Genomic DNA, 144,179 nt, shown 5'->3' with positions numbered 1-144,179 from the left:
GCTTGCCGCGAGAGGGTTTGCGGCAGAGAGTCGGTGTCGTGTTGCCGTTCCTCCGCGTCCGTCGAAGGAGAGCCGAGACGATCCAGCGGTGCTGCTGCCGGGGTCCGGAGTAGTTTGGGTTTTCGTGGCCACAATCGCACTGCTGTGGAGGCGCTTGTCTTTACGTTTAACCCATTCGCGAGGGAGCTGTGCGCATCATCGTCCTGCTGACGCTGTTCCGATGGTGCGCTTGGTGGCCACGCCGAAGGCAGGGCAGTGTACTCGAACGGCCCCTAAGACCGTGTCCGTGTCTCACGTAGTGACGCACTCACACGCACAGGACATTGTGTCAAAGCGGGTGACTGGGTTCATTTTCAGGAAAGGGGTCTTTAGTGGAAAAGCAGAGATGCGACGGAGGATGATGTTCGTATGGGTCCGTGCTGGTGGTGGCGATGGTGCGCGTGGCGAGTGAGTGAGTGTGCGTGCGTGTGGAATGGAGATTGTAACGCGTTTACGTGAGTGCACTGTGTCAAGGTGTACTGTGGGTGTACTGTGACTGCACTATAGGTGTACTGTGGGTGTACTGTAAGTGTACTGCAGGTTGTGGTTATGGTGACGATGGCGTGCGTGATTGTAGTGTGCGTAGCTGCGCTACAAATACCGACCACAGTTCAGGGCCAACAATACCAGTGGCGATTATCTGAACCGGTCCTGGGCCTCCCCTAGGTGGACTCAGCCTCAAATGAGTTACCTGGTGTGGTGTGTAAACATCGCCACCACTGGGGAGACAAAGGCGGCCGGGCGTGGTGCTGGCCACCTACCCCATCGTGTGCCGTACCGGCCTTCATATCTGCTACTCGCTAACAGCACTTGCACCTACAGTCTGTAAATGCGATAGGTGGGTGAGTAATGGGGTGCGTGGTGGTGGTGATGTGAGTTTGCGTGTGTGTGCAGGTGTCTGGGGATGTCGAGGTAAGTTCAATGTGCGAGGTGGACTATGATAGGCGCGGTGGTTGCGATGGTGATGGTGGCGGTGGTGACACTGAGTGTGTTGAAGGTGTGTGTGGGAGTTCGTGAGTGCGGCACGGATAGCGAGTACCCCAATGGTCCCCATACTTTTGTATTTACCCCCCTCCCCTCCCCAGTATCCCCTACTCAGCTTCCCCCACTCACCCCAACCCTCTCAACCACCAGCCCCTCGGGGTTATGGAGACAGTCCCCTCGCTGCTTGCCACTTGCGCTGGTGCAGGGGTCGGAAAACCAAAACAACAACAAGACGAGGCATTTTTTTCGAATTCGGTAAAAAAAACGTAAATATGTCAAGAGGCGCAATGCGATGTGAGTGCGAGACGGGGGTCCCTTTACAAATAACGCCACAAAAGAGTCATGAGCCGCATGCAGCACCAGAACCAGAGGTTGCCGACCACTGCCCATAGTGAACTCACTTCCATGGTGAACTGGACTTCCATAGTAAACTGGACTTCCATGGTGAACTGGGCTTCCATGGTGAACTGGACTTCCATGGTGAACTGGACTTTCCATGGTGAACTGGACTTCCATGGTGAACTGTACTTCCACGGTGAACTGGACTTCCATGGTGAACTGTACTTCCATGGTGAACTGTATTTTCATGGTAAACTGTACTTTCCATGGTGAACTGTATTTCCATTGTGAACTGTACTTACATGGTGAATTGGACTTTCCATGGTGAACTGGACTTACATAGTAAACTGGACTTCCATGGTAAACTGCACTTCCATAGTCAGGGGCCGGCAACCAAAACAACAAGAATATCAATTTTGTTTAATCGAATTTCAAGACCCGCCACTGAATTTCCTCAAAGAGCCGCCGCGTTGCCCCTCTTGAGCCGCAGGTTGCCCGACCCCTGCGCTGCACGGTGACCCCCCCCCCCCCCAGCTGCCGTATGCGATCAGCGCCCCCTGGCGGGTCACGCAACCCACCATCCCCAACAAGCCACTCGTAGGCCGAGCAGACGTTTCGACTCCAGCAAGGGGTTCGGCGTGTGGACTTGATTGGCATTTTTCGATTTAAAGCTTTCGTGACTGCAGGGATTCAACTTCTTGGTTCTTTCGGTAAAGTCACGTAGAAGGGAAGTAATAAAATAATAAAAATAAAACATAATAAAATAATTCTCACGACGTTTCGGCCACAACGCAAGCAGCCGTCTTCAGGTGAAGAATGAAGACGGCTGCTTGCGTTGTGGCCGAAACGTCGTGAGAATTATTTTATTATGTTTTATTTTTATTATTTTATTACTTCCCTTCTACGTGACTTTACCGAAAGAACCAAGAAGTTGATTGGCATTAGGAATGTGCAAGCGACGGCCCACGTGGCGTCACGTCAAGGGTGCACGTGGTGTGACGTCACTGCGTGTGGTGTCGCCTGGTCACGTGGCCACTTTATCTGCACCTCTTGATGAGACACTCATAGTCGAAAACCGGCTCCAGCGTTTGCTTCTGTGATTATCCAGTGGCTGTGTCGGCTGACCGGATGTGTAAACACAAATACTTGTTTACAGTTACGTGGAGGGATAGCGATGTAAAGGAGATGCGAATTTCCCGCCTATATTTTTGGTAAAATTTCTTATAAGTATGGGTTTTTACCCTTTCTGGTAATAAAACAGTTGTGTTAAGATGTTCAAACACCAAATAGCAATCTTTTGCAAGTAGTCATGTCTGCATTAAGCACACACGGGACTCGTGGTGAACATGCCAACAAAACCATGGCTCTGATCATACACGGCGTGGCCTTTGAAACTGTCAGCAGTATTCTTTAGGGCCCAGTCTCACCACCACCAGTGCGACGCCAAAAGACGAACAGGGAGCATGTTTTTAGTCTGCATGTTCACCACAAGTACCGAGTGTGCTCAATGCAGACCTGATCTCTTGAACATCTTAGCAACTCCTCGTTTATTGCCATAAATGATAAAAAACCTATTTTTTTTTCATACTTTAAAACTGGCAAAAAAGGGTCCCATGTTACAACTTTACTTCACTTCTCCAGAACGACGCTAATGAGTATATATATATTGCCGTCCACCCCTTGCACGTATGTATGTTGAACTTCTTTCGCACCGTACGTAGCCAACTGTGCTAATCGAAAATCTGATCTCTCTCGACATAGGGAAATGCGTGCCGAAATTATTGCACCTCGGAGCTGGGCACCCCATGACATTGCCCAGATATGTTACAGTGCCGTCTATACAACCCAGCCAAGTGTCTAGAACAAACACAAAGATCCCCCGTATAGCCTCAACAGACTAAAGGCAGGCACGGCACACGAAGAGGGGTGGGTGGCCAGACACCACTCTCGACCGCCTTTGTCTCCCTAGTGGCGATGTGTTTATGCACTGCACCAGGTACTCGTTTCAGTCAATCGAGGGAAACCACAGGACCGGTACAGATAATCGTCACCGGCGTTGGCCGTGAGCGGGAATCGAACTCGGGTCGCCGGGTTCGTAGCGCGGCGCTGCCGCTCCCCACGCGTGTTAGAAGAACACCACCAACAACAACCACCACAGACCAACAACAACAACCACCACAGACCAACAACAACAACAACCACCACAGACCACCAACACGTGTGTCTGAGCGCACGTGCTCATCTCCATTGCTCTCATGAAGACACGCGGGATTCTGCCGCGCACAGGAACCAAACCGCGCCCCAGTGCTGCCACACGTGGCCTCGTTACCAGCGCTCCTCCCTGCTGCGTGCCCAACCCGAACGGGCTTCCTGTGACTCACTGAACCTCGCAGCTCCCACCGGCCTCCCACACACACACACCCATCTCCCCCACTCACCCCATTCACCCACCACCACCTCCACCCTATTCACCCACCCATTCACCATCACTTCCCCCCACTCACCCACCCACCCACCCACCTCCCACCCACTCACCCACCCACCCACCCACCCACCACCACCTGCCCCTACTCACCCATCCACCCACCACCACCTCTCCCCACTCACCCACCAACAATCACCTTTCCCCCACTCACCCATCCACCACCACCTCCCCACACTTACCCACCCACCCACCTCCCTCCACTCACCCATCCACCCACCACCCACGCACCACCACCTCCCCCCACACACCAACCCACCCACCACCAACTCCCCCCACTCACCCATCCACCCACCACCACCTCCCCCCACACACCAACCCACCCACCACCAACTCCCCCCACTCACCCATCCACCCACCACTACCTCCCCCCCCCACTCACCCACCCACCACCACCTCTCTCCACTCACCCACCCACCTCCCCCCACTCACCTCCATTCACCCACCGACACCTCCCCCCACCCAACCACCCACCCACTCGAGACGTCATCTCGCCGCCACCCTCTCACCCCCCGCATCGCTCTACGCTGCTCCCAACTGCCCCCTGCCCCTAAAATCCCCCTCCGCCCACTTCCGATCATCACCCTCGGGGAGGGTAGCTGTAGCTTTACCAGCACGGTGCTCACTGACAGCAGAACACCGGGCACGTACCACTCTTGGCTCTGTCGGTGGTGCAGAGAAACCACCTCGGGTGTCAACATCGGTCCGGCGTTTGCCTGCTTTGAGCCAAATGCCTCCGATGGGACGCCACTCGCAGACGGCCGCGTGGACGATGGGCTGTGGCCGAACATCCTTCGCTTTGTTCACGTGGCGAAACAAATACACGGTGAAAGGAAGCGCTTCAGTGTCGACGTCGCTCTTAAGATTGTCCACAGCGTACTCGTCGCGAGCATGGTCGTGCCGTCATTGTCAGCCCATTGTCAATCCACTGCTGGATGAAAGGTCGCCTCCGTTTGAGAAATGACCTCTGGTCTCCCATGAACCCTTGGCACTTGTCCAGTCAATCCGCTGTTGTTGGATGAGGGTGTGAGTGGCGTGACCTTGCTTCTCCACGCTGGTGAATGCGGGTTGGTGTAGGTTGTTGAAGCATAGAAGCCCAGTACAACAATGTGCATTACTGCGATGGTCACAACGCAGCTAACATGAACGAAACTAAACTGAGGTGTATAGTTCTGGCCACAAATGATAGCTCAGCGAAATGGCTCATCACGTGAACATTAATAGCAACCAAATACTCTCAGCGCACGTGTCTTATTAAAGTGGAGGGGGGAACAAATCGGAGGACCCGGAGAAAAATCCACGCGGGCACGGGGAGAGAGAGAGACACCGCAAACTCCAAATAGACAGCAGCAGGCGTCAGGGTCGGGATGGAACCCACGACCTCCTGCACACCAGGCGATGGAGATAACATCTCATGGCCACCGCGGCGCCCAACAACGACAGGTTTCTTTTTTTCGTCTCCACATTGCGTGTCCGGCAACACACCGGGCCTATCCGCCACGAGCCAGGCTCGAAGCTGCTGAGCTTGCGAGGTCAGACGGGTTCTGCCGCATTCCGGCGGTGTCTTATCTTATTTTATGTTTATATAGAGCGCCTTTACTCAGGGCGCTTGACGTAGTTTGAAAGAACAAAAAAAATTGATGGCAAGAGCGTGCATGGGTTGAGGAATGTGTGTGTGTGTGTTGAATTTCTTTCACGCCGTACACAGCCGGACCGCGCTAATCGTAGGTGCAGGGGGTTAGCACGGCTAGTCGGAGTGACCGCGATGGAGGGGTTCTTAGGGGGGTCACGGAAGGGTCCGGGGAGGGACGGGAAGGAGTGGAGGGGCGAGGCGAGGGAGGGAGAAGAGAATGGAGAGAGAGGCTGCTCCTAGTCAGCGTGGGTCGGTGATTGCGCAGAATAGATGAGTCATGTACAAAAACCCCGACTGCTGCTGTACTGCACACAATCTAGATCAAGCAGCAGCAGCAGCAGCAGCACCAAGTTGAGATGTTTGGCTCAGCCATCGAACGAAGATGGTGGTCACTGCGTCTGCGCTTCTGCGGCCGTCTGGAACGCTCTTCCTTCCGATATTAGGAAGCCACTGGAGCTGTGCACTTTTAAATAACCTAGAATAGCAAACACATTTCTTTGGGGCGATGCTTTTTGTGTTTGGTTTGTTTGTCATTCAGCCGCACCTCCAATTAGCACGGTTGGCGACGTACGGTGCGAAAGAAGCTCCAATCACTATCCCAGGCTCCAACCGAGGTTATAGCTTTCCGAGAAGGAAGCGAATGAACTAATGAGATTCACGTAAAGGTCCAATTGCACGGTAATTGCAAGTACACCTACCCACCTTGTGTGGTTAGAAAATTATTTATAACAAAAAAAAAACGCGTCATGGAAAATAATTCGCATCAGCTCTGGTACATCCTTCTTTCCTGCACTCTGATGAGAGAATCCCCTCGTCGTGTGACATGAAGGCTATTTGCGATGGTAATTAATTAACTCAATCAGTGCACTTGCCGTCATTGTTAAACAAACGCGGTGTACGCGCTGCTCGACATCATGGTGCTGATGGCAGCAATCTTGGTTGGCTGGAACTGGGGTCTGACCCCGCACCTACTGGACATCTGTGAAACAAGCTTTCTCTAGGATAAGTAAAAAAAATCCGATTCTATTAATACTTGAATATTATGAGCCATTCCTTGGTTAATCAATTGGTGGATGAGTCCCCAGGACCGGTTCAGATATCGCTGGCCACTGCTGTTCAATGTAACCGGTAATCCAACTCAGGTGGCCGATGAAACAGCTGTCTCGCTGCATTTCTGTTGCTCAGATTTTGTTTTTTTGGAAGTCTAAATCTCGGTTGTTTTGCGCTGGTGACCACCACAACAATGGTGATGTCATCTTGGCATGCGCATCATGCTGCGATTCTATGTTGGCGTTGAAGACACATCCACCTTTGCTGGAGCGTATAGCATACCAGTCGAGGTGTGACACGATTCGCCTATTCAGACTATATTATTATTGTTTAAAAGTTTTGCTGGCTGGCTGGCTGCCTGGCTGACTGGCTGGCCATGCGCCACTCAGAACGCAGAGGAGAGGGAGCGTGTGGATGGCTGCCACGCGGGTGGGGGCGCGCGTTGGTGGGGGGGGGCATCGAGGGGATTCACGGTGGGGGGGGGTGGAGAGGGTTGACCGCAGGTGGGGCGATGACTGGGGGGTGCTGGTGGGGTGGGAGGGGTGACGTGGGTGGGGGGCCCTCGAGGTTGTCGCGCGCAAGAGGAGAGCACCCAGGGTGGGGAGGTTTGAAGTGAGGGAAGACTGTCGTTCATCGATGGGCACTTTCACGATTTTGTTGTTGTTTTAAGTTTGTCTGGCTGGATGGACGGTCACGTCTAAAGGATGTGCGGGCTGCCTGTTCGCTCATTAAAATCAATGGTTTCTGCTTTCACTCACGGTACGAATCGTGTGGCTCAAGTAGAACTATGCAAACGTGGCGTGTGCGTCATCATCAGCGTCGTCGTCGTTACCATCCGCAGCCATGCTCTTTCCTCTGCTGCCGTGTCCATCTGCACCTGCAGATGGACACGGCCGAGTGCGAGATCGCTGCCTACCAAGGAGCGCACACAGTAACACGCGCAGAAAGCGAAACTAAATAAGACAAAGATCCCACGTGTAGCCTTCACAGACTGTTGGGGCAAGTGCTGTTAGCGAGCAGCACTTGTGCAGGCCGGCTCGGCACACGAGGGAGTGGGTGGTTAGCACCACGCCCAGCCGCCTTTGTCTTCTTAGTGGCGACGTCTACATGCCGCACCGGGTACGCATTTGAGGCTGAATCGAGCTCACGATTCTGTGATGTAACAATGATCTCCCGTGTAGCCTTTAATGGACTGTATGAGCAAGTGCTGTTAGCGGGCACCTGTAAAAGCCAGGGCCATGCCTTTTGTCTCCCGAATGGCGATATGTTTACACAGCGCACCAGGTACTCATTAGAGGCTGAGTCGACCTGTGGGAGGCCCAAGACCCATTCAGATAATCGTCACCAGCGCGCTAACCGCTGCGCCACCGCTCCGCCACCGCTCCGCCACCGCTCCCCACTAAACACACACACGCAACACACGACCATCGGTGCCCTGTAATTACTGCGTGTGCGTGTTTCCCGCAACGCACACGCGCACCAATTACAATGGGGAGCGGGCAGGGCAGCGGGTTCGATTCCCACTCACGGTCAACATCAGTGACGATTACCTGAACCGGGTCCTGGGCATCCCCTAGGTCGAATCAGCCTCAAATGAGTACCTGGTGCAATGTGTGAAAACATCGCCACGAGGGAAACAAAGGCGGTCGGGAGTGGCGTCTACCCCCCCCCCCCCACCTCGTGTGTCGTGCCGGCCTTCATTGACACTCGCTAACAGCACTTGCCCGAACAGTCTGTCGAGGCTACACGGGGGGGGGGGGGGGGGCTGTGTCTTTGTTCACGTGCACACACGGCGGCGGCGGCTATAATTTAGCCGAGGTTTGGTTACACATTCACGCAGAGCCGGCAACGCTGGTGGCGTGTAATGACTCGCTCCTCCTGCTCCCCCTCCTGCTCCCCCTCCTGCTCCTCCTCCTCCTCTTCACCCTCCAGCTGCTGGCCGTGGCCACGCGCGGCGCAGCGCGGTTGCGTAACGACGCAGGGCGGTGCAGTTCATCGCTGCTTAACGTTTCTTCTTTTTTACATTCCGCTCGTTAAAGGCTGCAAACTTGGCGATGATGGATACACGGAGGAGGGTTTTCTCATTCGACGGTTGCCTATAGGTACGTTCTTCCCTAGGGTACGGCGAATCGGAGCGATCGCCCCGGGCCCCACACTTGGGGGGGGGGGGGGGGACGTCCCCGTGCTTCGGCGTAACGGCGTCAGATGTAAGACTTTCGGTTTAGTTTGAAGGGGTCGGGAGGCCCACACAGTAGGAGTTGCCCCAGGTCCCGTTCTCCCCCTATAGACGGCCCTGCCTATAGGCTAAAATATTAATAAATATATAAACTATACAACTTAACTATAAAATATATTTATTTCACCAGGTAAGGCCCACTGAGCTATGTAGCTCTATTTCAGAAGCGACCTGACCACAAATGATACCTCGACGAAGTGGATCATCATCACGTGGAAAATTATCGCGGCCAAATATTTTAAACGCGTGATGTTGATTCGAAACGTGGATGGGAAAACCGGAGGACCCGGAGAAAAACAATTGACGCGACCACGGGGAGTGAGACACGCAAACTCCAAATATACAGCAGGCGTTAGGATCGGGGTCGAACCCGCGACCTCCTGTGTACCAGGCGACGTAGTTAACATCTCGCCACCGTGCCGCCCAACGTACACATTGACAGTCGGCTTATCTATGGGACCCTGTTTGCCGGTATCGAAACAATGATGTTCGCCTTTTGCCGTTTGTCTCTGGTCTAATACTGGTGGGACAAGGCCATCAAGGAGGCTGCATCTGGTGTAGGCCAATCAGTTTAGAATACTACGCGTTCATTATTACCAAAGCATGTGTGTTTGCATGTTATTCCACAAGCATGTGTGGTTAATGGTGACTTTACACCTTGCAATAGGTTTATATTTGATGTTTGAATATCGTAACACCTCCTGCATTATTGCTGGACACGGTAAAGCCTATTCTTTTTTTCATTGACAGTCGCCTTATTTATATATATATATATGATATCAACAGTGAGTCGTGTGACTCTTTTTATCTGAAGAGAAGGCTGCTTCATTGCAAGATGCGCTCAGCCAGTTGATGACGAGTTGCGCTCATCATGCAAGCGGGGATGAAACCGGAGCTCACGGAAAAAAACCTCACACGCGCGAGGGCGCAACGCTGTATCCCCGTACAGATGGAAACAGATGCCGATCAGTCCACTTGCTGTACCGCTTAATCCGGGCGAGCCAGGATACGGTATCTCGACGTCCACGGACAGAGTGTTTCACAACATATTCTTGGTTCTTTCGGTAAAGTCACGTAGAAGGGAAGTAATAAAATAATAAAAATAAAACATAATAAAATAATTCTCACGACGTTTCGGCCACAACACAAGCAGCCGTCCTCAGGTGAAGACCAGGTCTGTCGAGGCGACAGCGTCTAAATGATGTTTCACAACATCTTTGATCGATCCACCAACCCTCGCTACCTCCACAGTGCTGGATAACAAGTCACATGCATAGGCGCCACCGCTCGGCTGAACACTGAAGTCACCTGCAGGTGAATTATGAACGTTTGGCGGTGGAGCTATGCGCGTATGTACGCATCGATAGATTCATCGATTTATCTCAATTCTGAAGGTAGACCATGATGAGCCGTGATCGATCCACCGCTGGATGACTGCCTCCCAGATGCGTCACCGTTAATCATCTCACGCACCCTGTGTTCGTGGTCGCATATCTATGTGCGGGATCTGCACGCGAGCTTATTCCGTCTCCTCGGGTGCGTTCCATCTTTCATCTGCCACTCCGAGGTTAGCCTTGATCGTCACCTGTTATTATAACAATCATTATTAATGATAATAATTATCATAATCTCCACTTTTAAGGCGCACGGCATCGCCGCGCTCGCGAAGAGTGAGAGAACGATTCAGAGGCGCCAGGAGGATGAGCCGGGAGCCAACAGTTTCCCAAGCTCTGCGATCCTTTGTATATCGAGGTGTTTGTCATTCTAGTGACGCGTGCTGCTCCAGCCCTCGCTTTTCTTGACGTTTATTCTGTACGTGGACACAATCATCCGCTACGGCGGTTGGGATTTAGACTCAACATCTAAACATTTGGCTCGTTATTTTAGTCGCATGATAACATTCGTAACGTGTAAGCAAAGCGATAGATGCGTCGTATTGCGTGAGTTAGGAGTCGATGTGTTTTTTCGGGTCGCACGTGTTGTTATGATGCAATGGGCTCACGTGGTCCCTGCAGCCGTTTGAGGCCGATGAAAGTCACTTTTTGTTGTTGCTGTAAACACGTGGAATCGACCCTTAAAACGCATCGCTACACGGGTGATATTTCTCCCACCGCGACCGAACACATCGCAAAACGCAAACCAAGAACCCTCGTGTCGCCTTTAACGAGAGTCTCTGGAGTCGGTGCTGTTGGCGAGCACAACTCCCAGCTGACGTTACACACCGCAACAGGAACTCGTCTGAAGCCGAGGCAACCCAGGACAGGGGTCGACAACCTGCGGATTTGGAGACGCATGCGGCTCTTTAAGTATGTGCCTCGTGACGTTATTCACTTGCTCTTGAAATGTTGAGTATGTTTTTTTTTTATACCCAATTCGAACAGAAAAATTATCATCTTGGTATTTTGGTTTGCCGACCCCTAACCTAGGAGAGACTAAGACCCAGTTTGGACATTCAGAAATGATTCGCCACTGATGTTCGCCGTGAGCCGGCAATAAACAAACAAACACATTTTTACGTTTTGTCGCTCACTGCGCTCATCACTGCGCCACCGCTCCCCGCATCCGTCGCTTTCACGTGATCGCCAGCAGCAGGCGACAGCGCACACATTCGATTCGTGGACACTGCGCGAAAGCGAAGCAGAATAATAATAATAGCCAGGCACAGGTGCCGAGGACGAACTCTGCCTCCCAACCACAGGGGGTAAGAATCAGGAGGCCGAGGGAACACGCCCCGTATTACCTTACACTCATTATTACATTCTTCTGCTTTTCCAATGCCCCCCTGCCACCGCCATCCCCTTTTAAACAAACAACACAAAACACACACAAACCACACGGGGCACACGAGCTTTGTTGCAGTCTTGACTGATTTCCAAATTAAACACGACCGTACCTGCCAAGTCACCCATGCGCATGTCTCTCCAAACCCTCCTACTCCTCCTCCCGAATTAAAATCCGTGCCAAGCATGTTGTGTGTGTGTGTTTTTTCTCTTTTTCCCACGTCTCTTTTTTTGGGGGGGGAGAGGGGGCTCTTTCTATTCCGTCAATGCGGTTATTTTTTTTGTTCTATTATCAAGCTGTTGAGTTTCTGGACAAACCAGAGGGCTGAGATGTTTACTCAGGCGATGAACCGTAATACAGGGATCCCGGTTTTCTCCAAGCGAGCCCCGACTGAGTGGTGCATTCCAGTGCAGAACATCCAATTCCACGTGCTCTCTTCTCTTTGTGTTTCACGAAACTTTTTTTTATTTTTTCCAGGTAAGGCCCCCTTCAACTGAGCTATGTATTTATTTTTCAGAAACGAGCCTGGCTATCACAAATTACATCTCAACGAAGTGGCTTATCACGTGTAGCAGACACACACTCGAAAACGCGTGATGTTGATTCTAAATGCGGAGGGGAAACCCCGGAGGACCCGGAAGAAAATCCATGCGACCACAGTGAGAGAGACACGCAAACCCCAAATATGCAGCAGGCGTCGGGGTCTGGATCGAACCCACGACCTCCTGTATACCAGGCGAGGTAGTTAACATCTCGCCACCGTGGCGCCCCGCAACTGACTCGCTTGAGCCCCCCCCCCCGCCCTTGAACCCCCAACCCCCGCCCCCTTTGCCCCACAACCCACGCAGGTGACATATTGTGCACCTTGCCAAACTCCCTGCCTCTCTAAACACAAAATCCTCGGGATTACAACGACGACAGCATGAAGCTATAAACTACTTTATTTACCCAGTAAATCCCACTGAGCTATGAGCTCCTTTTCAAGGGCGACCTGGCCACAAGTGATGATAGTTCATCATCGCAGCCGCTGATATCATCGTCGTCGTCGTCGTCATCTCCACACGTGGGAACTCAAAGCAGCAGCCAAATAATCTGAATGTGTGTTGTTCATAAACGTGGAGGGGGAAACCGGATGAACCGTGAAAGAAATCTACGCGACCACCGCAGTTGGAGAGACAGAACACGCGAACTCCAAATTTCCAACAGGAGGCATCCGGGATCGAATCCATGCCCCTCCTGCGTACCAGGCGAGGGAGATTTTATCTCCTAGACACCGCGGATTATAAGACGCTCCCGGAAAGTAAGACCAGGGTTTTATTTCTCACTCGAGATTTTCCATAATTCTGCTGCTCAAGGCTGGCTTGGACTCGGAATTATTGGCATAAGGCACTGCTACTGCCACCAGAAGAGTCTAAGCAAGGTACACCTGTCCATAGCACTATATTATTGTACCTTCTATTCCTGTAATCCCTATGAGCAGATGTATCAATGATGAGGACAACATTATGCGAGAGATGGATGCCGGAATGCTCCGATGGATTTACGAGCTGAATAAAACGTACCCTAAAGTTGTGCTGCCTGTCAATAAAATTATACGAATCTGGTCACACACGCACACACACATATCGGATTATAAGGCACACCTACGATTAGCACGGTTGGCTTCGTATGGTGCATGTTTGTAAGTGTGTTGAACTTCTTTTGCACCGTACGCAGCCAATCGTGATGAACCCAGAGGCGCGGGGGACGGCGAACAAGTTCAACATACACTCCCAACTTTTTCTTTAAGATGCAGGACAAAGGAGTGCCCCTTTAAGAACAAGCTAAGTCGCGTTCTGTATACACACACACACATACACGTACCTTTGGCAACCCGACTGAGGTCACACTCACCGCGTGGGCATGCGTGGGGGCAGACCCCCCCTCTATTCAACATAGATTGTCCATTCCGCACAAACAACGCATTCGCCCTGCTTATTTTTGACAAGATTCCGGAATTTTGAAGACAACTAAAATCATTTGACCCGCCCGCAGTGACGCTGTGTGTGCGTGGGGTGTCCAGTCCCTCGCGCAAAGGCAAAGGGCGACTATGACATTCGTAATTCACAAGAGACGCTGCTTGTGTAACCTCGGTTACATGGACGCAAACGTGGACACACCACTGCTACTTCGTGTCGGTTGTTGGTCATTTTCATGCTTGCGACTTCGGCTGTGACACTGACTCACGATTGTTTTCTCGAAAGGGATGATATCATCGGTGGCAGCGGGCCGGAGGGCTTTACGGTTAAAGCCGAGGCAGTCGGATCTGACTCGATCACAATGGACTAATTCTGGTAAGAAAGTAAAGCTCGCCGTAGAACTGGGTGGAAGATACACGTTGTACACGTGCGCGCATGCGTGAGCACGGGGGAGCGGCGGTGCAGCGGTTAGCGCGCTGCGCTACGATTCCGGCGAACCGAGATCGATTCCCGCTCGCGACCAACAGCAGTGACGAATATCTGAACCGGTCCTGGACCTGCTCTAGGTCGACTCGGCCTCAAATGAGTACCTGGTGCGGTGTGTAAACAAAGGCGGTCGGGCGTGGCGTTAGCCACCCACCCCCTCGTGTGCCGTGCCGGCCTTCATAGGTGCTCGCTAACAGCACTTTCATGGCGACACAGAATCTGCAGCTGGTCGGAGCGATTGTGGTAGAGGGCGGCGCACATCGTCCAGGTCACCTTACTTCACCGCGCTCGTCAATGTGGGGTGGTGAACAGGGCGAGGGAGGGGTGGGGGCAGGGGGGCAGGGGGGCAGGGAGGAGGGGCACAGGCCCGTTTCAGATCATCGTCATTGATGTTAGCCGTGGCAGGAAATCGAATTCAGATCGCCGTGTTCATGGCACCACAGTGCGCTAAACCGCTGTGCCACCGCTCCTATAATTAATTATGAAAATAAAATAAAGTAGTATTTACTGCGAACATTTTCGAAGACTAATTATTGTAATTCGAACGGCATGTTGAAACCGGTGTAGCATCGACGCAATATCGTTCCACGCAACGTGGGAACAGTTCGAATCTTGACCTGAAATTCTTGACAATTCTTCAAATCGCACGTGGGTGAGGGGGTGGCCTGGTGTCTTGCTGGAAAGGTTCATGTAAACCTCGCAAGCGCTTGGTTGTGCACTGAGGCCTTCCGCCGTGAATTCACCACTGTTCGTTGTCAGCCACGATCAGGGGCCGGCAAAAACCAAAATAACGAGATAGTGCCAGTTGAGTTTATTTTCTTCAAATTTCGTTATTTCAAGAGCCGCCGCAGTGCACGCTGTGTGGTGAGTACGAGACGGTGGTGGTCCTTAACAAATGACATCACAAAGCAGTCTTCAGAGAGCAGCACGCGGCTACGGAGCCGCAGGTTTCGATCCCCTGGTCATGATCGATCCACTGCTGCATCTCACGGCCTCTCCCGACGACGCCTCGAAGCTCCTCCTCCTCCTCCTCACCATCGCGTTTTGAAACTCTGCAACAAAAGGAGCTCTCTGGCCCACGACGTCCGCTTGAGTTGTATGTCTGTGCCGTGTGTACCGTATGCACGTTGGACTTCTTTCGCACCGTACGTGGCCGACCGTGCTAATCGGAGGAGTTCGTGTAGTATCAGCACTCATCGGTGGTTTATGAGCGATAACCACCCCCACCCCGCCCCGCCCCCCTCCCCCACTCCACCCATGCGTGTGAATGAGCTTGATGGCGAAATTTGGCCCATATAGCGGTGTGAAAAACACATGTCATTATAATAATAAAAGTAAAGGCCACTTTTTAAAATATTTCCTCACCCTGATGGAGGAGGCCTACACACACACTTCCTGTCGGTCATAGAGGGGGGGGGGGGTTACTTGACCATACTTCACCACGCTGGTCTGCGTAGCTTCATGGAAGAGGTGTCGGTGGGGTGTGGGGGCAGGACGGGTTACGAAGATTCCGCTCCCCCCTCCACCAACTTCAGTCGTTGTCGGGACTCTTAATCGGATCGCTTCGGATTCGTGGCGCAGTGCGCCAAACGTTCGCACCGCGGCTCCCCGCCCAAACGTAGTGGAGGTGGAAACATCTTTCGCGAGATCAGAGAATCCGTCTGGTAGGAGGGACCGCTCCGAAGCTTTTCAAAGCGCTCTCCCCCACCGCACAAACGTCGCCACTGGTCTTCTTAGGTTTTTTCGGTAAAGTCACGTAGGTAAAAAAATGAAAATTAATAAAAGTAAAATAAAAAATTAAATAAAAATCACGACGTTTCGGAGGCAACACAAGCTTCCGTCTTCGGGTGGAACCGTCACAGCACGATTACCACTGGTCTCAATATCTCCCCCCCTCCCACCTCCCCCACTGAGTCGATCTCACCACTAAGCGCCAGTCACTCTCGGGCACATTGAAGGCAACCTCGAGTGATCCGCAGACCCTGACGATGCGTTCATTTCGTTTTTGCTGTTGTTTGTTGTTGTGGAATCGCCGGGCATTTGAGGGATGGTGGCGGGGTGTAGAAGTCTCCTTCCGGCAGTTGATAGACACTTGCTGGTAGCGGTGATGGTGATGATGAAGACGTTCGTCAAGAATCGACAACAACACAGCTGCTCTTAGCTTGTAGCTTCGCGGTTACGCCCCCGTGTGCCCCCCCCCCCCCCCCCGGGGCTGTCCCATGCGAGACTTTTAGTTGAATAATAATGAGAGTGAAAGAGAGACAAAAAAAACCCGCAATCGGTCTGTTGCGCTCCATCGTAGCACTGCATTTGGTTTATTATCATTTTTTTCAGAAACAGTACCGTACATCTTCTTGGTTCTTTCGGTAAAGTCACGTAGAAAGGAAATAATAAAATAATACAAATAAAACATAATCAAATAATTCTCACGACGTTTCGGCCACAACGCAAGCAGCCGTCCTTAGGTGAAGAACAGGTCTGTCGGGGAGACACCTGAGTACGAAACGTCGTGAGAATTATTTTATTATGTTTTATTTTTATTATTTTATTATTTCCCTTCTACGTGACTTTACCGAAAGAACCAAGAAGATGAATCCCTGCAGTCACGAAAGCTTTAAATCGAAATTTAGTACCGTACATATGAAATAGTTTATAGATATTACTGTATCTAAATCCGCTGCTGGACGAAGGCCTCCACATGCTGTGTTGCTGTGGGGGATTCGTTTCGCCATACTTCACCACACTGGTCTAGGTGCGCGTTGATGAATGGTGGCAGCCGAGCCCTGGGCCTCTATCCAGGCATCGTTCGCCACTGATGTGGGTCGGGAGCGGAGAGTGGAAGTCATCATGTGGGTCCGTAGCGGCAGTTCGCTGGCCACTCCGTGATGAACTTCTGTCGCGCCGTACGTAGACAACCGTGCTAATCGGAGGTGCCGTGGAAGGGCCATTTGTGGGAGCGTCGTCACTAACGCATCTCTTAACCATGAGTTTTACGGTTTTTTTTCCTTTATGATGAATCATTAAGGAAGCTTTACGATTGTGTGAACAGCCGTCGAGAGTATGGATCTTGTTGCCAAAATGTTATGCAAATTAACTGACTCGGGCGTAGCTTCACGGGATGTCCCAGATTTACGCCCTTGGAACTGATGAAACGGAACGTGGGACTTTGTTATAGAAGATTTGCCGATGTCTAAATCGCCCTGAATTATTCGCCCGAATTTCGCTCAGATCTCGGCCAACGAAGCAGAGTTGGCCATGCCTCGCGGCTTCCATTGGCGACCACCGCTGTACATGATAACGGGTGGTATAGCTCTTGACTTAGAGCTTTGGTGACTGCAGGAATTCAAAGAATATGAATACGGTGGTATTAGCTTCTGCGTGTAACTCCGCTGTCAGAAGCGCCGCGCGCTTAACTGCTCCACTACCGCTCCCCTCCACGCCGCGCTTTCATCAGCAGGGCGCTAACCACGGTAGGCGAGGTATGGTCAGTCGCATACCTCCACGCGGCACGATATGTACTGACGTTGACAAACAAACAAACAATGTTCGCGATGATGTCGTGCCACGAGACGTCACAAACAGTCCGCTGTGAAACCCTCGAGGTGATTTCCTCTCCTGCCGGAGCCGTGCACGCGCGGTACACACACAGTACACACACGTGGTACACGCGTGGTATACACACAGTACACACACGTGGTACACACACGTGGTACACGCGTGGTACACACACAGTACACACACGTGGTACACACGCGTGACACAAACGTGGTACACACGCCGTAACACGTTGGACGCGTGGCGATGATTCACCTTGGCAAGCAACGCCACGGCATGTTTTATTGTGATATAAAAAAAAACACTCGATACTTCGGGTGCCAGGTAACACAGTCAGGTAACTCGCGGGCGGCTGGAGTGGTGGGACGATGGACACGCACTTCGCTATGAACCCAGCGAGCCCCACCCAAAGTGTCCCGGACACGGTTAGCATCAGTGGCGAGTGATACCTGAACCTGCGCTGACCTGGGCCCAACTCGCCCAACTCCCTTAACGCAATCCGAACTAAACCCCCACGACCGATACTGCTTAGCTTGGGAGCTTCTGGTGAGATTGGGTGTATTCAGGGTGCTTTTTCTGGAAGACTTTGCTGTTTTTTCCTGGACTTTTTCTGTTGCGCGTAGTCACTTTAAGATGTTTCTTGTTCATGTTTTTGTTTGTTGCGGTTGCACCCGATTCAAGAGCCGAATGGCTCACAGGGCTATCCCTAATAAATGAACTGAACTGAAGGATGACTTGGTTACAGAGGCATCGGGAAAATAAAATAATTTGTTATTTTATTTGTTTTTTTATTTCAACCTATCTACGTGACTTTACCGAAAGACCCAAAGAATATGAATTCCTACATTCACGAAAGCTTTAAGTCAAATTATTATTATTTCTACGAGTTGAACTCATCGGAAGCTGGGTGCAATCTTAACCCATTTCTTTTTGTTTTTTTTTAAATCCGGAAAAGGGGAAAAAAAATAAAAAAACGAAAACCCATCACGCGTGTCACCGTGCACAGACCACCAGAGCTCCCAACAGCATCACCCGGCGGCGCAGGGAGCCGGACGAAGTGTGAGCCCCGCGTGTCAACGAAGACGTTTTAATGTGTTTGATTTGTCTCCACGTTCGGGAAAGTCGACTCCGTCCGCAAAGAGGCGGCGGCGGCGGCGGTGGGGACGAGGGGGGGACGAGGGAGAGGGGGGGGACGAGGGGGGGGGGGGCGCTTGTTGGAATCGCACGACAGAGCGCCGCTTCTTCTCGTTGCGCACAAGTGCCACCGCTGTGTTTCCCTGGAAATTTCCGAGCGCCCCTGTGCGCGTGTGTACGTGTGTGTGTGTGTGTGCGTGTGTGCGTATGCGCGTGTGTGCGTGTGTGCGTGCGTGTGTGCGTGTGTGTGCATGCGTGTGTGTGCGTGTGTGTGTGTGTGTGCATGTGTGTGTGTGCGTGTGTGTGTGTGTGCGTGTGTGTGCGTGTGTGTGTGCGTGCGTGTGTGTGCGTGTGTGTGTGTGTGCATGCGTGTGTGAGTGCGTGTGTGTGTGCGCGTGTGTGTGTGCGTGTGCGTCTGAAGAAGGAAAAAAACGGTCACACGGACAAATAAACACGCGAGGGGCTGCTGACATCGAGAGAGGGAAGGCGAAGGCAGAGAGTGAGAGAGGTTGAGAGGGAGAGAGAGTAAAAAACAAACAGTGATGCTATCTACGTAAGAGTTGATAGCAGGCATATATATCTTCCAAGACGCCTGGGCAGCGTGGAGGAGTAGGCCAAAGTAACCCTCTAGGGCACGCACGTGCAGGGCCGTAGCCTTACACGTTTGCACTTGCGATGACTCCCATAATTGCGAATTAAAGGGGGCTCTGTCAAGCTCCCACGAGTGGAGGGCTGTCTCGTTACATTTTGCTTTGCGGTTGGCAACGTACGGTGCGAAGGAAGTTCAACATACATCCTGTACATACATGTAAGCTCTATACCGTCAAGGAGGTTTCATGCCCCGGTTCGCCAGGAGAATGCGGTACAGTCAATGTGAGCCCCGCCTATTCCATCTGTATGGGATAGAACGTTGCTCCTTCGCACGCGCGGGATACTGGGTGCTCCGGTTTCGTTCCACGCGTGAACATTCAATAATTGGCCGGTAACACCTTCGTATATACAGGACCGCAGAGCTTGGAGGAAGAATTTGCCCGGCTCAATGCCTTGTCTGTAGTTCCACCTCGCGCCTCCGATTCACTCTTCCTGAAGCAGAAGGTTAGTGCAGGAATAAAATACAATTATTGTGCTGTACTTCTGTGACCAGCGTGGTGAAGTATGGTCAAGCAAAATCCCCAGCACGAACCGAGCGGCGTGGGATAGAGGCCTAAGTTAAAAACGAATTTCTTTAGAACTGCGTTGTGTGTTTAGTTTGTTGTCCTTCCCCGGCACCTCCGGTGAGAGCGGTTAGCTATGTACGGTGCGAAAGAAGTTTAACACACACACACATTGGTAGGACGCCTGCGCGTGTACGTAGGCAGACTCGGAGTAGTGGAGAGTCGGCAGTTGTTTGAACATGAAATAAGTTATATTGGAAAAAATTAATTAAACACGCTTTTATGAAATTTACTAGTAATTGAAGAACTCGACGACTCCAAGAAGTGGCCCCGAAGCTTGCCGTAACGTAAGGGACCGTGGCCAATTATAGCCAACGTCAGTTGAGCGTGGATAAATACACCCAAGCCGAAACATAACATGCAAAAAATAATGTTTCAAAATATGTTTTTACTTTCTTTAAGTTTTCAGTGGATACCACGTTGGGAAGTGGGTTAAAATTGAGTCACAAGATTAGAGGATACGACAACAACGACAACAACAACAACAGACAGAGTGAGTTAAATACAAGCTTTTAAATAAAACCTCCGCTCGGCTTGATGTCCCCCGCGCGAGCCGTGTGAGGCACAGACGCGTTCGCCACGAACATCGATTCCCATGCCCGTGGTCGACGCTGGGGTTTGTGTCCGACTGAGTCGCCTCTTCACTCGTTTTGTTTCTCAAACGACAGGTTCATGTTGTTTTTACGTGCAGGCTAAGGGACCCCAACACATCAATGTACAGAGCAAGAGCGACAAGCCCAGTTTAACACGCAGTAGAGCTTTCACGACTCATATCATCCATAATACGGGGTTGTTTCTTTGGGGGGGTTAGATCGCGTCAATATAAATGTGTCGTTCAACCCGCCACCACCCGACGCAGCCAATTAGTAAGGTTTGTCACGTAAACAGAACGTGCCAATTAGTCACTAGTACATCACACCCGTGTGTTGGAGAGTAAATCCACAACATTTACAATCTGAGTGTACGACGTTTCGCCAGTAATTACAACCGGCATCATCAGGCGACAGCCAGATTTGTGAAGAAATCCTCCTCCTGCTTCGTTCCTTAAACGACAAACCCGATGCAAACCATAGACACGTGCACGTAGAAAATGAACCGATCGTTAAATCGAAGCGAGACTCCAAATCGTTGACAGATGATGGCGTCCCTGGGTAGCCGGGAGTGGAATCGCACGCGCGCGTTGCATTCAGCGCATGAGGTCGTGTGGCCGATTGGTTGTGTACAACGTACTTTGTTCTGTACGTGTAAAAAATATTTATATATATACATTATATATAATGATATATTATTAATAAAAATGAGAAGGGGTCATCGTGTATATTGATTGACTAAACAGACGCCGAAGTTGCATGCATTATTGATCGGTCCCAAGAGTGATTTTATATTTTCCCTAAATCTGTCTCCCTGCGCGCGTTTGACTTCTGGCAGGAGAGAGCCCCCCTTGCTCTCCATGCCGCTGCCGCTGCTGCTGCTGTACGCGGCCACTGGACACGAATCTTGCGACAAAGAGTTGGTGGTGGTGGGTGCAGTGGGCAGGGGGTGGAGCGGCGATGCAGCGATTTACGCTATGAACCCCGTCCGGCCCCGAGTTCGATTCCCGATTCACGGCCATCAAACATCAGTGACGAAAACCTGAACCGTTCCTGGGCTACCACCTAGGTCGACTCAGCCTCAAAATGAGTGTCTGGTGCGGTGTGTAAACATCGCCACTGGGGAGACAAAGGTGGATGCTGTCCACCCACCCCTTCGTGTGCCGTGCGGGCCTCTCTCCAAAGGTGCTGCTCGCTAACAGCACTTGCCCCAAGAATATGTTAAGGCTATACGGGGGTGAGTGCAAATGATACAGGAGAGGGTGGCAAGGAGGCTGGGGTGTGTGCAGGGTCCCGTTGGAGAGGGGGGTGCAGACGCGAGGGGTGAGCATCTTGGAGTGACGCCCGTATTCCACGCGTGTGCGGTTTCTGGGAAGCGTTGGTGGCTCTGCGTGTGCAGCCAGCAGATTGTGAGCGATGATTGGTCTGGAGACCCCCGCCCCCCCCCGCAGTGAGGGAGCTGATCTTCAACGATGCCGCCGATAAGGGGGACTCGTGTCCACGCGCGATACGACGACGATTGTGTCAAAGGCGACCCGCGTGGTGGCATCCAGAGGAAGGCTTCCCACCACGACAAGAGGTGGCTGCCACGAATCAGCGATTTTCCCTCCTCCCTCCCTCCCTCCCTCCAACCACCACCCCCCTCAAGCCTCCAACTCACCCCTCCACCAACCAAGCCGCATCCATCCCAAGCCCCACATTTGTTTTCTCGGGACCAGCAGAAAAAAAAACATCTGAACATGACAACAACAATGAAAATAGCAGCAAAGTTTCGTTGAGTTGTTATTTTATTTCGATACCGTTGTTTGGCGACTACATTTAAATTCCTCACCGCGTGTCTTTTTTTAAAAGAGTCGATAGGCTGCACGTGACTAAAGAAGATAATGATAATGTAAATAAATAAAAATAATGACATGAAGGATCATTGGTGTTGTAACAACAGTGATATACTCATACCTACACTTGTATTTAATTACTAATGTGTTGTACAGCTCTTTGCCAATCCACTGCTGGATGGAGTCTTCCCCACGCTGCGTCAGTTATGGGGGTTAATTTTGACCATACTTCACCACACAGAGCAGCGCGGATTGGTGAAGGAGTGGGAACAGCACCGGTTCAGATATCACTCGCCACTGATGTTAGCCGTGCACTGTTTCCAGGTTTATACCGCGGGGGGGGCTAACCACTGCGCCACTGCTCCACATCCAAATAATGAAAATAAAAATAACAACCAGAAGAGTAAAAGTCTCTCCTTTATCCATCCACGAGAGCGTTGCTGAGTCTCAAGACGCTTTTTCACGATTGTTGTTTTTTGCCAGTCGCATTGACGAGTGTCGCTGCTGTGTCTGTGTGTGTCTGTGCGACAGCGCTAATGGAGCTAATGGGCTGCGTTGTGTCGCTACCCCCCCCCCCCCCCGTCTCAACCGAGACGAAACTCACCGCACCGCTCACCGACACCACTGCCGATATCGATTACGATTTGTTGTGGGTACTTTTGCCCGCGACAGACTTTTAAATACTAATATTTTTTTGGAGTCCAAATGTGAATGTCATGGTGCGTACCAGCACGCCGGCGCGCGTGCGTGCGTGAGACCGCGAGCGAGCGAGCTGGGGGTGAAGACAAAGGCGCAGCCCTGCAACTGCTTGCTCACCCCACAGCTGGTGGAAGGGCCTCGACTCAAGCGAGTTCGAGAAAGCCCCTTTAAGACGGTGATTTTGGCCTACTCTTCCACGCTGTCCAGACGTTTTGGAAGACGTGGGAGTGCCCACGCTATATCCCACCGACCTGCCCATCAACTGCTTGTAGTTTTACTTTGATAACAACAACAAAAACAATCGAGGCTCACTTAAACGGCTGGCTTGGCAGCTTCGTCACAAATTCCCTGCCACGCCGAGTGCAGGGCAAGAGTCTACGCGCCGTGTTTTTGGAGCGTGCGCGCACGCGGGAGTGTATTTCACAGCAAGCATGAAAGCAACTACGTGCCATAATTGAATGGCTATAGCCAGGCTTATACCTATTGCTGCAGAGGTGGCGTTTAGGAACGTGTTCAGGTCAGCCCGAAGGAATGTTGAGGGTTGTTGATTGCGTCTTAAACTCTCGCAGGACAATATTTTGTTCACTGGCCTTCGGTCAATCCAGAACGAGTCCTGATCTCACCTAGTCACGTCTCGTCACACCATCTCGGAAGCTAAGGAAGGTTGAGTTTGGGTAGTGCTTGGATGAGTGACAATCATGCAGGTGTTATAGGCTGCTGCTGCTGCGAGTGTGGTCAACCAATTGTTGTACTGTACTACGCTCCAACATCTATCCTCCCTGCCTTCACCAACCCACACCGGGCATCGTGGTGAAGTATGGTCAAATGACCCCCACGATCTGCATGGGAAAGGGGGGCCCTAATCCAGCAGTGGATCGACAAAAGGGTTGCCACCTCGCATCTCAGTCGGTTAAATAGCTTCAGAAATCCGCCAGTGATCCATCGACCCTTGCTTCCAGAGCGCCGGCTCATCGGCGTGAAACCTCGCCACCGACGCCACCGCCTCGCCGTTCGGAGGCCCTCATCCAGCAGTGGATCTACCTAGATTTTCGTCTCCTCCCCTTAACGTCGTTTCGCAAGCACGTCGTCACTTTGCTATAATAAAGTCATTAATTATTAATGCCACGACGTCGACCCACACTTACGTCGCTGGCAGCATCGTCCGTTCCTCTCTCGTTATCCGTCGTCTCTTCGGCCTCCACCGCCACCACCACCACCGCCTACCCTGTACATCGCTTCGATTGACGTCGTTTCAATATACGTCGTTTCGCCTTTCAGAAACGCTTCCCCGGCGTGAACCCGGGATATTACTGTACATGTACATGACGAGTTCAATGCCGTTAAGTGTACGCGTATGGAGTTTTTTTTTATTTTGTTTATTTTGACCAGGTAAGGCCCACTGAGCTACGTAGCTCTTTTTTAGAAGTGACCTGGCCGCAAATGATAGCCAAACGATATTGGTAGCAGCCAACTACTCTAAACGCGTGACGTTGACTCTAAATGTGGAGGGAAACACCTGGAGGACCCGCAGCTAAATCCACGCGACCACAGAGAGAGAGAGAGACACCGCAAACTCCAAATATACAACAGCATACGTCAGGGTCGGCAAGTTAGTTAACATCTCATAGCCACCGCGACGCGCCTTACTATCTTCAGTGTCACGGTCACGGCAAGGATCCCACATCAGTGGCCACGAACGTGAAGCGTCGTGCGCCAAAGTGTCGCCGCAGTCCGTAATTGCAGGTGGCGGCTGCCTCTGTGGCAAGAGCGACTCGTGTGTGAATTAAGAGTTTAACAATGTCAGGGGTGGCCGACCTGTAACAGACCAAGAGCCAAAAGGTATAACCGTGATTTCTTGCGAAGAACCAAGTGTATATATATAAAGTGTTTATATATGGTGAGAGTTTTCAGCATGGACGGAGTTTGCGGGATGGGGGGACACGGGGGGGGGGGGGGCAACTCCCCGCCCAAACGGGACACCTTAATCAATTCATTTCCACTATTTTACAATAAAGAAAAAAAATGATTTATGCACCTGCGATTCCTAATGTGATGGACAAAGCGAACCCCTGCCCGCCCCTTCCCCCACCAAACAGAGAAGTGAAACTCCGCCTGGAGCACGCGGGGCGTTCGTCGTTCTGCGCTACTCATGCGACGGTGCGTCCCAAGCTCGGTAGAGCCGCGCCATGCGGGTGGATTAAAGAGCCGCACGCGGCCCGGAGGACTCTGCTCGGCCACCGCTGGCTTGAAATCGACAGCCGATTGCACGTGGCGTGTGCATTGCTCGCTCGGCGCGGTTGCCCGCGTCGGTGTGCGAGCGCGCTGCGTTTGGCGCGTGCCGTCTGTGCGACGCGGTACGAATCGGGTGCGTCGTGATGCAACACGGGTGGCGGTGGTGGTGGTGGTGGAGGAGGAGTAGGAGCGGTGGCGCTGCGGTTGGGGCACTGGCGCCGCGGGTTTCCGCCGCCGTCAGAGTGCGGTGCCCGGCCACGGCTAACGTCAGTCTGGCGAGTCGTAACACTGTTGACCCGGGGCGTTCACTTCCACGTTGAACAACCCGATGTGGTTCTAGATTTGAAGTTTTCGTGACTGCAAGGATTCATACTCTTAGTTCTTTCGGTAAAGTCACGTAGGTAAAAAATGAAATTAAAATCAAGATGCAACCTCACTTGATGCAGCAAATCTGGCTGTGACGGTCCCACCTGATGACGGAGACTTGTGTTGCCTCCGAAACGTCGTGATTTTATTGTTTTATTTTTATTAATTTTAATTTCATTTTTTACCTACGCGACTTTACCGAAAGAACTAAGAGTATGAACCTGATGTGGGTCTCACGTGCCCGCACACACACCCCAGACAAGGCGTGGAAAGGCTTTCATCCAGCAGTGGATTAACAAGTGGCGAACAAATACTAGTGTTAGTACTACTACCATTAACTAAATGTAGTTGTAGCCATTTCTTTGTGGTTGTTGTTGCAGCAACAGCAACGGCGGATTCGGTTCTCATAACACTTCTGCGCATGGGCTGCTATGCATAGCCCTGTGACTCAGCATCATGATAACCACACTGACACCCTAATGATGATGATGATGCTGAGGATAATAATAATAAAGGCGGTGTTGACACAACCAAACCCACTGAGATGCGAGATGGCAGCCCCTTTGTCATTCCACTGCTGGATTAGGGCGTCTCTATGCCATGCAGTTCGTGGAGGTGTTATTGGGGTTAGATCTGGCTGTACGCCTGATGATGCTGGTTGTAATTACTGGCGAAACGTCGTACTCAGAATGCAAATGTTGTGGATTTACTCTCCCACACGCCGGTGTGCTGTACTAGTACACTATACACTACACTATACACTACACTATACATTACTTCTAGATTTGAAGCTTTCGTGACTGCAATGATTCATATTCTCAGGTTTTTTCGGTAAAGTCACGTAGGTAAAACATTAAAAGTAATGAAAGTAAAATAAAACAAAACAAAAATAAAAATAAAATTCACGACGTTTCGTCGTGAATTTATAAGGGATTACATCTTGAATCATTGCTTCACTTGATGCAGCTAATCTGGCTGTGACGGTCCCACCTGATGACGGAGACTTGTGTTGCCTCCGAAACGTCGTGAATTTTATTTTTATTTTTGTTTTGTTTTATTTTACTTTCATTACTTTTAATGTTTTACCTACGTGACTTTACCGAAAAAACCTGAGAATACTATACATTACTACAGTATACACTACACTATATACTACACTATACACTATTACAGTATACACTAGTGCTGTACTAGTCACGAATTGCCATGTTCTGTTTACGTAACAACTAATTGGCTGTGTCGGGTGGTGGCGGGTTTAACGACACGTTTATATTCGCGAGATTTAACCTAAAAAACAACTCTTATGGATGGACCATACTTCCCCAAGCTGCCCGGTGGCGTTCGTGAAGGCAGGGAGCATCGAAGTTGCATAGTAGTACAGTGCAACAATTGATTTGGCCGCGCTGCCCTTTGATGATGACAAAGTAAACCCGTAGCAGCAGCAGCAACCTATAACACCTGCATGTCGGTCACCCATCCAAGCACTACCCACAACTCAACCTTCCTTAGCTTCCAAGATGATGTGACGAGACGTGGCGAGGTGACATCGGGACCCGTTCTGGATGCACCAAAGGCCAATGAACAAACTACCGCCCTGCAGAATGTAACAAGAGGCACACGAAGCTCGACATTCCTTCGGGCTGACCTGAACACGTTCCTAAACGCCACCTCTGCAGCAATAGGTATAAGCCTGGCTATAGCCGTTCAATTATGGCACGTTGCTGCTTTCATGCCTGCTGTGAAATACTCTCACGCGTGCGCGCACGCTCCAAAAACACGGCGCGTAGACTCTTGCGCTGCGCTCGGCGTGGCAGGGAATTTGTGACAAAGCTGCCAAGCCAGCCGTTTAAGTGAGCCTCTGATTGTTTATTTAGTTTCGTCATCAAAGTAAAACTCCACGCAGTTGATCGGTAGGCAGGTCCCGTGTGATAGAACAAAGTGTGGGCACTCCCACGTAATCCAAGACGTCTGGACAGCGTGGAAGAGTAGGCCATGATCACCGTCTTAAAGGGGCTTTCTCGAACTCGCTTGAGTCGAGGCCCTTCCATCAGCTGTGGGGTGAGCAAGCAGTTGCAGCGCTGCACCTTTGCCTTCACCCCCAGCTCGCTCGCTCGCGGTCTAACGCACGCACGCGCGCCAGGCGTGCTGGTACTCACCATGACATTCACATTTGGACTTTTTTTTAGATGAACAATGGACTAGTTTTTAAATGTCTGTCGCGGCCAAAAGTACCCACGACAAATGTACTCGGATGTAGTGGAGAGATAAAAGGAGAGACTTTTACTCTTCTTGTTGTTATTATTTTTATTTGCATTGTTTGGGCGTGGAGTCGTGGCGCAGTGGTTAGACCCCCGCGGTATGAACCTGGAAACAGTGCACGTCTAACATCAGTGGCGAGTGATATATGAACCGGTGCTGTTCCCACTCATTCACCAATCCGCGCTGCCCTGTGTGGTGAAGTATGGTCAAATCAACCCCCATAACTGACGCAGCGTGGGGAAGACTCCATCCAGCAGTGGATTGACAAAGAGCTGTACAACACATTCGTCAATGCACGCGTAACTATGAGTATATGACTGTTGTTACAAAAGCAATGATCCTTTAGGTCATTGACAATTTATTATTTACATTATCATTATCTTTTTTAGTCATACGTAACCTGTAGACTCCTTTAAAAAAAGACATGCGGTGACGCATTTAAATGTAGTCGCCAAACAACGGTATCGAAATAAAATAACAACTCAACGAAACGTTGCTGCTATTTTCATTGTTGTTGTCATGTTCAAATGTTTTTTTCTGCTGGCGCCGAGAAAACAAATGTGGGGCTTGGGATGGATGCGGCTTGGTTGGTGGAGGGGTGAGTTGGAGGCTTGAGGGGGGTGGTGGTGGTGGTTGGAGGGAGGGAGTTAGGAGGGAAAATCGCTGATTCGTGTCAGCCACCTCTTGTCGTGGTGGGGAGCCTTCCTCTGGATGCCACCACGCGGGTCGCCTTTGACACAATCGCCGTCGCATCGCGCGTGGACACGAGTCCCCCTTATCGGCGGCATCGTTGAAGATCAGCTCCCTCACTGCGGGGGGGGGGGGGGGTCTCCAGACCAATCATCGCTCACAATCTGCTGGCTGCACACGCAGAGCCACCAACGTTTCCCAGAAACCGCACACGCATGGAATACGGGCGTCACTCCAAGATCCTCACCCCTCGCGTCTGCACCCCCCTCTCCAACGGGACCCTGCACACACGCCAGCCTCCTTGCCACCCTCTCCTGTATCATTTGCCTCCCTGCGCTGCCTCTCTGCACTCACCCCCTGTCACCCCTGCCTCCAGACTCGAAGGACACGTGGTGTTGGCGAGCACGCTATGAAAGCCGCCACGTCACACGCGCGGATGGGTGGCCAACACCACGCCCGACCGCCTTTGTCTCCCTACCGGTGTTGTTTACACACCGTACCATGTCCTCGTTGAGGCTGAGTTGACCTAGGGGAGGCCCAGGACCGTTTCAGATGCTCTATTCGTCATTGGTGTTGGCCGTGAGCAGGAATCGAACTGGGGTCGCCGGGGGTTCGTGTCGCAGCGTAGCGCGAACCGTTGCATCACCGCTCCACCCACTGCCCCCCTGCACCCACCCCACCACCAACACTTTGGTCGCAAGATTCGTTGTCCACCTCTTCGTGGCCGCGTACGGCGGACCTCGTGCAGAGCAACGCGCGGTACCACCAGAACCCAGCAGCAGCAGCCAGGAGAGCAAGGGTGGCTCCCTCCTGCCAGAAGTCACACGCAGAGACAGATTTAGGAAAGAAAGATGTTGTTAACGACTCTTTGGGACCGATCAGTGATGCGTGCACCTTTGGCGTTTATGAAATCAATCTAAATACACGACCCCATATTTCCATGCATTTTTTTCTCCACGTACAAAGAAAAGTCTGTTTAATACAACCCATCGGCCCCATGACCTTCTGGGAGTTCATCTTTTGAACATCATCGGTTCAATATGCGCAGCACTTCGGTCAATCCATTGCTGGATGAGCGCTTCCCTCCACACCACACCGTGGGGGTTATGGGTTGAAGTGGGGGGATTAATTAACCATACCTCACGATATTCCGAGCGGCTTGGTGAAGTTGGGGGAGCATAGTTGATGACGCATAGGAGTACGCTACAACAATGGATGGTTGCTGCACGGCCCCTCTTCTGCTACCCACAGCGTAGACCCACGGCAGCCTATAACACCCCTTATGCACCTTGGTCAAATATCCAGGCACTAAATTTCAATTTAAAGCTTTCGTGACTGCAGGGATTCATCTTCTTGGTTCTTTCGGTAAAGTCACGTAGAAGGGAAATAATAAAGTAAATTATTATGTTTTATTTTTATTATTTTATTATTTCCCTTCTACGTGACTTTACCGAAAGAACCAAGAAGATGTATCCAGGCACTATTTGAGCTCATCGTGCACAGCGTTTTGCCCGGGGCGAGACAATTGCCCGGCCCAACAAAAACCCGGGTATCGAACCACACACCCCTGTGCGTCCTCAGAGGTCAACGCAGACACTCACTCAGGTGCCAATACTGCGGGCAAATATTTCTGGCACGTGGTCTTCATTCATTTCTGGCACGTGGTCTTGTTCCAGTGATTGTGAACGCGGAGAAGAGGCGGTCATCATCGACGTGGGCGCCCAGAAGCGCAGTGCAAAATGTCTCAAAAGCCATCGACTTCGTCTAAAGACAAATGCATGTTGAACTTCTTTAGCACCGCACGTAGCCAACCGTGCTAATCGGATGAAATATCACCAGTATAGCCTTAACAGACTTTTGGGGAAAATGCTGTTAGCAAGTTCGCGCCTATGGCGGCCAGCACGGCACACGAGGGGGGGGGGGAGAGTGGTGGGTGGCCAGCATCACGCCCGACTCGCCTTTGTCTCCCCAGTGGCAGATCTTTTACATACCGAATCTAGGTACTCGTTTGAGGCCGAGTCGCCCTAGGGGAGACCCTGGAACCGTCACGCAACACAACCAGCAAACCGTGGGAACAACCCAATCTCGGGCAAGCCAGTGCTAGACTCTCAGCCGGGTGACGAACCCTTATTTGCAGCTTAGGGGATCAAGAGCAGTCAATTGGGGGCCCCGTGGATTAATGCCAGAAGTAACATTATGACATCACTAATTGTGTAGGTTGACAGCGTGGGGCGTGATGCAATGGTTGGTTGCAGGGTGGCTGCTCCGTCCACCAACAGCAGTAGCGTCGTCAGTTGTCACGCGGGTGGACTCAAGTTGCCGCTCACCACTACGCTACCGTTGCCCACACACACGCACAATAAACAGCAACGAAACGTGCATGTGTAACACACACACACACGTGTGTATAACGTTGATTTTTTTTTCACTCTATACGGACGCTCTGGAATCAGTCATTCGTACGCGTGAAATTTATTTCTCTTTTTTTATTCAAATCGCACAGGCGCAGGGTAAAGAAATGAGTTGGAGATAGGCTCCTAAATTAATGCAGATAGGCAACCCGACTAAGATAAGAGTCTCTTGTAGTCGTGATCACACACGCACACGCGCACACGCGCGCGCCTATCGCTAGCGTGTGCTTGTGTGTGTGTGTGTGTCATTTCTGAGAAATACGAGAACGCTTGCTCAATGACGCCCGATCCAAACGGCAGATAGACGATGTCTGCTCATGGATACAGCCCGTGCCATACACACGACAAAGTTCACCCCTATATCCCAAATATACTTTTGGAGCAAGTGCTCTTAGAGATAAGCACCCATGAAGGCCGGCACGGCACACAAGGCGGGAGAAGGGGGGTGTCAGTACCACCCCCGGCCGCCTTTGTCTCCCTAGTGGTGGCGATGTTTACATATCACACCGGGTGTGGACCAATCAACTTCAAGGACAGTGCATACATTATCAGAGTTATGTTTTTTGTTTGCATTATGACTGCAGGTATTGTGGTCTATGACTCCTCGTAAAAAAAAAAGTGTCCGTTTTTTTGCTACATAAAAGGGTAAAAAAACAATTATCATATCACACCAGGTTCTCATTTGAGGCCTATGGGAGGCCCAGGACTGTCACAAAGACAAAGATCACCACTTTTGGAGCAAGTGCTCTGAGAAGATTAGCAGCCATGAAGGCCGGCAGGGGACACTGCGGGGGTGAGTGGCCAGCACCACACGGGGCCGCTGCTCGTGTTGGCCGTGAGTCGAACTCGGCTCGCCGGGATCGTAACTCAATGCGCTAACCGCTACACTACCGCCCCCCCCCCCCCCCCACAATACGTGCATTTGTAGAGCCCCTTTCTCAGTCCACTGTTGGATGAGGGCTGGGTACACCCGAATTCCAACAGCATCATCATTAGCAGCAGCAGCAATGCTAAATCCACTGCTGGATGAAGGCCTTCCTAAGCCGTCGCAAACATATCACGATTCGGTGATGTAACAAACATTACAGATTTGACCCTTCAATCGACGCGTAAGTCCTGTAAATACCCTTGGACTCCATAACGCATTATTTTTTTTAACCAGTGGTCGGATTCACGCGACGTGCATGGTAATTCACAGCGCTTGCCGACAAATCAAATGCGCATTCAGCATTGCCCAGCCCCAGCGCCCTTATCGCGCTGCATTCTGAGACCCGACGAGCGGCGGGACGTTGGTGCGCGTGATTTGGCCCCATGCGCTGCGACGTAGCAGCAGTGTCCAGCAGTAGCCAGCAGCAGCCAGCTGCTGCTGCTGCTGCTGCTGCTGCTGCTGCTGCTGCTGCTGCTGCTGCTGCTGCTGCTGTTGTTGTGAGCGAGCACGCCACGCGTGTCGCCAGCTCTCTCTCTCTCACACACACACGCACGCCTCAATCACGCCTCACAATTACCGTTGTTGCCATCTCTGAGACATCTCGGGCAGCGAGGGCACCCAAGAGACTCCACGGGGACCGGTGCACAAATTGGTCACCATCGAATGTTGCGAATGTGTTCATGCTGCTCATTACGAGATAATTATTTGACAACCGCGCTCGTTGTCAAATGGTCATCACGTAAATGCGTCGTTTTTGGCCACACAACGAGATTTTGGAACCACTTATTCGTCTGTTTATTTCGTATGGCTGATTTAGATCCAGAGCAACAGGTTAATTTTCACATTCAGTCGGGCAAGCCGGACAACCGCGTCAGGATCAGCGGAGTGGTATTGCTGTGATGTCTCATTCGTATTTGTGGATCCGGCGTCGCGTCGTTATACGTTGCACGGTCTGTTCTGGATGACACACAGTCGCACACTACTGGAGAGTTTCGATTTAAAGCTTTCGTGGCTGCAGGGATTCATATTCTTGGTTCTTTCGGTCACGTATAAGGGAAATCATAAAATAATCATAATACATTTTATTTTATTTATTTTATTTTTATTTTACTTTATTATATTATGTTTTATTTTTATTATTCTATTATTTCCCTTCTACGTGACTTCACTGAAATAACCAAGAATACTGGAGAATTTACAAATCTACAATTTGTGCATCGGTTATCCACATCCGCCACGGGCTTGTGCGGTGGATGCGATTTAGGGTGGATCATGAGCTTCGTGGAAGGTCAAACCCAGAAGGGATCTTCTGCGTTGGGTCTTTGTTTGTTGGTCTGGGCTCATGGACTATGATGAGGAACGTGTGTTGATATCTGAGGGCTGCAGGGTCTGTGGGTAGAGTAACCTCGTTCTGTTGAGTTGTAGATTTTGACACCCGGAGCGCCGGGCAGCTAAAATGCAGCAAGTTGGCACAGTTGGGGGCACAGCTGGTGCATCTGCCAGTCATCTCAGTCAGTCAACCCATGGCACCTCGGTCTGTCCTGTTACAGACCTAGATGCCAAGCAGCATAAACCATCACGAAAACTGCGGTCATCCTCGCAGCGGCTTTTGGATAACCATCAAAGAAAGACGGTCACTGCATCGCGCGCTTTCAGATGCACTTCTGTGGCCGTCTGGAACGCTCTTCCTGCCGATATTAGGAAGCCACTGGAGCTGTGCACTTTTAAATCATCTAGATTGCAAATTAATATATTTCAAACAGATTTTTGTGTTTAGCTTGCTGTCCTTGTCCCGCGCCTCCGATTAGCACGGTTGGCAACGTACGGTGCGAAAGAAGTTCAACATACACTCATTCCGACGTGCCGCCGACACTTCACGTGGCCTCAAAGTGCACCTAGCCTGGCACGAGAGCAGTGGTGACGTGACCGCCGCTTCGTGGCGAATGACCGCTGTTGTTGTTGTTGCTGTGAAAAATAAGTCTTGAAACAACGGCGCAAGTAAAATAAATGTCAAGGCTGCCTCGTGCTGCGAGGTGGCTAGGCAGTGCAATGGCTTTTACCTTCAGTAAACAGAAGTGTCACATGAAATTGACAATGATCTTATTCGGAATCAGAATGTACGCAAGGGGTATGTTGAACTTCGTACGTAGCCAACCGTGCGAGTCAGAGGTTGTGAGAATTCTCTATTTGGACTGGAGGAATCCGATGAGCTACGGAGCTCTTTCTCACTGATGTCCAGTCGCATCCTCAACCGAGGCAACACAAAGACGAGGTCGACGTGGCCAGCAGACGACAAACAACAACAACAACAACAATAGACTCTTCAATCCGTCCGTGCAGAGCTCTGAGTGATATCCCCTCGCGTGTCGTGGGGTTCCTGGGTAAATATCCACTAACGCTTTATTTTATCTGTTCCACGAGAAAGTCTTGTGTAGCCAGGCACCCGGCGAGTTTGCAAGCGAGTTACGTGGTGTTTATTATAACAGAGCGTGGAGCGGCTTGTGTGTCAGTAAGGGGCGTCGCGGTGGCTAGGAGATGTTAACTACCTCGCCTGGTATACAGGAGGTCGTGGGTTTGATCGCGACCCTGACGCCTGCTGCTGTGTAGTTGTAGTTTGCGTGTCTCTGTCCCGGTGGTCGCGTGGATTTTTATCCGGGGCTTCCGTTTTTTCCCCCCTCCACATTTAGAATCAACATCACGCGTTTCGAGTATTTGGCTGCTGCGATTAATTTCCACACGATGATCAGCCACTTCTTTGAGCTATCATTTGTGGCCAGGTCGTTGCTGAAAAAAAAGAGCTATATAGGTCAGTGGGCCTCATCGGATAAAATAAAATAAAATGTAGTATTTGTTTGTTGTTCAGCGGTTAGTGAACTGAACTCTGTGAACTTCGTTCGTTTGCCGGCGACGGATAACATCAGCGGCAAGTGCTATCTGTACCAGTCCTGGGTCTACCCCCCGCCACCCAACACCCCCCCCTCCCATCATTCACCAACCCGCACTGACCAACGTGGTGAAGTATGGTGAAACAACCACCTCTCCCCTCCCCTCCCCAGACCGACACGCGCGTGGATTATCGTCGAGTAGTCGCAGGCACATAGACAAGACAAAGATCCCCCGTATAGCCTTCACGTACTTTTGGGGCAAGTGCTATGAAGGCAGGCGCGGGGGTGGATGGCCAGAACGACGCCCGACCGCCTTTGTTTCCCTCTCTCGTGACGATGTTTACACACCGCACCAGGTACTCATTCGAGGCTGAGTCGATCTAGGGGAGGCCCAGAACCGCTTCAGGTAATCGCCACCGGTGTTGGCCGTGAGCGTGAGCAGTGCATCAGAAACGGTTTCACCAACACGTACACACGGGGCGAGCTGCTATACATCAGCGAGCCCCTTTGCTTTGACAGAAGAGTTTACAGACACACGGTGACTCTACAAACGTAAGCCGCTGAGGTTTGGCTAAAATGAAGCAAACTCAGCTGTGAAGAAAATCAAGGTACAGCCTCCGCCCCCCGCCGAGTCAATATACTGCTGGATGAAGACTTCCTTAGGCTGTCAGTTGTGGAGGAGGAGGAGGGGGGGGTGATATTTGTTCATACTTCACCACGATGACCCCAGTGCGCGTTGGTGGACAAGCACCGGCTAAGAGTTCACTCGCCACGGATGATATCAGTCGACGGGAATCCAACTCAGGTGGCTGGGTCAATCGCGAGGGGGCATCAGCCACTGCACCGAAGCTCACTCTGCTTCACGTGCGAAACCTTCAGCTCTTGTCGTGAGAATTCGCATTGTCTCGCTTCCGGCTGCCTTCTCTTAATACACGCAGCATAAACATAACCCCGACCCGAGCTTTACTAACCCGGGACTTGGATTCACCACGCCCGGCCGCCTTTGTCCCCCCAGTGGCGATGTTCACACAGCAGACCAGTTACTCGTTTGAGGCTGAGTCGACCTAGGGGAGGCCCAAGACCGGTTCAAATAATCGTCACCGGTGGTGGCCGTGAGCGGGAATCGAACTCGGGTGGCCGGGTTCGTAGCGCAGCGTAGCGCTAAGCACGACACTACAATGCGTTACGTTTCCACGTGCGCGGGTCACGTGACAGATTGACGTCACAACTCACTTGCCGTGCAAAAAAAGATGCATTATTGAGCTCCCCCCCAAAAGTGTATTTTTATAATTTGTGCATGGTGTACAGTCTGGAAAGTACCCACATGGCAAATTTCAAGTGTGTTGCATGTCGGGAAGTACGCTAAACATTTTGAACAGACACACATAATAACAACGTCGCCTTTTTATATATATGGAGACAAGAAAAACGTCGCATTTTGCAAGACCTTACCTTTTTATATATATGGAGACAAGAAAAACGTCGCATTTTGCAAGACCTTACACGCGTAGATATGTAGCCTCTAAAGATAAAGCGAGTCCCGGCAAAGCAACGTGGACGTGACATTAGGAGACTCCTGCCTTTATTTAAGTCCTACGCTGCTACAGACTACAAACGCTATGCCCATCAATGTCATTCACTGAGCACGAAAACAACAACAACAAAACCCGTACGCCTATGCGTGGACTCTTGTTATCTATTTGGCGACATGCGACTTGTAGCGATCGGTCGCCACGTGGCGTTTCGAGACGCACCGGCGAGATCGGCGTCACCGGGGGGGGGGGGGGGAGAGCACGTGGCCAAGCGGCATCGCACGCAAAGGGACGTCACTTTATCCGTGAGCTATGAAGAAGGTCCGTTGCCCGAAACGTCTCCTTGGATTGTTTTATTTTTCACGGACGCGGCGTCTCATTGACGAATGTGTTAACAAAAATGTTATTGGGAGGTAAAGGGGGACAGTTCCAGATGCCCAAGGTGAAATCCTTTTAGCGCTGGTTTTTATTTGTTTCTCTCTTAGATATTGAGGCAACTGGTTGGGATCAATTTATCCGGGTTTTCTCCGGAGGCTAAGCTCCTACTGGCAACGCATTCCCAATACTGGACTAAAGCTTCGTTCATATTGGATCTCATCTTCAGGAGAGCCATCATGACCCCCCCGCCACACGCCCGCAGTGCAGACGAATCGACAGAGCCAATGCATTAATCAACGCTTTCAGTCGTTGCTGGAACGAGTCAACAACAGTATACCATTGACGCGTGATTTGTAGGCTACATTCCTGGACGTTTGTATTGATTAACAATCGTTTTTTTTTCATGGCCATTGCACAGCGTGTGATTTTGGTGAGGCTAGTGAGGGCAATGGCGAGGGATTATGTTAGGGGGGTATGGCAACAGCTGGGATTATGCCTAAGCTTAAAAAAACCCCATAGCGTTTATGGTTATGCAAAAGATGATAATTAAAGTTAATGTATGGGGCTTGACTGTATAGTCAGAGCTAATATTAGAGTTATGACTAAAGTTATCATGTTAAAAAAACGCCATTGTTGCTGAGTGATGATGTCAGTTTTGAAAGTAGGGGGATGGGGAAGGGAACGGTGGCGCAGTGGTTGACGCACTGCGCCATGAACCCGGTAAACTTCAAGTTCGAATCCCTGCAGCGACGAACGTCAGTGGCAAGGGTACCCCCAAGCCAGACGCAATCACCAACCCGCATTGACCAACGAGGTGAAGTATGGTCGGACAGCCCTCATGACCGCCGTGGCGTTGAGGTTTTCATCCAGCAGTGGATTGACCACGGGCTGTGAATCATTATTTTCACCATGAGCGTTGTGTATTTATGTACGTTTGGAGGTGGTAATTCTGTTTGCGTTCTGCGCGTTGTAGCGGAAAAACCTCCGATTAGCAGGGTTGGCTACGTACGGTGCAAAAGAAGTTCAACACAAAAGTGTGTAAACAACAGACTTCCATGCTGTGTCCAATGTTACTGGCAAGAGAACTTCATCTATAACGTGTGCACTGTGTATATAGAGTACACACATCTATACTGTATATACAGATTAGTAGATGCGTTCCAGAATAAGGGCGCACAAAGCGAAATCGCGTAGTACGGAGCACGCAGTCACACAGTGCACACACACTTCTATCTATGATGTGTATCTCTGTGTGTGAGAGAGCTGCTTGCTGAGTACACATAGCCAAAGATCCCCAATAAAGACTGTTGGCAAGCACCAAGCCCGGCTGCTTTTGTCTCCCCAGTGGCGATGTTTACTACACACACCGCACCAGCGACTCATTCGAGGCTGAGTCGACCTAGGCGAGGCCCAGATAATCGTCACTGATGTTGGCCTTGAGCGGGAATAGAACTCGGGTCGCCAGGTTCGTAGCGCAGCGCGCTAACCGCTACACCACCGCTCCCCACAGCACACAAAGACCCCCCTATAGCCTTTAACAGGAGCACACACGACGTTATCCTACGCCCGACCGCATAGCCGCGTGTAGAGTGAATTCAAACCGCGTAGTGTCGCGAATTCTGGGTAGAAATAGGTTAGCCGCAATAACAGCGCAAAATCGCACAAACCGAACCGCATAGAGGGAAGGGAACCCTGTGCACGTGTATGCACGCGTGCGAGAGAGCTCGAACGTGCATGTGATGTTTTAACAACTTGCTGGCAACGACTGGGCATTGGGGCCCGCCAAGATTAACGTCCCTTGCCCCTCCCAACTCGAACACAGCCGCCTTGTGGCACAAACTGTCGCGGGTGAGTGACGCCAGTGTTAGGTTTGGCGATGTCAAGAGAGAGAGAGTGTGTGGAAGAGAGAGAGAGCGCGATTTTCGCACAAACACAACTACAGAGTTCTACATTCACGGGACGATGGAGAATGTAGCCCAGAGAGGTCGCGCAGGATCGAGGTTCTCGAAATGCGCACGGCCCGCCCTGGCAAATACTGCGGCAAGCGTCGTTGTCGAGTGTTCACAAGCGCCGCGCTGTATGCGGCGCCCGTTCGGCTTCACGGTGGTCGCCAAATGTCCCGTGACGTTACTCAAAACAGAGTAGGACATTGTGTGTGTGTGTGGGGGGGGGGTATGTGTGTGTGTGGGGGGGGGGGGTACGTGTGGGTATGTGTGTGGGGGGGGTACGTGTGGGTGTGTGTGTGGGGGGGGTACGTGTGGGTGTGTGTGGGGGGGTACGTGTGGGTGTGTGTGGGGGGGGGTACGTGTGGGTGTGTGTGGGGGGGGGGGGTACGTGTGTGTGTGGGGGGGGTGTGCGTGGTGTATCTGTTAGCACGCCGCGCTACGAATCCCGCGACACGAGTTCGATTCCCGCTCACGGCCAACATCGGAACCGGTCCTGGGCCTCCCCTAGGTCGACTCAACCTCAAATGAGTACCTGGTGTGTTGCGTAAAAAAAACATCGCCACTGGGGAGACAAAGGCGGCCGGGCGTGGTGCTGGCCACCCACCCCCTCGTGTGCCGTGTACGGCCTTCATAGGTGCTGCTCGCTAACAGAACTTGCCCCAACAGTCTGTCAAGGCTTCACCAAGGGATTATTTGTCTTTGTGTGCCAGCGCCATGATAATTATAATACAATATATTTAATTATGATAACATCATGGTCCAAACTCTCATTATATATATTTTTTAAATGCACCTGTACAACTAAAAATGTATCAGCGGCACTCTTTTCCTGAGTTACGAGTCTTGGAAAACCCAGTGAGGCTTGCCTGGGTTGCACAAGCGTTGAAATATGTGTGTCAGTCGTCCATCGTTTCACGCACACACACACACACGTGGTACCTGTGTGGAATAGAAGTGGGCAGCAGTAGTAGTTTAGGCTTTCGCGACCAATATCATCCATAATTTATATTTAGTTTAATGCATCAGGGCACGTCTCTTGGTATGAGCGGTGAATATCGAATGAGGATCCACGGGGGTGATCCAATGATATACTCCCCATTGAAATACTAATACCGTACTGATGATATTTAGCGAGGAATTGTACAGGGTGGCCCAGATGTCCTGTGACCCCCCCCCCCCCCCAATTGAATTACCTAAAAGTATGCCTTTTTAAAGTAAGGCTCATTTAAAATATAAATGAATATGCAAAGCAGGAATACTGTTCGGGGACAATTAATGGGGGGGGGGGGGGGGGTCACAAGACATCTTTACCACCCTGAAGATAAAACTGTTTTTTTGAATTTCACTGCCCATACAGACGTCCCGCGCCACTCCCAATGCACTGATTCAATCTTGTAACCCCCCCCACCGCCACCGTCTGTAAGATAGGGAGCCCATCGCTTTCACAACATTCACTGCTCAGCTGTTTGAGATCAAAACCGGCGGGGTCAACAGAAACCAGTAGGGTATCTGTAAAAGGATCGCCCTGTATTTGCTCGACCGGCGTGATAAGATACTATAAAATAACGTCTCCTGTGTTTTTTTGTTTTTGCCCCTAAATTATTTAAAAACTGTTATTGATATTATGATTACGCCGATACAAAATGACCAGCTACAATTAATGGACTCACTCACGCGTGCCACCGAGTCCGATCTCGTCTGCTCTCGGAAGCTGAGCCAGGCTGAGCCGTGACTTGTCCTTGAATGGGCGGCCAGCAATGCACACAACAACAGGTGTTATAGGCTGTGTGGGGGGGGGGCTAACGTGGTGGGCAGCAGAGGGAAGCGCACCAAAATCCATAGCTGGAACCGCGCTTGTTTGCACCAAAGCATCACGGCTGCCCACCCTCAATCATCGCCCTCGCATCGGCCAGCGTGGTGAAGTATGGTGGAAAAAAAAATCGCCACGACCCGCAACAGCGTGAAGGCGGCCCACACTCAGCAGCTGATTGGCAAAAGGCTGAGAGTGAGTGTGCACCCGCTGCGCAACGAATGGATTGTCGTCATGGCTTCGTTTATTTTCTCATGGAATCTATCCCACCCCCCCTCGCCACGGTGTGCGAAGGGCGGTGGATTGATGAAGGTATGCCCCATGTAATAACCGAATAGCTTGCGTAGTAGGTAACTTAAATCTATTTTACATGGCAATGGGCAAATGAAAGAGGCAGTTTTTCGAGGGCAAATGTGCCGATTGATTTCGGGGGGGTTGTTGTTGTTGTGTTTTTTTCTCTCAGCAATCCACAATGTTGAAAAGCGAGCGTGACTTTTGACAGTCGAATAACCAAGTTTTGACGCTTCGTCGGAGATCGCGTCCAGCATCATCGGGATTTGGCAAAAAAAAAAGTACTCATAACGTTCTACCTACATGACGATCGAATAACGCAGAGGGGAAAAAATATGAATAATGAATATCCGTCATGAATCTGACGGATGAAATTGAAGGAGCTTGATTTAATTAATTTTCTCTCTCACAGCATTCAAAGAGCTTACTGCAATTAAAGATGTTAATTGCGATAATTAGCTCACTTGAGCGTGAATGACCACCTGAGTGTGTACGCGTTCAGACACTGGAGGCTGTGTTTGCTGCTCATGCTATGGCAGGAGGGAGCGGCCAAGTATTTTCTTTTAGCAAAGAACAAATATTGTCCAAATGGACACATTCACACCAAAAATCAACACACACACATCACTCCTTTGTTGACATTTCAAGAACTCAAACGGACGACGGTTACACTCCTTTAACCAAAAAGTTAAATTTAGAACATTGTTGTAGGTTTTGGGAGGAGCGGTGGGCGTTGTGGTTAGCGCGCTGCCCTACAAGCTCGGAGAGCTGAGTTCGATTTCTCGGCCAAGGCTTGAGAATCAGTGGAGAGTGACGGTGGAGCGGATAATTGCACTTTTTTTTGTTTTGTTATTTCATAGGAATCGTTTAAATCGTGACACAAGCTGAAACGTGCAAGCGATGTTCACGATGGCGCCTCTATGCAGAATGAAACCTCAGCCACTTAAATGTATCATTTTAAATAGCCGCAATGTGTTGCAAGATGTCTGCCGTTTCTTTAACGATTAATTATTGAGATGGCTGACTTTCTTTTTTCATCCAGCGACCCTGCGAGACATTCAGTGCTCGTACAACCATTTTAACGAATTATTCCATTCTCCGTGGTACATGCTCCCGCGAGGATTTCTTCACCAGTCCAGGGCAACACCTCAATGTCCACCGGCCAGCTCTGACCAGCGTGGTGAAGTTATAGACAAACAGCCCCACACAAGGCTTGCTGACAAGGCGCTATTTACCTGGCAGTGGATTGACGCTGAACACATACACCTATTCCTTTCGTATCGCTGTCTTGGCTCGTTGTTGGGAAAACCAAAAAAAATGAACGAATGCAGGTACTGGGCGAGTTATGTAACCGTCGCTTGGCATTGCGGGTGATTGCATCATGAATGCCAGGTCTCTGCGGCGCTGTCGGTCGAGGAATATGTTGCCAGGCTCGGAAGCGACGAGCGGTGAACTGACTCAGCGGATGGCGCATTCGCCGCTCGGTGTTTGTGTGTCGCGGTTCGAACCCAGCAGCGGCCGCCCCAGTTAATACTGCCGGTGTGTATTAACGACGCGTGGTGTCGTCAAAATTTGGACAAACTAATCGCGAATTCGCGGACTAAAGACTGCGCCCGTTGTTAGACCGGTGCTGCGCAGCACGAGCCGCTTTCATCCACCGCTGGATGAAGGCCTTCCCAAGCCGCCGGCCACCATCCCCTGTGGTGCCGATACGTGGACTCATCCATCTCCGCGGTTGTCGTCCTCTGGAGCACGTTCCATTCTTGGGCTGCCATTCCGTCGCCAGTCTCGTCCATCGGCCATCATCACTTCTCGCAATGTGTCCTGCACAACGCCCCCTGGTTTCCCTTGCTCAATTTAATGTCTCTGCCTTGCGTTTGCTCTCTGTTCAGTGTATTTGTTCCGCCGCGTGTCTCTCATTGCAATTCGTTCTTCTTTGTGCACTTTTCAGCTTTGGTTCCATTTTATCCGTCGCTTTCCACGCTTCTGATTCCACAACACCTTTGCTGGAAGGGATGATCGCCGGTGGTCGAGAGGCTTGTGACGGAATGACGGGCAAAGGAGGGAGTAAGTCTACGGTGAAGACGCAGTCATTAAATCAGCTCGGGGGCACGTGGAGTGGATTGTTGCGTCGCGAGGCTGTAAAAAAATGACGACACGGGCATGGGGAGGCCTTCATCCAGCAGTGGCTAGATCATGGCTCTGCATATATTTCCAGCAGCAAATACAGAACGTGGTCGCATATCTGACTCACTGCGGAACTAAGTGTAGGCCGGATACGTGAAAGTGTCAGATTTGTGAACGTCCATAGAAAATTACTAAAATCTGAACTATGAACTGTTTTTATTTTACCAGGCAAGGCCCGCTGAGCCTATACAGCTCTTCTTTAGACGCGTGCCTGGCCATTAATGAAAGATCACGGAAGTGGCTTCTCGTCGCGTGGAAATTGGAAGCAGCCAAAAGCTCTCAACGCGCTGACGTTGATTTGAAATGCGGAGGGAACAACCGGATGACCCACGCGCTCCGTGTACGTTGGGACGGATATGCGGTGTTCGAGTATGCGGACATTGTCCTGTACTTTCCCACCAGCGGCCAATTAAAAGCAACATCCTCAAGGTCACACAGCCCCAGTGACTTGCGAACTGCCGAGGGATATTCTTGTCACCGCGGTGGTTTTTGGCGGTCGTGCTGCTGCGTGTGTTGTGGGGTTGTGACCGCGTGTTGTTTTTTTGTCGGCATGATGTCCGACGTTTCGCTCCACGTGCTTATTCATGAAGGTCCCAGCACGTGGAGCTGAAATGTCGCAGTACAATTCGCGGAGCAGCATTCCAGTGCTCCAAGGATCGAGGAGTCTGTCCGTGATTGTGGTAGTTGTGGTACTGTAGGTCAACTCAGCCTAAAATGAGTACCCGGTGCGGTGTGTAAATATCGCCACTCGGGAGACAAAGGCAGCCGGGCGTGGTGCTGGCCACCCACCCCCTCGTGTGCCGTGCCGGACTTCATAAGTGCTCGCTAACAGCACTTGTCCCAACAGTTTATTGAAACGTATAAAGGGGGAATCTTTGTCTTTGACACGGAAGTGATCTTGGGGATATTCACGGTGGATGTTTGCTGCCATCTACCGGGTCAGTTGGGTCTAATGGCAGCAGGAATTTGGGCTCTCGTAAATATTTAATAACAACTGATGGAACGACTGTTTAATTTAGCGGATAAAGCACATTGAGCTATCGGCTTCTTTTTTTTTATCAGAGGCGGCCTGGCCAGACATGACAGCTCATCGTAGTAGCTTATCATCCATCTTAAGTAGCAATTTATAGTAGCAGCCAAATAAAGCCAAACGCATGTTTCTTAGTAAATGTAGGAGGGATGGGGGGGGGGCAAACGCGCAGGACCACCACGTGGAGAGAGAACACGCGAACTCCCGTCAACAGGGTCCGGGATCGAACCCACGGCCTCCTGCGTACCAGGCAAGGGAGTCAACATCTCCTCCACCATCGCTGCGCTATTTGGTGAAACCGCTGCCTGCGTTGGCAGTGGTGTTGGAGCACAAGCAACACCAACACACTGTGGCCTTAAGAGCATGTAATAATAGGCGACGTTTCGGCCAATGAGACTTCTTCAGAGCGCGTTAAATAAAAAGGGCCGTTTCTCGAGACTTCAACCACTAAATATGTGTACTTCTAAGGCCACATTGTTGTTGTTGACGAATGTGTTACTTTAAATGCAGTACTGAACAAAATAGTGGGCGGCGGGGGGGGTGTAGGGCGCGTTGGAGCGGTGGCGCAGGAGTTGGCGCACTGCACGATGCCACCTGCACCGAGCGGCCACTGATCTGAACCGATGCTGGGTCCCGCTCCCCACTTCACCAACTCGCGCCGATGAAGTTTGGTCAAACAATCCCCACGACCGACACGCTTTGGGGGTGGAGGTCTTCACCCAACAGTCGAATGACTCGTGACTCGAGGGCTGTAAAGAGACACTAAACTATAAACTAAACTCTTAATTTTTTTCTTTACCAGGTAGGGCATCCACAAAGCTACATAGATCTTTTTATCAGAAGCTACCTGGCCACAAATGATGGCTCAACGAAGTGGCATATCACGTGGACATTTTTGCAGCAAATTACTCTAAACGCGTGATGTTGATTTTGAATGCGGAAGGAACAACCAGAGAAAAAAATCTACGCGACCACAGGGAGAGAGACACCGCAAACTACACACAATCGGGCGTCGGGATCAAACCCACGACCTCCTGCATACCGGGCGAGGGAGTTAACATCTCGCCACCGTGGCGCCCCCAGTACTAGCAGGAGGGGGTGCGCAAACGTACGCATCGATTGATCGATTTGTATCGATCCTAAGGCTCACGATATATTTGTGAATTGAATGGATCAAATTATGATTTATGAATCCCCACCCCCATTCAGGGCACTCGGCGCCCACGCAAATTATCACTTGCTCCACAAGAGGGCGCTGCCGTATACATCATGACCTGGCGATGCTGCTGCTGCTGCCACCACGTAAGCAATTGCGCACAAGAACAACGTTAACAACACAAATCGACGCATCCGTCATTAAAAAGGACGTTTCGGCTAATGGCCCTTCACGTGCGGTGGCGAAACTCCAATTAGCAGGGTTGGCTACGTACGGTGCGAAAGAAGTTCAACACAAGTAAATACTCGAGCTTCTCCTGCACCTAGCCTGGCACAGACGCCGTCGGATCAGGAGCTTGCCAAAACGTAGCAACGAACGGCAGCTGTTGTCATTGTTTTGGCTACTATTGTTATTGTTGTTATTGACTTGTGGGGAGCTGTAGTGGAGTGTTCAGCGCTACGACTCAGCCTCAAATAAGTACCTGGCGCTGTGTGTAAACATCGCCCCCGGGGAGACAAAGGCGGCCGGGCGTGGTGTTAGCCACCCACCCCTTCGTGTGCCGTGCCGGCCTTCATAGGTGCTCGCGAACAGCACTTTGCCCCAAGAGTCTGATGAGGCTATACGGGGGATCTTTGCCTTTTCGTAAATGAAACACAGGGCCAGGTGGTTGTGACGTCATATTATAATTGGTGCTGGATTATTGCGAATGTGGTTTGGAGCGGTGGCACAGTGGTTGGCGCGCTGCGCAATGAGCTCGATTCCCGGACGCGTTTAACGACGGGCAGCGAGTTTTATCTGAGCGTGTCCTGTGCCCCCCCCCCCAACACCGGCCTGCCAGACAACACCCATGGCCAGGGGTCGGCAACCTACGGCTCCGGAGCCGCATGCGGCTCTTTGCGGGCTGCTTCTTGACGATATGTACGTATGTACAGTATGTACATAGATGCATTGCGGCTCTTGAAATACTGAATTTTGTACCGAATTGGAAAGAAATGGCTCTTCTTGTTATTTTGGTTGCCGACCCCTGCCCATGGCCGACTCGACGTGGGGCAGTGCCCATCCAGCAATGGGTTGACAACAACAACAAAAATGCCATTGGAAACTCATTTGCCAGTAGCAAAATATGATCATTGGTTTTTTACCATTTTATCTGGCAACAAAACTGACACCTTTTTTTACAAGGAGTCATGTTTGCATTAACCACAATACCTGCAGTCGGAATGCTAACAAAAAACACAACTGATAATGTGTGCACTATTCTTGAAGTTGATTGGTCCACACCCGAGACAGCTTTCTTTAGAGCCTAGTCTCACATGGTGTTGGACCAGATGACGCCAAAAGGCGCACAAATCAAGGACAATGCACTATCAGAGTATGAGAGCTCGGGGTAAGCATTTCCACCATTGGAAACTCACAACAAAAAGGCCCGAACATATTGCGTGAGCCAACAACCCACGCGCCTCGGGACACTGGGAATGTTTTTTTCCCGAGGGATCGCTACGGGCTTTAAATTTAGCACTGACTCGGCTCCCACGTGGCCCTCATTGTATAGGTGACCGATGGTGCCGGGAAAACTTGTCTGTCTCTTGATGTTGCCGATTGATGATGATGATGATGTGTACAGTAGTGACATTTAATAACCAGCGGGAATTGCAGATGGTGACCATGGAGAAACCAGCGATGCCGCCGCTTCTGCTGCTGATTCTGATGAGAATATTCAATATTGCTGCCGTGTTAATGATGATTATGCACATTCGATAACTGGTGATGGTAATGGCTAATGTTTAATAACATCGTCTCTCTCGCAGGGCAAGACACTCCCTCACCCCAGGGCACCTCCGATGAGCACGGCCAGCTTACGTACGGTGCGAAAGAAGTTCAACGTGCGTACGAGGCGACGATGGCACGAATGGAATAAAACTCGGACCCACCACCCGCAGACGCCCCCGCCCACCTGCCACCCCCTCCCAACTACCCCCCCCCCACCTGCCACCCCCTCCCAACTACCACCCCTCCCCCACCTGCCACCCCCTCCCAACTACCCCCCCCCTCCCACCTACCCCCCCCTGCCACCCCCCTCCCACTTACCCCCCCCTTCGCCACCTACCCCCCCCACCTACCCCCCCCTGCCACCCACCCCCCCCTCCCACCTACCCCACCTACCCCCCCCCCGCCATCTACCCCCTCCCCCCTACCCCCCTGCCACCGCCCCCCCCCCCGCCACCTACCCCCCTCCCACCTACCCCCTCGCCACCCACCCCCCTTCCACCTACCCCCCCTCCCACCTACCCCCTCCCCCAAGGTAAAGTAATGATATAAATATTCAACTGAACGGGGCCGCTACAGAGGCAGATGGCGGAAGCGCGCCGATCTATAAATACGACGTCTCTGGCCGCGTCTACTCCCCGCCGCGCCGCCTTCTCCCCGTGATGGCTGTTGCTGTCAGATAGCCCAACGCACGGGAAATCCTGCCGTGTGCATCGTGGGTGGGTGGGTGGGGAGGAGGAGTAGGATGATGAGGTTGAGGATGAGGAGGAGGAGATGCCGATGCCCGCAGCAGAGCCGGTTCGGAGTTGGGATTGTGCCTTGCTCGGTGTCCTCCCGATTGCGAGACGCACCCACAAAGTAAGAGGCACTGGGGGCCCCCAAACCTATCATCCTGTTCGCGGTGTCAATAAAGTTGGACAAACACTGGCCGCGTACACACCTACACACCTAACGCGTTTAGAATCAACGTGCATTTAGAGTATTTGGCTGCTATCAATGTCCACGTGATAAGCCACTGTGTTGAGCTATCATTTGTGGCCAGGTAACTTCTGAAAAAGAGCTACATAGCTCAGTGGGCCTCACCTGGTAACGTAAAAAATGTTTTCATAGTTTGAGCAACACACTGGAGTTGCGGCAGCTGAACCAATGTAGACTTGATGCCTCGTGATGGGTCTCCATTTGGTGTTTGAACAATGTAACACCTCCTGTATTCTTGTAGGAATGGGTGAAGCCTGTTCTTGTTTTCATCATACACTAAAACGTTTCCTTGGTGGGTTTTTTTGTACGTGTGTACATAGCCCGCCATCGGCGCTCCCCACCTACCCCCCACCCAACCCCAAAAACCATGTGAATCTTATTAACGTGGGGCCCTATTTTAGAGTGATTCGTCGACTTCACAGCAGAGGGCGCGCTGAAGAATCAGCGACGACGTTCGTGGGATGGAGGTGTGATTGTATTTGATTTGATTGAGGCGTCACACGTTTTGCAACACCGACACGCGTAGGGACATTGGCGGAAGTTGGAGAAAGTTAGAGCGGCGAATACAGTAGTAACATTGCAGGCACCGATTAGCATACGACATTCAATCGACCATAATACAGGGTTATTTGGGGCTAGATCGCCTAAATTTAAATGTGTCGCTAAACCCGCCACCACCCAACACAGCCAATTAGCTAGGTTTGTCACGTAAACAGAACATATTAATTCGTCACTAGTACATCACACCGACCGGTGTGTTGGAGAACAAAGCAACAACATTTACTATCTGAGTACGATGTTTCGCCAGTAATTACAACTAGCGTCATCAGGCAACAGATTTGTGGATAAATCCTCCTGTTTCGTTCCTTAAATAGAGCATTTCTCCACAAATCTGTCTGTCGCCTGATGAAGCTAGTTGTAATTACTGGCGAAACGTCGAACTCAGATTGTAAATGTTGTGGCTTTGCTTTCCAACACACCAGTGTGCTGTACTCGTAACGAATTGTCATGTTCTGTTTACGTGATAAGCCTTATCAATTGGCTGTGTTGGGTGGTGGCGGGTTTAACGACACATTTATATTTACGCGATCTAACCCAAAAAAAACCTGTATTATGGATGATATTGATTGCGAGAGTCTACGTGTTTGCTACACTATCAATCGAGGTGTTTTGGACGGTGGTTAGCAAACGTTGAACTCGGTCCACCTGAGTTCGATTCCTGGCCACGGTGAACATCGGTGGGGCGAGTGATACGAGAAGGACTGGTCCCGGGTGTTCACCCCCCGTTGAGCCATTCTCAATAATTTGTTGACTGAGAATGGCCCAACAAAAGAAGGCAAAACTAATTTGGTCATGAGCGAATTTAGGTTGGCATTTAACCAATTGCGGCTCCGCATTTGAAAATACCACGGCGCAAAGCGGCATGCAAAAAGTTAAAAATATAATGTTTGGTTTCGATGAGCGTAGTCCTTCACGCAAACTGCATCTCATGATTTAAGCCGATCTCTGAGTGTTCATATATGTGGTAGGAAACCCACGCGAGCGAGGGGGCAACGCTAAACCCCATTCGGATGGAAGAGATGAGGTTTTGTCCTCACTCGGTTGGACATCAGGCCGTGGATAACTTCAGTGGCGAATGCCCCCCCACCCCACCACTCCGACCCCCTCGAGTCTCCCTGCTTCCTCGATCAGCGCGGTGAAGTATGGTCAAACAATAATGTACGTACGACTATTTAGTGTTTCTGAGAATAATTTTGCATAACGATTATTGACCCTTGGAGAGATTCTCACGTCATTCGGAATTGTTGATATTAAAAAAAAGTTACATCCCAAACGGTGTACACGTTTTGAAACCTATTTCCAGAAATTCACAACAACAACAGACCATGACAACATAAATTGACCATGAATAATTATTCATAAGTAACTACAGTTACTCTGGCTACGGATTGGGGATGAGATCACTGCTGATGATGTTTCTAACCCTGCAATGATGGCATTATGTTAAGAAAAAAAGATCTTAATAGCTCATCGAATTCCTCCAGTATAAATAAATATTATGATTTTTCTAATCGGAAGAGATGTACAGTAGTCAAGACGGCTAAATATCGGAGCATCACGATGTTAAAGATAACCGACGTTTTGCTATTGCTACAAGACCCCCATCTACTGGACAGTGGATACCCAGTCTACGTTATGTTATTGTTACGGTACAGTGTGTGTATTTTTGTCATTTGGCAGGGTCGATGGCTGACCCGTCACACAGATGCGTTCCTCATTGGACCCTGTGACTTTCGTTGTCAAATAATTCCACTTTTGCATTCCGGCGTGTCATGCCGCGTGTGCCATGTCTGAATTTTGAGATAAGAGGGACAACATGAAAGTGGTGAGAGAGAGTCATGAAGACGGAGACACTTAGAGATGGGGACACGGCTGAGGCAGACGCTGAGACATGGAGACAGACAGACATGGAGGGACATACACAGATGCATAGAGAGACAGAGAAATGAAGAGCCAAAAAAGTTCTGAGAGTACTGATATGTGTACACCATACAAAGAGACAGGGCCCTGTAGACACTTAGACAAACACAGACAAATAGATCTCCAAATGCACAAACACATTCGTAAAGGCAGATATACAAATTGTGGCGGAGGGATTGTCTTGTTAGACAAATGGATGGGTAGATGGATGGGTGGTTAAGTCAATGGATCCATGGATGGATGGACACATGGGTGGATACATACATTGGTGGATGGATGGGTAAGTGAGTAGGTGAATTGATGGGTGGATGTATGGATTGATAAGTAGGTGGGTGGATTTGGGATGAACGGGTGGATGTATGTATGGGTGGATGGATGGATAGGTGAATGGATGGGTGAGTGGATCGGCGGGTGGATGGTTCGGTTGACCAATTCATGGGTAGGTGAATGGGTTTATGTTTGGTGGTTATATCGGTGGGTGGATAGACGGTTGAATGTATGATTGGATAGGAGGCTGAATCAATGAATACATAAATCAACAGATAAACGAATAACAGAGGGATGGATAAATAGATGACAACCCATAGGTATGAGATGGACAGACGAACACAACAACGAAACAAAAAAAATACATCTGCATGAGCTGGCAAGCGGATGTACGAGTGTGCATTGTGTGCAGCTACTCGCAGTGATACGGTACAAGGGGCCAGGCTCGAGGAGGAGGAGGCAGGAGCGGAGATCACATGAGCCACAGAATCGCGTCAGTAGCAGCAGCAGCAGCCCCCTACGCCGCTACACACACAACCAGCCACCCATCTCTCAAGCACCTTCATGGCCGCTCAAAGTTTAGCCGTCAAACGTGGTCCGTGTACGTAAACGGAGGAGGATTGTACTCTCTCTCTCTCGGTGGGATTTTGGCGAGCCGATGAAGAATATCGTGAACGGGGCTTATAGCACACGAGTGGGCGGTTTCATTCGATATTTTTCGTTCAGTTATAGGGAGGGGTGCGGGTTGGGGAAGGACGGGTGAACGGCGGGGGTTTATTTTTTGACATTTGGTGACGATAATCTGTGTTGTTGGGGGAGGGTCGGGGGGGGGGAGTTGAGATTGGATGCTGCAGACAGCCAGGAGTCGTCTTGGGTGGAAGTCATTTTCCGTATTTTCGCGATTGTGACAAACCAAGCGGCCTCCTAATTGGATGATTTAGGGCTGTTATCGGCGACACTCTTCGTCATCATCATCAGCAGCAACAGCAAGACGATCATCACCATCATCACCATCACTACCATCACCGTCACTACCATCATCAGCAGCAGCAATAACATCGCAGTAGAACGAAAGGGAGCGCAAGTCAGGCGAGCTGATTGTTGTTAGTGGCCGGCAGCCACAATGGGGGCTTGCTACAGCCTACGCGCTCGGCTCCTCGGCCCCGATGTTCCACTCGCCTACGAGACAACGCAGCAGCAGCAGCAACAACAACAGCAGCAGCAACAACAACAGCAACAACAACAGCAGCAGCAACAGAACCAACGGGGAGACGTAGAACGAGACCAGCAGCAGCAGCAGCAGCGAGAGGCGGACCGCGAGAGGGTGGTGAGGATGCAGTGGAAGCGTGAGGACGAGAAGGCGCGGCGCAAGACGAACAAGAAGCGAAGCAACATCATCGACAAGAAGCTCAAGGCGGAGAAGAGGGAGTACAAGCAGAGGCACCGCCTGCTCCTGCTCGGTAAGCCACGGGATGCGTGCGTGCGGGGGGTTGACGGATCACGGCGGGATGGGAGTTTTGCGTTGGCGCTGGGCGTCAGCGATAGAGACCGACAAACACACCACGCTTGCTCAACCCACACCCATGGGGTTCTGGCCCCATCGATGGTTGTTCTGGCCCCATCGATGGTTGTTCTGGCCCCATCGATGGTTGTTCTGGCCACACCGATGGGTTGGTGGCCACTCCGATGGGTTTCAGGCCAGACCGATGGGTTTCAGGCCCCATCGATGGTTGTTCTGCCCACACCGATGGTGTTCTGGTCACACCGATGATTTGGAGGCCACACTGATGGTTGTTTTCAGGCCCCATCGATCGTTGTTCTGGCCCCACCGATGGGCTGCTGGCCACCCGATGTTTTTTTGGCCACACTGATGGTTTGGAGGCCACACTGATGGTGGTCTGGCCACCCGATGGTTTTTTGGCCACACTGATGGTTTGGAGGCCACACTGATGGTGGTCTGGCCAGACCGATGGGCTGCTGGCCACCCCGATGGTTTGGAGGCCACACTGATGGTGGTCTGGCCACACCGATGGGTTCCCCGGCTCCTGTCGTGGTACAATCCCCGCCGCTTGTTCCCAAGTGCGTCGCGAGGTGCATGCTGCTGCTGCAGCAGACGGCCATGTGTAGCCAAGTCAAGCAGACACTGCTTCTTGGATAGTTGAACCCAACCGATGTTGCTGCAACACCGCTGCTGCTGATGATGATGATGTTTGCTGTTGCCCCCTACTGTTACTACAGTTCGTAGGTTGTTGCACGGCAGACGCGAATTGGTGGGTGGGTGGGGTGTGGGGTGGAGGTTTGTGGATTAAAAACGTCCGGGTTTTGTTTTTTTTCCGTTCCATCATTGAATGTTTTGCTCTTGCTGCTGCGCTATTTATACGAATCGTGATGTGCCAGACGTTCGGCTATGTGCGTGTGCTGTCTGTGTGTGCTGTGTGTGTTGTGCTGTATGTGCGTGCTGTGTGTGTGCTGTGTGTGTGCTATCAGTGGGGAGCGGTGGCGCAGTGGTTAGCGCTAACCCCCCCGGGCTCTCCGAACCCAGCGAACCCGAGTTCGATTCCCGCTCACGGCCACCACCTCCAGTGACGATTATCTGAACCGGGTCCTGGGCCTCTCATAGGTCGACTCAGCCTCAAACGAGTACCTGCTGTGTGGTAAACGTCGCCACTGGGGAGACAAAGGCGGTCGGGCGTGGTTCTATCCACGGGGCCCTTCGTCGTGCGCGCCGTTACCTGGCCGCCCTTAATAGTTGCTCGCTAACAACACTTTGCCCGCCAGCAGTGTGAAGGCTATACGGGCGATGTTGGTGACCTTTGTATTTGCCATGCAACGTTACGGTCCAGGGTCGCCCCGGATGACTTGCGTGAGATCATCAACCCATTCAATTGTCAATTTTTTTTTAAAGTAAGGTTTATTTAAAACAGGTATGAATGTGGCAAAGGAGAAATAACATGTTCAGGGTAAAAACATGGGTCTTTTTTTTTTGGGGGGGGGGGGGTCACAAGACATCTGGACCAGCCCGTTGTCCAGGATGACTCTTGCTCTGACGTGCGCTCACCCCTGCGACATGAACGCTCACAATAAGGAATGTTTATGATAGAGAAAAAAAGGAAACCCCGCCTTTTAGCATTTTTGTTTCCATATACAGTAATATCAACTTGCACATGTCATGCGGTGGTCCTGTGTGTGTGTGTTTCAGTACAGTATATTGTATACATACAAGAAGATACATTAGTACTATTATGTGCCCCACATACACAATACACAGTGCTAGATATAATACATTAGCACGATTGGATACGTACGGCGCGAAAGAAAATGCACATGCATACACACTTAATTAAATGAACATTGTGTGCAATGTGTGTTGTATGTGATAATGTGGTGTGTACTGAAATGTGTGTGTGTTATGTACCATGCCACACTTGTGTGCACTGCGTGTGCTCTGCGTGTGTCCTACTTTGTGCCGTATACATTGCACAGTAAATATCGTGTATACAGTACTGCGGAGAGCGTGATAACTTTCTGGCTATTGATTAAATAAAATCAATAGCTCTCGACTGGAGAGTGTTACTTGCCTTGGCCCACGCCTAGGTCGACTCAGCCATTACACTGGCTACTGTATTGATGGCAGTGGCTTAGAATTGCACCGCTGTAATACTCGTGTAATATTGGGGGGGGGTGACAAAGGCGGCAGTGCATTGAGAACGGCGAGAAATATGAATACATATCGGGCTGGGTGCATATTGGGGTCACGTGGAGTGTCAAAGGCTCTCTGGCAGGAGGTCATGGGGACAGGCGCGGGTGTTATAGGTCAACCAACCGTACACACACACACTGAAAATTGTAAATTGTGGGATCGCATGACCTATCGATTGGTACTAACACGATAACAATAACAACGGGCCAGTTCTGTGTTGAGCAAAACAATTAAGACCGCTTCCAACGGAAAATGTCGACCTACAGAGGTTGTGTTGGCTGAATGCTTTTGCTGGTTATAATTTTCGGCCTTTTCCTCTTTTAGACATCCGGTATTTATATTTATGTATTATTGTATTGTGTCCCGGGGTTGCACACAATCGTCCTGAGCGTGATTTGCCAGACACCTATTTGGCTTTTGCCGTGACGTCTGCACTACCTGTGTGATTGTCATCTTCCTGCTGCTACTGCTACTTCTGCTGCTGCCATGCGGTGATGGTGGTGATGATGATGATGCTGCAGAAGCCATTGTTTTGCGTTTGAAGCACCGTAGTATTGTGAGTTTGGCACGGGATGTGTTGTATCTGTACTGACCAATTACACCTTTTCAGACCAACTATGATGGCCCAGATGTGTGTGCGTCAGTGCGGCTATGTATATCCATTGCAGTGGTAAATACATAAACTCGCTTTTTGTTCAACTGTGAGCGGATATAAATAAATACAATAAGTGTCCCGAAATACTGATAGACACCTTTCAGAGAGGAAGAAGACTCGAACAGAGAGAATGTCTTGGTGACGACATCACAAGAGATTTGGTGGCAGAAAGATGTGGGGCCACCACTGGAGCGTATCGGCACGACAAGACGGAGGGTGAAAGTGGAAACAATATGACGACATGTGCAGTGGACACCCTACGGGGCTGCCTGCCCACGGCTCGTGATGATGATGATGACCTTTCAGAGAATTTGTCCAAACTTCCCAAAAGCAGGAGTCTCCTGAAACTTGAGGTGTCATGAGACTCGGTGAGGTCATCAAAATATAAAAGGGGCAAAGATCCCCCTATAGCCTTAACATTATCCTTAACATACTGTTGGGGCAAGTGCTGTTAGCGAGCAGCTATGAAGGCCGGCATGGCACACGAGGGGGTGGGTGGCCAACACCACGATGTTTACACACCGCACCAGGTACTCATTTGAGGATCAGTCGACCTAGGGGAGGCCCAAGACTGGTTCAGATAATCGTCACTGGTGTTGGTGGCCGTGAGCGGGAATCGAACGTTGGGCTAACCTTGGTCCAATGGTTCCAACCACGTTCCGACGTTGGCCCAATGTTGAACATGTTTACTGGGACGCTAGCAGTGGTCAAATCTTTTTGCAAACTGGAGATGGATATGAAGATCTGAAGTTGAAAGAATGATACATCACAGATACTTTTACATTCATGGAACTGGCCAGACATTTTAATGTATCAGGACCTCTTGAAACACATCCTTGAGATTGGGTTGAGTCTTTTGTGAGTAAATATACCCTAGCCTAGGCAAGGCTCGGGTGTAAAACTCAGGTAGTTGGGTTCATAGGGCAGTGCGCTAACCACCGCGCCACCACTCCACCCATGGTGCCGTTTAGCCGCACGTGACGCAACATTGTCTCAAGACTTGCTGATGATGAGTAGATACACCGAAGAATTTTGTTGGTTATAACTAAGTAAACTTTTTGTTGTAACTTTTTGTTGTTTTGAGTCATCCTCACCTTGATTTGACAATTGCGTGTGGTAGCGGTGTGTGTACCGTAGTGTAGCAACTTGCGCATGGCGCTACGAACCCGGCCACCCGAGTTCGATTCCGGCTAACGGCCAAGACCAGTGACGATTATTTGATTCGGTCGTGGGCCTCCCCTAGGTCGACTCGGCCTCGAATAAGTACCCGATGCGGTGTTTAATCATCGCCACGAGAGAGACAAAGGCGGCCGGGAGTGGCGCTGGCCACCCCGACCCCCTCTCGTGTGCCACAGTGCCGGCCTTCATAGCTGCTGCTCGCTCACAGCAACTTGTCCCAAAAAGGCTGTTCAGGCATTAAGGGGGGGAACCTTTAGTGTGGACTGTACAAGTGGAGACTGATAAACGAGTTCAGAGGTCACCACGTATGATGCAACGGTGCTTGGCATCAAGCGACTTGCCAGCGCAAGTTCTCCGTGTCGTTTTTTTTGTTTAAGCGTCAGGCTGTTTTACCTGGAAACTATCTTATATGCTGCTTTGAATATTATGCGATTTGTCGAATTTGTTTATAATCTGGGGATTTTTATTGTCCGTTCTGTGTAAAGATTTTCACAGGGTTTTTTGTTGTTAAACCCTGCATTTAGTAAACATGAAATACGTTTCCAGTCAATGTAATTGCTTGGGGTCAATATAGGATGGGGGGCTACGTGGGTGGGGGAGTGGTGGCGCAGGGAGTAGCGCACTGCTCTTTGAATCTGTCGGCCTGAGTTTGATTTCCAAACACGGTAAACCATCAGTGGTGAGATCTGAACCTCCATTTCACGGTCCTGCACTATCCAGCATAGTGAAGTGTGGTAACAAAAACACTCCCATTATTATTACGTGTTCGACTATATGCATAGAGCTTAGAATGTTTAGTTTGTCGTGTTGTCTTGATCGTACGTTGCTTATTTAATTCGTTAGCCGACATCCGGTACAGTAGTTTCATAAAGACCCAAGCCCCAATGCCCACATGATTTGATGAGTGCATCGTGAGTAAGACGATTGATTTCAAATAATAATGTACACATCCTAAAGTGCCTTTCACCCAGAGATCACAAGGCACTATATAAAACAAAGCCAAAAATCCCCCGTATAACCTTAACTGACTGTTGTGGCAAGTGCTGCTAGCGAGCATCTATGAAGGCCAGCACTGCACATGAGGGGGTGGGTGGCCAGCACCACGCCCAGCTGCCTTTATCTCCCTTGTGGCAAAATTCACGCATCACATTAGGTACTCGTTTGGGCTGAGTTGACCTAGAAGAGGCCCAGGACCGGTTAAGATAATCATCACTGGTGTTGGTCTTGAATGGGAATCGAACTTGGGTCGCCGGGTTCGTAGTGCAGCGCGCTAACCATTACACCGCCGCTCCCTATACCACTACGATACAAAAAAAAAGACAAAGATCCCCCATATAGCCTTAACAGACTGTAGGGGCAAGTGCTGTTAGCGAGCACCTATGAAGGCCAGAACGGAACACGAGGAGGTTGGTGGCCAGCACCACGCCCGACCACCTTTGTCTCCCCAGTGGCGATGTTTACACACCGCACCAGGTACTCATTTGAGGCTGAGTCGACCTAGGGGAGGCCCAGGACCGGTTCAGATAATCGTCACTGGTGTTGGCCGTGAGCGGGAATCGAACCCGGGTCGCCGGGTTTATAGCGCAGTGTGCTAACCACTACACTATCGCTCCCCAAAACACACACACACACATGCAAGGCTCACACCAATAAAGTGATGAATCGTCGTGACATGCCAGCAGACACATAGTTCAGGAAAGTCAAAACGCATCTGTCCCACCTTACCCCACCCCAGCCATCAACAGAAAGCCCTGAACGTGTTCTCATGATGAGTGGGTTGATGTTTGTTTATGGTGGTGAGATGCGATACGACGTGAAGGTGGCATTTGGCAATCGTTCTCAAACTCCATGGAATAGTGGGTGACTTGGGGTGCCGCGGTGGCGAGATATAAACTCCCCTGGCCTGGTTTGCAGAAGGTCGTGGGTTCGATCCCAACTCAGACACCTGTCTAGATCGAGTTTGCACGTTCTCCCCATGGTGCGTGGATTTTTCGCCGGGTCCTCCCTTTTTTTCCTCCACATTTAGCATCGGCACGCGTTTAGGGTATTTGGCTGCTATAAATGTCCACGTGATAAGCCACTTCGCTCGGCTATAATTTGTGACCAGATCGCTTTTTAAAAAGAGTTTTTATAGCTCAGTGGGCCTTACCTGGTAAAATAAAAAAGTTTATAGCTTAGTTTACATCACGTCAAATTTGTACTTGTCGAGCGGTGGGTGTCTCTGAGTGCAATCACGTTCAAATGGCAGGACAGAAACATTGGGCATGTTTATTTTACGTTTAGAGGAAGTCGTACACATACATGCACAGCTCGTTTGTCATTTCACTACAGGATAGGGCGGCCATCCCAACACCAGGCGGGTCAGGGGTCTTTTATGTCCATACTTTGCCACACTGGTGAATGCCAGTTGGTGAAGGCAGGGCGCATATACTAACGAGCATAGCAGTACAGTGCAACGGTGCATTGTGTTGCACATCCACACGCTTGCCTCCAAATCGCGTTGCCACGTGAAAATGTGTCTTGAAACGGAACAAAGTAAAAAAACAATTTTTGCAGCCAGTTACATCCCCAAACGCTATGCAGATGTGGGCATTGTTTTTTGAGTGTGCTGTGGTGTAAGTTTCACTCTGATTGGTTTTGGGAGTGTTGTAGTGTTTTGTGAGAATGTGTGCCGTCTTTGCGGGAAGGAGAGTCAGGTTGGTGCTGTTTGCTGGGTCGAGCGATACGTCTCCTATCGGCTCTCTCCTCAAAACCTTCCCGACGGTCGTGGCTACCCAAGTCACGTTTTGGAACCGAAAGAGGAAATTGATATGGAATTTTTACTGAAAACTTTCGTGACTGCAGGAATTCATACTCTGGTTCTTTCGGGTAAAGTCACGTAGATAGAAAAAATAATAACACTAAAATAATAAAAATCTAGTGAATAAAAATATCACGGCGTTTCGATCGCAACACAAGCGGTCGTCATCGGGAACAGGGAGGTTAGCCTCTGAGGGCAAGCTGTTAATAAACGTGACTTTACCGAAAGAACCATAGAATAGAAATTTATTTAGTTTTTACGTTTGAAGATGAGCTTTTTGAATTCCAACACTGCATTCAGACAATGCCCTGGTGCGCGTTCAAAATCGGCTAATTTTATTTTAACTTTGGGCATAGCCGTTGAAAACAAAGCACTGCATTACACCCAAAGCGTGTGAGATTCGGGACTCGCGCTTCGTGACGGTCGTTGATTCCCCGCATTTCAGTCGTGTCGATAATTATTGCACGCGAACACAAAAAAACTACGCACGCACAATCTTGATTTGAAGCTTTCGTCGCTGCAGGAATCCATACTCTTTGGTTCTTTCGGTAAAGTCACGTGGGTAGAAAAGAAAATAGATCACAACGTTTCGATCGCAACACAAGCAACCGTCATCAGGTGGGACAACCACAACAAGAAAAAATAAGTCTACTTCAGCAGTTTTTTCCTTGCTGCGGTTGTCCCACCTGATGACGATTGCTTGTGTTGCGATCGAAACGTCGTGATCTATTTTTTTTTCCACCTACGTGACTTTACCGAAAAAACCGAAGAGCACGCACGCAATCACCGGCCAACCTTCACCGATGACCAGTGGTGGTGGAGTACGGTGACAGCACGGTGGTGGGGGGGGGGCTACATCCAGCAGCGGGTGGTGACAACCACGACGGGGTTGCTGCCGTGTACACATGGCGTTGGCACATGATGACGCTTGGGCGTTTTTGGCCGTTGCCCGCGTGCCAAATCGACGATCGGTTCGTTACCGAACCTACTCCAACTGGATCTCGTTATCGATTTCGTGAGCTGCGGATCTATGGGATGGATGGAATCGATGCGCGATCGAGGAAACCGCTTCTTTCAATGAAAAAAAAGCGTCGACAATCCGTTGACACCGCCGACGTCGAATCTCCTCCGACTCCCTTGGCTTGGCGGGTATTCGGGATCGGCGTGCGAACAGTTGTGCTGCGGATGTGTGCGGGTGCAAAGGCATGTTGAGATACGGGCCACCCTACGCATATCTCTCCTTACGTTGTTTACAAAAAAACAACAATCGTGGTCGTCAAGCCTCCCTCTTCCTCCCAATCATCCTGCCCATGATGCACAGTCGTGGATTTCCTGGCCCACTATTGGAGTGTGGAAAAATTGATGAAGCAAGCGAGAAACGTGGCAGAGATAGGCAGCAACTGGAGGATTTCGGAGTTGGGGCAGTCCTAACGCTGAACATACAAAGTCCCCAAAATAGCCTTTTAACAGATTGTGAGGGCAGTTTTTCTTCGTGAGCACATACGAAGGCCTTGTACGGTACACGAGGGGGTGGGGTAGCCAGCACCACGCCCGCTAATTGTTGTTGAACACACGCACACTCTCATGTATCATAATTCTGAATGGTTGTGAACTAGAGGAAACCACTCTGTACTGTCTGGGGCAATACTATGTAGGGGTTGTCCAGATTAAGGAAAAGCAAGGTTGAAGAGCACATTGTGCGTAAATTAGGCGAACAAAACTGTTTACTATTTGCCTATGAGTCAGAATCTTTATTTATCCTGGAGGAATCAGGTGAGCTGTGAAGCTCTTCATCACTGATGTCCTGCAAGGGCGGGTCAGCAAGTTACAACAAGAAACAAAACATAAACGATGGGAGTGCAGCGTAGAGAAAAGATAAGCAAGTCACTGAAAATAAATAAAAACACATCAAGTATATGAGTAAGTAAATTCCTGCCCAATTTGTCAACACTAAATGCAAGCTTGGGCAAAGCGGAAAAACAACAGCAGCAACAGTCCCAGACCACAGCAAGACAACAACACGCAGTCCCTCAATAAAATGGCACATTGTAATTGAACTATCGATACTACGCAGGGTGAATAACGGTGACGGCGAAAATATTCAATCTGTTTTGTGTCGCTTCTTAAGGCAAGTCCCTTTGCTTGCCGGTGCGTGGTTACCGAGGTCACTGACCCCCGCTGAGTGAGGAGCAAGTTAATAATTTGTACCAGCACTCGTAAAAATAATTGTATTTGTGTTTTTCACACTCACGGCTAATCGACAACCCGGATAATTTACCCGCGGATTGTCGAGCGGTTCGGTGTAAATCTCAGTCGAACACGCAGACGGGCTTTCGCGACCAATATCATCGATATTACAGGGTTTTTTGTTTGGGTTAGATCGCGTAAATATATAAATGTGTCGTTAAACCCGCCACCACCCGACACAGCCAATTAGTAAGGTTTGTCACGTAAACAGAACGTGGCCAATTCGTCACTAGTACAGCACACCGGTTCGTTGGAGAGCCAAGCCACAACATTTACAATCTGAGTACGACGTTTCGCCAGTAATTACAACCAGCTTCATCAGGTGAGAGCCAGATTTGTGGAGAAATCCCCCTCCCCCGCCTCGGATTTCTGCACCAGATGGGTTCACAGTGATGACGTCGTCCTATTGCTCTGTTTAAGACCGGAAGCTGGTGGATGGCTTCACTCTTCTGGCAAATCGCCCGATGATACTGGATGTAATTACCAGCGAAACGTCGTACTACTCAAATTGTAAATGTTGTGGCTGAAGTAGTAACTGATTGGCGCGCTGTTTACGTGACAAGCCTTACTGGCTGTGTCGGGTGGTGGAGGGGTACGACACATTTATACGTACGCGATCTAACCCAATACCTTTGATTCTGAGGCTGAGTCTAACTCGGGGAGGCCCAGGACCGGCTTAGATAATCGTCACCGGTGTTGGCCGTGAGCGTAAATTGAACCTGGGTCATGGGGTTCATAGCGTAGCACGCTAACCACTGCACTCGCGCTCCACACACACACACACGCGAGAACACACATAGATTAAGCTTCATGTTTTTAGATGAGGTTGCTCGAATTTTCCGACATGAGCACGGTGACTAGCCGCAGCACGACAGCTATTTGTAGGTTATGGCTAGAAAAAAAATAATTGTGCCACAATTATATTCTGTTTGTGCGATTGTCGTTATCACAAGATGAATACATTTGCACAGAAAGCAGTGCATCACCCTGTGGTGACAGCATAGAACTATTTTTCAAGTCAACTAGTAGCTTGCGCTTTCTTTCAACGTGACCCTCCATATTTTTATTTCAGTAGGTTTACCGGCTCGCATCATGACAACTTACAATATCATCATCATCGTCAGCCATGGTTCATTCAATCCTAGATGAAGGCCTCCCTCCGTGCAGCCAGCCAGCAAAACTTTATTTTCGTAACGTTGCTGCTGCTGCTGCCTTCCCGCTTGTCCGTGGGTTCCTCTGCGCGCCTCCGAGTCGTTCTCTCTCCGAGACAGAGTGAATACTGTGCGGTGGACGGTGCGTCGCTGGTTACACGTTGCGCAAGCGATTTGTCTCATTCTTTTAAATCTTCTAAATGTAGCCGTTCATTCTTTAGATGAGAAGAAAAAATGCAATGATAATGGATGTTTATCGAGTTGCAATTTCAGTGGCCTTTCGGAAGTGGTGTTCTCTTTCGCTGTTCAAATACATGGGGTGACAACGTTTGCACGGCTGTGTCTGCCGAGTCTTTGTCGGCCCTGGTTTCATTGTTTTACTGCCTGCAGGTGTGAGTGCTCCGGCTAAATATACGGACGGCGCAGGGAAAGCATTTGCAGCATGTTAAGTTGTGCTGGCTCCGTGTGTTGGAAAAAATAACACCGGGCGTGCAGACCGAGTTACGGACGTTTAATTTCGTCCTTCCAAACTGGACGCAGCTGAAGGGGTGGTGATGGGGGGGGGGCTTTGATAACGCATAGAAAGGCTGAAACATAGACAGAAAGCCTTGTTGCTGTTCGATGAAATCACCTTCGTCATCGTCATCTATGGTCTATCCACAGCCGGATGGGAGCCTCTCCAACCGATTGCAATCCTTCTCGATCACACGGTGCAACCGTCCTTCCAGCCCCCCGCACATGAGCCAATTTCAATGCTCCGTCTCTGCAGTGGACGTACCTGCCGGCGTGTGTTCTCTCCTTTGGCTGCCACTCTGACATCAGTCTTGGCCACTGGCCATCGTCCATTCCAGTCCCTTCAAGAAGCGACGGACGGAGACGTATATCATGGCCCCCGTCCGCTTAGCTTTCATTCGGTCAATATTCTGCTTGGCCAAACGACTCTGTGCCCAATCGCCGCAGATCTCGGAAGATCAAGGAGCCTTTTGAGCTTTTGCTGAGTGCTTGGATGAGTGACAACGAGTGCACACCAGGTGTTATAGGCGTGGGATGAAAGGGCTGGACGGTGGCCAGGAGATTGCAACACAGCAATAGGCGCAGTCCACACATGCTGTACAACCCTATTGAATTCACTGTACAGTATACGCTTTATCTGCGAATTTAATCTAGCTGTGCGGAGCTTTGAGCATTGTCGCCCTTAACGCGATGGGTTTTCCCCACGCTGTTTGGCTCTCTCCCGCATTAAACTGAAGAAAAAAAACTGAATTTAAAAACTCTCTTAATTTTGGAGCTTTCGTGACTGCAGGAATTATTCTTTGGTTCTTTCGGTAAAGTCACGTATAAAGATTTTACCGAAAGAACCAAATAATTAAAAACTCTCCCACATTAAGCTAAGTCAGTGCGTACGTACACATGTTGAACTTTTTTTGCACCGTATGTACGTAGCCAACTGTGATAATTGTAGGTGCGGGTGGGGGGCGTGGAAATAACAACAAACTAAACACATAATAATCACAAGACTCACGGAATTGGCCAAACATCCTAGTGCACGACGCTCCTGGAAAGAAAGTCTCAAGGCTCAGTGCGGTTTTTCTGGATGAAAAAAAATGGCATAATTATATACGCGGTACATGTACAGGGCGCTTCAAAAAATGTTAACACTTCTGAGAATTTGCAACAATACCGCAAGAAATGTGCCTCCAGGCTCTGGAGACCACCTGGAGAAGATTCCAGGCACGTGTTGACAATGATGGCGAACAAGTGCAGACTCTTTGACTTTTTGAGGCTATTAATATCCATTTGTTATCATGCTACGGTGTCTTATCGGTTCTTTTTCCCATTAAAAACCACAGTCTTATATAAGTGTTAACACATTGTTAGGCACCCTGTATACATGAGTGTGGATTGCTTAGAGATACTCCTCTAATATATCAGGCAGCACATCGTCATCTCTCATCGAGTTAACAGATTATTGTGCTCAGCTGTAACCGCATCACCGGAATCTTCCGGAACATCACCACTCTGGCAAGCAAAAAAAAAGAAATGGGGAAAAAAATCAAGCGACAAAAGCTGCCGAATGGGAACTAGCGAAGAGCTATCGTCCGGATCCCAATTCCAAATGGCTCACATTGCCGGAGCCTAATGGGACTGAAGAGCGTGGATGTTCTGCGGGTGCAATTCTCTCGTGACATCATCGCCACCGCACCTTGGCGCACTGCTCCAGGTGTGGCAATGGCAACAGCAGAGGCAGTGGTCTGCGCAGAATATTGGGAAAGACCGCGTGGGTTTGGGGACAGGAGTAGAAGAAGACGATGAAGAGGACGAAGACGAAGATGAACATGCATATTTATTCATACTCTTAGGTTTTTTCGGTAAAGTCACGTAGGTAAAAATAAAGAGAGCTTGATAGCTCATCGGATTCCTCCTCCAGTGTAAACAAATATTCTGATTCTAATTCTGGAGGTCCCGTTCCCTGCACATGCCTCGGGTACGAATAGAAAAACGTGAGGTGCGATTTGATGCATAGATAATGGGGCTTTAAGGATCGATATTAATTGGTTGAATCGATGCGTCATTACACCCCTAATAAAGGTATTGTGATGTCACCACTCCACCGCCAGTTGGGATTATTTACCAGGTTAGTCGAATGTGCTAGCTTTATTACAAAGTCACGCACAGTTATGCATTCACCTTATCCATGGCAAAAAGTTGTGCGTTCTGCTTTGCGCGCTCTCTAGTGTGTTTGTGCAGGGTGCTCGCTCGCAGCACTTGCCCCAGCAGTCTGTAAGGCCACGGAGGGATGCGTGTGTTTGTGCTGTATGTGTTCTGTGTGTGTGTGTGCACAAGAGGATGAGGGGGACGGTAGTGGAGCGGTTAGCGCTGCGCTGCGAACACGGCCACCTGAGTTCGATTCCCGCTCACGGCCAACACCAGTGCCGATTATCGTAACCGGTCCAGGGCTTCCACGAGGTCGACTCAGCCTCAAATGAGTACCCGGTGCGGTGTTTAAACATCGCCACTGGGGAGACAAAGGCGGCCGGGCATGGTGCTGGCCACCCACCCCCTCGTGTGCCGTTCCGGCCTTCATAGTTGCTCGCTAACAGCACTTGCCCCGACAGTCTGTTACGGCTATACGGGGTGGGGGGTATCTTTGTCTTTGTTTGCATAACAGTGCCCTGCGCTTGTGAACCCGGTGACCGGAATTTGGTTCCTAGCCACGGCGAACGTCAGCAGCGCGTGGCATCTCTCAACCTGCCCTGGGCCCCACCGCCCCCCTCGAAGTCTATTTCCGCCTGAAGTGAGTACCCGGCGCAGCGTGTGGACGTACAGAAGTGCGGACGAAGAGAAGGCGGTCCGGCGCGATTCCAGCCACAGCGCGCCCCGTCACGTGCTGTGGCCACCCTTAATAGGTGCCCGCTCACAGCTTGTCAAACGCTGTGGGGGGGGCGGTGGGTGGGAATGATCTAATGTCCGTGTGGGCAATCTTTGTCTCTTGTGTATTATAGCAGCGTTGCACGCGGCTGAACCGAGTTTGATTCCTGGGCACGGTCACCACTGCGGGGACGCGGTTTTATCCAAATCCTGTCCTGAGCCTCCCCTAGGGCAATTCCGCCTGAGACAACACTGTGGCAACAAAAACCGCGTGGCCTTCAAAGAGAGAGAGAGGAAAACGTAACGGGCGACGTTCCGTGCGATGGCCCTTCATCAGAGCGGCGCCTCCGCTCAGCGCGGTCGGCTACGCACGGTGCGAAAGAAGTTCGACAGGAAGTTCAACATGTAGAGGGCACGCTGTCGATGAGATCTCTTGCGAAACTTACAATGTCAACGGATAAAACTTCGCCCCCGTCGGGCCGCGAGTTTGATTTTGTTTCATTGACAAGCGTTTTGAGTCACCGCGTATCACGTGAAGTTTGGACGTTGTGTTAATGCTGCCGCTGTTTTGCGCTAGGTTCTGTTTTAGTCTGAAGATGGGCATCTAGTACCGTCGTCACGGAGAGGTGGGCTTCAAGAACAAAACATTACTCTCCGGCAATGTTTATTAGCAAAAAAAAATTGTGTATTACGCACCTTTGTCAATTCACTGCTAGATGAAGGCCTCCCACGTCATCGTTGGCCATGGGGGTTGTTTGACCGTACTTCACCAGTGCGGGTCCGTGAGGGGTGGGTGCCCAGAACTGGTTTGGATATCACTCGAAACTAAAAACTAAACTAAACAAAATTTTGTTTTCACCAGATAAGCCCCACTGAAGCTATGTAGCTCTTTTTCTGAAGCGACCTGTCCACAAATGATAGCTCAAGCAAGTGGCTTATCAAGTGGCAATTGATAGCAGCAGCCAAATATTCTAAACGCGTGATGCTAAATGCAGAGGGAAAAACCGGAGGACCCGGACAAAAAAATCCACACGACAACGGGAAGAACACCCACACTCCAAATATACATGAGTCAGGGTCGGGATCGAACCCACGACCTCCTGTATACCAGGCGAGGTAGTTAACATCTCGGCGCCGTGGCAGTCACTCGGCACTGTTGTTAGCCGGAGCTAGCGATAGAACTCGGGTCACCGGTTGGTCTACTGTACCGTGCTCTCACAACTATGCTGCCTTCCTTCACCAACCCGCATTGACCAGAGTGGTGAAGTATGGCCAGACAACACCCACGGTCCTCATCCAGCAGTGGAGTGGTGGCGCAGCGCTACGAACCCCGGCGACCCGAGGTTCGATTCCCGCTCGCGACCAACACCAGTGACGATGATCTGAACCGGTCATGGGCCTCCCCTAAGTAGACTCGGCCTCAAATGAGTACCTGGTGCGATGTGTAAATTCGCAACCGGGAAGACAAAGGCGGTTGGGCGTGGTGATGGCTACCCACCCCCTCATGTGCCGTTTCCGGCCTTCATAGGTGCTCGCTAACAGCACTTGCCCCAACAGCCTGTGACAGGCTATACGGGTGACCTTTGTCTCTTTTTACGTCGATGACATAACTCTGCACACCCGTGAGACGTTCAGAGGGATGTGGACTGGGTGCAGGGCGCCCTGCCTGCACCCTTAGGTGGGAGATGCTGTAGCTTGTGTCGACATGGCAGGGCTCGGTTTACAGCGCGCCCTGCCATGGCAACGTGCACGCTGTTGGTGTGCGTGTCCGTGTGAGCGTGTTTGCGTGTGTGCGTGCGTGTGCGTGTTTGTACGTGCGCGTGTACGTATGTGCGTGAGTGTGTGCGCGCTGTAGAATAGGGGAGCGGTAGCGTAGTGGTTAGCGCGCTGCGCCGCGAACCCGGCCACCCGGGTTCGATTCCCGCTCATGACCACCAGCGCCGGTGACGATTATCTGAACCGGTCCTTGTGATACCCGCGGTCGACTCGTGTAGGGTGTGTGGTAAACATCGCCACTGGGGAGACAAAGGCGGCCGGGCGTGGTGCTGACCACCCACCACCTCGTGCGCCGTGCTGGCCTTCATACATGCTTGCTATAACAGCATTTATTATTTCGTACGGTTGACGTAGATGCGGAGCAACGACTGCAATGTCACATTCAGGTGGTCAAGCCAGACGGAGTGGTATCGCTGCGATGTCTCCTTCGTATTTGTGGATCGGGGCACTGCGTACGGTCTCTGTTATAGATGACCACAGTCGCACACTGGAGGAGTTTTTAATTTTCCATTTGTGCATCAGGTACCCGCATCCGCCACGGTTTGTGCAGTGGATGTGATTTATGGTGGGCCGTGAGCTTCGTGGAAGGGATTTTCTGCGTTCGGATCTTTCAGAAGGTGTTTGTTGCTAACAACACTTGCAGTCTTGTTAAGGTCATGCGCATTTTTTGCCAGTATCAAAGTATGATATAGCTGCTCACCCCGAGCTATAAATGCCACTGAGAGTGCATTGTCCTTGTGCTGCTCGCCACATGGCGTTCTCTGCTCTGACACTGGTGGTGACACTGGTGGTGACACTGGTGGTGACACTGGTGGTGACACTGGTGGTGACACTGGTGGTGACACTGGTGGTGACACTGGTGGTGACACTGGGCCCTGAAGAAGGCTGCTGTCTCTGGCGTCGGTCAATCAGTTTCAAAGACCACGCCGTGTATTTTCAGAGGCATCTTTGTTTGTTCACCCCAAGCACGTGTGGTTAATGGAGACTTGATTCCTTGTAAAAGATTTATATTTGGTGTTTGAACATCACCTGTTTTATTGACAGAAAGGGTAAAAACCTATTTTTAGTCTTCCGTCATGTTAAGGCGACACGGGGGATCTTTGTTATTTTTCTTACAATTGTCTGGGGCAGCAGCAGCAGCAGCAGCGATGATCTCCGATGTTGGCGGTGCAATTCCAGCGGGGACCACGGGACAGAGGTGGCCCGGACGCTGAGGGGAGGATTGGACGGGGAGTGGGGATGTGGGGGGCGGTGGCGTTTGAGGGGCTGGGGTTGGCCACCTCGTGGGTCGTGAATAATCTCGCAGGAGCGGAGGAAGGCGGCGTATTAATGTGTTAGTGCATTGTCTTGAGCAGCTTGCCATTATTACGCAACTGACAAAAGACGGGGACTTTTTTTGTGTACCGGGTAATGCTTGCATATTTTTTTGCCCAGAACAGCAGCTACCTCGCAGAAAGGGGATGGATGTCCTGGGACAACCAGGACAGGGTGGCAACCCTAACCAGGGTCCATGCCAACCACGTGACGCAGCTGCTGGACCGGGGAGGCAGCTGATGCTTGTGTGTGCGCGCTTTGTGCGGTAGTGCAGCGGTTAGCACGCAGCGCGATTCCCGTTCAAGGCCAGCAGCATCGGTGAGGAATATCTGAACCGTTTGTGGGCCTCCCCTAGGTCGACTCAGCCTCAAATTAGTACCTGGCGCGGTGTGTAAACATCGCCGCTGGGGAGACAAAGGCAGCCCTGCATGGTGCTGGCCCCCTACCCCTCTCGTGTACCCTGCAGGCCGTCATAGGCGCTCGCTAACAGAACTTGCCCCCACAAGTATGTGATGGCTATACGGGGGACCTTTGTCTTTGGTGTTTTTTGGGTGCCAGAATTGAACACAATGTTCAGGAAGTTTCTATTATGTAAATCAGCTACAGTGGTCACAAGCAAATGCATAATGGGGCATTTGCCCACATGTTTCCCTTCCGAATTTGCATGATGACCTAAATTTGACCTATGAATGCGACCGATCTTGGCACACGTCTGATTTGCTGAGCCGTGGTGAATACTTGGGACTGCAAGGTGTGGCCAGCAGGTGGCATTATTTTAATGCTATCCCCTTGTGAACCGGTCCACCGCGGTGGCGAGATGTTAACTACCTCGCCTCGTATACAGGAGGTCGTGGGTATCGATCCCGACCCCTGACGCCTGCTGCTGTATATTTGGAGTTTGCGGTGTCTCTCTCTCCCCGTGGTCACGTGGATTTTTCTCCGGGTCCTCCGGTTTTCCCCTCCACATTTAAAATCGGCATCACGCGTTTATAGTATTTGGCTGCGATAAATTAACCCACGATAAGCCACTTGGTTGAGCTATCATTTGTGGCCAGGTCGCTTTTGGAAAATAAGCTAAATACCTCTGTGGGCTATAGCCGGTAGTTTTAATTGTATACTTTTTAAAGTGATTTTTGTTTTGCCTTTCCTATACTTTGTACTCCTATCGTGTTTTTCTGTTGTGTCGTTGTAACGTTCTGACCCCGTGCCCCTCCTAGACATCTGTGAAACGGAGCTTTTATAGCTCATCGGATTCCTCCAGTTATAAATAAATATTCTGATTCTGATTCAGGTGGGGTTTTCTCTCCGGTGTGGTGAAGGATGGTCAACAACCCCCACGACCCGCACTCGTGCGTGGGGGAGGTGGAGGCTGAGAGCGGTTAGGGTTAGGGTTAGGGCTGTACTGTTCCGTACGGATGTAATCCAGTTTGCTCCAACGTGTCAAACACTCGTGGCATTGACCAAACATTCCAGTGTGGCAGGACCCTCCTGAAAGAGTCTTGAGACTGGCTGAGGCTTTCCTGGGCAAATCATTGGCTTTGTTTAACTTGTGTGTGTGTGAGAAAGCCTGCAATTTGTTTGTGGTGAGTGGCAGCGTAGTAACTTTCTGACCCACGCCCTTACTCGGCGTCTGTGAAAAAGAGCTTCATCGCTCATCGGATTTCTCCAGGATAAATAACGATTCCGATTTCAGTTTGTTAAATTATTTCCCTTTGCTTCCCTTCTCTCTTTCCTCACCCCCACCCCCCTCCTCTTTAAAACCACCACACACGCGTGACAAAGACAAAGATTCCCCGTATAGCCTGAACAGACTTTTGGGGCAAGTGCTGTTAGCGAGCACCTATGAAGGCTGGCACGGCACACGAGGGGCTGAGTGGCCAGCACCACGCCCAAACGCCTTTGTCTTCCCAGTGGTGAAGCTTAAAAATCGCACCGAGTTTTCACTAGGGGGAGGCCCGTGACCTGTTCATATAATCGTCATTGTGGTGTTGGCTGTGAGCGATAATCGAACTCAGGTCACTGGGGTCATAGTGCAGAGCGTTAACCACCACACTACCGCGACGCACACATGCACACATGCACACACGCACACATGCAGACGCACACACGGACACACGCATGCACACGCACGCACATGCACACGCGCGCGCACTTACTCACACGCGCGCACGTCAAACTCGCGTTGGAGCCACTAAGGGTTCCCTGCGGATCCCGTGCCTCATCTGGGCACTCGGCCACAGTCGGGCCGTGGAAAAGTCGTCGATTTGTGAGCAGTCACTCATCCCGCGCTTGACAGCGACAGGATTTTATTTTCTGGGAACAGTGCAGGTGGGTACAGCTCGCCGATGCATTTTCAGGTCGTTACCGCGTCTTGTTCTGCATGGAAGACCGACCTTCCACAGCACCCGCCGGGTTGCTTCGGTTCCCAAAGACGTTCCCAACACTTGCAGCAAAACGTCGGACATCGTGTCGAACAACGCGTAGCGGTACGATCGGAAAACACAGCGCGGGGCCGTGCAGGATGACCCTGAAATCCTACAGAGCATCGATGTCTTTCTGATAAACACAACAATTCACTTGCAGCCTCGTGTCAATCCAATGCTGCATGAAGGCCTCCCCATGCCCTGTTGGGTCATAGGGTTTATTTGACCATACTTCACCATGCTGGACTGTGTGCATTGGTGAATGGTAGGACCATCACTATTTCGGATATCAATGGTGCCGGCGGCCGTGTTACCCAACAAACGAAATTGGGCGCAGAGTAGGACAATGTTTGTCCTCCATAATTTCAAAATCTATTTCTGTGACCGTTCCTATGAAAGGGCCCTTTGAGCAATCAAAATGAAAGGGCTGCGTGCGATTTTTACCCGTTTAACAAATTAGCGTTAAAAGGAATAAACTCAACTTGCTTATCCGGCTCCGAATAAGAACCATCTACCTCCGATCAGGTTACAAAGTTCGAATCCCGGCCTGGAAACGTCGGACATCGTGCCCCTGGGGCAGATAAAACGAGCTACCACATTATGTGTGTGTGTGGGTGGGGGGGGCAGCAATAATCGTCCGATGGAAAGACTCCATGTCCACCCCCCTGCCGCCGCCGCCATAGCAATGCGGAATTTCCACCACTAACTCGGGGCCATAAACAGGGGATGCGCCCCACCCCACACTGGACTGAGCAGGAAACCACTTTGGCGTTTGACTCATTAACTGCGTTCTAATTGCATTTATATATAGACATATACATAAAAACATGTAGTCACGGATGTTTACATCTCCTGGTCTTCACCGGGATTTCAGATTTTTATTTTTTTCCAATCGTCAAGTGTTTTTTACTTTTGAAAGATCCTCTTCGCTATTATTCCAATCCGTCCCTTTTCCTGCTATCCAACAATCCGCAGAGCTCCGTCTCCGCGGTGGACGTCCTCACGGGCACGGTGCCCCCCCCCCCGCCGTCTGCCCCCCATTTCGTGGCCGCCGTTTCATCGCTATCCTTCACCGCCGGTCCATCTCGCGCCTTCCTGGCCACGTCGTCCCATCCCTCGGCACCGCTTGCCCTAACGCTCGGTAGAGTAATGGAATTTTTTTTGTACATCCACAGCTTGGAAGGGGGGAGCCTGCAATCCGACACCTTGATTGGACCACCCGGTAAACCTGCTCCTGACAGCGTGCGTGCAGAGATGTGGCGTAGCTCAATTTAGCTTTGGGAAACGGATCAACAATGTAACCCAGGCCAGTATATTTTAGTAATGTAATCCCCCGCGTCGGGGTGGAAAAGAAATCATTTTTAAGTCAGGCCGGCGTGACAGTTTCCAACGTAGCGCCGTTGCACGTTCAGACTGCGATGGGACGCAGCTTGGCAGATGTTTTACTAACGGAAAAAAGATGTCATTTTAGAGTTTGAACGTTGTTTTTGTAATAATATGATTGCCCCCTTTTAGCCAGGAGAAACTCGCCCGAGTCTCAAGACTCGTATTCAGCAAGGTGTCGAATTGGGATGTTTGTCCAATTTTTCATTCACGAGTGTTTGGTTTTGTGGTGAGAGCCCATGGCTACAGTGAGGGTGGGTAACACTCCGAGCTTGCCACATGTGGATACACAAAAAAAAATTGCCGTACGGCAAGTCCTCGTTTAACGCTGGAGATGCGTTCCTACTCAGTCAAGCAAAAAAGACGCGTTCAGCGAAAACAATTTCTCCGCAAATGAAGTAACGATAAAGTTGGGCGAGATACTACGCACACGCAGTGAGTCGGCGGGACAGATAACCTGAGGGTACGTTGCCGCGTGAATATATCATTCCATGTACCGTATCACTGCGCAGCTCAGCCGCACAGCTTGAGAAAGTAGTTCGTCGTCGACCGCTCAGAAGCCGCGTTATAACGGTGTGCCTTCCGTGTTATAACGGGTTAGTTATAACGGTGCGTCTTCCGTGTTATAACGGGTTAGTTATAACGGTGCGCGTTCCGTGTTTATAACATTTGAGTTATAACGGTGCGCGTTCCGCGTTGTGCGAAAAGTGTTACAGCGAAAACGCGTTGTCGTGTGAACACCGCGCGTTAGGAGAGGGCTTACCGTGTCGTACGTATGACGCGTGTCCATTGTGTATGGAATGTGTTTGTGAAAATAATGATTTACAGTCCTCGGTCACATCCACTGCTGGATGAGGGCCGCCCCCTGCCGCGTCAGTCACGCAGGTAGTTTGACCATACTTCATGGCGCTGGGCAGTGCGGGCCAGCGAAGATGGGGGAGCCAGAACTCCCCCCATCTCACCACTGGCTTCGTTGGCCAGATGTTAACTACCTCGCCTGGTATACAGCAGGTCGTTGATTCGATCGCGACCCTGACGCCTGCTGTATATTTGAAGTTTGCAAGTTCTCTCTCTCCCCGTGGTCGTGTGGATTTTTATCTGGGTCCTCCGGTTTTTCCCCTCGACATTTAGAAGCATGAGTTTAGAGTATTTGGCTACTATAAATGTCCACGTGATAAGCCACTTGGTTGAGCTATCATTTGTGGCCAGGTCGCTTCTGAAGAAGAGCTACATAGCTCAGTGGGCCTTAGCTGGTAAAATAAAAACAAAACAAAAAAATTGCAGTACAGGTCCCCAACATCTGGCAATACCATCCAGTCTCCAATACAAGTACGAACCAGGTACAACCCAGCTTAGCTTTTTAAATCTGGTGATATCAGGTGCATTCAGGGTGATCTGGGCAGAGGAAAATAACGCGAGAACCAGGACTCTTTTCAAGAGGATTCTGAAGAAGAAAAAAAACCCTGAACGTTTAAACATCGTTGAACGTGGAGACGGTAAACATCGTTTAAACTAAACGTCTAAACTTTGGACAATGATGTTTATTTTACGAATTTCCCACTACTGATCTCTACGATGTTGTCGTGGGTTTGGCACTTACAGATGACAAACATTTCACATGCATCATGTGTCCATTTAAACATATATTGCCTCGAGGCAGCTGGATGGTTAAGGGGGGTCAGAGCAGTGAGCCAACAATGCGTAGAGTCCCAGGGTTTAAATCCAGGTTGCAGGGAACTTGGGTTATCAAGTTGATGGTCTCAGCCCGGTCACCATTAGCTGCACACAAAAAAAACTACTAAACTAAACCATTTTTTTTTATTTCTCCAGGTAAAGCTCGCTGTGCTATACAGCTCTTTTTCGAAGTGACCTGGCCACAAATTATAGCTCAACGAAGTGGATTATCATGTGGAAATGTATAGCAGCCAAATACTCTAAATGTGTGACGTTGATTAGAAATGTGGAGGGAAAAACCAGAGGACGTGGAGACACATCCACGCGACCGCGGGGAGAACATGGAAACTCCAAATACACAGGCGTCAGGTTTGGGATCGAACCCATGACTTCCTGCATACCAGGCGAGGGAGATAACATTTCACCATTGAATGTTTGTGTGTGTGTGCGCGTGCGTGCGGTGCATGACATAGTGCAGCCCCATAGTGTGGCTGATAAAAGGGCATCACTTGAAGCTACCTCAGAAGTCGTTCTGGAGTGTCTGCTTCCGCGGGCCATTCTCTACGCAGGAGGTGATGCACTGCTTGGCTTTGTGAGAGATGCCAACATGAGACCCCAAACCCGTTGCGTTTGGTTAAACCACGTCAGTTTGATTTATGATCTCGGCCGATAGATCACAAATCGCGTACGCGGCTTTTGAACCGCGTGTGAATGTACAGACCCTTACTGCCAACCCAATGCTATGGCCAGGGTTATTTGACCGTACTTCAGCACCGCTGGTCAATGTGGGTTGGTTCAAAGCGGGCAGCATGGACGAGCGTAGACGCACTGTACAATAAGTGGATATTAATTTGGGTAATAATAAAATAACACAAATATAAAACAATAAAAAATTCTCACGACGTTTCGACTGCAACACAAGCAATCATCGTCAGGTGTGAAATCCACGGCAAGAAATTTTTTTCAAATTTCTTGACTTTACCGAAAGAACCAAGAATATGAATCCCTGCAGTCACGAAAGCTTTGAATCGAGATTTAACCGTCCCCACGCTTGTTGATGGGCGGACGAATTGGGCGAGGTGCAACTTCGATGGTGCTGTTTGTTGCTGGTCACTCCGACGTTTTGGGTCTTTAGGTCTGTGCTAAGTTGTTGCAAGGTTCTGACCTGCCCCAACTGGACGTCTGTAAAAAAAGAAAGCGCTTTTTTTTCGATTTAAAGCTTTCGTGACTGCAGGGATTCATCTTCTTGGTTCTTTCGGTAAAGTCACGTAGAAGGGAAGTAATAAAATAATAAAAATAAAACATAATAAAATAATTCTCACGACGTTCCGGCCACAACGCAAGCAGCCGTCCTCAAGTGAAGAACAGGTCTGTCGGAAAGACAGCGTCTGAACATTCCCGGCCGGGTACGGGTACCCGTTTGCGACCCTGGTGCGGCCGGGTACGGGTAAGGAATCAAAACCCGTTTGCGACCTCTGATGTAAATCAGTTCCAACAGCCCTCGTGTAACAAGGCACTGCCCTCTGCTGGTCTCACGCCTGAAATTTCACTTTAAAAAAACGAAGATTCCCCCATATCACAACAAAACAGTTGTGTACAGATATTAAAACACCAAACATAATAATTTGTTCAACGAATCCTGCCTGCATTAACCGCAACACAGTACCTGTAGTGAACATGCAAACCAAAGTACATGCTCTGATGGTCATGTATATGGCATTGCATTTGAAACTGATTGGTCCACACCAGAAACGGCTTTCTTGTGAGCCTCGTGTAACAAAGAGTTTAGACCAGAGAACGCCAAAAGGCGGACCGTACAAACACAATGCCACTGTCAGGGCATATTTTGGGTTTTTTTCGGTAAAGTCACGTAGGTAAAAAATTAAAATTAATAAAAGTTAAATAAAAATAAAATAAAAATCACGACGTTTCGGAGGCAACACAAGCTTCCGTCTTCAGGTGGAACCGTCACAGGGCATTTATATATCTCGTAGTGAGCAGCTACAATATGGGACATTTCCCCTATAGCCTCAAAGTTCCCCTATAACCTGCGCAGACTTGTCGAGTTAAGGACCTATTCAGGCCGACAACGTCCCCAGCCGTGGAGTTGTGACTAGCAACCACGCCCGGCCGCCTTTGTCTCTCCCCAGTTGCGACGTTTTAAACCGCACCGGGTACTCGTTTGAGGCCGAGTCGACCTAGGGGATCGGATAATCGTCGCCTGGTGTTTGTGGCCTCGAGCGGGAATCGAACCCGGGGCTCGTCAGGTTCGTAGCGCAGCGCGCTCTAAACCACTACACCCACCGCTCCCCCCCCCTCCTCCCATGCACAACAACTACAACAACTGAAGTCACCACGGCGCTTGTGCCAGGCTAGGTGCACACGAACGAGGCATTGCCGTGGCGATTCCAGGTGTCGCGATCCAATGTCCGAACCGGAATCGATTCCCTCCCCACTGACGCTGCCGTATTGCTCCTAATATCCGCGTGCTCTTTACATCACCACCATCATCATCGTCATCCATCAAAATCGCACGCATCATAAAACTATGACGTAGCAATACGCGCGCGTGTATATATTTTATATAAAACACACGCACGCCTGTATTTAACAACGTAAATGTTCACCTTTTCTTTGGCCTGAGCTGTTTTGTGTGGGTTTTAGTTCGCACCCACAGCTCGCCACTAGCGGGCGTTCGCTTTCTCTGAGCCTTAGCGTCACACTCCCTCCACGGGGGGGGGGGTGTATGGGGGGGGGGCCCGGCGAATTACTCGGTTCACCGATTGCTACTGGGGGATTCGTCGGCTTTGTTGTTGACTCGTTCAGTGGGAGTCTTTAAGCGGCGTGGAAACTTTAACGCTCTCGAAACCTTGAGCCCCCCAATCGGGTGAAATCGATGAAACTCGTGCCCTGGGTTAGTGGTGGACGCGTTGAAGGCAGCGTGTCGTTTTGCGAATTATTCCAGACAGGGGGCTACGTTTGTTCCAAATGTTATCTCTTTATTTTACTAGCCCTCCTAGAACAACATCACGATTTACACATCACTCAAGGTGTTGTATACGTAACGTGTTGGATGTTGCACCTTGTTGTGATCTTTATGTACAATTATTGTACGGTACTGATGCACGTGGTATTCCCTCCGCAAAATGTATTTATTGATCACAACTCAAATTAAAATAAATGTATTTAATTCCCATAACCATGCATATAAAGGCAACGTACTGTACCGCCCTTTCAACTAGCTTCAGAGGGATATAACTCAAATAATCGACAGCATGTTTAAATAATAACTTTGATTATTTGAATCAAGTAATCTAACAGTTGATGGATGAAGGCATCTCTCACTCAATGCCTTGTCGATTTCTGGGAAGAGGTTGTTTGACCATACTTCAGCACGTGGTGGGTGGTGAAGTATGTGGGATTGCGTCCCCCAGGGGAGTCGTATGCCACTGACGAAAGCCGTCAAAGTCTTAATAGAAACGTTTATCAAAAACCTAAATAGTTTATTTTTGATCTGAGCACTGTTGGGCGTTGTGTGTGCTGTGATTTTGTGGATTCTTCCACGTTTAACTTGTGTTTTATTTACAACTTATTAATTGCACCATAGATGTGTGTAGTTTGTTAGACAATATGAAGTATGCATTCCATGTGCACCCATAAAATAAACTCGAACGCACTCGTCATAAACACTGCCTTGAAAAGAGACAATCGGCGACGTTTCAGGACATGACCCCTTAACACATTCAGGGAAACAGCGGCGAGTGATGGCGGATAAGGGTTGTGGACTGCACTTGACACTATGGGGCCTGATAAGATTTGCATTTTCTAAATGTTCTCTGATGAGCAGTTTCGTTAAATAGGCATATGAATAAGAACATAATAGTAGCTCTCGAGTATCAGACAAACTTTTAAATACTCCAAAGTATGACTAAATAAACGAATTAGTATTGAAATTATAAAATACTGCCACAATGTATTGTGGGAAGGCTTGTTTTTGGAGCAACCCAGAGTATAATTCGTTTTTTTTTTGCGTGTGAAACATTTATAGCCGTGCTATCGATGATCCGACATTTCTTTTCGTCGAATAAAAACGTGAAAACTACAGCGATTCGATTTCACGATGTGAATTGGGAACATTATCATTTGTGTCACCACGTGCCGAGCCAATTTGTGACGTAGCGATGACGGCCGTCGATTGGGGCGGACCGAGTCACGTTCTCGGCTGATCCAACTAACGCATCGCGGTCACGTGTCCCTTGTATTGGCTTAGAACTCATTATGCGCGTACTAAATGCATTTATTAGCCAATACACGGAGTCGTATACGTGTTTAGCTTGCTCGCAAGCAGCGGCGTGGGGGGGGGGAGCTGGATTTGATTGGGTTAGAGGCGTGCAAAGAAACGACCCCGGAACGCACCCTCCGACTTTCATCAGAGCTCGAATCCTTCGCACAGAACTTTGAAGGTGGCGACCACCTTGCAAGACCTTACACGGCAGTTGGTGGGGGGGGGGGGCAGCCTCATCCAGAAGTGGAGTCACAAAAACAGGACTCTGTTGGTTTTTCCCCCAACTTGTATTCCCTTAAACAGCTAACTTTGGTGTTATCCTTTCCCGCAAACGTTATCCCGACTTCGTTCTGTCGGTGTCATGAGCGAGACCAAAACAATTGGATTCGCTCGCAGTGAACCCGTTCGTCGTTAGAGAACGGCCCGCGGAAGCTGATATTGCAGATCTACATCCGAGACACTAAGTTCGAAAAACAATAGATAACAACAGAAACGTTTTATTAATATTATAATCGCAAATAATCGACAACAACTTTGTCAATTCACGCACGGAGTTTTCTTCTGTACCATACTTCAACCACGATGTTGGAAGTCATCCCGTGCTCAGCCTTGGAACTCCCGAAGCTTGTCGGGTACAGTGTTAGCAGGGAGGGTTCGCGTCAACCCGAGCGCGCTTCTTTATAGCAGCAGCGTGAGTCGCGAAACATTCGCGATTAAACGGGATCGCGTTTCCTTCCTCCACTAAAAATGGACTGCGCCGTTTGTTGACATACAAAGACGCACGCCGATGACTCCACCAACACGCTATGCGGAAGGCAGCACAGGTCGGCAGTTACGGAAGCCACGTGTGATGATGATGATGGTGCTTTCTGTGTGACGATGTGTAGACTCGGGTGCGATGTGTAAACATCGTGTAAACATCGCCACTAGAGAGACAAAGGCGGACGGGCGTGGTGCTGGCCACCCACCCCCTCGTGTGCCGTGCCGGCCTTCATAGGTGCTCGCAAACAGCACTTGCTCCTAAAGTCTGTTAAGGCTACACGGGTGATATTTGTATTTTTTGACGATGTGTGTGTATGGGGAGCGGAGGTGCAGTGGTTAAGCTCACTGCGCTAGGAACCGGGGAACTTGAGTTCGATTCCAAGAAATGCATAGCTAACGTATCAGTAGCGAGCGATATCAGAATCGGTCCGAGTATTGATCGATGAATTGGTAATCACGAACACCACTCGCCTGTATCGGCTACACAAATAATCCTCGTCTTTTCTGATGACGTGCCCTCTGTGATGGCAGTCGAGTGGTTAGTGATTTAGAACGTGCAATTTATACCTCCAAAGAATATCTAGATGATGATGGTGATGATGATGAATACATGCGTTGACTGCCGGCATGGCTATTATCTTTGCTGCGTATGACGAAGAGAACGCTGTTTGTGATGATCATGGATATTATTGTGGTCTCTTGATGCTACCGATGATGGGCTGGTGACCTTCACTCTGTTCATGACGATGATCAGTGTGACGATAGCAATGATTATTTTGACGGTAGCAATTATTATGGCAAGTTCAAGTTGATTCCGTTTAACCAGGCTAGGATTACCGTAGTCTCATTTGCTGGGGGCTTTCGTAAATAGAGGGCGATGATTGCTGTGTGTAATCCCAATTGAGTAATTTTCTAATCAGGCTAATTTTGACCCTTACGGCCGGCACAAGAACGACGTCAGTGGGATCTTTAAGGTTGATCGCAAAGCAGACGGCGCGTAGTTATGTTTTAGCGGTTATTACACCCGTGGTATTAATCAGGGCGGCCGCTGTAACTTGAACCGTGAACCTCTGCAAAGAGGGTGTAGGTCATGATGGTGATGGCGTGACTGTGATCATTTTGACGATGGTGCTGATGACGGTAATGATGGTGATGATGAGTGAATGGTAAGCATGGTAAATGACGTGGTGTTCGTAATGTGTGATGGTGATTATGATTGTATTCATGGCAAGGGATGTTGATATGTGATGGTAATCGTCAAGATGAAGGTAATGATGTTGATGGTGTGGATAATTGTAATCATAGCAACTATGATGATGCGTGATGATGTAGGTAATGTGTTGATGTGATGGTGTTGATGATTATTGTAAGAATGTTAACGATGGTGATGGTAACTATGATAATGTACATTGTGGTGATGATGGCGGTGATGTGTGTGTGTGATCATTCTACTCGTGATCATGATGGTCATGTGATGATGATGGAGGTAATTGTGGTGATATGGATGATTGTGCTGCTTGCTGTTCATAGTAATGATAATGATGTCGGTGATACAATGGAAGTCACGTTAATGATGTTGATGATGCATGTTGCGAATGGAAATGTGGATGGTGCCGATGGTATTGTGTTGATGGTGGCAATGATGGTTGTGAGGCAATTGTGATGATAATGATGGTGATGGTAACTGTGATGGCATTGATGATGATGATGATAAGAATAATCATGGCTACGATGACGCGTGATGATGCGGGCAATGATGTTGATGGTGACGATGTTGACGGTTAATGAAGTTGATTACGGCAATGATGGTAATCGTGTGATGGCGTAGATGGTGGTGGCAACAATGGTTGTGATGGTGGCAATAATATTGTGATGTTGATGATGATGGTAATGCTGTGATGACCATTACGATGTTGGTAATCAGGGCAATGATGTTGATGGTGACGATGAAGTTGATGACGGAAATGATTTAATGTTAATGCTGTGATGATGGCGTTGATGGTGATGGTGGTGATGATGGTGGTGATGGTGGTGGTGGTGATTGGTAATGATCGTAGCGATGATGACGCGTGATGATGCAGGCAATGATGTTGATGGTGATTATGGTAACGGTTAATGAAGTTGATGACGGCAATGATGTTATTGCTGTGATGATGGCGTTGATGATGGTGGTGGTGGTGATGATGGTGGTGATGATGATTGGTAATGATCGTGGCGATGATTACGCGTGATGATGCAGGCAATGATGTTGACGGTTAATTAAGTTAATGACGGCAATGATGTTAATGCTGTGATGATGGTGGTGATGATGGTGATGATGGTGGTGGTGATGATTGGTAATGATCGTAGCGATGATGACGCGTGATGATGCAGGCAATGATGTTGACGGTTAATGAAGTTGATGACGGCAATGATGTTAATGCTGTTGATGATGATGGCGTTGATGATGATGTTGATGATTGGTAATGATCGTGTCGATGATGACGCGTGCGTGACGACGTTGACGGTGGGTTGGGGGGGGTGTGTGTGTGGGGGGGGTCTCGAGCCCTTGACGCCCCCCCCCCGACTGACGCGGTGGGGCTCTGGAACGCAGCGGCGCTTCCGTTTCGCGACGCGAGAGGGAGGAGGAGGAGGAGAGAGGAGGAGGAGGGGACGAGACCGAGGGAGGAGGAGGAGAGAGGTAGAGCGAGAGAGGGAGATGGGGCAGGGCTATGGGCGGTTGTAATCTCGGCTGTTTGGACACCATTGTCAGCCACATTCGATGCTGCTGGATACGATCCCCTTTTCGAAGCGGCGCTAAACGCGTTACGCATCACGTCCCGCTGGAATTACAACGGGGGGCAGCGTTTCACCACCGGACTACACACATGTACGTGTACATACGTACATGTGTGTACACACACACGTACGTACGTAGACCGTACGCGCGTTGTACGCGTTAGAGCGACATCGCGTTAAGGCTGCTTGGGTCTCGGCAGCTGCCCCCCCCCCCCCCCATTGGAAACGGGCAGAGGGAAGGAAGAGAAGGCCAACGTCGACCAACCCCTCCCCACCACCACCTCCTCCTCCAGCCGTGCCCCCACTGGCCATGGGCTGCCTTGGCGGGGGCAGGAGACGAGGAGAAGGCGACGGCGAGGGGGGCAGCAGCAGCAGCAGCAAGGAAGACGACCGCCGCTCGCAGCGAGAGACCAACCGCAGGATCGAGCGCGAGCTGCAGAAGGATAAACAGCTGTACCGTGCCACACACCGCCTGCTGCTGCTGGGTACATACACACACACGTAGATACACACACACACACACGTAGATACACACACGTAGATACACACACACGTAGATAAACAGCTGTACCGTGCCACACACCGCCTGCTGCTGCTGGGTACATACACACACACGTAGATACACACACACACGTAGATACACACACACACGTAGATACACACGTAGATACACACACACACGTAGATACACACACGTAGACACACACACACGTAGATAAACAGCTGTACCGTGCCACACACCGCCTGCTGCTGCTGGGTACATACACACACACGTAGATACACACACACACGTAGATACACACACGTAGATACACACACGTAGATACACACACGTAGACACACACACAGACACACACACACGTAGATACACACACACACGTAGATACACACACGTAGATACACACACACGTAGATAAACAGCTGTACCGTGCCACACACCGCCTGCTGCTGCTGGGTACATACACACACACGTAGATACACACACACACACGTAGATACACACACACGTAGATACACACACACGTAGATAAACAGCTGTACCGTGCCACACACCGCCTGCTGCTGCTGGGTACATACACACACGTAGATACACACACACACGTAGACACACACACGTAGATACACACACGTAGACACACACACACGTAGATAAACAGCTCTACCGCGCCACACACCGCCTGCTGCTGCTGGGTACATACACACGTAGATACACACACACGTAGATACACACACACACGTAGATACACACACACACGTAGACACACACACGTAGATAAACAGCTGTACCGTGCCACACACCGCCTGCTGCTGTTGGGTACATACACACACACGTAGATACACACACACACGTAGATACACACATGTAGATACACACGTAGACACAGACACACACACACGTAGATAAACAGCTGTACCGTGCCACAGCCTGCTGCTGCTGGGTACGCACTCACACGTAGATACACACACACGTAGATACACACACGTAGATAAACAGCTCTACCGCGCCACACACCGCCACCTCGCTCGCCTCGCAGCCTCTCGATATGCGAACACACGCATAGATAGACACACACATTGACTTACACACGTAGATAGACACACACATTGACTTACACACATAGATAGACACACACACAGATAGACACACACACCACACGCATATATAGACACACACATTGACTTACACACGTAGATAGACACACATTGACTTACACATAGATAGACACACACAGATAGACACACACACACCACACGCATAGATAGACACACACACCGACTTACACACGTAGATAGACACACACATTGACTTACACACATAGATAGACACACACAGATACACACACACACACCACACGCACAGATAGACACACACATTGACTTACACACGTAGATAGACACACACATTGACTTACACACATAGATAGACACACACACATATAGACACACACACCACACGCACAGATAGACACACACATTAACTTACACACATAGATAGACACACACATTGACTTACACACATAGATAGACACACACAGATAGACATACACACAGATAGATAGATAGACGTACACACAGACGTACACGCAAACAGATAGACGTACACACACATTTACATACACACGTAGATAGACATACACACAGATAGAGATACACACAGATATACGTACACACAGATAGACATACACAGACATACACACACAGACATACACACACAGACATACACACAGACATACACACACAGACATACACACACAGACATACACACAGACATACACACAGACATACACACAGACATACACACCGACTCTTGCTGGGTATACTGTCAGCCTGATATACAGATGGACGCCGCACAGATAGACACACATACACGCCGACTGCTACTGCGTATCAGATTGTATACCCAGATAGACACCCGCTGTACTGATACACAGACGGCATTGTACATGTACCACCGCCTGCTGTAGGTGTACACAGCAAACACAGACATACATACAGATAGACAGACACGCACATTGACATACACACATAGATAGACATACACACAGACATGCATACAGATAGACGGACACACGCGTGTACAGATAGACGTGTGCTGTACTGACATACACAACAGTCTACACTTTGTATATCAGCTGGGGTGTAGAGCGGGTTAACACCAGTTTGCTAGATACACACACACATCCACCATACACACACATCCACCATACACACACACACACATCCACCATACACACACATCCACCACACATCCACACACATCCACCATACACACACACACATCCACCATACACACACACACACATATCCACCATACACACACACACACATATCCACCATACACACACATCCACCATACACACACACACACATCCACCACACACACACATCCACCATACACACACACACATCCACCACACACACATCCACCATACACATACACACACATCCACCATACACACACACACACATCCACCATACACACACACACATCCACCATACACACACATCCACCACACACACATCCACCACACATACATACACATACACACATCCACCACACACACACCATACACACACACACATCCACAACACACACACACATCCACCATACACACACATCCACCACACACACACACGTGTACACACACATCCACCACACACACACATCCACCATACACACACACACATCCACCATACACACACACATCCACCATACACACACACATCCACCATACACACACACATCCACCATACACACACACATCCACCATACACACACACATCCACCATACACACACATCCACCATACACACACACCATATACACACACACGTGTACACACACATACACACACACGTGTACACACACACACACACACGTGTACACACACATACACACACACACACACGTGTACACACACATACACACACACACACACGTGTACACACACATCCACCACACACACACATCCACCATACACACACACACATCCACCACACACACGTGTACACACACACACACGTGTACACGTACAGAGACCCTCTATCCACTGTTGGACGAGGATCTCTGAACCACGCCGCGGTGTATTTGGGTTAATTGACCATACTTCACCACCCTGGTCAGTGCTGGGGGGGGGGTGAAATGAAACGTGGGGTTGGGGGGGATATAAGCACAGTACAACAATGGGGGATGTATTGTTCTCTGATACGTGGTTGGTGGTGGTGATGATGATGGTGGTGGTGGTTGGTGGCGGTGGTGATGGTGGTGGTGATTATGATGGTGGTGGTGGTGGTGATGGTGGTGGTGATGGTGGTGATGGTGGTGATGGTGATGGTGGTGATGATGGTGGTGATGGTGGTGATGGTGGTGATGGCGGTGGTGATGATGATGGTGGTGGTGATGGTGGTGGTGGTGGTGGTGGTTGTGATGGTGGTGATGGTGGTGGTGGTGATGGCGGTGGTGATGGTGATGATGATGATGGTGGTGATGGTGGTGGTTGCCCATCCAAGCACTATCCAGGCTAAGGGCTGCTTAGCCTTCTGAGCTGACGAGAGCTGCTTGGCTTCCGAGATGCGACGAGTTCAGACACATCCCGGATGATTTGTTCACAAGGCATTACATAGAGGACACAGTACACACACAGTACACACAGCGACACACAGTACACACAGTGACACACAGTACACACACAGTGACACAGTACACACACAGTGACACACAGTACACACAGTGACACACAGTACACACACAGCGACACACAGTACACACAGTGACACACAGTGACACACACAGTACACACACAGTGACACACAGTACACACAGTGACACACAGTACACACACAGTACACACACAGCGACACACAGTACACACAGTGACACACAGTACACACACAGTACACACACAGCGACACACACAGTGCCACACAGTACACACACAGCGACACACAGTACACACACAGTACACACAGTACACACAGCGACACACAGTACACACACAGTACACACACAGTACACACACAGTACACGCAGTACACACAGTACACACAGCGACACACAGTACACACACAGTACACACACAGTACACACGCAGTACACACACAGTACACGCAGTACACACAGTACACACACAGCGACACACAGTACACACACAGTACACACACAGTACACACAGTACACACGCAGTACACACACAGTACACACGCAGTACACACAGTACACACACAGTACACACACAGTACACACGCAGTACACACACAGTACACAGACAGTACACGCAGTACACACACAGTACACGCAGTACATACACAGTATACACAGTGCACACACAGCGACACACAGTGACACACAGTACACACACAGTACACACACAGCGACACACAGCGACACGCACAGCGACACACAGCGACACACAGTACACACACAGCGACACACAGTACACACACAGCGACACAGTACACACACAGCGACACACACAGCGACACACACAGCGACACAGTACACACACAGTACACACACAGCGACACACAGTACACACACAGTACACACACAGCGACACACAGTACACACACAGTACACACACAGCGACATACAGCGACATACAGTACACACACAGTACACACACAGTACACACACAGTACACAAACAGTACACAAACAGTACACACACAGCGACACACAGTACACACACAGTACACACACAGTACACACACAGCGACACACAATACACACACAACATAGGTACACACACAGTACACACACAGTACACACACAGCAATATACACACAACATAGGTACACACCTAAACGTACACGTATACAGGTAAACAGACTCGCACGTAAATACACACACGTGTCAGACGTGCGACACGTAATGTGCATGTGCTGTAGTATCCATATGCGTAGTCACAAGAATAACATATCTTCTTGGTTCTTTCGGTAAAGTCACGTAGAATGGAAATAATAAAATAATAAAAATTAAACATAATAAAATAATTCTCACGACGTTTCGGCCACAACGCAAGCAGCCGTCCTCATGTGAAGAACAGGTGACTTTACCGAAAGAACCAAGAAGATGAATCCCTGCAGTCACGAAAGCTTTAAATCGAAAGAATAACATACTTCCGTATACACACACAGACGTACATGAGCACCTGCGCACACATGGACACCCACATATACATAGTACGTACATACACTTGGACATACACACACCGCCGCCTGTATGTGCACGTAGGCACAGTCCACGTGCATAGTGAATCTACGTGTACGCATTGAATATAGTACGTGTAACTAGTATGCCTGGTCTATGATGTCCAGGTGTCTTATACCATGTATACGTGAAGGGTATATTTAGTGTGGTGTGTATGGTGTGCACACGTCTAATACAATGTATACGTGTGAATGGTATATCGTGCGTGTGTGCACATGTTTGTTGCTGTAAGTTATGCTCAGTCTAAAGGAGGGCACACAGGATACTTGAGCACACTGCATAGAATGTGTTGGCTGCTGTTGTGGCATTTTCTATAGAAAAAAACAATGCTAATGCTCTAATAATGTCCACAGTTAAGGAAATGTTAACTTCCTCTTCTTATTATATATACTTTGAAGTTAATTCAGTAATTAGAGTCTGCTATGTTCGTGCAAGTCTCAAAACTCCTATTCGGGAGGCTCTGGATGCTTAAGCCAGGTACAATGAATTAGTTTTGTTTTTGTATCAAGCGATAATGTGTTAACGCCAGGTGTACAGGTGACCTCTGACCCCCGTACGCTGATGGGGACTGCATCACACGTGTGTGTGTGCACATGATGATGGCAGGGCACGGATTGTGTTCAAGGCGCACATGCTTAGACGGTGTGTGTGTGTTTGTATCTACAGTTCATGAAATGTGTGTGTGTGTATCCCGAGTAGATGACACGAGTGCACGCGTTGATTATTAGACACTTTACTGTATTATATAACCATTTGGTATTTACGTTACACAATGCACTTGAGTACACAGTCACGATAATGGCCATGATTACGATCATTATCAACTCTTCGCCATCATGATGATCATCTTCATCATTTGTTCTGCCCAGGTATAGATTACACGGTGATGATGGTGATGGTCGATCATCTCATGATCATGTGGATTTAGAGGAGGATTGTGATTATCGATGATGATCTTTGTTTTATGTGTTGAATAGTGCATATTGATTATGACGATCTTCCACGTTCGTGTGAAGAGCACTATGAATGCACACGGTGCTGCCGATGTTCAATGTGTATTTGGAGTGCCCAATGACGACGGTGATCTCGATGGTCTTTGTTCAACGATGTATCGCTTCGTTGGTAGACGTCACGTGTGTGTGTGTGCGCTCTCGACATTCCCTGTGTATCCATAATATGACGTGTAAACAGTTGTAAGTTTACTTGGCTTTAAGAGAAGTCTAAAGAGGCCAGCGTAGGTGCATTTTCAAGAGTGACCTGCGGCATGAATTCACCAGCAGGGCGGCGATGAATGCTGTCGCGCGTATAATCCCGAATTGAGAAAGTTGCAGATAATGTTTTAATTGGCCAAATTTTGTAACCCTAACACGCCGGCACACGACGGCCAACTCTTGCGAATGACGTAATCTTTAACGTCCACTGCGAGTGAAGCAGGCGGCGTGTGTTGTGCCGATTACAACCCGCAGTATTTACCAGGGCTGCTGCTGGATTCGAACCGTCAACCGCCGCAATGTGCTCACCGCGAGGGGCACTGCTCGTAATACCAACTGTTGTACGAGCAGTAATGACATGCGTTTGGTTGTTATGCACTGTGTGTACATCTCCAACCAAATCGCCAGCAGTCTTAGAAGCCTGGGATGACCACCATGCGAAATATGTCATAGGTGGCTGCGTTGCAACGTTGACGCACACCAGAGGGCAATCAATGTCCGTTGTTCTGTAATCATATTCTCCTGAGACTACGATCCCCGTCTTTGCCGATCCTGACTAATCAGCGCTAGAGTGAGGTAATGGTTAAATAGCCCTCAAGACCACTAACATCATGGGTCAGGGGTAGGTCCTCATCCAGCAGAGGATCAACAACGGCACCGCACCTGTAAACACCCGTGCAGCAATGTGCTGAGGTGTACACGTGCGTCGATGCAGTAGTCGTGCGTTAAAACCCTTCACATTGTCGAAATGTCTTGCGCCTGATCTGTCCATTTCATACTAGCAACTGTGTGTGTGAGGTTCAACGTCTTTGCTGGCTTTTGCGTCACACTCCGTGGAAAACAAGTTACTTCGTTCGCTGATGAAGGGGACCATAGCATATTTTGTGAAATGGTGTTTGGTTGGGCGAGAGTTCAAGCTTTGTAGAATGTTGGGCTGCCCCTGCTATTGTGTCAAAGCCGGTAGCCGCCTCCTCCATGGTTTTTGGTGGACCTACATTTGAAAAGATTTGCTTTGATGATGTTTCTCTTGTTCTTCTGGATATGGACTTGACTTGCCGTCGAATTTCAGCACTCTAGCCCTCCTGGAACATCATGACTGAACTTTACATGAAAAACAACGTCAAAAACAACTCAACACATTTGTCAATAACACTGACCTTAAAAAAGAGAAAGTATGAAACGAGTGTATTTGGTTATGCTGCTTTGGCAGTGTTTTTGACAGAATGTGTCGTGTTTTTTGTTGTAAGTTGTGCACGACTGCTATCGCTATAAAGAAGGGACCATTTCCCTAAACATCGCCCATTATATTTTTCCTTCTAAGGCCACACATTGTTATTGACAGAACGTGTTGAGGTTTTAAAAATATATATTTAGGCGTGTCGCTGAAATATGTCCCTGCATACGATGGTGGAACTCGTACGTTAGCACGAGCAAACTTGGGTGAATGCATCTCATTTCAAAAAATGCCATACATCAGTGGCAAAATACCATGCGACTCAAAATAGAAATACATAACTTTACAGCTGCACCATTGAAGAAATGCAGGACTGGTGGAGCAGTGGAGTGGCGGTCTGCACCACTGCGCCACAAGTCCAATTGGGTTCACAACCACACGGCTAACATCAGTGTTGAGTTTAGATCAGAGGTCGCAACCGGGTACCCGATACCCGTACCCTACCCGATACCCGGCTACCCGTACCCGGCCGGGTACGGGTACCCGTTTGCGACCCTGGTGCGGCCGGGTACGGGTACGGGTAGGCCGTGAGTCACTGGTGAGTAACCGTTTGTCACTCATTTCCCAACGTCTTGTCTCTTCTCACAATTCAAGTTCCTAGAATCAACCCACCTGCGCCTGCAACATGGCTTCATCCCAGAGGTCGCAATCAGGTACCCGATACCCGTACCCTACCCGTACCCGGGTACGGGTACGGCCGGGTACGGGTACCCGTTTGCGACCCTGGTGTGGCCGTGTACGGGTAAGGAATCAAAACCCGATTGCGACCTCTGGTTTAGATCTGAACCGACCCTTTGACCTCTCCCCTTTTGACCATCCCACACTGACCAGCACGGTGGAATGACTGTCAGTCAAGCCAACTTCCTGTCACCGAAATGGCCCTTGCCCAGCAGTGGATTGACAAAAGGGGCTGTACGTGATTATTTCTTATTACAGTCTGTTAATACATTTTTTTTATGTGTTTTCGGATGATGGCCGCTGTTCAAACGTGCCAGTGCACACTGACATATACTCCAAATGGCATGCAGGTATGTAGGTAGGTATGCAGACGGGTAAGTAACATTTTAAACAAGTCAACTTTGTGCCCCAGTTGGTGTGTTTGCTTGTGTTTGTGCGTTCTATTTTAGAACTGAGTGTGTGTGTTTGTTTTGGGGTGGAGCCTTTGGCGAAGTCGTGATTAGCGTGCTGCTGCTCTACAAACCAGGCAAACCTGCGTTCAATTCCTGACCAAGGCTAACGTTAGTGGCAATTACTTGAACCTGATCCGAGGTCTCCTCTAAGTGGTCTCAGCCTTAATTGAGTAACCGGTGTGGTATGTAAAACATCAGCACCGGGGAGACAAAGACGGCCGGGCGGGTGTTGAAAACCACCCACTTCATGGCGTGTCGTTGCAACACTTTCCCCAACAGTCCTTACGTCCATAGGGAGGAATCTTCGTTTGAAGCTTTCGTGACTGCAAGGAATCATCTTCTTAGGTTTTTTCGGTAAAGTCACGTAGAAAGTACTTTCTACGTGACTTTACCGAAAAAACCTACTTTCTACGTGACTTTACCGAAAAAACCTAAGAAGAGGAATCTTCGTCTTTGTGTTGCCTGTGTGTTACGCTCATTGCGTACACGTGATCTCTATACGTACGTGTGTTGAAGTTCCAAGGGGGATTGTGCACTCCGATTGTTTCTCAACATGTCCTTGCTGCTCGATGCAACTGAAGTGTGATTGTGATCGTGCAACTCAAGCTGAGGACCACGCTGTAAACCGCCGTAGTCTGTGCTCCTTCAACGGAGGAGGAGGAGGAACAGCAGAACGGCACGAACTCTCTCCAGGAAGCCTTCTTGTGGATAGCAGACATGGACGTTGGCATTTATGAACTAAAACTAAACTATACTACACTAAACTGTGTTCAAGAGCGAGAGAAGGAGGCTGGACGAGATGGATTGATAGAAGTATACAATTCAGCGATGGGCGCCACAGCAATATACACGTCGTCACAAATTTTGCTTTTAATAATAATCATAACTTAAACTTGTAAGGCCGCAACGGTGTTCACTCGCTCAGCAGAGAGACAACGACACAGACGAGTGGGGAAGGCAGCAGCCAGGTGGTGAGCTGGTGCCAAATTCACCCCCCTCGCCCCCCCCCAAAGCTTTGCGGTCCTCTGTATATAAAGATGTTATAAGCCAATTAATGAGTGTTTACGTGTGAGAGGAAAACGTGAGCCACCGTTGAAAACCCACACTTGCGGCGAGGCAGTACCACTCTATTTTGTACAGATGGAACAGGTTGAGTTTGCGTTTGCAGGACCGCGTTTTCCTGGGCAGCAGGAATATTGCATCTGGACGACGCCCACGGGAAGGGCGTTCACAGCATTTGTGCGATCCACCAACCCTTGGCCTCGTTGCAGATCTCGCGACACGTGTGTTTTAAAGTTCTGTACAGGAAGTCCTCTCCAGGAAGTCCTTCGCCAACAGGCTGTTCGCCTTTTGGCATTCCCTGGTCTAACACTGGTTGAGACTAGGCCCTAAAGAAGGCTGTCTCTGGTGTAGACCAACCGGTTTCAAAGACAACGCTATATATTACCAGAGCATGTTTTTGTTCGCATGTTCAGCTCGAGTACCGTGTGTGGGGTTAATGCAGACGTGATTCCCTGCAAAAGGCTTCTGTTTGCTGTTTGAACATCTTAACACAACCGTTTTATTGCCTGAAAGGGTAGAACCTATTCTTGTGCTTTTGTTACTGGCAATCGAGGTCCCAGGAAGTGCTCGTTTAACGCGGTAGATGCATTCCTCTGCCGCGTCAAGATGGCATTTCCTCATGAATGAAGTTCACGAAAAACGTTTGGCAAGATGTGATGTCCTACACGCACACAGTCAGGCGGCAGGACAAATAACTTGATGGTTGTAATCCCCCCGCGTTACCGTTTCATTCCGCTTACCGTATCACTGCACCGCTCAGCCACGCAGCGCTATAGCGGCGCGCATTACGCGTTGTGCGAAGAGCGTTCCCACATGGATGAACCGCGTTTATAGCGAAGACGCGTTGTCGCGTGAGCACCCCACGCGCTAGGCGAGGACTCGCCGTGTATAACGTTGACCCTGCTGTGCCCCCCTTCCCCCACTTGTCAGCCACGCAGCGCTATAGCGGCGCGCATTACGCGTTGTGCGAAGAGCGTTCCCACATGGATGAACCGCGTTTATAGCGAAGACGCGTTGTCGCGTGAGCACCCCACGCGCTAGGCGAGGACTCGCTGTGTATAACGTTGACCCTGCTGTGCCCCCCTTCCCCCACTTGTCATCATGACCCCCCCCCGCTCGCCTTAAGCAAGGTCACACGATAGCAGCGTTGAATCAACTTAAAGCCACGTGCCACCTGAGTGAAATTGCCACCCCTTGCTTTATAATCCACAGCCTGCGAATGCCATTGCCCACCCCTCAAAAGGCCAAGGCCCCCGTGTAGCCTTCACAGAACTTTGGGGCAAGTGCTTTGCGTGAACGCTGCGCATGTCGCACGTGTGTTTATTCGATTGCCCGTGCGCTTGTGGCGAGCTGTACAAAAGCGGTGGTGGGTGCTCTGTGCGGAGTGTACCATGTTTGCACGCGGTGACTGCGCGAACTCCGCTGAGCTCATTGCCCTGGACATTCTGAAGGGGGGCAATTACTGCGCTGCATCTGCGGCAGTGCGATGAACAACTCCTGCAGTTTATCCCTGGGTTTGCTCTTTGTGCCCTAAGATGAGGAAGTGTCTTGCCATGTGCGAGAGAGAGAGTTCCTCTCTCTCGCACAGGGCAAGACCCAACGCAAAAGATCCCTCTGGGTTTGCTCTTCCACGAAGCTCGTGGTTCGCCCTGAATCGCATCCACTGCACAAACCGTGGCAGATGCGGATACCTGATGCGGAAATGGCAAACATTTAAAACTCCAGTGTACGACTGTGGTCATCCAAAACAGACCGTACAAGGTGCAACGACACAGTGCGCCGATCCACAAATACGAAGCAGACATCACGGCGATGATCCACTCTGCTCCTCCTGACGCGGTTATCTGGCTTGACCACCTGGATGTGAAATTTAAGTTGTTGCTCTGCAATTACACCAGCCGTACGAAAGAAGAAGATGGTTTATTAAAGAGCTTATGCTCTTTTTGTTTGAAGTGCTCTTTATTTATTTTGATAAAATTGAACTTTTGGGCACGTCCCGATTGCTACGATTGGCGACGTTGTGATCGATTCTTGCGAGGATGTCATCTTGATCAAAAGGAGCGCAAATGCAAAAAATCACGCGAACGTACTTTCCCATGCTCTGTGCAGGTTCGTTTTGTGCGATTTCGTGCCATATATGCGGCGGACCTATTTTTACACAAAATTCACTACATTGTGGGCTTTTAATCTACTCTAAATGTGGCTTTGTGGGTGGATGTGGGCCAACATGGAATTGTATTTGATACTCGGCAAGGAGTTTTCTCACATTGAGATACACATTCAGAGATCTCCAATACCGCGCCGTTCACCACTCAGTGGCGGTGATGTCACCACGGCGTCTGTGCCAGGCCGCCAGGTGCACTTTGAGGCCACGTGAAGTGTCGAAGGCTCGCTGACATGAGGTGGTCACGGGACAGACCCAGGTGCCATGGACTGACTGACTGGCAGATGCACCAGCTGTGTCCCCTCCTGTGCAGAGATACACAGTGATACATACAAAGATACGCACAGATACAGCATCGGGTGCATGTGTACTGTGTGCGCTACTCGGCGGGCAGCTGTCTTGTGCGGTGCATTGTGGGGGGTTGGGTGACGTGATTTCGCCTCGTGCGCCCATTTTTTGGAACATCTACCACCGCGTAAACCGAGCGGGAAACGCGTCTTATTTGTTTTGTCTTAGATGCATCGGCGCCTTGCGTGGCAGATGCCTGACAGGCGGCACGGGACATCTCTGTGCCTCTTGCCCTCGATGCTTGTAAAGAAACACGTCCGGCGTTGCAAGTACAAGTTGCAAAACTGTCCCCATAGGGTTGGAGCAAACGGACACGAGGCTGGCAGTGGTCTCGCGATGCCATGGCGTGATGTTGTGCATCGTCAGTCGGCACGTCCATGTATTTCTCATGGTGTGGATTCTGTGATTAATAACCTCGTGATCACGTGTGTGTTCTTGTCGGCGTGTGCGTGTCCCCGTTTGTGTGTGTGTGTGTGCGTGTTTGTGTGTGCGTGTGTGTCGGGACACTTCTTGTCATTTAGGGGCTGGAGAATCTGGAAAAAGCACCATCGTCAAACAGATGCGCATCTTGCACGTGAACGGATTCAACGCCGAGTGAGTGAACGTTGGGTCTGACACTCACACACGCGTGTCTCTTACCACGCTCTCACCATCGTCCCATAGCACACTCACACCATGTGACACACTCACACCACCACCACCACGTGACACACTCACACCACCACCACGTGACACACTCACACCACCACCACGTGACACACTCACACCACCACCACGTGACACACTCACACCACGTGACACAATCGCTGCCGCTTATTAACCTGGGTTCGAGTAAGGAACGGGGGTCGCTTAATAGGCCACCCTGGCCGTTGTGTTCTTTCTGTCTTCGAAGTTTCCAGTGAATGACTTGCTTGGTTTACCTTTCCCCGCCACCCATCCGCACCGCCGACTCTCTCCCCGTGTCCAAGTCTGGACTAAAGACCTTTCTCTTCGCCTCTGCCGATGGCCTACTCTCTTTTCTTTTACACTAGCACAGCAACAGCATCACTTGTTTGGCTGGGTCCTAGTGCAGTCTCTTTCCTTTGCATGTACTCTGTTTTTTTTGCGTGAATATGCCGAGGACTTTCTTTCAGCCTGGTCTGCCGAGACCAGCGACCCGTCAAATATTGACACACACCCGGCACACCACATCCATTATGTATTTTAATTATGGTTGTGGCCTGCTTGTGGACCTACCTTACCTACCCTCCCCACGATGTGCATGCCCCACTGTGTTGTACGTACGTATGTTGCGTAGCCAACCGTGCTAATCGGAGGTGCCATGCCTTGAGCTGTCGCCACGTTCATATGCCCTTTAAATCCCAATTGTGTTGTCATCATTTTAATAATTATCTTCTACGATGCAGTTATGTCCTTCGAACTATTTCCAGGTGTACCTTGGCGTACGCAACGCGATAAGGCCCCGACGCGCGCAAATACTTTTGACCGAGTTGTAAGTGAATAATAAATACATTGAGTGAGGCCCCCCGAACAAAACCGCTGGTCTCCCATGGATGAAAAAAAACGGAACCTCAGAATGAATTACCGCATTTATAAACGGGAGGCCCTAATCGCTGGTCCCGAAAAAAATAGTCTTGACGAAATGGGTGACGTTAATATAGCCGTTGAGTTTTTAATTGGCGGTGTAAAATTCTGTTGATACCGACACGCTACACCGCACGCCTCGTTGCGCATTTCTGTGCATTATTAGCGCGATGTGTGCTGGGTATTGTACGCGTCGTGGGATGGATCGCAGGGCGTTCTGTGCGTGTAGCGGCCCTCTCCTCCGCACGGCTGTATCGGTGTACACGCCCGTCGCTCTGGCGTTGCCGTATTCGCGGTGGACCTTGCGAACCTACGTGCGTGTCGCACGCCTTTGTGGAGCAGTGGCAGCGGTAGCACTGGCAGAGCATGGATGTGAGCTCAGTTTTGCAATGAGTAAAGATAAGATCTGCAAATTTAAATCTGCAACCTTTCCCGTTCCGAGGCGTCTGCAAGTTCAGGGTGGGTGTCCCGTTCACCGCTGAATCTCGGAATGCGCGAGCAGTTGGCGTAACATTTATTTAGAGAGGCATAGCACCGTTGTTTTAAAAGACAGTGTACTCACCGCAGAGAACTGCAGCGACACGACCGCCCTCTATAATAGCTGGTGCCAAACTGTGCCACACTCCCTCCCGCATGGCTTTGTGGGAGCCTTGGTACGTCACCCGACTTGAAGACATACCGATAAAGTAATTTTTTTCCATCATCGGAGAATGGTAAAGGGTTAAGTTTATTTCTGTGACCATCAATAAGCATGCCGTGTGTGTGTGTTTGTGCGAGCGTGTGTCTTTGGAACTTTGGTACATCGCAATGGGATATTTTTTTTTACATCGATTATACAATCCCGGCTTTGCCAAAAATGACTGGCAGCATACGCATGCAGCAACGCTATATGTGTACAGTCATCCCTTGTTTAACAAGCGCACTAGCTGCATTCCGGAACAGTGCCGTGTTAAGCGAGAACAGCGTTAAGGAAGGAACGACTTTTACTGCATCGCATTTGCGCTACACTATAAAATCAGCCTGCAGTCATCCCATGGAGGGACAAAGAACTAAGATGAGGCTACGCCACGTAGCGTATCGTTCTGCCTGCTGTATCGCTGTAACCGCTCAGCCGCGCAGCGAGCACCGCCACGTTATAGCGGTGCTCGTTATAACGGTGCGCGTTCCGCGTCATGTGTAAAGTGTTTCCTGATAGAAGAACCGCGTTACAGCGAAAACGCGTTGTGTGAACAACCTCGCAGATATGGGGATAACACGGAATCATCGACGATCTGTTTGGGTTAGGCCACGTCATGAACGTAACAAACCTGTGTCGTTAAGAACCCTCCTGCAACCCGACACGGCCACACAAATTAAATCGCCACGTGTGTGCGCGCGGACATTTCAACGTTTGCCAGCTACGATCGTTTCCGCTCAAATGTGTCCGTAGTTGAAAATTTGGTTTGCGAGACTTTCGCCCTTCAACTTGAAACGGTGTAAAAAATGTGGCGCTTTCAGGGCCTGTACGCCACGCGCAGGTCCCCCTTCGTTTTGGCCGTGTCGGGGATGGCGAAGGGGATTGACGACGCACATTCGGTCGTGGCCCAACACCGTCAAATGAAACTGTCTTGAATCGTAACATCGGCGAGGGTGAAACCCATGTCTGCTGTTGTAGCGGTAGCACCGTTGAGCGGGTAGAGGATTCCTTTGGGGGTAACTGTCCTCGTTGGGCCGCTAGAGTACCCAACCCAACCGGCGACGAGGTAGTGAGACATTGGCTATGGTTGCTTTGAGGATGTGCTGCCTCCCACCATAGACATATGGAACTTGTAGGACGTCACCGCTTCTTTAGTCTAGAACTCCTTCGCCACAATCTATTCGTGCTGTTGCATGTATTTTGAACTTATTTCGCGCCGTGCGTAGCCAACTGTGCCGATCGGAGGTGCGGGGGAAGGACAACAAACTAAACGCAAAAGGCAGTTCTAAATTAACGAGTTTTCAATCTGGATTTAAAAGTGCACAGCTCCAGTGGCTTCCGGTCCAAGTTCAAAACCGTCCTCTTCTCCTCTTGCCGCGTGCGGTTCCGGAGCCACAGGTTTGCTGTCCCCCACGCGTCACTAATATAGCCTCGGCCATAGCGATGGGGGGGGGGGGGTATACTGGATGTGGCGTGCTATTGCATTCTTCTTGCATCGAAGCTGAGGGTCGCGCGCGAGCGGTGGAGACACGTGGCGCGAAACTCACACAGAGCAACTTCCTCTCTCCGCAGCGAAAAGAAACAAAAAATTCAAGATATCAAGCGGAACATCAGGGATGCTATTGTGGTGAGTGTCGGCTGCATTCATCACCCTGAAGCTATCATTGTCATCACGTTGATTCTAAATGTGAAGGGAAAAACCGGAGGACACGGAGAGAAACATCCACATGACCACGGGGAAGGATACGCGCAAACTCCAGGGTCGGGATCGAACTCACGACTCCCTGTATACCCGGCGAGGAAGATCACATCTCGCCGCTGCGGTGCCCAAAACGTCGCCTATTTGTACTCCATTTCTTTCCTTTAAAGCCACACACACGCGGTGCAATTGACGAACGTGTCGAGTGGTGTTGTTGTATATTTGTTCTGCCGTTGCCCTGCTTGATTTGAGCCAGCGTGGTTCTGAGTGCCGGTGTCCGCGTGCGGTGTGCGCTGTGCGTGGGCGCGTCCCGTACCGCCACGCAGCGCGGCCGCCGTCTTTATTGATCGTGCCGTGTCGGCATCGGGCGTGGTAAATTGTGGCAGCTTTGTGGCACAAATTGGCGGTCTAAATGTAACGAGATGGCACGGCCGGAGTAAGCCGCGACCAATCTCCGTCGTGTTTTCAAGGTACCTGCGTGCGTTGAGGTTGTTTGCCACCTCCGGCACGAGGTGTTTGCGGCCGATATTTTTAAAGATTACGCAATCGGGTTTGCTCGCATCCACTTATGTTTGCAATGCAATCAGTGCGTGGATAGGCAAAGCTCGCTTTATCAGCTGGCAGCGGTTTTGATGTGCCACTTTGTCACGTATTGTTACGCCGCCCTCGCGTTTGTAATGTAATGTTCGCGATTGGTCTTGCGCGGGTGGCACGGCGGGACTTGCGATGCGTTTTGTTTGTCGGTAATTGAGGGCGGGTTGTGGGGGCGTGGTACGTGATGTGTGTGTGGTGAACGGTGTTTGTGCTGTGTACGTGGTTTGTGTTGTGGTGCACGGTGTGTGGCGTGCGTTACACGTGTGTGTGTGTGTGACATGATATTGGCACGTGGAAATTCAGCGATTCGACGAATTATAACAAAGTGAAACTCGATTTCAGGGTGGATTATTTCTCGTCTCATTTCTACCGTTTCATTTGTATTGTTTCACGTTTGTTGGTGCAGCGTCGCTCGCTCCGTTAACCTGAAACGTAAATCGAGACGTATGACTTGCCATGCATTGGATGCTGTTCTCACACGCACGGCTCGGTCCATGAATTGAGAGCTTAGCAATCGATTCTAATCGATGCATAGATGCCCCCATACGTGCCAAACACATGTGGATCGTGGTGTTTAATGGCATGGTGCGCGGTGAGTGTGTTGCATGGTGGTTGGTACATAATACAGAGGAATGTGGCGTCTGCACCCGGTGTCCGATGCATGGTACGCCGTGCGTGCGTGCGCGCGCACGTGCACGGGCGGCTAAAACGCAGAAGTTGGCACAGTCGGGAGCACGGTTGCTGCATCTGCCAGTCATCTCAGTCTCCCCGTGGCACCTGGGTCTGTCCCGTGACCTCCTCCTGCCAGCAGGACTTCGACAACTTCACGTGGCCTCAAAGCGCACCTAGCCTGGCACAAACGCCGCAGTGACGTCACCGCCACTTTGTGGTGAACGGCGGTTGCTATTGTTGCGCGCGTGGCGTGCGATGCGTGGCGTATGACGACGATCGGTACACGGCACGCGATGCATGGCGTGTGACGTATATGGCGCCGAGTACGACGTACAATGCGCGTGTACGTGGCACGCAACGCATGGCGTGCAGCTCCTGTGGTACACCAGTACACCGTGCGTGGGTGCGTCGTGCGGCGGTGTGGCTAAGTGCCCGAACTGTGGTGGCGGTGGTGGTGTGCGTGGCGTATGCAGGCCATCACGAGCGCCATGAGCACCCTGGTACCACCCGTGGCGCTCGCGAACCCCGAGAATCAGATGCGCGTCGACTACATCCAGAAGGTCGCGTCGCAGCCGGACTTTGAGCTCACGCAGGTACGCGGCGGCGCAACCCCCAGCAACCCCCCCCCCCCCCGTGTGGTCGCCCGTCGCGTTTATCTCCCTCAGGTCCCTCTCATCCCGCGTCGTCGTAAACGAAGACCTCTATTGCGTCAGCCGTCGACGACGTTGAAACGACGATTGAAATTAAACGTATTCTTGGGTCTTTCGGTAAAGTCGCGTAGATGGGTTCAAGGAAAATAACAAAAGAGAACCGATCTGCGTCACTTTACCGAAAGAATATGAATTCCTGCAGTCACGAAAGCTTTAAGTCAAGATGTAATGAAACGTTCGTTATTTGTTCATTATTTAGCGAAAATATAAATTCCCTCTCGATGGGCTCCGGAGAGCACCCTCATGATGAAGGCTCTTTCCGTCAGCAGTGGCGTGAGCAAGCAATTGATTGGTTTCACCTTTACCTTAAACGTTTTGTAAACAGTGCTCCATTTATGATGCTTCCGGCAGCAGTGGCGTGAGCATTTTTATAGATACCCCACTAAAACGATAATCAGGATAAATTATAAAGGAGAGCAACGTTTGTTTGTATTTATTTTGCCTGTACTCTCCACTTTTCCCGTCAATGTCATCTCCCATCGCTCGCCGGCCGTGACGTCGCCCCCTCCCCCCCCCCGGGGTCTGGTCGTCGCGTCTCAACGCGCGCCAGCGTCGCGGGCGGTGGTGAACGCTCGCTGCGGTTATCCGATAGTTGATCTAAGCGGGTTGGAGCCGTGGACGCTGCGACTCTGGGGCTGCTGCTCCTCCTCCTCAGCAGGGCCTCCTTGTTGGGGTGGGGTCCGGTATGGGGGGGGTGTGTGTGGGGGATCCACTGTTGGGGACCAGGGTGGCGGTGGAGGCTGGCCGCACGCGAGAAGGGAAGTGCGATGAGTAGTAGGCAGAGCGGTTCTTTTTATTTTCTTTTTTTATTACTCAAGCGAAGTTAAAATAGCGCCACGCACCGCTTTGCCAAGGTTACGGTTTCCCAATTTCCAAACGTACGGCGGAGTTGACGCCCAGCCTGTCGTCCGATGCCATTCCTCGCTTCAATCTCCTGGCTTGTGTGCGTGCCGTGGGATTCGTGAGCTCTGGCCCGAGTCAGAGAATAGAGGAGAAATCCGATGAGCAACAAAGCTCTTTGTCACAGATATCCCGTGGGGGGGGGGGCACGGGGTCAAAACGTTACAACAACAAACAATATAAACAACAGGATTGGAGTGCTAAGTATAGGAAAGGTAAACGACTCAAGCTCCTTCTGTCTCGGCAAATCTCGCTCCCCTCCCGTCTACGCTCCGCACCCCATAACCCACCCCGCACCCCCCATGCTCGACGACTTCTCGGGATCATAGTTCATCTCCAACACCTTGCTCATCCACTGCCGGATGAAGGCCCTCTCTGTGACGGTGTTGGTCGTGGCTTGTTTCAGCCATGCTTTACCGTGGTTGGTGGGTGGGAGGGCGCGGGGGGGGGCGACCTGGGACCGGTTCAGATCTCGCACGCACACTGATGTGAGCCACGGACGGGAATGGAACTTGGTTTCGCGCGGGCTCACAGCGCGTGGCGCTCGCCCTCCCCACCTCCCTGTAACTCGGCAAGCGTCGTTGAGGCGGACTCCCTCTGCCGCCCCGTGGCCTGTTTACTTGAACCCATCACCGGGTAGCAGTTCAACGTCGCGTCCGTGGAGGTTCACGTGAGCAGGTTCAACGTTCCGCACCTGCGGTGAGCGCGGTTGACCACGTACGGTGCAAAAGAAGTTCAACGTACATCCGCGCGTAACTTGCGTGTCTGCTACTGTACCGAATTAACAGGTCGTTCCATTCCCTGAAAGCGTTGCCAGCCAGCGCTGGGTTGTCTCTCTGATCTCTCCGTACCGTGACTGGCTAATGAGCTTCTTCCTTACGAGCCAAACCACTGCAAGGCCATACTTGCCACGCATGTGATGATGATGGTGGTGGCGTGTACGAGTCGCTCTTTGTGATTTACTGCACGTCGACTGAGCAAGAAAGACGAATAACGACCGTTGAGACCGCGTCGATCGCGTGGGGGCTGTGTGACCATATGTCACCACCCTGGTCACCACAGGTTAGTGATGGGGTCGGCGAGGTGGGGGGGGGGGGGATCCCGGACTAGTTTCAGATATCACTCGCCACCGATGTAACGCCCCGGTTGGGACGCGTGCGTCATATTACAGTGCCACGCGCGTGATCGCACACCACTGCACCACCACTCTGCCCCTATAGGAATAGCTGGGTAGGAATTTGATATTGCGTTACTGTGGTGAAACAATTGAGGTTAGCCGAGTTGGTGGTGATATCGCGCGCGGTCCACCGTGCTAACCTCGGCCTGCGCCGCCGCCGCCGCGTATTTTTCCGTCGCGTCGTTTGTCCCCGTCCGTGCGAGAGACGCTTCGCGAAGACGAAAGCTGAGATCTTTGTCCCCGGGTGCGCCTGCTGCCTCAGCTGTCTCGGCGCTTGCGGGCGACGCAGGAAGGTTGTGTATCTTACTCCGCGGAAACCTGCGATGCCGTCCTATGGTACCGCAAGAGGACGGGGGGGGGGGGGGAGGCGAGGGGGAGGGGGGAGGTGCGGTGGTGAGGAGTTGTAATTTGCAAGGAAGTGCAAGGAAATGTGTGCGTTTTGCTTTTCCATAGCGCGCTTCTTGCAGTGCATCTCAGGCCGCGTGTGCGATGAAAACTGATGGCCGATCAGTCCAGCTCAAGGATAAGCTCGTCCACAAACCGATGTTTTTATTTATTTTACTCGACTTGTAAGATTCGACTGTGCCTGGATTCCTCCCGATAAAGACTTGGGACGGAGCGAGTTCCGAAGACGGGGGAACGTCGTAGCAGAAGTATCCCCGGAGCATCGTGGACAAGTGCTGGCGTGCGCGCACACACACTCACTCGCGTTGGCCCCGTGTTCAAACGTACCCACCCACCGAACCCAACCCCCTTTTTTCCGTGCCCTCTCTCCAGTGCTCCCACCCACCCCCTCCCACCCCCTCCTCCACCCAGTCGTTTTGCACGAGGTCTCGAAAAATCATATCGCAGCGTCGCCGCTTGGAGGGCGGATGTGAGAAATTGTAGTTTGGGAAGTCGGGTGCGGAGTGAGGGTGCGATCGGTGTTAGAAGCCACGGCGGTTCAAGTGATGAGACTTGGCCAAGGGCCAACAAAGGGGCTTGAGGATCGGGGTGTGGGGGGGGGGCGGCTGGTGGGTCAGGATGGGGTTCAGGATGGAACGGATCGAGCTGCTTCTCTGGGTTTCTCGTGCGGCCTTCTTGAGGTCGGTCGGTGAGCAGGGCGAGTGAATGGACGAAGGCTATGCCCGTAGGTTTATTTTTTTTTTAAACGGCCGCGTGTGGAGTCGTTTTGTGGTTGTCCAGGAAAGACGTAGGACTGTTTTTTCAGGAGGGTCCTCCCTGCATTGGGTTTTTTTTATTTACGAAGTTTTCAACCCATTGACGCTTTCCCGTTCCGGGACGTCTGCACGTTGCTGGGTTGTGGGTGTCCCGTTCACCGCTGAATCTCGAAACGTGCGAGTGGTTCAGCGTTAATTTTATTTAGAGAGGCGTTTTAGCGACGCTGCTTTTAAAGGCGTTGTACTCACCGCAGAGAACCGTAGCGACGCGACCGCGCTTTGTGATGGCTGGTGCCAAAAACTGTGCCGCACGCCCTCCCGCACTTGGCCTTTTACTTCCGATTCCGTTCCGATGACGTGCGCTGTTCGGTAACCAGAACGGAATTTGAAGAAAAACTGATGACGTGTACATGTACGTAAGTACGTCATCGCAACGGAACGGGGTTAATGGCGAGTGCCGGACCACGGCAAGTGCAGCGCATCTGCCAGCGCGCGGCCTTAGCCACGAAGAGCTCGGAGAGCGACGTCGCATGACCTTCCTTTTTATTTGACTCGTCCATTTGTATTCCCTCTTTGTGTGCACGCACGTTGAACTTCTATCGCACTGTACGTAGCCACTCGTGCTGAATCAGAGCAGCGATTTAATCGGGTGTCTTGCAGAGTCCTCGCTGTGTGTACTCTCTGCTTTGTGGCCGTACGCAGCACGCCGTCCTCCCCGCTCGGGTTGTGAACTTGGTTTGTGTGGCTGTGCTGCTGCTGTGGCAGCCCACGGTGCATCGCGAAAGAGATCACACTTCCGCTTCCCACGGGCCGACCCTCCCATGTATTAATAGTTTGTTGTTATTAATAATAATACATGTTATTTACAGCCCTTTGTCAAATGCCCTCCTAAGCCGTGTCGGTCTGTGGGGGTTGTTTGACCTTACTTCACGCTGGTCAGGGTGTTAATGCTCCTGAGTTCAGTCTTGTAGTGGGTTTTGACAGTTGTGGGGCAGTAAACTCTCAGTTTAACACATAGGCGTTCGTGACCGATATTATCCATGATAGAGGTTATTTTGGGTTAGATCGCCTAAATATAAACGTGTTGTTAAACCCGCCACCACCCGACACAGCCAATTAGTAAGGTTTGTCATGTTAACAAAACGTGCCAATTTGTTACTCGTACAGCACACCGATGTGTTGGAGAGTAAACCCACAACATTTACAATTCGAGTACGAAGTTTCGCCAGTAATTGCAACCAGCATCATCAGGCGCGACTGCCATATTTGTCAAATTTGACTGTTATTAAGAACAGGATAACAGTATTGAAAAATAAGGAAACAAATTAACGTCGGTATCGTAATAATAAAACAACAGTCTCCTGTAACATCTCACAAGTCAGAAGCCAGTAGAAGAGGCAGCTAATTTACTCTGCTGAGTAAGATAAAAGAAGCAGTATCTAGATGGTGTGGGCAAAAGGGTAGGAGTGAGACCAGAGTGGGGGAGATGGTCGTCAACTATTATACTATTTAAACCAAACTATTTTTATTCTACCAAGCAAGGCGCGCTGAGCTATATAGCTCTTTTTTCAGAAGCTACCTGTCCACAAATGATCGCTCAGCGAAACGGCCTATTGTTTGGAAATTTATAGCAGCCAGTATACTGTAGACGCGTGTTGATTTATAAATGTGGAGGGAAAAATCGGAGGACCCAGGGAAAAATCCACATGAACACGGGGAGAACACGCAAACTCCACATATACAGGCCATCACGGTCAAGTTCGAACCCATGGACTCTTGTATACCGGGCGAGGTAGTTAACATCTCGCCACCGTGTCAGGGAGGACCTGGGTGGTAAGATGGGAGAAAGGAAAGGGGATCGCAAGAAACGGTGAAGGCTGGATAGCTCTGACAATGAAACCCAACGCCTGATAATGATGGGAAAAAGATGACAATTTTTATAAATTACACAAACATTTCATAGAGAGGGCTTTGGAGCTAAACTTTAAAATGGCTTAGGCGGATCATCATCATTCTTGACCATTGTCATGATTACAATTTTCTTATGAACACGTTCACCAAAGATTTAAAAAGCAGTGATTTTTGTTCGTTGGACAAAGCCATAAAAGTTGCCGGAAACTTTCTAAATACTTTAGTAAATAAAATCGGGTAGACTGGAGCTGACATTTCAGCGGCCCACCTCATCCTAGCCCATCATCCACTCTGTCAGACTTTCTCTCCAATTCAGATTAACCCGTTGTAGCGTCTTTACATCTCGGCAGCCGGCCGGCCTAATCGGCAGTGGATTAACCACTGCCGGAGTTGAACGCGGGCCTCGTGCCGTGGGTCGGAATCGGGAGGATGTCGATGGTCCGGTTAGTCCGGCTCCGAGTGCCGGGACGGGGCCGTTGGTTGTCTCCGACACATCGATCGCCGCACGTGCGGAGATCCAGCCGACTTGGGAGCAGGTGGCACGGCGTGGATTGGCTGCCGTTGAACACGTTCAAATGTTCACGTTTGCGGCCTTGTTTTTTCTCGACGATGCCGTGGAGATACTTTCGCCCCGCGCGTACGCGAGAGAGCGATGGGAACATTCCGGTTCCCTTCCGCCGTCGCTGCCGCTGCGTTATTTGAGGCGAACGGTCACCGCGTTTACAGTGGGTGGTTTTTTTTTCTGCTTAAAAATGTAAAATAACACGTTTAAAATAGTTTTTCGAACTCGGCGCTTGTGTTTTTCCTGCGTTAATAAATCATGTAAATGAAACTCTATTGGGGGGAATTTAAAATACATTTATATTTTTTAGGTAAATATACATTTTAATTTTTTTATGAGCAAATTTCAAGCCATTCACTGCTTCGTGGCTGTTTCTGAAGTTTGTCCGAGGTGAACCGACGCCGTTCCCTGGCCGGTGCTCCTTCCCGCGATGTTCCTTTTGCCCTCCAGCTCCCGGTTCTCGCCTTATTGACTGATGACTAAACGCCGCCTGCGCCGCGTGGCTTTAATGCAAGGGGAGGCCCTTCGCCATCGCCGCGTGTGATCAGTGGGAGCGGCAGCTCCCCCGAGCCATGCATATTTTATGCCGGGACATGTCTCAAATAACCCCCGGCTCTCACCCGGTGAGGTAAGGCGCATTTTTATTTAACTGAAGCAATAATTGCTGTCGGGCGTAACGATCGACGGGGATCACAGTGTTGGGTTTAAAAATACAAAAAATTATTCAGCTATTGCAAAATACCCATCACCGGTTCAGAAACGATTTAAGAAATTAAATGCCGGGTGGTTCCGAGGTCATAGAGTGCTGAACTGGGACCGCTGGGTTTGAATCCAGGCAGCCGCCTGTCATTGGACCAGGTTGGCAATGTCTAGTGAGCTGATGGTCTTGGCACTCAAGTTGGTCAGTCGCCAAGGAATATAAAACCATCGCAATAAACTTGTTGTTCTTGCGCTTAATTTGGCAAAATTGTAGCTAGAGTATTAAAGCATGTGAGTGTCATACGACGAAAATGTCCTCTCGTGTGGGTGAGAGGTGCTTGCCCGCCACTGTGTTGGAGCAAGAGGTCATTGAAAGTGATCTCAGGGGTAGCTCTGTGACACCTGATTCAGCGGGCCGCAACCCCAACACGGAGGGGGGTAGGGGGGGGGGTAGCGGTGGCCTCTGCGCCCCACGTCTCGTAACGCAGCGTCACGAGCACGGATCGGAATAAAATCGCGGGGGGAAAATAACAAAGCAAGAAAACGAGAGAATGCGGGGGGGGGGGGGGCCCTCCTCCCGAACCCTCCGGGTGGCGTCTCCTCCTCTTCCTCCTCCTCCGTCTTCGGCGATAGACGGGGATGACGGTCCGCGTCGCCGCGGCCTCACGGTCCGTCCGCCTTGGCCGCCCGGCGCAGCCGCCGTTGTCGACGATGACGACGACGACGACGCGGCCAAATTAAAGGTTTGTCACGTAAACAAAACGTGCCAATTGGTTTACTACTTCACCATACCGGTGAAGTAGGTTTACTCTCCAGTTGTAAATGTTGTGGGTTTAGTGGTAACCAATTGGCACGTTTCATTGACATGGCAAACCTTGCTAATTGGCTGCGTCGGGTGGTGGCGGGTCTAACGACACATTTATATTTACGCGATCTAACCCAAAGAAACCCTTGGAAAATATTGGTCGCGAAAGCCCACTTGGTGAACGAAATTCATAAGTAAAAATGTGAACCCCCCCCCCCCATCCCAACCCAAACCACCTCCTCCACCAAAACCCCTCCTTTGAAAAGGAGGGACGTGATGTGACCGAGACGGGCTTCCACATGTGAAGTCGTGGGGTCATCTGTGCTTGCCCCACCCGCAAGGGACGTCCCTTGATCTCGCAGGAATGTTGTTTTAAAGGGTGAATTTTAAAAAAAATTCATCGTGACCGCATTCCACTTACGCAAATGTGTGCCGCGTTTAGCATCCGCGTGCCTCGCTCCCTTTACATGTGTTTAAGTTTTGAGAGGGCACGTGTGTACACACACACACTGAATGTAAAAATGGAATTATAATCTACGGTACTGTAAAATATAAAATGTGCATCAATTCTTACATTGTTTGTTATAGTCTTACGGACTGTTGGGTAAAGTGCTGTCAGTGAGTATCTATGAAGGCCGGCGCGGTACATGAGGAGGTGGGTGGTCAACACGGTCTTCAAAGACAAAGATCCCCCTTATAGCCGCTCCTCCGATAAGCACGGTTGGCTACGTATGTTGCAAAAGAAGTTCAACCTACATACATACGGAACAGACGATTGGGGCAAGTGCTGTTGGCAAGTAGCATCTATGAAGGCCGGCATGGCACACGACAGGGCGGGTGGCCAGCACCACGCCTGACCACCTTTGGCTGCCCAGTGGCGATGTTTTACTACACACCGCACCAGGTACTACTCGCACGCACTGACCAGCATGGTGCAGCGTGGTCAAAAAATGACCTTTGATTGACGCTGAATGAGGGAGGCCTGCATCCAGCAGCGGTTCGGCACATGCCGCCTGAAAGTCAAAAGCGACATTCTAGAACCAGCCTGGAGGAGTGTGTGTAGGATCTGCTAAACTTCAGCGTCTTTGTTCCACGAAGAAAGTGCAAAGACTCGCGACGCCACGCCTCGCGACGCCACGCCTCCCGGGAGTTAAGCCGCCGCAGCGGCATTCGTGAAATGTTCGCCAAAGTTTGTTGGAGATTTTTTTTGCGATGTTATTATAGCGTAGTGATTAATTTGGAAATGAGAATTGCTCACCTGCGAGCGTTGGACGTTCCCGTAAACAGGACGTAACTTTTTATTGCATCTGTCCGCGTTGAGTGAAACGCCGCTACGCCAACGTGGTGTGGCTCGTGCCAGCGTCTCTTGAGTCACATGAGGCCGTTAGCTGGGTCGTGCGGTACGGACCGCGCGGTTCGTGCTCGTGTCTCGAGTCACGCGTGGACGTTAGCTGACTCGTGCGGTACAACCTCATCCGGACGTCCACCTCGACAGACTGAGCGATGAGCATCGTCTTGTGCGCCGCAAGCTCTCGCCGGATATCGTCGTCGCGCACTATCTGTGAGAGATGGAGATGGCGTGGCGGGGAGGCTCCGTTGATAGGTGTGGCTCGGTAGTCGAGTGAGCGGCTCGCAATCTGAAGGTTGTAAATAAAAATTCTTCTTGGGGGTTTGACTAGGTCCATCATCCCTCCACGGTCAGTAAAACGAGTACCCGTTTTGTGGCGAAGTCAACAGTGGCTATCGTACGGAGAGGAATGTGCAATATCCGGTGCTTGTTTCGGCCTCTAAATCGGGAGATGCGCGATCTTCGGAGTAAATCGCTCTGACTTTGTGAGTTGCCGATGCTTCGCGACAATCCATCGACTCGCAGGGAAGGGGGAGGGGGCGTGTGGGGTACGGAGACGGATCGTTAAATTCCCACGGAGTGGATGGTGCGTCGGTCGCAGCGTTTGTTCGTCGATGATCGATTCCGAACGTCATTGAATCGATAACTGAATCCAGTTCGAGTTTGGTAACCGATCGGCGGGCGCGTTCCATTCCACCGAACACAAAGACGCACGGGGGGGGGGGGGTCGCCACTCGATCTTCATCGTTAGATTTTACTCGATGTATGGCTCATCGAGTCTCGGATAATCTTTCGTGCGTCTAATTTTTCCATAACGCCACAGCCCCCTCCCCACGCACCGCCCCTCTTCCCCCCCCCCCGCCCCCCATGGATTAACGACCCGAGGCGGCTGTGTGTGTACGACCATCTCGCCGCGGTTGTTTTACGCCGCTCTGGATCGGACCATGGTTGGGCTTGAAAACTAATTCCAGCTCGCGCGTTCTTGGACAGCCGAGGTAGCGTCGGCGTGAGCAGTTTTTCACTCGCAGCGCCCGCCGCGTGTGTATATACATATTTCAGAAAATATATATAAACATTCCTTACGAGAATAGCTCCGGCTCGTAAAACCGCGCCAGACTGGCGGATACATTAACACTCGCGCGCGCGGGCGTGTGTTTGTGTGTTTGTGTGTTTGCGATTGTCAAAAAATTCGATGACAGCCGTCGCGTCGCCGGCGAGCCGCAGCTGTGCTTGGGTGCAAACAAGGAGGCGGTTTACGATGGACACACGCGGCGTGCGCACGCGGTGCTGTCCCCCCCCCCCCCCCCATGCACGGTGGACACCAAAAGACGACAAAGGTCCCCCCCCCCCGTACAACCTTCACAGTCTTACGGGGCAAGCGGCTGTTCGCTAACACCCACGACTGCCGGCACGGCACACGACGACGGGGCGAGTGGCCAGCACCGCGCCCGTTCGCCTGTAAACTCACGCGCGCAGCAGATACTCTGTGCACGCACAAACGTGTAGATAAAGATCCCCCAGATAGCGATAAGTAAACCGTTGGGGCAAGCGTGCACGGTACTAACCAGGGCACCGGCCCACTCCTCGTGTCACACCGAGGAGAAATAGGACGTTAAAAGTTGTTCATCCCACAGCCCCTCAAGCTCCAATTAATCGTGATTCATTGGAGCTCATGTTTGCTTTGCAGCGCCACACCTGCGATTGAGCAATCTGGAGTATGGGGGTTGGTGAATCACGCGAACACGGGAGCACACAGGAGCCTATCGTGCGCGCATGATACACACCTCCGCAAAGGCAGCCACCTTGGAGGAGACGGTACGGAAAAAGGTCTTCTGACAAGCCGTCAGCTACGTGTGTAATTTAAGTGGCTCTGTCTTTAAATATATGTTAATTACCCCGCCTGGTATGCAGGAGTTCGTGGGTTCGATCCTGACACTGACGCCTGCTGCTGTATATTTGGTCGCTGGGATTTTTCTCTGGGTCCTCCGGTTTTTACCTCCACATTTAGAATCAACATCGTCACGCGTTTTAGGCAAGTATTTGGCTGCTATAAATTTCCACCTGATAAGCCACTTTGCTGAGCTATCAATTCTGATAGCCTAGGTCGCTTCTGAAAAAGAGCCGTATAGCTTAGCGGGCCTTACATGGTAAAATAATACAAGTCTTTAGTTTAATATATACGAGTGTTCTTAGTTCTTTCGGTAAAGTCACGTCGAAGGGAAATAATAAAATAATAAAAATAAAACATAATAAAATACAATTCTCACGACGTTTTGGCCACAACGCAAGCAGCCATCCTCAGGTAAAGAACAGGGCTGTGCGTTGTGGTCGAAACGTCGTGAGAATTGTATTTTATTATGTTTCATTTTTATTATTTTATTATTTCCCTTCTACGTGACTTTACCGAAAGAACCAAGAAGATGAATCCCTGCAGTCACGAAAGCTTTAAATCGAAATATACACGAGTGGTTTCTCCACACATCCCATGCATTATTCTCCAGGTTGCAGTCGATTGGTTGGAGTGTCCTGAGCTCGAATCGTCCCAAATGTGCCCGGCCTCTCACAGATCCCGGAAAGCTAAGGAAGTGACGAGCCCGGTGATGAGTGCTCGCATGGGTGACCGTTCGGGCTTGCCAGCTGTTGTAGGCGGGTGGGTGGGTGGGGAGAGATGCTGGGGGGGCAGCGAGGTTGTGGGCTAGGAGTTGGCAGGTACCGAGTGTCTCCCTCTCGTATGCGTGGTGGATTTTCTCTCCAGTTTCCTGCCCCACCGCCACATGAAGCCTAACTCTCACAACGCATGGAATTTCATATCTACGGGACCTTTTTGGCAAAATGATGGAAAAATACGAATAGGTTTTACCCTTTCTGGCAATAAAACGGGAGGTATTAAGATGTCCAAACGCCAAATAGAAACCTTTTTCGCGAGGCATCAGGTCTGCATTAACCACACGCCGTACTTGTGGCAAAACATGCAAACAAACATGCTCTGATGTTACACGCATTGTCCTTGAAACGGATTGGCCTGCACCAGAGAAGGACAGAATGTCGTGGCCAGACATCTCCAGCGCCCCCCATGAAAAACAGACTCGTTGAGGCTTTTTCTGGTCAAGGGAATTTGCTATCCAAGGAAACGAGTAACTTTCATCTTGTAGGTATGTTCCTGCGCTGCCTGCCATGGGATTTTTGAAAGCTTTGCTGATGGGGGAGAAAAAACACGAATGTGTCTGAACGTGAATGTGTCTTCATACGAATGTGTCTCAATTCGAACATGCCTGAACATGAATGCGAATGACTTCAAGTAGACCAGATATACGCTCTTGGGTAATTGCGTAATGCACCCTCATGCTTTGACACCACGTGACTGCCGTACGAGGTATTTTCAGGGTGTAAAAATCAAACAATGCTCGCTTTGAAGTCGTGAGTGATTTTTCCATAAATACATTGCACGGTCTCCTTACAGCTTACTCATGGGTGGGGGGAGGGGGGTTTACGTTCAACTCGGGCCTTACATTTTAACCGTGGCCTAGCTTTGAAGTGTCCCATGAAGGAACAAAAAAACCCCGTGGTCTCTCAACGAAGAGCAAAGACGGCAGGATGGAAGGAGCTACGCGGATGGAAGGAGCGTGCTCGAGAAAGTTTCTCAAGCTTCAACGTTTGGAAATGTTTTAACCGCAAGAGGCATTAAAAACGACGCTCGGTAGTTGAGTGGTACACGCGATTTAACCCCCGCCCTGCTCCCATTCGGACCCCCGAGGGTCACATGACCCGCTCCTTCGCTGCTTGTACACGCGTCCAGTTGTGTCTTCTGTAATTCCAAACTCACGCCGCACGGCAACATTTGTTGCGTGTACTATTAATACTACGCGGAACATTTCAATGTAGTCCCTAATTTATGAGTGAAACATGCAGGAAAGTCGGCTTAAGCGGAGGACTGTGATACCGCCACCATCATCGCCATCGCCAAAGCTATCCCGAAAGAACAACTTTTAAAAGCATTTATCATCATCGTACAAGTGACATCACAGCGGTTGTGACCATTGTGCCATGATCGCTCCCTTGAATCCAACTTTAGTGCCTACTTTTGTCATGACGCGAGCGTCAAGTTAGCGTCGGTCATCACCCGGGTCACGTTCTTCTTGTGTCTCGCTACAAGTTGAGTCGTTTTGCTTCAACGGGGTTGCACCCGTAACTTGGCGTTCGAAAGTTAGCTTGCCGATTGTGCCGAAGGAGAACGTTTTCAATCGGTGCGCGTGACCTTCCCCGTGGACGTATCGATCACGAGCAGAGGACACCGACTAGCGGATGGGCGGATCGAAAAACGACAAGTTTGCCCGTAGAACCACGGTGGAATCGGGCACACGTGCCGCAATAACGCCGAGAAACGGAATGAAGGATCGTGTGGGCCGAATGCGAGTTCGAGACGTCTCATCGTAACGGTTGACGAGGAGCGTAAGTGGGCCTTGGCAGGACACGGCAGGGGCTAGAAGGGGGGGGTCGTGGCTTGCGGGTGAGACCGGTCGTGGCATGGCACCCAAGAGAGAGGGAAACACTCCGGGGATTCAATTTGAACTCATAGACTTTATTTATTTTCATTTTTAGCGACTTGCTTACCTGCCCTATACTTTGCACTCTTCCGATCGTTTGTTTTCGTATTGATTTGTTGTCGTAAACTTTATGCCCGGCCCCGACTGGACACCTGTGACAAAGAGCTTTACAGCTCATCGGATTTCTCCTGAAGTCTAAGTAAAGATTCTGATTCTGTTCAACCCCCACCGCGCGCAGGTGGAGCGAATACATCGGCTCCAGTAACCGAGCGACAAATGGATTGTACGATGGTGCAGCTTGCGAATGACGGTGTCCACTCCGCTGTTTGCCCGCTTTGCCGTGTGTCATCTCCGCCGTGTGTCGTCTCCGCCGTGTGTCTCCTCCGCCGTGTGTCTCCTCCGCCGTGTGCCTCCTCCGCCGTGTGTCTCCTCCGCCGTGTGCCCGCTCTGCCGTGTTTCTCCTCCGCCGTGTGTCGTCTCCGCCGTGTGTCCGCTCTACTGTTTTTCCCGAGCTGCCAGCACCCCCCCCCCCGCACCCCCCCCTATAATTAGGGAATTCTTGTGTAAACATTTTGTTAAAATCATGCGGCTATTTTTGGGCCTTGCAAGGCGAGATGGATCGGGAGTTGATTTCACATTTTCTGGCTCGCGGCCAAAGCTCTTTAAAGTTTTTTTTCTTTCTTCCTTAAATTGGGCCCTGCGAACTAATTTGACATGAGAGCGCGTAGGGTCTCGCCACTCTATTCCATCCCCACTGATAACAAGACGATGAAAGTCGGCTCCAGCAGATGACGTCACGCTGAAGGAATATTAACCCAAATCAAGAATGCCCTCATGTAAGATGTTCACAACATCACTCTAGCATGGAGTACTGGAAATCACTGAAAAAAATATCTATAGAGACACGAATATACACAGGTTTTTTGTTGTTTAAGAACACCGTCGCTGAACACAGTCCCTTGAAACGCCGAGCACGCCAGCAACAATCGGCACTAATTTGGGCTGTAGAACAGTGGTTCTTCTTAACCTGGGGTGCACCACGCACCCCCTGGGAGTGCGAGACGCCCTTTCTGGCGGTGCGAGACACGGATAGATATTTGTTTAGAAGGTTAAATCATCGAGACACAAATTAATCACGAGGCACGTAAGTTATACAACTCCCTTTGTTTCACCAAACCCTGCGTACTTATTTAGATTGGACATTTGTTTTACGATTGACAACCAAAAGGGGGGAGGGTGCGATCAGGAAAAGTTCAGAACCACTGCTGTGGAAGATCATTGAGCCCGTATGTGCCCTGCATTGAGCAAGGTTCACCAGAACAATTGGAGAAGTTTGCAGCAGCAAAGCTCGTGAAGGGTGAGGGGTGTGGATTGACCTGCTCCTGCTGTACAGTGGCAGAACTCTGTGTGTGTATCAGAGGTGTGGACTCGAGTCATGTGACTTGGACTCGAGTCAGACTCGAGTCATGAATTTGATGACTTGCGACTCGACTTGGACTTGCATAACAATGACTTTGTCCCACCTCTGTGTGTGTATACAATAGCTGCTCATTGTGATTCACCCAAACCCGAGTACATGAAACAAAGAAAAACATTCTTTCAGCTTTAAACAATCTTGATTAAGTACATTTGCACACAGGATTAACCGGTTGTGAGTGTTTGTGGATTAGTGTCATTTTAATTCTGAAATGCTCTTTGATGCTCGAAATAGAAGCATTTAACACGTAGCAGGCTTTAGCCACCAATATCCATAATAGAGGCTTTTGGGTTAGATGGCTTAAATATAAATGTGTCGTTAAACCACCCGACACAGCCAATTAGGAAGGTTTGTCACGTAATCAAAACATGCCAATTCGTTACTTCTTCCTAGTACAGCACACCCTGGTATGTTGCAGAGTAAATGTTGTGGGTCTACTCTGAACTAGTAACGAATTGGCATGTTTTGTTCACGTGACAAACCTGACGAATTGGCTGTGTCGGGTAGTGGCGGGTTTAACGGCACATTTATATTGACGCGATCTAACCCAACAAACCTCTATTATCGAAATAGAACCGATTGTAAAATGCTTTCGCGCATGCCGAGGCCGGGAACAAACGCGAATCGGAGAGCCACGTCGCATTTCGCGCGGCCAGAAGAGCAGATTTGCGCTCGGACAAGAGAGCGAGAGAGCACGAGACGGCACCACGGCGGCTCGAGGGGAGTGGTGGTGGCCGATGGGCGAGAGGGACTGGTCACTGGTTACGCGGAATGTCAGCCAAGGTGGCGACGGCACCCCCCCCCCTCCCCAAAGTAAGGACAACCGCCGCATTGGTGAGCGGCGACCTGGGGCCCACGGCGTGGTGGGAGTAAGGCGGATTGTTGACACACCATCGGGACTGGGGAGACGACGTCGTGTTGCGGTGGTAGCCTTCGTCTAGCAGTGGATAGACCGTGACCGATCGTGACGGTGATGAAATGCGCTCGATGTTAGCACAGGACTCCACCGTGCCGGACAGCGACGATTTGTGGAGGCCTTCATCTCTCAGTGGATAGATCATTGCTCCTGACGGCGGCGGTGGTGGTGGTGAAGATAGGTCGTAGAAAGCGCGCTACGATCTCGGTGACCCCCAAGTTCAGTGGAGGGTCGACTTTTGAGAACGCCCACCCGCTCGCGCATTCGTCCGCTACCTCTTGCGCGTCGTCATCGTTCGACCGGCGGACCGCGCTTGCGTGCCAACGGGGTCGGAGTTGATCCCCGTTGTGTCTGCGTGTGGTGCCGTGCCATGCGGTGCCGTGCGCTGCCGTGCGGTGCCATGCGCTGCCGTGCTATGCGGTGCGGTGCCATGCGGTGGGGTGCCGCCGGTGCTGCGGCGTCTCGCCGATCGGCGATGCGCGCGGTGCACCCTCGGCAGGCCCCGTCTCGCGCACAGCTGGGAGGAGTGTACACAGCGTGCGGTGACAGAGCTGGAATGTGCGGCTTCCTCCCTGGGCTATTAATAGAAGCTGCTCCGCCGGTTTTAGCCGAGCAAGCGAGAGGGAGGAGGAGGGGGGGGAGGGCATTCGGTGGAGGCTTTTCTATTCTCTCTCTCGGCTGCCTCTTGTTTGCTCGCTCTCTCTCGTTCGCTCACTCGCCGTTTATATATTTTTTATTCCAACACCAACTTCAATGCAGCGTCAACGCCGCTCCCCGCTTTACTGCCGATTGTGGAGCGATGCTGTCCACGCGTGTTGTTATGTTGGCTGCGCGAGGAGCGGTGGCGCAGCGGTGGTGGTGGCCGCTGCGCTGCCAATTCGCCCGAGTGGTTGAGAGCGGTGGCGCAGTGGTCATCTCACATGGCCATCGTGTGAACACGGCCCACCCGAGTTCGAATCCTGGCCACGGCTAACCCGTGTTCACCCCGACACTGGTCCTGTAAAACCCCTTGCTTTTCTCACAGCAGTAAATGAACACCTGGGGTGTTGTGCAAATATCGGCAGTGAGGGGGGGGGGGACATGGGCAGCTGGGGTTGCTAACCTAATAGATGCTCGCAAACATCACTTGCCCCATCGGTCTTTGCGTGGCTACATGGGGGATCTCGGTCATCAAACAACCTTTACAACTCGCGCGGCTTTGAGAGACCTTTATTCAGCAGTGTATTGACAAAGGGGTGTACATTATATTTTTACGCAATGTGGCTCAGAACGACACTTGGGGATAAAAATAGAGCAGGAAAAAAAATCAAATTAAACCAAACAACGACGGAGAAGACCGCCGCGGACGCGTACAGTACGTCAGCGAGTGTTGTGCTGTAACCGGGCGTCGTTCCTCGGCAACTGTTGCTGCGCTGGGGCGTGATCCCTGTCGGTCTGACGCGACGTTTTGCGCGTCGGCCGACGACTCTGCAACTCTGCGTCGTCGGCCAACGCGCCGGGGTCGAGATGATGCGGGGGGGTGGGGGGGCACGGCCGTGACACGTCGACGGGCGCGCCAGCGACGCCGATTCTAATGGCTCGTGCGTGACCGGAGCCGGTCCCACGAGGGGTAACGGCCAACCGGGGCGACTGCCCCGGGCCCGGCGCTTTGGGGGATCCCCCGTGACTTCAACGTCACGGCGTCTGATATGTAAGACTTCCGTTTTAGTTTGAAGGCATTGAGGCGGGGAGGTGGGGCAGCACTTGACCAAGCGGTGCTCGCGGCCGTAGCGAGAGGCATACTGGATGCGGTGTGCCGGGTACAGAAATACTCTGCGGGTTCACTGTACCCCGACAGAACCGGCTGGAAATCAATCCCCCTGTCATCGTCGGAGGTGATGACCTTGAGCCTGGACTTGAGCAGGGGGCACGGAGTCGACAGCACGGATGGCTCGGGCGGGACGGGAGTTGCAGACCGTGGGGCAAGCAGAGGGGAGCGAGTGAGTGCTGCGGTGGCATTGATGATTATTTTGAGCTGTACTTTGGTGCGTGCACCGTGCACCGCACGACCTCTGCACGAACTGGAGGAGCCGGTAAAATTGCCGCAATGTATAGAAAAAACCTGTGATTCTTGAGTCAAATTGCAACCCCCAAAATGTGCAGCATTGGAGGGGGGGGGGTGATGGTGGGGGAATCGGTGGGAGGGAGGACACGAATTGTTACAGCCTTCATGGCCATGGTCAAGAGTGGAAGTAACCCCCCTCCCCCACCACCACCAACACGGAACTCTGGCAGGGAAAAAAATGCAACTCCCAGTGCTGCCTTCCGTTGTAGCAAAACTCAACTCGTGATTCCCTCAGTAGATGGGCAGGGAAAGGGGCCTCCCTGCCCGCGCCCACCCCACACCCCCCACCCCCCGTGCCCACCCCACACCCCCACCCCCCGTGTCCCCCGTGTCCCCCGTGTGTTCCCCACTGCGGTGCAGCTCAGGATGTAGGACTCCGCACCAAAACAGCGCGGGCAGAAAACACACGCGAGACTTCTCGTGGCCGAGTGCCGACTCCTCTTGGTCCGTGGCTCTCGCAAACCCCACTGTCAGTAGCGAGTGGTCGAGTTTCACCTGGGTGCGTTGCCTACGCGTGTTAACTACATTTAGAAGGGAAACAATACAGAAATTCAAGCCTTTTGTAAATCCGCTACTGGACGACGAAGGCCCTCCCAAACACAAGTCGTGGGGTTTGTTTGAGCAGACTTCACCTTCATGGATTAGTATCGATTCTTAAACTTGCGATTCGATCTTGCGTGTGATTCGTCAACGGATGCGTCGTTCATGTGGAGGCGGGGGGGGGAGTGTGTTTGTTTGACCATTGCGACGATACTGAGAATGGCGTGGACACTACTTTCGAATAGGTGGCCGTCAGTTTGCGACGATTCATCGATTCCGCCAGGGGAGTGAATCGTTACATCTCTAGATCAACGCGCGTGCTCGAGTCAATCAAGTGGACGTCATCGTGGTGACACATCGTGACGACATGACCGCTTGGGCATAATGGCCTTAAGACAGAAACTCCATTCCGAAATCTCAAAGAGCAATCTGCTCCATGTGTCAGCGAGAGAACAGCCCACGGAATGCGTGTATATATTCACATACTGTCTGCCAAGAGATGGCTGCGTGGCAGTAAAACTGATTTTGTATTCTTTGCAGAGCTGTCATTTAACCGAAACAAAATTTAAGCGCAAAACCAAATGTTTGTATGGTCGTTATTGTTGTTTTTATGGTTCTCTCATCTCTGTGGAACGCCAGTGTCCCAGCCATCCATCGCTCAAATCCAGACTCAGGGCTTTTTATCTACAATATAAACATGCCAACTGTTTCTGTATAGCATCTAGAGATGCCTCATTTATATGGCTACATAATCCACCCTCCTGCCTCCCCTCCCCACCTCTCACCAACTCCCCCCTCCGTTGAAGTATTTAACGAATATTGAATCTAATTCCCCAGACGAGGATTGTTACACCCAATTCTTACACCCCCATTCGAGTTGTAACATCAGAGCGTGGGGTATCTGCTAACTAGGGTTTGTGTTGTTTTCTTCATCTTTTGTCTGATGCACCCCTCCCCTGCCACCCCCACTCCCTGCCCCCCACCGGCTTGCCTGGCATTGGCGGTGGGACTGGCATTGGCGGTGGGACGTCACAGGCCCTTACAGGAAACGCCCGGACGTCAAGCCCAACATACTGGGAAATACAAAAAAAACCTGCTACATTTCCATTTGCTGTAATTGGAATCTGAAGCAAAAATCTAATCGCGCTGTTTCGTAGCAAACGGCGACGGGCTCGCGCGTTGAAAAATTTCGCTCGACTTGACGCGGTGACAAACCGGCTCAACCCGAACCGAAAGTGCGCTCCTCACGTTCATTTCGAAAACCTACGTCCAAAATAGCGACAAGAGGTGGGCACACGTGTGAGCGTGCGACGAGCAGAGCGCATGGTCCGCTGACACGCTCGAGGGTTCGCGGGTCGTGACCCCGCGCTTGCCCCTAGAAACACCGATTGCGTTGGTCTACCACGTGGCCCCGCGAGTGGGTGACCTCGTGCTCTCTCGCTGTGGGGAGCGGTGGTGCAGCGGTTTAGCACGCGGCGCTACGAGCCCCGCGACCCGGCTCACGGCCAACACCAGTGACGATTATCTGAACCGGTTCTGGCCCTCTTCCCCTAGGTTGACTCGGCCTCAAATGAGTACCTGGTGCGGTGTGTAATCATCGTCACTGGGGAGACGAAGGCAGACGGGCGTGGTGCTGGCCACCCACTTTCTCGTGTACCGTGCCGGCCTTAATAGGTGCTCGCTAACAGCACTTGCCCCAACAGTCTGTTAAGGCTGCACGGGGGATCTTTGTCTCGCTGTTTTTGGCTTGGAGAGCTTTCACGGGCGGCAGTTTAGTGGCTGCGTTTGAATTTAAGCCGGTGGATAAGTTGGAGTTGGGGGGCGGGGGGTAGACCCTGTTGCCCTCCCACCACCACAAGTGGGCCATCCACCAGCGTTGGTTTATATTCTTAAAGAATCCCTTGATGGAGTTGTCTCAGTAATGATTTATAAAGTTAGCCACAACCGCTTCTCATGATTTGTAAAAAGTCAAAAAAAGCAAAAATTTTAAAATTACTTGAGGTGGGTCGGGCAGTTGGGAAGTCGCAGCACTGAGTTTTCCCGAGTGAGAATCTTGAGTTTGAGTTGTCTGTGATGTGTTATGAGTTGATAAATCTCGGCACGTCCACCAATGGGACAGGACAGTTCACACACTGCTCTCAAACGGAGCCAGCAGATGACCACAACGCAGTCAATAATAGCTGCACAAATAAAAAAAATTGTACTTTCACGTTATTTTAAAATTTCAATTCTGAGAATGTAATATCGTTGGTTTGCCACGTGATGAATCATTCTGTGTAGCAGGGTGCGTGGACAAGTCTAGCGCCCCCTAGTGTATGGATACAAATTTCGCTTTAAGGACTCTCAGATGTAGTTTTATCATATCTACTTTTGCAGGTAGTTCTGTGGTGCATATTTACTGTGACAGTTCCAAATTCATAATTTTTGTCTCCTGCATCCTTCACACCATCCACAATACTGGCTATGGCTGTGACTGCTTCCCAGCTGTGTGTGTGTGTTCTACCTTCAGTGTGGGGAGCGGTAGTGTAGCAGCTAGCGTGCTGCGCTACGAACCTGGCGATCCGGGTTCGATTCCCGCTCACGGCCAATACCAGTGACGATTATCTGAACCGGTCCAGGGCCTCCCCTAGGTCGATTCAGCCTCAAATTATTATCTGGTGCGGTGTGTAAACATCGTCACTAGGGTGTTGGCCACCCACCCCCCTCGTGTGCCGTTCCGGCCTTCATAGGTGCTCGCGAACAGCACTTGCCCCAACAGTCTGTTAAGGCTACACGGGGGATATTTGTCTGGTTTTTTATCTCCAGTGTGCCAAATGACCTGGAACAATATTCTGTGAGAATTTAAAACGGCGAACGTTGTCAACGCAAGAGCCTTCATCTCGGCTCACCAATGTGTTTTTGGAACGTGTGGCATGTGCTTTCGAGCGCGTTTGACGTTTCCCTCACGTGCTGGGGGGGAGGGGGGGGGAGACTGAATATTCAGGAAATGAACGTACAACTGAAGAGGTTCCACAGGACGTGGAGCGAAACCCCTAGCGTGCTGAGCACACAAGCATGTCCAGGAAAGCGCACATCTGACTACTACGATTTAGCTCTGTAGCTCTTTTACAGAAGCGACGTGGCTATCACAAACGATAGCTCAATGAAGTGGCTTATCGTCACTTGGAAATTTAAAGCGGCCAAATACTCTTACACGCACGTTGATTTCTAAACGTGGAGGAAAATATCCACGCGACCACGGAAAGAGAGACACGAAAACTCCAAATATACAGCGGGCGTCATGGGTCGGGATCGAACCCACGTCCTCCTGTATACCAGGCGAGGTAGTGAGCGTCTCATCACCGTGGCATCGTGGCGCTATGCAGAATAAGCGAGAAACTCTACTCGGTAATAACTTTTAAACTCTTTCCCAAAATGCTCTGGGGGAAAAACAATGTTTCTTAAGTGGGGCGGTCTGAGTAATCCATTGGCCCAGAATAAATATTTGACTTGTTGGTACCACCTGAGATGATACAACTTGAGTTGTATCAACACCGTTAATTCGGCAATAAAAGCGAATCATTCATTTTTAATAAGTTTAAACCATGTTGATTGACCCTATACAGGAAACTTCAGTGATTTGTTGTTTAAATGAGCAATGATGTGCACTCGTGTTTACATCCCTGAGCCAGCAGTGAACATTCCACTTTCCTACGATGGGGACACGTATCTCTAGAACAACCACTGTTGACTTCCCCCACAAAGTGGTACTCCTTTTATCAACCCACCCCCCTGGATGAATGATGGGGTGAGTCAACCCCCAACCAAAATTTTGATCTAGCAACATTTCGGATAGATCACACGCCACTGTGGCCGCTCCATGAACAGAAACTGGCATCGCAGAATATTCCTCCCCTCCCGCCCGTGTGTGCGATTCCGTCGAATACTGCTCTGGCCTCATCGGCCCTACGGCCACGGAACCTGGGTTCTCCGACACCCGGGCAAACAGTCATTTCGGACCGAACAGGGCAACCCACGAGGCAGGAGGGAGGAGGCGGAGAAGAAAGGCTTAGCTCATGTTTTTATTTTTTTCAAAACTCCGTCTGTCGGTCCGTCGTAACGAGCCGGCGCTGAATACGCGCGCCTGTGCTCCCGCAGAGGCGGCGCTGCCTGCTGCTGCTGCTGCCGCCGCCACGTACAGAGCGCCGCCTGTCTGGTAGTAATTAAGGGGCTTTTACCATCGAGTGGGAGAGCTGAGACTGGATGGGACCGGATTTGGCTTTTGGCGAGGGTAGCAGCGTCCACCCCCCCCCCTATCGCTTTTGCAGGTTGCTATTTTTAGCTAATTTCAGTGGATGTTGTCCCACTATACTCTTCCCCCACCCCATTCTCTTCTCCTCCCGCTGGCCGGCCCCCACTCCCGCCGCCGTCCAAACCCCGACCCCTCCCCATGGACTGCCCGCCCATCAGACCATCGCATCCCCTGTGGCTCCCCCCCTCCATCCCTCGTCCTCTCCCAGTAAAAACCTTGAGCGTACGCCGGGGGTGTTTTTTTTTGTTTCATGCGCCTCTGCGGGGGCCGTTAGATCCCTAGCACCGGCTCCGGTCAACTTCGCGGTCGGCCGAGAAGAAGGACCCACGCGGCCCGGCAGCGGGGGGAATGCGACGGCTGGCAATGGCCGTGTTCGGTTTTCGCGCTGCGTCTGAATTGCAAACTGCGTCTCAAGATGCATTCCTCAAGTGTCATGTTCAAAGTCACTTACGGCGCGTATAAATGTCTCTGTAGCCGAGAGACGAGGAGAGACGCAGTGAAACTCCGAGTAGGTGTGTGTGTGTGGTTTTGTGTGGGCTTGCTTGCTCAACGTTGTTGCATGGTAATATACCGAAAACAGATTATTTTCATCTTGGCCGGCCGACCAATCAGATTGGATTGAGGCCACACACACTGCCTGTGTGTGAGCGCGCTAGCGGTGGGCACATCACCCCTCGAGAGATGAGAGGAATTGTCACGATTACATTTTAAGAATCCGTTCTATCTTTTTGATTTGGTGAACGGTGGTGGTTTGCAGGGGGTCCACGTGAACCCATTGCGTATAGCAGCTAACATCCTCGTCATCGGCGTCGCAAAAGCTAGAAAGCGCACAAATATGTGCGCGCAGGCACATATTTTACACTTAGAGACGGAGGAACACGCGGAACACAGAACAAATGCAAATTAGAGACATTTAAACTTTTTTTTTACAGGGTAAGGCCCACTGAGCTACATAGCTCTTTTTCAGAAGCGACTTGGCCACAAATGATAGCTCAGCAAAGTGGATTATGTGGACCCGGGGGAAAATCCACGCGACCACGAGGAGACCGAACATGCAAACCTCAAATATACAGCAGGCGTCAGGGTCGGGATGGAACCCACGACCTCCTGTATACCCGGCAAGGTAGTTAACATCTCGCCACCGTGGCGTTATTGCCGTGAATAAAAGTAAGTGGGCTTGGGCAGGACGCATCTCCAAGAAGGAAAGATCCCCAGTGGTCAAGATTGACGGAGTGGTGGCAGCCAAAGAAGGGAACACGCACGAGAGGATGGCGACTGCAGAGACGGAACTGCGACACGGTCGACGCACGCACAGGAATGAGATGGATTGTTGCATTGAGAGACCAATGAAGGATGGCAACAACTTTGGGGAGCCCTTCATCCAGTCGTGGATACATCATAGCTGATGATGATGGTGGTGGTGCTGATGTAGGTTCTCCCACAATGCCGTACGACCTTGGTAACCTAAGTTCAACACTTGACCGCGAAGAGCACCGATGAAAGTTTTTATTTAAATATCTGTAGCTTGGTCCTCTCCGAGGTTGACTCAGCCTAAAATGAGTCATTGACGTATCAACACAAGATAAATATCGGCACTGTTCATGTTGCCAACGACATATTTGTCCTGCGATAGAGGTTTTTTTTTTACAACACTTGCGCCAACAGTTTATATATGATTAAACGGAGAAGCTTTCTCTTTGTGCGCGTGCAAATGCGTACGTCAAATAGTCGTGTAACAACGCATCGAAATCCATAAAAATCTATTAAAATCGATTCCGATGCCGAAGATAGACGCCACGCATCGTGCGTGGGTGAATCGGTTATTCACGATTCACGCAAATCGCATCCGAATTACACACCCGTGTCACATTTAGACTAACGGAGCCAACGCAACGGCGCAGATGAGACGGGACGTACGAGATAGGAATTGAGGTGGTGGGATGGAGATAACAATCGGGAGAAAATTAATAAATTGAATCACGGCTCCCATGAATCGTGGCAATTCATCGAATTTCGGAGTTTGTGGGGAAGGTGGCAGTGAATCATCGCATGCGTGGTGTGATATTTCCGCAGTATGCGTTTTATATATGAAATAATGTGTGTACGTGTGACACAACTTCATGTGCCAGTTCGTGGAACTGTAAAACCTCTGGCTTTGTGGCAGAGGCACAAAACTACCACAAGGACAAGGTCGGCAGTGTTTGTGATATGAACCCATGCGTGAACCTCAATGGCTTGTTATTTGCTCCCATGTCTGTGTGTGTGTGTGTGCGTGTGTGTCTGCAGTCCGGCAAAAACAACCCCCTACCTCTGCGTGGTGCCGGACGGCAACGCTGTGGTGGGCAGTGCCGTGGGGGGAGGGCCAATTTAGATTGGCCTTTCCCTTCATGGCGTTTGTAACCACGACAGCGGCCAAATGGGGGCTCTGGACGGGTGCGAGGGGCTGGTAACCCCTCCACCTTCAATTAACTACCACTAAACTACGATGTAAACAACTTATTAAGCTTGTGCCGGAGGCCCCGAGGGGACGGGCGTCTATGACGTCTCCTGACCCAAATCCCATTTGGCGGAGCCAGGAGACTGATTCCTTACCCTCAGGGCTCCTCCAGAAACAACAAAAAACCACTACATGTGGCCACGTGGAATGTTCGAACGCTCACTGCGGAGGAGAGGCTGCCGCTCCTTTGTCGGGAGCTGGACTGGTACCGCCTGGATCTCTGTGGTATTCAGGAGGTCCGGTGGACCGGCTCTGGCTCCTGCCACCATGAGGGGTGGACAGTCCTCTACTCGGGGGAAGGAGACTGCCAAACAACAGGTAGTGGCTCTTCTTCTGAACAAAAGAATGGAGGGGGCGTGGGAGTGTGGCGGTGAGGTGTGGGAAGCTGTAAGCCCCAGGCAAATATGGGAAGAAGTCAACCCCTGTGAGTGGCTGGCTGAGGTGCCATCTGTTGAGGAAGTACTGAAGGTGATCCAGAGCCTGAGATCCGGAAAGGGATGTCCTCTGGCTTCCACATTATTTAACATCTATTTCGACCACGTAGTTCGTGTGAAGCCTTTGATGACTGTACCGGAGGAATTTACATCTGGTACAGATACAATGGGAGGCTGATCGATGCCTGCATGCGGTCAAGGGATGGCTCCCTATTGCTCATACATGTTATGTATGCCGATGCTCTGGTAATTGACGCTCACTCAGAGGAGGAGTTTTGAGGCGGTGCTGCTGAACCTGGAGCGTGCCACTAAGAGGGTGGGGCCTTACCATCAGCCCCACCAAAACTAAGCACCTGCCTGGGTATTTTGTACCATCGGACATTCTACCCCCACAACTCCCAATTGGTGATGGTGCAGTTGTGGAGAGTTTCCCATACCTGGGTTGACAGCAGAAGTGTCACTCCAAATCAGTCGAGCGGCATTTCCTCGGTTGCATAATGCTGTGTGGCAGCTACCTGGTCTGTCGCTCCGCACGAGGCTGCAGGTCTTCTCGGCCATGATCATTCCCTCCCTTCTCTACGCTTGTGAAACGTGGACCCTGCTAATGCAACATCTTCGCTGGTTAGAAACATTTAGGCTGGCCTGCCTATGATCCATCCTGGGTTTAACCAGGTTGGATTGTGTGAGGAGCTCACAAATCCTTGAAAGATCTGGGCAAAGTCCCATCGGTGAGCTCCTCCGGCAGGCAAGGCTGCGTTGGCTGGGTCATGTAGCCCGCATGCCCAGTCACCGCATGCCTAAACAGCTTTTGTTCGGCCGGATAGAGGGGGCTAAACGGGCGCGGCACGGGCTAGAGAAGAGATGGAATGATGGGTACAGGAGGATGTGGAGCTGAGTGGACTGCCGATGACTGGTACCAGCGGTGTCAAGATCGGCCTCTGGAGGAGGCTCGTGAAGGACGCTGCTACTGGGCAGTTGGAGGCAGTCGCCCTCCAACAACAACGGAGGATAGAGGAGCGACGCTCACAACAACGAGCAGAGCACCGGGTCGCTAAAGCACAGCAAGTTGGCACAGTAGGGGGCACAGGTGGTGCATCAGCCAGTCATCTCAGTCGACCCGTGGCACCTGCTGGATCTGCCCCGTGACCTCCTGCCAGCGGGCGTTCGACACTTCACGTGGCCTCAACGTGCACGTAGCCTGGCACAAGCGTCGTTGTGACGTCACCGCTACTTAGTGGCAAATGGCGGTAGTTGTCTGTTGTTGTCTGTGCGTGTAGTATGGGGAGCGGTAAGAGTGCAGTGGTGAGCACATTGCGCTATGAACCCTGTGACCCGGGTTCGGTACCCACCTCATGGCCCAGCACCAGTGACGATTATCTGATCCGGTTCTGGGTCTAGTTTGACTCGGTCTTAAAAAAATAGTACCCGGTGTGTTTGTGTAAACATCGGCATGGAGAGACAAAGGCAGCCGGGAATGGTTTTGGCCACCCCACCCCCTCGTGTGCCGTTGCAGACTTCATCGGTGCTCTCCAACAGCACTTGTCCAAAATGTCTGTGAAGGCTATACTGGGGATCTTTGTCTTTGTGCGGCCAGGTCAAACAGTAGGGAGCACATGTGGTGCATCTGCCAGTCATCTGAGTCAACCCCTGGGTCTGTCCCATGACCTGTCAGCGAGCCTCCGACACTTCAAAGCGCACCTTGCCTGGCACAAGGGCTGTGGTGACGCCTACCGCCACTTAGTGCCGAATGGCGGCTGTTGTTTTGCGGCCCGGGTGCGTTGCTGGCCCCCACCGACTGCTCGTTTTACTCCCGGCCGCGGATTTCGACGCTCACAGCGAGACAGAGGAGATGCAGAGAGGGGGACCAAGAGCGAGAGTCGCGGTGAAATTGTGGGGGGGGGGGGGGTAGGGGGGGGGGTGGCTCCTAATAAGCGCACCGTATGTAGCCAACATCCGCACGTAAAGACGGCGCTGCGTGTGTCGGCACGAGAACCTATGTTGTCAACGCTGACCCCTGTCACCCCTCCTTGCCCCCAACCCCTCACCGCAGGAATTTTTCGACCACGTGAAGGCCCTCTGGCAGGACGAGGGCGTGCGGATGTGTTACGAGCGATCCAACGAGTACCAGCTCATCGACTGCGCCCAGTAGTGAGTACTCCTGGCTACTTCTTCAGCATCGTCATCGGTTTGCCACGACCAATCCACTTCCGGTTTAGGACCCTTTTTTGCCCAAGCTATCCCCATCTGTCACGGTTCTGCGATGTAATGACAACAACCGCCATTCGCCACTGAGTGGCGATGATGTCGCCACGGTGCTTGTGCCAGGCTACGTTCACTTTAAGGCTACGTGAAGTGTCGAACGCCCGCTGGCAGGTCACGGGGCAGACCGAGATGCCATGGGCAGACTGACTGAGATGACTGGCCGATGCATCACCTGTGGCCCCTACTCTGCCAACTTGCTGTGTTTTAGCCGCCCGGCGCTCCGCTCGTTGTTATGAGCGTCACTCCTTTGCCCTCCGTTGTTGCTGGAGGGTGACTGCCCAGTAGCAGCGTCCTTCACGAGCCTCTTCCACGATGTTAATAATCTACCTAACACCTGCACCCCAGTTGGTCTCATCGATCCATGTCCTCGGTGGAACGCCCTCTCGGAAGCGGTTTTTACTTCTTAGTTATTATTACGATCATGATTGTTTACCCAGGAACGCTTCTTCACTGAGTCCCCAAGACTCTTTCAGGAGGGTTCCTGCCAAGTTCTTGCAGTCGGGGGCGACGTTGCTACTGTGTGTAATCCTCGTTGAGTAAATTTGCAGACACTTGTTGGCGTTGGGATGTTTAGTCAATGCCACGTCGTAATGTATGACGGCCTCCGCAACCATATCGGCCATGGGGAAAGTTTGGCCATACTTCACCATGCTGCTCAGTGTGGTTTGGTGAAGAGGGACCACTGCCGGTGACTTTTGTCTGCGTACAATTGCGGTTAATAGGATGAATTTACCCCTTGATAGGAATAATGTATCCCTTCTGGGAGACTACCTCCGGGTGGCTCGTTAACACAAAGGCTCAGACAATAGATACATCTGCTGCTACTTCTGGGGTCTCTGTTATCCACGCAAAGAAAGTTTGAATGGGGTATAACCTTCAGACGGGATAAATTAACATTCTTTTTAAATCCTTTATATTAAGTTCACTTGCTTGCTTGCGCGCTTACGACCGTGCAAATCTTTCGGTCGTTTTTTAACCCACTTCCCGTGATCGAATCGAGCTGACATTTTGCACACAGACTCGTTGTGCGTGACAATTTATTTTCGTGAAAATTTTTTTCCATAACTTTACACTTTTTAGGGGAAAATTTTTTATATTTAATTACCAATTGCTTAATGGTGGCAGGCAATCATCTGACCCATAGGTGGCAGCCATCTCAAGCCAGAGGACGAGAGGACTCTAGCCGCCACGCATATAAAGGATTTATAGTGAAAAACTTTGTTTTTACGGGTTAATTTTTTGGCAGTGCGGATAATTGCAGTATCGCCAATGGCAGCAGCGACCGGCACATCAACGGCCAAGGCCCCTCATCCAGCAGTGGATTGACAAAAGTGGCCGGATCGATAACACCTCAGGATGATGATTGATCACCACACATCGGCTAGCCCACTGGATTATCGGTGCGTCGTGGTGAGATGTTAGCTCCCTCGCCTGGTACGCAGGAGGTTGCAGGTTTACACGAATTAAAAGGTGTGAATTTTGACAGCGTGCGGTTCGGTGTGGCGATTATTTTGAGGATTGTTAATAATCATAATATTCGATTTATCGTCACACCGAGAGTTCGTATACAACTATATGGGAAAGAGAATGATATGAAATCTCATTCAAGAAATTGGAATACAATCTTCATCACCCAAATGTATCCCGGATTAAACGATCGGTTAGGACAGGGGTCGGCAACCTACGGCTCCGGAGCCGCATGCGGCTCTTTACGGGCTGCTTCTTGATGATATGTACGTATGTACATATATGCATTGCGGCTCTTGAAATACTAAATTTTGTACCGAATTGGAAAGAAATGGCTCTTCTTGTTATTTTGGTTGCCGACCCCTGGGTTAGGAGAACGTGAGACCGGGCAACAGCAGGAGGGAGGGCAGCCTTATTGTTGTTGTGTTTGAGGCGTCGTGGGTGTATGGTAGCTAAAAAATATAGATGAATAAAATATTTTCTATAAACTCCCCGTTATATTTACAAGCAGGTGAGAAACACCGTGGCAGCCTCAAAAAAAGGGTCTCGCAGACGCAACGACGACTACAACACCCAACAAAAATACGGGGCAGTTGTTTCAAAGACGAGCACTACAGTGCAGTGTATCCGAAAGCAAAAAAAAACCTTCATCAGCGCGGGTAATAATAATAAAAAACCACAATGGGACCGTTTTCATCACGAAACGTTTGATGGGGGGGGTGGCAGCGGTGGCAGCATCCGCACTGCGAACGACTGCAGGACTGGACGTCTGAACGACTCTCTCGCTAGCGTGGCCACGGTGGTGGTGGTGGAGACGGTGGTGGTGGTGGAGGCGGTGGTGGGGGGCAGCATGTTGGGACGGACGCCAGCATTGCGGCCCCCCCCCCCCCACTGTACCGTAGGAAGCGAGAAGCCGCACGGCAGCACCGGGAGGGGAGCAGGGCCCGGCCCCCCCCTCCCCTCCCCGTGTTGCCGTGGCAGCGGAAAGGGAACCGCCGGTTGCCGTGGTTACGCGGGGGAAGGTCAGGGCACGGGGCTATTTATAGCGGCGGAGCGAGCTGCCGCGTCCTGATTGGCTGCTGCCCTCGGCTGCAGTCATGTGACCGGGGTGTTGGCCAATTGCCTCCACCCCCGTCCGCCTCCGCTGCCAGCCGCCCCCTCCCATCGCTGCCCGGGGGTCTCTGGCTCCTCCTCCTCCTCCTGCATGGGAGGGGCTTGGGGAGGGAGGTGGAGTTTGAGGAGTCACGTGTGTTTTGGTGGTCCAATCAGGTGGCAGTGTTTTTTGTAGCTTCATGCGCCAGTTTTACTCAGTCGGTCGCAATCAGGATGGGGATTGATTCTAGATTTGAAGCTTTCGTGACTGCAAGGATTCGTACTCTTAGGTTTTTTTTACCGAAAAAACATAAGAGAATGGGTATTATTAATAAATGTATTTACTTGAGGAAATGCGAAGAGCTGTAAAGCTTTTTTGCACAGGTGACCGGTAGGGGTGGGTCAGAACAAACAATACAAAAACACGATAAGAGTGCAAATTGTAGGAAAGGTAAACAAATCACTTAAAAATATACGAATGAAAATAATTTCGTTTTTTATCTTACCAGGCAAAGCACACTGAGGTATTCATTTATTTTTCAGAAGCGACCTGGCCGCAAAGTGGCTTTTCACGTGGACATTTATAGCAGCAAAATAATCTAAATAATGTCAAGTCAACCTGGGGGTCTGTTCGGTCACCTCCCTGCCAACGGGGGCTTCGACACTTCAAAGTGCACCTAGCCTGGCACAAGCGCCGTGCGCTGATATCACCGAATGGCTTGTTGTTGGGTGTGAAAACGCATGGCATGGGGTGGATCGTTGCCAGCCGGTGGATTTGGACCGTGCGTGGCTGTGACGTGGAGCAGAGTGCGCACATGCTATCACGTCAACAACATGAACTCTTGATTTCCCGGTTGTAAACAACGCGTGTGGATGTATAGATTCTATTTTTATTCATGGTTAACACTTAGCGAGCGTCGCTTCTCGTGAATGTCAGAATGACGCGAAAGTACGCGGACAAAATTCGGGCCAAAAAACAAAAATGAGAATCGGTTTTGAGCCTTAAAAACCGTGCGGTTGTTGGCGTCACATTGCTAATTTATTCAAGTTGTCCAGCGTGTGGGGTCGAGGCGGAGGTGCGATGATAAGTGCACCGCCACTCTTAAACCGGTGTTCCGAGTTCGCTTCCTAGCCACAGTTGACATCATTAACGAGTTAAACCCGAACTGGTTATGAGCCCCTGATTCACCAACCCGCACTGACTCTCTGTGGCATGTCAGTGGTGGTGATCATTGACTGAGCTTCACGCAGGTCAGTGAAGCACATATCACTTGCCACTCGTGCTAGCTACATACGGGGAATCAAACTCAGGTGCCTGGGCTCAAAGGGCACTGCGCGAACTGCTGCGCCACCATTCCCCACCGGTTTAATGTGTAAATGGAAATTGGAGATCTTTGTTTCGTATAAATACTCGCGGCCCACAAGTCCTTTGGAAGGGACCATTTGTCAGTCGCTCGCTCGCTCGCTCCAGCCAGCCAGCGAGGAAAACTTTGTTGTAATATAATATGATAGTACAATGATAGCACGAGGTGGAGGCTTGGGGGGCGGTGGGGGAGGCGTGCCATCGGCAGCGTGAACCAGGCTCAACGCCATGGGATTCAGGCGACGTCACCACCGCATTCACGCGCACTTGGCCGCACGGTCGGTCAGGAATCCAGCCAGCGAAACTTTTTTCTACTGTAACATGATATATAATTACTAATAATAGCAAAGTTCCTGACGAGTTGTGTTTGTGTTCCCCCCCACCCCCCGCACAGTTTCCTTGACAGAATTGACACGGTGCGGCAGAGCGACTACACGCCCACCGACCAGGTAAGCACCCGCCGCCCCGCTCTGCACCTGCCAACGTGACTTTACTCCGTGCAGGTGTTCACCCAACCCCCCCCCCTTCACCACATCTCCGCTCGCGGTGTGTGGCACCGTGATTCGAGGTTAGCTCCATGTGTAGCGGGGAGCGGTGGTGTCGCGGTTGGCGCCGCTGCGCATTGAACCCGGCGACCTGAGTTTGATTCCCGCTCACGGCCAACACCCGTGACGATTATATTATCTGAACCGGTCCTGGGCCTCCCCTAGGTCGACTCAGCTTCAAATGAGTACCTGGTGTGGTGTGTAAACGTCACCACAGGGGAGACAAAGGCGGCCGGGCGTGGTGTTGGCGACTCACCCACGCGTGTGCCGTGCCGGCCTTCATAGCTGCTCGCTAACAGCACTTGCCTCACCAGTCTGTTCAGGCTACACGGGGTGTCTTTGTCTTTGTTGAACTTGCTGGGCACCGTACGTAGCCAACCATTCTCCGTGTGGTTTGTCTTGTTGCCTTGCAGGACCTGCTGCGATGCCGAGTTCTGACTTCGGGGATCTTTGAAACCAAGTTTCAGGTGGACAAGGTCAACTTCCAGTAAGTCGTGGACGCAGCTCGAGAAACTCCGCGAAACGTCGAGAAATGCCGCGAAGCGTCGTGAAGCGTGCGCCACAACAAGCGACTGCGTGGTCACGAGTCTGTATCGGCGCCCGTCTGGCTCGATGAAAATATCAGAATCTTCATTTATCCCGGAGGAGTCCGATGAGCTATGAAGCTCTTTTTCACAGATGTCCAGGAGGGGGCAGGTCATAAGGAGCATTGTACAGGTTGTAAATGTTGTGGATTTGTTCTCCAACACGCTGGTGTGCTGTACTAGTAACGAATTGGCACGTTTTGTTAACATGACAAACCTTACCAATTGGCTGGTGGCGCGTTTAACGACACATTTATATTTACACGATCGAACCCAAAGAAAAAAAGCGACATTATGGACAGTTCACCTACGTAGACCAGGGATGAAGAGTAGAAGGCGTGGCCTTGTTTTATTGCTTCTTAACGAAATAAATTTACCTGCCGATGTGTTTGCGGTGTCGTCGGCACTGAATTGCCGACCTGCGGCGAGTAAGGAGCGGGTAGTAATCTAACCGGTGCTCGTGTAAGGGTGTCTTATTTACACGACGTGGTTTTTCGCGGTTGTGGTGTACAGTTGTCCAGTGTGTTTTTCCGGTCCGTACCGTGCGTTGTTTGGCAAGATGTCCGACGTTTCACTCCACGTGCTGCAAGAGGGCTGAATGTTCAGTTCCTGAACAAGAGCTGTATTCAATTCATATTTGCACAAGCACGGTTAATTCGCAACTTGTGTAATCTGTCCAAAGAATATCAGAGAGTTAACTATAACCCTTTGTACCGTACATAGCAAACCGTGATAATCAGAGGTGCGGGGGAAGGACAACAAACTAAACACAAAAATCAAGCTAGATTTAAAAGTGCATAGCTCCAGTGGCTTCCTAATATCGGAAGGAAGAGCGTTCCAGACGGCCACAGAAGCGCATTTGAAAGCACCGCGCGATGCAGTGACCGTCTTTGTTCGATGGCCAGCCAAAAGCCGCTGCTGCGAGGATGACCGGAGTTTGCGCGATGGTTTTATGCTTATTGACGAGATAAGCAAGGGATGGTGGTTCATTTGTGGCAAGCACTTTATATGTAATGAGTGACCGATGGATTTCTAGAGATTTTAACTGAACTCTGTCTCCGCAGCATGTTTGATGTGGGAGGTCAACGGGACGAGAGGAGAAAGTGGATCCAGTGTTTCAACGGTAAGACAACCCTCCGCTCGTGGCTACTCGTGCAAAACTATTCAAAAGTTCCTTCCGGGATCAAACGTGTGAACACCCCAATTGTATACGGCGTCCAAGACCCAAGTGATGCGAATCAATTTGAGCGGATGAATCCGCGGCGCATCATTGCACGCCTAGCGAACGCCCTGACCAGTCTTTTAGCTTCGGGGGGCCCAAGCGATAAAACATTTGGCGCGGGGCAAGTGCAGTGCCTCCTAATGTTTTGGATAGATCTCGGACTTAGTTCTGCGATATCTGTATCTGCGGGCCATTCTCTTAACTCGCGGGGTGATGCAGCCACCGCTGCGTGAGAGTTCCGAATTGCACGTATGTACGTTGAACTTCTTTCGCACCATACATAGCCAACCATGCTAATCGGAGGTGCGGTGGAAGGACAAACAAACCTAACTGCAAAATAAAAATAATGGACGCTCCGCTCGCGACGTGACGTCGATAGCACAATCAGTATGGAATCGGGGAAAAGAGTCAATGTGTAAATTGTTGCACTCCATACATGCATGCATGCACATTTCATGTGTCCGCAACGTATTGTGAATCGTAGGAAGATGACCATTTCTTTGAGAATAGTTGAAAGGTTATAATGCTAACGGCTTTTTCGTGTACACGCACGTGCAAAGCTCTCTGATTGAAGTCACTGTTAGGGATCATGATTCGATTTCATACATTTTAGTGCCTGCAGGAAGTCGAGTGAGACTATTATATTTGAAATATACATGTTAGAAAGTAATTAATTATTGCTCGGACAATTTAGTGTACGTATTGTGAGCGCAAGAAATTTAGATCTTAATCTGTGGATCATTGCATACCCACAAAGTACATTGAAACAAATACGGACGGTAAAATTTGTGAATTTGTTTTTTGTCCGCATACATCCATTTAGCCCATAATCGTTTTTACATTTGTAAATATTCAGGCAAATTTAAAAATATATATTTAATCCAGTGGTGAGTTTCCACTCGCGAACACTGCTTTCTCAAACCGTAATGAATGATAACCGAGCAATTACTCCATCGCTACTGGTGTGGAGTGGCCCAACGGTTAACGTGTCGTGTTCCGAACCCTGGCGAGCTGAGTTTCATTCCTTGCCCTAGGCTAACATCGGTGGCAAGTGCTTATCTCACCTGGTCCTTAGGGGCCACCCATTTACCAACCGACACCGACCGGTGTGGTGAAATCTGGTCAAACTACAACCCCCATGACTAACATGGCTTTGGTATTCCATTCTTCAGCAGTGGATTGACAAAATAGGACTGTGCCGGGTGGGGAGGGGGGAGGGGGCAGATTGTACAGTCCCTTTTGTTTGTTCCTCTGCTGGATGAAGGCTACCCCACAATGTGCAGGGGTCATTGGCGTTGTTGGACCAAAGTTTCTAATTGTGTTTGGCGAAGGCAGGGTGCACAGACGAGGAAGCATAGAAGTATGGTACAACAATGGGATTTACTGCATTTCCCCTTCTGCTGGCCACTACGTACCCCCACAGCCTATAGAAAATCTATGGTGCATGTCGGTCACCCATCCAAAGCACTATCCATATTCATATCCTGATTAGCTTCCAAGATCTAAACCGGTGCGATCCCGATTGATTTGGCCATTGGCTGTGGCTTGCACGCGCCTCGTCATTATCAACTTTGCGCACCCAGCGGACAGACAAGTTGGTCATCAAAGTGCCGTCAGTTGATGGGCGCTGTTCCTGGTGTGTCTTTTTGAGATGAGCATGCGTTCAGAAGGTTCCATTTCCTTTCAACACCAACCCCCCCCCCCCTTTCATCCCCATTTCCCCCTCCATGCAGATGTCACAGCCATCATATTTGTGGTGGCTTGCAGTGGCTATAACATGGCACTGCGCGAGGACCCCAGTGTTAACAGGCTAAAAGAGGCCCTTGACCTCTTCTGCAATATCTGGAACAACAGGTAACTGAACTGTGCTTCCCCCCCCCCCGTCCTTCCGCTGACACTAACTCTGTTTATCTCTCTCTCTCTCTGTTGCCCCCCTTCTCTTCCCCCCCACCCCCCTCCACAAAAACACCTCGTTTTAATGCCGCCTTCACCACCACCAAAACACTCCCTTATTCCACTCCTCCACACTCTTGTTTCTCTCACACGTCCCATCCTCATCTGTTGCCATTCACTCTGTTTCCCGTGTTTCCGTCGCCCGGCGTTATTTCGATCGGTTCATCATCCATCGACGTATTTGCCGTTCCTCCGCCACTCGCGCGTCACACCCCCCTGTGTCCACCGTGTACTCCTCCATGTGCGACGTCCCGTTGTGAACTCTTCCGCCGCCCGCCGCGCCTCCCTGCTGCTGCCGCCTCCATCATCGCCACCGCTTGCTTTTGCCTGTGCCGTATTTAAACCGCGCGCTGCGTCGTAACGCAACCAAAACCCCCTGTCCCCCATGCACGCGTCCTCTCCCGCTCGTGGTGTCCCCCCGCCTTCCCCCCACCCTAAACCCTTGCCGTCACCGCACTCCACGCGACCCCCGCGCGATAGACGTTACGGCGATCATATTCGTAGTCGCGTGCAGCAGCTACAACATGGTTCTGCGTGAAGACAACACCACGAACCGCCTCAAGGAAGCCATCAACCTGTTCAAGAGTATTTGGAACAACAGGTAACGCCGGTGGTGGACTCGGCAAGCCGATCGTCACCAGCAGGACCCCGCGCCCACCGCGGAGAGGTTGGGGGGGAGGGGGGGGGGGCTGGGGCCTTTCTGCCAGCGGCAAGACCTCGTGTGCGCGTGCGGTGGCGCCGGAGTTGCACGTCGGGCCAAGTCCACGGGGTTGGCGAACGTCCGTCTCGGTGTTTTTTTTCCTCCCTCTCTTCTTCAGAGGGAGTGGGAGAAATTCGTGGGGTTTTGTGTTCGTGGCCAGCCAACAGTGGGGCGCGTACTGCAGAGCCCCGATGTGTTTCGTCGGTTTCGTCAAGGTGCGAATCTGGCCGACAGCGTTGTATTTGACCGTCACTGTCGTTTTCTTTTTTAACAGTTAGTCGGGGCGCGTTTTATGAAATGCTGCGTGTGTGTGCGCCCAGATTGTGTTTGTGGAGTTCTCGGCCGTAATGTGTCGAGGCGGTGCGGTTATTTGACCATTTGGCTAATGCACTGCATATCAATTATAGGGCACCTTTGAAATGTTTTTACTGCCCGTTGCATATCAGAAAAAATATATACCATATTATATTTTAAATAATTATTAAAAGCCCTTGTCAATTTACTTCTGGGTGAAAGCCTCCCCGCATTGCGTCAGTCGGGGGGTGTTTGACCATACTTCACCATGCTGGTCATTTGGTGAAGGGTGGAGGGGCCAGCGTCGGTTCCGATACCACTCGCCACTTCTATTAGCCATGGCCAGGAATCGAACTCCAGAATGGCGGGTTCAGAGGGCAGCGCACAAACCCTTGCGCGACTGCTCCATCCCAAAATCGCATTTAGCATTCCGTACGCGTGCGCTCACTGACGAAGACAACGGAGTGAGAACTGAAAGTGTGCAAAGGAGCATGGGGAGGTGTTGGCATGGAATTCCCCTTTGCAGAGTCAACCGAGAGCACAGATCGGTGAACAAATGTAAATTAGAGGCATCGTATTGACACTTGAGTGAGTGAGCCGGGGCAGGACGTGTCGCTTGAGTGGCAGGTGGTGGCTGGTGAGCGAGACTAGCGATGGATGTAGGGTGACGGAACACGCCCTCTGTGTGGAGATGGAGCGATGAAATCGGCTCGTGTGCAGGAGCGAGATGGGACCGCTGCGTCGTTTTCCCCGCACACCTCTGATTAGCACGGCTGGCTACGTACGGAGCGAAAGAAGTTCAACACGCATGCGTGGCCCGATGATGGCGACAATAAACACGGATACATTTGCAGCAAAGTGCATACGCTTCCACGCAGACTCGTGCTGTTAATTCCTCGGTTCAAATCAGCGGTTGTCGGATCAGTCCCGAGAGAAAATCGGCTTTCGCACGGGTGACATTGACTCGACGTGCACTATGGCCTCTGACCCCCGCCCCCACGGGTGCTGCCGTGTCCTCCTGCACCCTTCTTCTGCAGGTGGCTCCGAACCATCTCGATCATCCTCTTCCTCAACAAGCAGGACCTCCTGGCGGAGAAGGTGCTGGCGGGAAAGTCGCGAATCGAGAAGTACTTTCCAGAGTTTGCGCGGTACACCACGCCAGCCGAAGGTACACACAAGGCCACACGACACTGGTACCCGCTGAACTTGGTTTACGGTTGAAATTTCCCTCGGACGTGGATCTGGGGGTGCTTGTCAGACTCCCAGCCAGGGGACAGCTTAGAGCGCCAAGCTGGCGAGATGTTTACGACCTCGCCTGGTATACAGGAGGTTAAGAGTTCGATCCCGACGCCTGTTGTATATTTGGAGTTGGCATGTTCGGTTTCCTCGTGGTCGCGTAGTTTTTTCCTCGGGTCCTCTGGTTTTTTCTCCCACATTTAGAAACGTGCACTTAGAGTATTTGGCTACTGCTGATAAGCCACTTCATCGAGCTATCGTTTGTGGCCAGGTCGCTTCTGAAAAAGAGCTATATAGTTCAGTGGGCCTCGCCTGCTAAAATAAAAAAAAGTTAATAGTTTTTTATAGATGAAGCGTTCAAATCCGGGTTTTTCGGCCGTACATGGTTAAGCATGTTTCTTACGTATGGCGAGTTACTGTTAGATATAAGCGTTGCCATTGGCTTTTCACAACCTATTCAACAATGACAGCATAGTTAGCCGGGCAGCTGTGGCACACGCGCCTGTAGTCCAGCACTGTGGAGGTCAGGGGTCGGTGAATCACCGCACAGATGTTCTGTGACAACTCTGAGCGTCGACGAGGTTCCCGTGGACCCGGGCTCGCCAGGAGAAGGCGGTACACCAAAGTGCGGACTCAAATTATGTCCCATCTGTCTGGAATTTTTGTGATTTCCCCCCCCCCCCCTCCGGCACCCATAGAATTTTTTTCTGGCTCCTCCGGTTTCCTCCCACATTTCAAACACTCATTAATGATCCGAAAACACGTTTTTATATTTAGTGGGAGACAAAGGACTTGCAGAGCTTGGGCAATTGATGGCATCGGTTCACTGGCCGGCCTGCTGCCTTCTCCGCTTGTCCGTGGATCCTCCTCGGACCTCCTCCGAGTCGTTGTCTGTCTCTCTCTCTCTCTGAGAGTGAGTGAATGCCACGTGGCGCGTTACAAAGTTGAAATTATAAATAATTTAGGTTTTTCACTTTAATTTCTCACTTCCGATTAGCACGGTTGGCTACGTACGGTGCGAAAGAAGTTTCACATACAGACTGCACATATCATGGGTCTAACACTGTTAGAGACTAGGCTCAAAAGAAAGCTGTCTCTGGTGTGGACCAATCAGTTTCAAAGACAATACATATACCGTCAGAGCATGTTTTTCTTTGCATGTTCACAAGTATGTGTGGTTAATGCAGACATGCTTCCTTGCAAAAGGGTTCTGTTGGGTGTTTTAACATCTTAACACGTGTTTTATTGCCAGAAAGGGTAAAACCTATTCTTATATTGTACGAAATGTAATTAAATTCCAGCGCAGAGATCGACCAAATTGTCAGTTTGATTGCTGCTTGACAACGCCTCTTCTAGTAAGGCATGTGTGGAGGTGCAGCGACACCTAGTGACGATAGGAGGCAATTTAAGGGACCTCCAATTGAAGGGACCTCCATAAGGAATGTGCAGGCAAATCCCTTGATATACGTAACGGGTAGGTTACTGAAAACTTGTCTCGAAATTCCGTGCATGGAACCCTATTTTTCCATAATACAGGTTTTATTGTGTCGTTAAACCCACCACCACCTGACACAGCCAATTAGTATGGTTTGTCACGTAAACAGAACATGGCAATTCATTACTAGTACAGCACACCGTGTGGAAAGCAAATCCACAACATTTACAATCTGAGTGCAACGTTTAGCCAGTAATTACAACCGGCATTATCAGGCGGCAGCCAGATTTGCGTTGAATTCGTTCCCCAATGCATAAGTTACGCTCAAGCGAAATTCCGTACTTTGAGTTGCGGTGTAACGAGTAATGGCTGTAGATCTGTAACGTCATTCCAGCAGCAGTTCTCGCTAAACACAGAGTGTTGCACTGTGTTTCTGCGAATTTTGAACAGAGCTTTCATAATCTAATGGCGTGATGCCAGGAGCACAGTTGTACTGTTACTAGTACACAAAGTACCGTGACATTTGAAGGTATATAACGAGCCGTATAACCACCCAGTGATCTCATCATCGGCAACGGTGTAGGCTACGAGTACGTATGGCGCTGCGTGTGGTCAATTCACTGTTGGATAAAGGCTTTCCCATGTGTTTGTTTGGATCTTGGCGGTACTTTGTATGTGTGTATGTTGAACTTCTTTTGCACCGTACATAGCCAACCGTGCTAATCGTAGGTGCGGGTTGAAGGACATCGAAAACAACAATAAGACAGAGAATAAGGTCGTAAATAATAATCAAGGTTTTGTTGTTATTGTCCATCTCCCCCTGAATCAGTGAGCCCTGAATTGGGCGAAGATCCGCAAGTGACGCGAGCGAAGTATTTCATCCGGGACGAGTTCCTGGTAAGTGCCCCCCCGGCAGTCCGAACGAACGGGCATCAGCGGTGCCTCAAGCGCACCCACACCGTCGCGGCGCGGTGCGTTCAAATTTATAATGCCGAGCATCCGTTGCTGTTTTTTAAACGTCGACTCAAATTTCGCTTTCTGACCGAATTACTAAAAGTCATCTATAACTCTTTGAATGCTCTGTAGGTCATGGATGGGGGGGTAGGGGCGAGCAGGGGGGTTGTTTGCCCATACTTCACCACGCTGGTTAGTGCGGGTTGGTGAAGGACTCGGTTAGGTATTGCTCGCCGCTGATGCGAGCCGGAGCTGGGAATCCAACTCGGCTTTTGTCGGGTTTACAATGCAGTGCACCAACCACCGAGCCACCACTTCACCCACCACTTCAGCCACCCACATAGTTGTAACAATAATTAACGATGTACAGGCCTTTGTCAATCCACTACTGGATGAAGGCACTCCCCCATGCTGTGTCAACGATCCAGAATAGTAAGTCCTCATTCAACGCGGTAGATGCGTTCTTGCAAAGTGCCGCGTGAAGTGAAAAAACGCGTAAAGCGGAAACGAGTTTCCCCATAAATAATTGTGACAGTAAAGTTGGGCGAGATCCGGTCAACGCACAAGCGCAGTGAAATGGCGGGACAAATAACTGAGGGTTCACCGGTGCGTTGCCTCATCGTTCCGCGTACTGTGTCCTACCACTCAGCCGTGCAGCTCAAGAAAGTAGTTCGTCTTTGCCCGCGTTATAACCGCGCGCGCTTCGCGTGATACAGCGCGTAGCGCATTTAGCGTTACAACGGAGCGCGCGTTCCGCGTCGTGCGGTTGCAGCGTGAACACGCCGCCGCGCGTTAAGCGACGACTCGCCTTCGAGGCGATTCGCGTGCGTGCGTCTGTTTTGTTCGCGTGCTCATTCGCCGACACCCTGTGGCTTTTCTTTACCCGCGCAGCGCATCAGCACGGCAAGCGATGACGGCCGCCACTACTGCTACCCGCACTTCACGTGCGCCGTCGACACGGAGAACATCGGTCGCGTCTTCAAGGACTGCCGCGACATCATCCAGCGCATGCACCTGCGCCAGTACGAGCTGCTCTGATTGGTCGGACGAACCGAACGGGGATCCTACGCGCAAAAAGAAAATGTTTTCGAATGGCGGCGGCGGCAACGGTTAACGACGACAAAAATAAAATTAAAAGTTACAAAAAAAATTTGACGGCTGTAAACGATCGCCGAGAACGAATTGGAAGAGGAGTAACTTGGCGAGTTCGACTGGCTCGGTTGCGCCCGTTTTGCTGTTCGGCCAAAAAAAAAAAACGAGAAGACTAAACCAATAGTTGCTTCGACTACAGCGGAACGCGTGAGCAGCGGGGAACGCTCTGAACAATGCCCCGTCGATTAACGAACACTCACTTTTTCAGCCCTTTATTATTTCAGTTTTGTCGTTGCAGACATGAGCACATTGTCTTGGGACAGTGAAGGTGATGGACGTCGAAGCCAGTTTCCGGCTGTGGGGGGGTGCCATTTCTTAGCTGCTCAGAAGAACGGGGCACCGCAAGATGTCTGCGTCACGCTTTCCTGATTGTTGATTACTCACAGGAAACGATTTGCGACGAGAAACCGCAGGAGTAGAAATCGTTGCGACGTGGACTGGGAACTTCACCGTTTCAAATCCGCATTTCAAAATTACGTTGCGTCGCCCGTCCAATTTTTCTGCTCGGACAGATTTTCTGCATGTCTAATCAAAAAGGCTGCGAAGCGTCATCTTTGCCACGCGCGTGATGATTTTTGTCGTGGGTTGGTGTCGAGATTTCACTTCCCACGGTGTACGACGCTGCTGTGTACACACGAAGGGTTTTTTGTCCCGGTGGACTTTTGGGTCGGCGACACTGAATTGGCCGGGCTTGCTCTTGTTCACTGCAGGGTAGAGATGGCAAATCTGTCGACTGGGGCTGTCTTCAAAAACAACCCAACAACAACAACGGTAACACGAAGATTATGGCTGGACATTGCGATCTAAAGAAGAAGTGGTCCCATTTTTTTTTATAATCGTTTACTATATTATTACGGAACTTCAAAATTACAAAGATGTGTGTCGTCGCAAAGTTCGCAGCAGGTAGAGCAACCAATAAATGTCAAAGTGGCGAGTTGTGCCTGTGTGTACGCGCGTGCCTATGCGCACGTACCCGCACATCACGTTAAGTGCAGTTTAGCGGATTAAACTAAAATTTGACGGATGAAAAAAATTAACGGCTCGACAACCAACAACAACAGCGGCAAGCCTGCACAGAAAAAACGATGATCGCTCGAAACGTTCACACGAAACCGATACCAAACGCGCGCCGGAGCGACGCGTGCAGAGGGACGCGACGCGAGCTGGCGCCGCGACACCGACGCCTGGAAGTGTGGGGGGGGGGGGGGGGCCACGCGGACCGAGACTCCGCCTCCGAGGACCACTCCGGCCGCCAGCACCCAGCACGTGCTCGCACCATCGCCGCCGCTCGCGCTCACCGATCACTACAGAGAACTCTCGCGCTTAATTTCGCCGAATCGTTTTGAGAATAAGCAGCAGCCACCACCCCCCCCCCACCCCACAAAGCAAAGGGCTATGCGTATTGACGGTTGATCTTATGGGTTTTTTTGTTTGTTCTTCAGTTGCATTTCCCGTTTTTGTTGCCGATGTTTTTTTTGTACGCTCTGTCCCACAAGCACGTGCTTTCCGTGGAGGTGCGGTCGCCCGCATCGGGCGCGGTGCGACCGTTCCGACTTCGGTGCAACGGACTACTTAGAAATCCCCAAACGCAGCTACTCGATGCGACGGCGTTGTTGTTCGTCCCTGTGGAGGGGCGGGGGGCGTGGCGGTGTCGTCCC

General features: G+C 50.7%; 1 protein-coding gene across 6 annotated transcripts; it reads left to right on the top strand.

Annotated features, from left to right (window-relative positions):
• The first annotated feature begins 51,083 nt into the window (after positions 1–51,083).
• LOC144727568 (guanine nucleotide-binding protein G(s) subunit alpha-like) lies at positions 51,084–142,519 on the top strand. 6 transcript variants are annotated; one of them, XM_078606461.1, is made up of 12 exons: positions 51,084–52,069; positions 95,484–95,556; positions 98,795–98,849; positions 100,661–100,780; positions 128,313–128,410; positions 132,841–132,895; positions 133,405–133,478; positions 134,640–134,698; positions 137,231–137,351; positions 138,782–138,912; positions 141,245–141,312; positions 142,261–142,519. In XM_078606461.1, exons 1-12 carry the CDS (start codon positions 51,733–51,735, stop codon positions 142,405–142,407), a joined length of 1,338 nt encoding a protein of 445 aa, XP_078462587.1. In that variant the 5' UTR covers positions 51,084–51,732; the 3' UTR covers positions 142,408–142,519. The 6 variants fall into 6 exon arrangements, with proteins under 6 accessions (XP_078462587.1, XP_078462583.1, XP_078462588.1 ...); XM_078606457.1 differs by lacking the exon at positions 137,231–137,351 and adding an exon at positions 136,531–136,651; XM_078606462.1 differs by lacking the exon at positions 51,084–52,069 and adding an exon at positions 81,938–82,590.
• The last annotated feature ends 1,660 nt before the right edge of the window (positions 142,520–144,179 follow it).

This window comes from Lampetra planeri, chromosome 26, assembly GCF_965212315.1.
Source record: "Lampetra planeri chromosome 26, kcLamPlan1.2.h2, whole genome shotgun sequence".
In the NCBI taxonomy this organism is placed as follows: Eukaryota; Metazoa; Chordata; class Hyperoartia; order Petromyzontiformes; family Petromyzontidae; genus Lampetra; species Lampetra planeri.
This window is presented reverse-complemented; position numbering and strand designations above follow the sequence as displayed.

Coding starts and splice junctions, on each gene's coding strand:
- LOC144727568 (XM_078606461.1), top strand. CDS start 51,733: ATGGGGGCTTGCTACAGCCTACGCGCTCGGCTCCTCGGCCCCGATGTT. Junction 100,781..128,312: donor CGGACTTTGAGCTCACGCAG/GTACGCGGCGGC, acceptor CCCTCACCGCAG/GAATTTTTCGACCACGTGAA. Junction 134,699..137,230: donor GTGGATCCAGTGTTTCAACG/GTAAGACAACCC, acceptor CCCGCGCGATAG/ACGTTACGGCGATCATATTC.